This window comes from Podarcis erhardii, assembly GCF_964252035.2.
Source record: "Podarcis erhardii genome assembly, chromosome: 2".
Classification (NCBI taxonomy): Eukaryota; Metazoa; Chordata; class Lepidosauria; order Squamata; family Lacertidae; genus Podarcis; species Podarcis erhardii.
Genome location: NC_138498.1, coordinates 46,099,716 through 46,243,894, shown reverse-complemented (window position 1 = coordinate 46,243,894; position 144,179 = coordinate 46,099,716). Strand labels below are relative to the sequence as shown.

Below are 144,179 nucleotides of genomic sequence, written 5' to 3'. Positions count from 1 at the left end.
GGGGCCCTAGTTATGTACTTCTTTTGAGGGTTTCTTCACCGTGCAATTTGGATGTGAGGAAAAGGGGGAAAATATATTGGGGCATGGGCTAGGAAGGTTTTGGGGGATGGGAAGGTCTGGTAGAATGTGTTTTTCTCCAAGCCCTAGACTAGCTCAGAAAAACAAGAACACTGGACTTTTCTGATTTTATCAGGAACATATCTGTGCTGATCTGAACACAGCTGTGGAAAACTCACCCATCTCTCTGTCTGTCTGTCTGTGTCTCTCTCTCTTTGTGTGTGTGTGTGGTCTAACCAGTGCTTTTTTTCTTAAAAAATGTTTAGGGGTACTCTCATTTTGACTCAAGAATATCACCATTTTGTAGTTCAAATTGGGAAAAATAAATACAGTAAATGGACAAAAGTACAAAGATTCACAAAATGTTTAGGGGTATGTGTATCCCTGCATACCCCCAGAAAAAAGCACTGGGTCTAATCTTGGTATACAGCTTGTGGTTTGTGAGAACAGAACTTAATCACAGGCCTTGGCTCAGACAACATGCTAAGCCAAACCTTGGCTTAGGTCAACTGGGAAGAAGCAAAGTGGCTAGGAAATCCTTTCTGGCTGCTTGCACATTCTCAGAGTTTTATGAGCCAAGCCTGCATGTGGCTTCTAAAAGGCTTCAGCTCCAATACATTTTTCTTGTCCGCTTTTCCAAAACCGCATACTACATTCAAATATATTTAAGATAGCAACATCCATTTCACATGCTTTCATCTAGCTGCTAACATACCTGTAACTTCCCTACTTCAGTGCCTACTTGACAGCAGCTTTTATAGACAAAATCCAACACTAAATGTCAGTGAGCACACTGAAGATAACTGCTGGGAACAGTCTGGTAAAAGGCTATTGCCCTCCTTGTTTCTGAATCAATTGACCGTAGCAATTCAGCAGCAGTCAAGGACAGTTAGAGGTCACAATGACATAAGGCAGGCAGTTCTTCAATACTGCTAACAAAAGTTTAATTTTAACTTCTTTGAACTCTGATTGCAAAGGTGAAATTTTATTGGCATTTCACACTAAATAAAGAAGTATGACTAATCTCTCACCTACTTCCAGTGTGTCTTCCTTAATTTATACTTACTGAAACAGAAAACAGCCTTTTAAACTATAGAAAATTTGGTGACTAGAAGCATGAGGTCTGCATCATTGAAAATGGACCTACTTCTTCATCAAAAATAAATCCCATGCCTCTGCTGATGACCCAAATGTGCTCTACAAACAGGTCATTATCCTTACAAAAACAAGTTATGATTACCTTGTATTCTGAAAACATGCATTCTTTTTCCTGTCAAATAGAGGTCCTTTTTAGATCAATTTGCAGAATCATTTAGGTACTAGATATAAATCCATACCAATAAGTAATGTTAGCTAATGTAGTCAACAGTAGATTTCATTCCCCCTTCCCCACCCTTTGTTCCTTTAATGCATTATCACCATATTTTAAAGGAAATGTATAACAATTAAAATGTAATTATCCAATGAAAAGAACAGCATCAACAAATTACCTGAATAAACAAAGCTTGTATGTTCTGCTCAGAGTTGACTCATTGAAGAAGAGGAGGAGGAGGAGGAGTTTGGATTTGATATCCCGCTTTATCACTACCCGAAGGAGTCTCAAAGCAGCTAACATTCTCCTGTCCCTTCCTCCCCCACAACAAATACTCTGTGAGGTGAGTGAGGCTGAGAGACTTCAGAGAAGTGTGACTAGCCCAAGATCACCCAGCAGCTGCATGTGGAGGAGCGGAGACGCGAACCTGGTTCACCAGATTACAAGTCTACCGCTCCTAACGACTACACCACGCTGGCTCACTATTGAAGTGAATGGTACTAAATTAGTCGTGTCCATTCAATACGATAGGTTTCCTCTAACATTGGATACAACCAAAATGCTGGATATAGCCCCAAATCCCCAGAATGGCTACCATCTTGGCCATCATAGGTTAAAGAAAAATGTGAAAGAGGAGAGAAAAAGAAAAGGAAGAAAGAAAAGGAGGAGTGGGGAGTGGGAATATGTTGCATATGAGTGAAATAACATGGTTGCCAAACATATTTTCCCCCTGTATATCCCTTTCCATTATAGCATTTTTATATTAAAAAAGATGCAACTAGAACAGTTTAAAACTTGTAAAACATCACAATTTGTGTATAAGGATGACATAGAGAAATGTATCATCACATATTATCCTTGATAATGTTATAAAACACAACCCCCTTTCCCCTTTTCTCTCTCTTCTTTCCCATGCTCCTTTCCTCCTAATTACATTTCAGCTACATTCCTTCTAAACTTTCCATAACATTAGATTTATCATTTAAATAAAAACAGTAAAAAAAAATTGGCAAACAAATACCATCCAATGCATTTCTGTCTTCCAGTAATAAATGGCTGCCATCTTTACACAAAGTGCCACAGAGCATTAACTTTTGCGGAATGAATATCTGGCCAAGGCAGCAATATTGCTCTTCAACATTACCTTCCATAATTGGAAAGTTATTCCTTTATAGATGTTATGTTTTTAATTTTTCAATTCCCAACAATAAACATCTTGCACAGTACCCAATATTTGCTTAGTATCTGTGTATTTTTTTTAAAAAAATGCATCTATTTCTAAGTCTAGTACATGCTCATTCTGAGCCACTGTTTATAAAATGAGAGTCTGTGTTCCCCATTCTCTAAAATAGGGAATTTTTCAAAAAGAAACATTCCTCAAATCACCCTGATTCACCTCTTTATTTGACCTCCATGCAGAGCTAATCCACACCCCTATTAAATGTTTCTGCTGGTTCTGTATTATTATTTTCAGCACAGCTCTGAGTTCCATTTAATAATACAAATAGCATTATAAAAGTAAACTCCCCACCCCATGGACGATGGCATCAGCCCTTCATACATTAATTTGAAACTAATAAATGATATCCATCTGAGCCCATCCACTAGCAGAATGGACTTCCACTCACGCAATAGGACTTCTTCCTTACCTCGCCCTGTAGCCTCCTACTTGCCCACCAAATCTGTTTTGTTAAGGTTGGGGGACTCTATGAAAGAGATCTGAAGGGTGGGACAGTGGTCTGCCGATGGAGGAGAGGAAGTGGAACTTCACTTGCAAAACATTGGCTATCATCCACTGTGTCTACCTAGGTACTCAATGGTTGCTGATATCTATCACAAGGATATAAGTATAATTATCTAGAGCAATAACTTCTGGGAACTTGCAATCCTCTTCCAACAAGAGCTAATGAGGTTAGCATCAAGGACAGGTATATTTTGTCCCAAATATTCTAGCACCAAATTCACTGGCTGAAACTGGCTGTTAATGGTGAGGGTAGTTTCCTGAGGAAAGGTGCGGAAGGCTTTAGAGCTTCTCTTTCTTTCATATATTATTTGTTATGAGAGCACAGTTTTTGTCTCCCCCCCCCCCCCCCGAGAGTGAGGCAAAATACAGCTAAGCATATTTGGAGGATAAAAGAGGATGGGCAATTTTATGAGATAAAAGGAAGGCAGAGAGAGGAAGATAGTTAATAAGAGAGGGTGAAGGAGATAAAATACAGAAAGTCACCTTACAGATAAAAGATTTGAATATATTACTCTTCTTGCTCTGAATTCAGCCATGTTTACAAGAAAGGCCTCAATCCCCTGCTCCCTATATTATTCATCACAATTCTTGAATTATATTAGAGACTGTAGTTTTCTCATTACTATATTTTAGAGGTGTACTTATAGCATTAGACGGTGGTTGAACACATTAGATTGGAGTCTAATGAAATGAATGAACTCAAACAGGGCAAAGGATAGACCATAGATTTAGGAACTATAATGTGATATAGTAAGGAGTGGATCCATATCATAAGGATGGTGTGGTTTACATATGCCATGTTCACATCCCACCCCTCTTTGGTAGCATTAAGACTGGGCTAATCACATGTGGCAGAATGAGATGAGATGCAAGTGATAGAATTATGGGGTGCCAAATGTACTATACTGCTTTAGACTAAAGAAGTGTGGGGTGTCACATTTAGATGATCTTTGGCAATGACCAAATAACCCACCAGCTAGGTAGATTTTTACACAGGGATAATTCAAAATGGCATTCCTTCCACAAGAAGTGGTACAATGCCTTTTCTGTTCTCAGAATTCAGCAGCCTTATTCTGCAGACCAGGCCACCCTGAGATGACCTAGGAGGCACATGCTTTGTTGTTCTAATGATGAGCAAGAGCTGAATAACAATCTCTAAAAGTGATCTGGTAGCTTCATGGAAGGTTCTGGAGGGGTTGTTGTGGGAGTTAGTGGAACACTAGTTCTCAGTTGCTTGGCAAGAGGAACAGGAGTCGTGGAAGAGTGTCACATCTGAAGGAATGGACTTGTGAAGGAGGAATTCAACATTTTTCTGCCTCTGCTGTTGAGTGTCCAACCTTTCTCAATCAATGGATTTAATCTGCCTTGTGACTTTAAGTTGTCATTGGTAGGATACCTGTTGTTTTCTAATTATATTTTGAGAAAATCATTATTGATATTCCCAGAGCCTGTGAACTCTGCTCATAGTGCACCGTTATAACTCCTATTCGTGGGGAGCTAATCCTGTGAGGCTTGATTAACTCTCACATAGCTTTCCTCATGGAAAGTGTTTTTGCAGCATGCAAGGGCTTAGGTGTAGAAAGCAGATTCACAATATGATAAAGGAAGGGATTTAAAAAGAAGGGTCTCTGACTTCTTTGGTTTGCTTGGCTTGTACCACTCTCTTACCTAGCATAAATGGGGGAGGACCATAGGTCAATGGTAGAGCAGTTGCTTTGAATGCAGACTGCCCCAAGCTTAGTGCCTGGCATCTTCAGGGAGGTCTGGAAGACCTGTCTGAAATCCTGGAGATTCAGTGCCAGTCAGTGTAGACAATATTGAATTAGGTGGTCCAGTGATGGGACACAGTCTGAGGCAGCTTCCTATGTTCCCATGTACATGGATAGTAGTGGTAATAAAGCCAAACTATTTGTGTTGTTGTTACAGATAGGTAGCCGTGTTGGTCTGCCATAGTCAAAACAAAACAAATTCCTTCCAGTAGCACCTTAAAGACCAACTAAGTCAGTTCTTGGTATGAGCTTTCGTGTGCATGCACACTTCTTCAGATACACGGATATTCAGATATTTGTGTTGTTGTCTTTGATCTCTTTCTGAGCCTAGTCTTACAAATTGGGCCTGAGGGTATATTTGTTCTTTCAGCAGCTCTTGTGGAAACCATCATCAAAGTGGTTTTGTGTTTGAAGAACTTTGAAAAGCACTGTAGGGATCTTGGAATCTCTAGGGAAAGCAAAACAAAAGAAGTCAGTTAGTGTCAAGGAGCTGTTAGGTAAGCACAGGTCATCCACAGGGCAGGAAAGACCTTGAGGCAATTCGCTTTTATTCACAGAAAGTAACAACGCAGCAAGAGGTCCTCTAGGTTGTCCCATCTAGCTGGAGACATTGCAGAAGCTGACCACTGGCCCTGCCTTTTCCCTCTAGCCTCTCACTCCCTTCCAAGCCTATCTGGACCTGTCTGGCCCATTGCTCAGCAACGTGCAGGACTCACCTGAAGTGGGGTGTCGGGGAAGAGAAGAGCCAGCAGGACTGGGACTCTCCTGCTGCTGGGTAGAGGGGCCAACTCTGACTCCTCTCTGTCTTAGTCTGGGCTCACACTGAGACTCTAAGCCTCAAGGCCTGTCCTGGGTGGGTCTCCTTCTTCTGACCCCCCCCCCCCATTGATCACTCAAACCTCCTGCTTCTAGTACCTCCCAGCTCATCCTTTCCTCAGACTGCTGCCCAGTGCCACAGTGCCATCATCCAGGGTCTAAGTCTTCTTCTTCTGTGTCCTCCCTGGGGGACTCTTGGGCAGGTGGTGCCCACCACTCTTCCTCATCCAGCCAGTTCCTGACAGGTGGTGACTTGACTGCTTCCAAAAATAATCCTGCAGCTCTGACTCGTTGCAGCCATAGCATGTGTAAGTAGCAACCACAAGGAACAGCCTATTGATGTGTGGTCTGGTATGTGAACTAACCATGCAATCCCATGGGTCTACTTGGTTGTGACTTAGGTGCATTATGGTTGCGATGCAAAACCCAGACCAAATGGAATTGGGGTTTGATGGCAGACATATTGCCAAACTACCATAAACTGAACCTTTGATGCATCCTCCTTAACAATGATTATGCCAGCTTCCTCCCACTATTCCTCGATCTGTGCCATGAAATCAAAGCTAATAAATCCAGGGGTACTGTTTCACTAAATGCATTCATTCGGGGTGATTTCAGAATCTACACACCCAAAGCAAATCTGTTGAAACATCCCATATTCTAATCTGTTAAAATCTCAATTAATGGCACCATTGAGGCATGTCTCTGTTCCAGAAAGCAAGTGTATAAGCCCCCGCCCCCACCATGGTATCATACTCTGTGCCTCTGCGCAGCAGGGGTTGTTGTTGTTGTTGTTGTTGTTGTTGTTGTTGTTGTTGTTGTTGTTGTTGTTAACCTTATCAGCAAAGGAGCTCAATTGAAGCAGAATGTTTCATTTGGAAGAAAATAAATAAATAAACGTGCGCCTACCTTCTTTACAGTCTAAGCAACACCTCCGTTCAATTTTCAGACTCGTTTTCAAGGTGACTATTCCCTGTATCTTTCTTTCATAGGCTACTGCTCTTTTTTTGCGTCGATGCCAAATAATTTATTTTGTCTAGAAGACAACACTGGAATTTTAAAGCCGTAATGAGACTGCAGAGGTTTTTCTAATCGGACTCATTAACTACATTTCAAATTGAAAGGAAATTCTTTTGCTTTGGGGGAAGGTCACTTGTACATTTATTTCACACACACACACACACACACACACACACACACACACACCAGATCTCTTGTTATCCAGTGGAAAGTCTTGTGGTGAAATGCAACTACAATTTACAACTGGGCTATTTGCACTAGGACAGTTAAAGCAGTGTTAATGTTTCATTAACTAGCTCTTACATTCCAGACTGAGATGGGTTGTAATTTAGCTTAAGCAACATGGGAAGTAGAAATTGGTGCTCAGAGCACCATTTCCAAGGCATGAGTTTTCAGTCATTTCTTCCTTTCTTCCTTGGCTGAAATGCCGTGACTTTCTACAACAGGGGTGGAACTTTATCAAACACATTGTGTATCAGGGATAACTAACGTGGTGCCCTCTAAATGTCAGTGGGACTGCAGTTCCCTTTAGGCCCAGTCAGCATCGCCAGTGGTCAGGGATGGTGGCAGTTGTAGTTTGAAAACATCTGAAGGGCACTGTATTGGCTTCTGCTGCTCTACAGCTTGATTACACCATATTTTCCCACATAGGTTCCCTGCTAGACATTTTAGCAGAGCAGCTAAACATAAAATGGTGTACTTTCGGCTAGAAGTATGATGTATGGCACACATATTGGGCCAAACATACACAGAGTGAGAACCCAACAAGCAATGTCTCCTTGGAGCAGGAGAGTGAAAACTGTGTACACCTGTCTTTAAGTTGTCTGCCCATTCTATGGTTCATTGTTTCAAGGAACCTGCAACGAGCCTTCCAACCTGCAGAGCCACTGCTATCTTCACACTACAGCCTCCAAGTCACCAAGAGTCATCCCTTTACAGAGCTGGACTGGGGGGTTGGCAGGGACCAGCTGTTTTTTTGTTTGAATCTACAGTGGTACCTCAGGTCAAGTACTTAATTCGTTCTGGAGGTCTGTTCTTGACCTGAAACTGTTCTTAACCTGAAGCACCACTTTAGCTAATGGGGCCTCCTGATGCTGCCGCGCTGCCGGAGCACAATTTCTGTTCTCATCCTGAAGCAAAGTTCTTAACCTGAGGTAATATTTCTGGGTTAATGGAGTCTGTAACCTGAAGCATATGTAACCTGAAGCGTATGTAACCCGAGGTACCACTGCATAACTTTATTCAAACTATTGCCCCAGGTCTCAGAAAGCTCTGCCTGGGCCTGCCGCCTTGCTTCTTTCAAGATCTTGTGTTCTCCTCAAGTAAACCTTCTTGTTTCACTTCATTACTGATTTCTACTTTTTACATTTTATTTTTATAAGTAGAAAGAAAAGCAATGAGAACAAATGCAGCATTAAAAAGTCTCTCTCCCACACACAAAGAGGCACATGAATTCACATACCCTGTCAAAATGTAGAGTTGGAAACTGGGATTTGCTCTTACTGGGCCACTGCATCTGAGAGAGGAAAGTCATCATCTTACCCAGTTCATTGCTAGCCTTGTTTTCCCTGAAGGAGGCATTTATTGAGCTAATGCATGTTTCCAAACATGCCTTTCCTTGGTTGCTTTCTGTTGGGACTCTTCTCCCCTCCCCCCACTCACTTTTGCATCTTGGCCACCAGTCGAAGTTGCCAAAACAAAATGCATGAAGCTTTGTTTTCCCTTTTGCCTCAGTTAAAGGTGTAGCTGCTTCATAGAGACCTCAGTTATCCATTTTGGGTAAGACATTGCTTGTTCTTGGGCAGAGGGAAGAACCTCAGAAGCAAAGCTAGATACTGCTCGAGCCAATGAGGATTCCAGGTACTTTCTGTGAGAGTCTTTCCAGAAGTCAGCTCCACTTCACTGTGGGGAGGAGTTGCGGTGGACCACGTGGCCACCCACTCTCCCCCGGGGGGTGGGGGGCGAAGTCCCACATTGCCCGGGGGATCCCAGCCACGTCAGTGACCGGCCAGCCAATCCGCTGGCTGGTGGGGGCGTGGCCGGGACCATTTAAGCAGAGGCGCGAGCCAGAGGGCTTCCTCTTGGCTTGCTTCCTCAATCTCCCACCCTCCGTCCCTATTTTGCAGGTTTTCTTCATTGGTCTTGCTATGGACCGTGGTTGGTTACCGTTGAGGGGCCTGGTAGGAATTTTCCCACTTGGCAAAGTTAGCACAGGCCATTTGGTTTTTGCCTACCTCATAGCAATCATCACAACTTTGTTAGGTTGGCGGTTAGGCATTGTTTGACCTTATGAGGGGGAAGGGGAGGTGTAGCCATCACCTGCCCCTCCAAGTTTAAGGGTATTCTGTTAAAGGAATCTGGGGATGTGGATCTTGTCCGAAGCCTGGGGCGGGGCCAGGGCCATGACACAACCCCAAGGGGAACACCCGGGGGAGCTCGAGTTGGTCTGCATCAACGGGGCTCCCCCTTCCGATGGTTTCCCCTTATTGGACTCCCTGCCCAATGGGCAGGAGTCAGATATAGTTGGATCCATTCAATGCCTAAGCCAATACCGCTTACATTCTCTAATCAATAAAGGTGTGGCCAAAATTTGCCCAATAACATTAACCTAATATGTGTCCTTGTGTGTGTGTGTTATTCTTCAACGAGGGGGTGGTTTCAGGGTCTCGACACGCAACTAGTTTTTGCCAGGCTCTTCAAAGAGGCTACAAGGAAAGAATGAAGCAAAGGTGCACTGGACCTTCTCATTTCTTTCTTAGAGCTGAGCCAAATGCCAGCAGAAAGCCCATTGCATGATGGGGTGGGGTGGGGTGGGGTGGGGAGGGAGAGGTGCCTTTCACTTCCTGCAACCTATATTGCATAATTTGTGTAATGCTCATTACCATGAGTACCCTAGAAAACATTTCCCATTTGATGGGAACAGTAGGAAGCTGGCTGAAAGCTAGCAATTAATTAGTGAAACACCATATGCTAATAGACATACAGCAGATGTGCGTACATGGGAGACCTCAATATAAAATTCCGCAATTGCAATTCAGGCAAGCAGAGAAACAAATTGTTGTGTCCAGAGAGTCTTTAGAAGGGAACATGACTGCTTTTGCTCTCAGTTCTCAGGTGCGTTAAACCTTGGCACTACATGCCAAAGTCAAACTAGATACCATGATGGCAGATTGGCAGCTGAGGGTTATATATTTGTATATTATTACTTGCAGTTCATCCATTAATAAACTGCATTTGTTTATTTATCAGTTACACTCATATCCCACAACTCTTTCCTAAGAAGTAATGAAAAGGAAGACGTGAAACTGAAATGGGTCAAAGTACACCAAAGGAGAAGGCCTTTCTCCCCCTCCTTCTGAAGAGAAATAAGAGGGGAGAGCCCAGAGACTATAGGGTCAAGGCAACCCATGGAATGACTCCTCTGGTATGTCAAACTATGATGAACGCAAACTTACCACATTCACGCTTTCCAAAACAATATGGCAACCTTCAAAAATTGCACTACTTTTAATTTTGCAGTGTAGTTTTCCAGCCATGTGGTGTTTTTTCTTTTCATAGTGGGCCAAGGAGAAGCTTCCCCCCCCCTTTTTTTAACACAAGAGTTTCCTTACCAGGCTGTGGCCAATTGAGTTTCTCTCCTATTAGGTTCAGTGGATCTTAAACCATGGGAAGCTAACACTTTTGTGGACTACAACTTCCATCACCTCTGTCTGGGGAATATGGGCGGGGAGCTGGAGCCCACGACATTTGGAAAGCAGTATGCTCACTACCTATGCCTTGCACTGATAAGAAATGAAAACCTCTAATCACATTTGCATCTTTAAAGCTGTAAGTTAACCCAAGAGTTGTATATATTATAATTAGCTGCATGTACATAAGGGGAAAAAAAGTGGAAATGTTATGAAAATGTTCATAATTCTGGATTTGATAGTGTAGTTCTTCAAAATATAATCTGTCTGTCTGTCTCTATCTCTCTGTTAATCTATAGCACATTTTGCTACAGATTGTGCCATTGGAAATGGTATTATGCTGGAAATTGCTGGGCAACCCATGTGAATTTTGGTGAATTTCCTTAAAAATAGCTTAACAACTTTGGGCAAAAAAAGCTCAACCACTGGATTTTCACTTTTTGAAATATGGCAACCCTAATACATTGTGCTATGTGTTGATGACAAAATTTCCTTACCTGTGCTTTGTCAAGACATGAATTTCGTTCTTCATTTAACACATGAACATTGACTTTATAAGGTTATGGTGGGGAGTAGTGGATTTGGCACAGTAATGTAGGACTGAAAATATTTATTTCTAACATTAATGCCCCATCAGTAAAGTCAATAGTATCTTCTTGTAGCAGCTTGCAAATACAGTAGAATATAAAAAGCAAACATGCAACACAAAACAAATCAAGACAACAATAAGAAAACACTAAAAAATTCAAATACTAATAATAGCCTTTTCACCAAGCTGCCTATAAAAAGTACAAACAGAACTATTTATTAAAACTATGTTTGCTGTATACCTCCTTAATAAATTACCCACATAGATTTTTAATGCACAAATTGACTGAGCATAAACTTTTGCAATTTTAAAACTGTTTATAATATATAAAAAGAACCAGCCCTCCTGCTGGAGCAATCTGTCATAGAAAGGAATGAGAATGAACCTGTAACTGCTTGTGATATAAGATTTAGAGAAGTGCATAGTAAGTAGTGTAATACCAAGAACAAACCAGCAGAGGTCATCAAATCAGGAATAAATGAATGTAGGCAATGGGAGGAAAGAGAAAGTGGCAGACAGACAGACAGACAGACAGACCAACAGACAGACAGAGGGGGTTAGACAGGGAGACGGAGAATTAAAAAAAATTAGCTGGGCATTCAGAAAGATGTAACTGTGAAGTCAGAGTCAAGAGAGCACCAAAGCCAATCAACAATTTGCACGCAGCCAACTCAAGTCTAGCTAAATGGGACTGCAAGTCTCCGAGAGGTCAAAAATAAAAGGCAAACAATACAAAATTACATCAGCTGCAGTGGCCAAAATCATCCATTAATAAGATCTGATTAATTGATTTGCCAGATTGGAGAACAATTCTGCTAGAACCTCCTGAAAATCAAACAACCAGACAACATCAAAGCGAGTTTTACAAATAGAGTAATGATATGGGTCAACTAAGCCCTTTGTTTGCATTAAGGAAAAGAATTGCTTACGCATTCATTATTTAATTGAGCATCTACTGGAAACTGTTCAATTAACTCTGGCTTTTATCCTAAATGGAAACATTAATGAACAAGGGGGTTTGTTTTTGTTTTTGTCTGGTAGCCGATGAAGGTTGTTCTAGGAAGACCTGATCACCCACCATTAGGCAGAGGGAGGTAGCTGCCTCAGGCAGGACATGCTGTGAGGGCAGTGGCAGCTTCCAGTGACACACCCACTCCACGAAAAGTATTTTAATGTTAAGAGGGGGATTCACCTAATGAAGCCTTTCAGCGGAATCCCTGTGTCTCCCACTCTAAATGTTGTTCAAAGAAATTTAGCACTTTCTAAAACAGAAAGTTATCCAAGTGAGCAATTAGTACCGCTTTTACCTTACTGGAGCCCTAACATTTCCACTGGCATTCACAGTTCCCATCTGGGCCTTCAGCTGGGTCATAAGGTCGCCTTGTTTTCAGGGGGCATGCTTGCCATTTGCTTTAGTCTCTTTGGTGCGCCGAACAATACAATTGGAGAGGGCAATGTGAGTGGCACTCGGGTAGCTTACTGGTAGAAGCAGAGGAGCAAAGGGACCCATGTCCTCATACTGAAGAAACGAGCTAAGTGAAGTGAAAATGGTACCTTTAGTGGTCAGGAAGTTTGGTGTTTAACTAGTGAGGGTTTTGCCATTACTTTAGATTTGTGTTTTTTAAGTGTCCTGGCATTGCCTATTTTGAACTAAGATTCCACAGGCAGTACACTGAGCCTCCAAACCAGGAAGGGGCAGACAGGAGTGCCATGTTGGCCTTTTCCTCAGGCAACAAAATGTCTTGAGCTGGCCCAGTGCCAGGTTTATGTATAAGCTAAACAAGCTATGGGACGCGGGTGGTGTTGTGGGTTAAACCACAGAGCCTAGGACTTGCCGATCAGAAGGTCGGCGGTTCGAATCCACGCAACGGTGTGAGCTCCCGTTGCTAGGTCCCAGCTCCTGCCAACCTAGCAGTTTGAAAGCACGTCAAAGTTCAAGTAGATAAATAGGTACCGCTCCGGCGGGAAGGTAAACGGCGTTTCCGTGCGCTGCTCTGGTTTGCCAGAAGCGGCTTAGTCATGCTGGCCACATGAGCTGTACGCCGGCTCCCTCGGCCAATAAAGCGAGATGAGCGCCGCAACCCCAGAGTTGGTCACGACTGGACCTAATAGTCAGGGGTCCCTTTACCTTTTAAACAAGCTATAGCTTAGGGCCCCACTCTCTTGGCGCACCACCCCCCACTGAAGGGGGGAAAACTGGATGTACATTTCCAAAATGTAAGATAAAAAACAAATAAAATAAAACCTACATACAGCAACAGTGTTTGTGTAGGTTCCTATGATGTAAATAATGGGCCCCGTCTGCTATCCTGCTTCCTAAAATATCACTGGTTTGCTCATTTCTATATCTAGGGTGCCTACATTCTGCATGGACTGGTTGCATGGCAACATGTGCAAATGGCTTTAGATATCTGTTAGGTCCATATATTACCATATAGCATATATTCAACAAAAAAAAACAGTGACAATTTGTTGTTGACAAAGGACAGCTGGACATATAAAGGGCTCCATTACCATCAGTAGCTTAGGGCCTCATCAAACCTAAATCCGCCCCTGAGCTGGCCCTATAAACACCTCTTACTGCCACATGTATGACAAACAATAGTAGAATACAAAGCAGTTCCTTAGTCCTGAAAGGATGTGCACCAAAGAGGTCTGTTATTCAGTCATGCTTGGTGGGGCAGTGAAGGCAGGGTGTTTTGGGCTCCCGGCTGCCAAAGGGGTAAGCACTGCTGCTACTTACTGGGGGGAGGGGGCACGACACAGGGAGCTCCGTGCAAGCAGAGGTGGTGGCATCAGATCAGTGCTCCTGATGTTGTAATGGCGATGCACTGCTTTGTGCTCTCCCGTGCCACCAGCCAGGAAGTGGTGCTGCCTGTTCAGAAGCCAGGTGTACAACACCATCCCTCCTTTGCTGACCCCACAACCACCGCTGCTATTAATAAGCACCAAAGTGATCATGTTATATTGGAGCTATAGCCACAGCTATTGTTGTGAAACTATCATGAGGTGGCACCTTGTTCTCTGTCAGAGAAGGAGATCTAAAAGAGGCCTTTGATTTGTATATTGGAAGTGCAGCCATGTTAACAAGAACACAAGCTTAAGCTCTTTGTTTGGTGTTGCTCATAAAAGTTTTGACAGTGTTTTACATAAATGTTTTGTCCTACTTTGCCAGAAGGCTGATGACTGAATGAGGCACTTGCCAATTAGAGAGAACCACAAGGCAGGCAGATTTTCTTGTGAAGACTTGTGCTATTCCCTTTCATTAAGGGGGGGAGGACCCCCTGACAAGATATACAAGTGAAACCTTTTTTAAAAAATACCAACAGGCGGATGTGGGAGAAAGTGGTTTACTTATAAGGTTATATGTTTTCATACATGATACAAAGGCTTGATTTTACACATTATTATTTCCCTGAAGAAACAGCACTACTGTCGAACCTTGGCCCAGCACTTGGAGCCTAAAAACCAAACAAACATAATAATAGGAGAAGTCGGGATACTCCTTGTGGAAGAGATGTGGATTCTGCTTTTCTAAGGTCTAGGAAATACAGCCCCTCCTGTAAGGTCTGTAAAATTTAAAAGTGATTATATGTAGCTTGTCAAATCTGTTTGATGCTGCATCTCTTTTTCCTTCTATTAAAGGTTATGATATATTAATCTAATATATTAATAACCTTCTGTTAAAGGTTATTAATATATTAAAAACACCACCACCACCAACTTTGAGTTTGGCTGTGCTGGAGTAAGGATGGAACAAGGTGGTTGTTGTTGTTTTTTGACATTTCTCATTCCCCCCTTTAATCTTCTGTGTTTGCTCCCTGAAAAGCAGTTCCTGGGGATTGAGATGTCACAGAAAAACACACCCACATGTCCACAAATGGAAAAGCCATGGGGGGGGGCAGGACAAGGGTCCAAAATGCATCTAATCCTAAATATAACACATAACACAAGCTGACAGGGAGTTTAAAGATGGAAACATGGAAACTGTATCATGTCGGTGCAAATACTGGTTTATATGGTCCTCCTTAAGCCATAACCAGTCTGCTCCAGTCTTGATTGAATATGGTGGTTGTAGATGTACCCAGTGCTATTCTTCTAGAAAAAGAGGTGCCAGAACTCAGTTCTGGCTAAAAAAATGCCCTGGACTTACCTGTTTGCTTTTCAGGTTCCTTTTTTAATAGAGGGACCTCTTGCTCTGAAGTGGTGCTTAAATTTTGTTTACTTGTTCCCAACAGTGTATTTAACTTTGTGAGTATGCTGCTGGTTATGTTCTGCTTATTTAAATTGTGTTTTTAACTAATTATCAGAGATGCCTATAGGGCCAGTTTATCACCCCTTGTGGTTTTATAATTCCAAACAAATAAATAAGAAGGAGCCCTGCTGCTTCCCAGGCTGCACAGCACACATTTCAGTGGGTTGTCCCACAACAGATGCAGCACTGCTTCAGGCCCACGGCTAAGTGCACCAATAGCAAACTACTTGGTTAATAGCAAGAAGTGGGAAGGGTACTGCACCTCCTCCCTCTTCTTTCCCTTACTGTTTAATTTAATGCCAGCACTGGTCTCCAAACTAGTGCCAAACTGGTGTGCTGGTTTTGTGCCATTTTTTGTCACAAACCCCACTTAATCCAAAAGCATTTCTCTACCTTACTAACCCCAATGCTGAGCATTTATGGTCCAGAACTGGCACTGAAAACCTGCCACATTGTAGGTACATGTGCTCTTTAATATTACCCCTTCGCTCTTGATTGCTGTGAACTTTGTGATCAACCCACCTGAACTGTGAGCCTTTGTCTATTTGGCCATTCAATTCTCTTGACTGTTTCTTGTATATACAGTCATACCTCTGCTTACATATCCCTCTGGATACATAAACTTCAGGTTGTGAACATGGCAAACCCAGAAGTGTATACTTCTGGGTTTCGCCGCACGCACATGCACAGAAGTGTGCAATCGCGCTGCGTGTGTGTGCAGAAGGGCGCCTCCAGTTATGAAGTTTTCAGGATGCGTCCGGGTCTCCGGAATGGATTCCGTTCGTAACTGGATGTACCACTGTATTTTACATGAATATTGTTACCTCTCTGTAACTAAAATATTCTCTTACATATTTATGGAGATTTGAAGTTACAGATAGCTCTGTGCTACACCTAGCGTTTGGGGTTGGTGCAAGGCAATTGGAACACATCCACAGTTCCCAGGGAGCAGTGAATAATGTGCAGAGGTGTGAAACTCTGTGCTTGTGCCAACGTTACAAATCTGGGGAGAACTCTCAGAAAGGTGACACAAGTGCTTGTGTTTGTGTGAAAGCTTGCTGGGAAAGCTTTCCATCAAATCACTTCCAAACTGAGTCAAGAAGGGTTGGCTCATTACGAGTCTAGACAGGTGGCCTGACATCAAGATGTTATACCATGCTCTCTCTGCGTGACTTCATAGACAGCTCCCTCCTGTCTATTAACTGTTGACTGTAGGTTTCGACTCCCCCTGGTGGCAAGCATTCTCCATGATAGCATGATTATTTCTGCAACTTTCATTGCCAACTTGAATCCCTAGAAATATGGGCTAAAGGTTTGTTTGTTTTAAGGAACATTTGAATGGTTTTCACAATTTTAGATTTTAGATTTTAGATATAAAAAGGGGAAATTTGTTTTTCCTTCCTAAGTTGTGTTTCCTTTTTCCAAGTGGAACAGATTTGTTGGATACAGTTTGTTAGGCTAGGCTACTGTCATATTTGCTGGGCAGTGATGTAGCCAGTTAATAGGAAGAATCAGCTGTATTAGAGAGTGTAGTGAGGTAAATGAGGACCCAGGGAAAGTCATATTCCCCTTGGTGTGTGAAGCAGCCTTGATGCAGTCTATTTGTGCAGCTGGCAAAGGAGATGATTGGATGTAGACAAATATTATGTAGGCTGGGGGTAACATGGTTCAAGATGACAAGTGCAACAATGAACCTTTCCCTTGGTCCTTGGGTTGAAAAAATTATCCACCAACCCTGGCTTAAATGGAGCTTCCAGAGCAGCATGCCAGGGAATTCTAGTTGTCAGGGAACAGCAACAGAGCACGGGCTATTGCCTTTGAGCATGGCTTGGGGGCTTCCCAGAGGCATCTGGATGGCTACTGGATATCTTCGTGGAAGCTTGATGATGAAGCAGATGAAGCTTGCATTTATACTTCCGCTGACCCAAGTCACTGCAGGCCACAGAAGATGATACTCACATATCACATAGGGTTCTTATCAAACGATAGATTAATAAAACCTATTGGCTCCTGCTGCACTTTACTGTTTCCAGGTGGATCTGTGGTTGGCCTGACACAATGTGGGCCAGCCATAACTGTCATGCCAGATGTGTGCCTTCAGGCATTTTAAAGAGATGTCTAAAAATATCTAACATAAGCTGCACAGTGATTATACAGGTTCAGTGTCATCGTTTGTCCACCGGAATGAATATTAATAGCTAGATTCTTGTAACCTGGTTTCACGTAAGCATGGAAACAACTCACGGTGTCCCTGATATCTGCCAATTGAGCAGTACAGTGGTACCTCAGGTTAAGTACTTAATTCGTTCCGGAGGTCAGTTCTTAACCTGAAACTGTTCTTAACCTGAAGCACCACTTTAGCTAATGGGGCCTCCTGCTGCTGCTGCGCCGCTGCTGCACGATTTCTGTTCTCATCCTGAAGCAAAGTTCTTAACCCAAGGTAATATTTCTGGGTTAGCAGAGTATATAACCTGAAGCGTGTGTAACCTGAGGTACCACTGTAACTGTTGTTGGAGCATTGCTGCAAAACCATCAGATGCTTAACTTGGAAAAGTGCTAGGAACAGTTTGCAGCTTTAGGAAGGAGGGATTAATGAGTCCATTGACGTCCAGTCCATCCCAGTTCTGCATGGGGCCAGGGCTAAGTCAGTCTCGGCCCATTTCCATGCTAATTTTAAAGGAAAGGTAGTTAAAAATCAGCATGGAAATATGAAGGTTAAAAAAAAAAGGACTTGAGAGGTAGCCTGAGGGCAGCAGTGCCTCTTCTGTTTGCCTAAAGATACTTCATTTCGTTAAATTGGTAAAACTGGTAAAACAGCCACCAAGACCTGCATGGGGCTCCTTGAGTACTATGTAGCAGCCTCCCTCCACCCTCAGAGAAAGATAGACTTGTTGTTCTATGACTCTTGGGGGGAAATGGTATCCAGAAAACGTCACTGTCCTCATATAAAACCTGTGAATCAGGGACCATTTTTGTCATATGATTTATGTAAGTACATCAGCAATGAGCACCACCACAAATCACTACTGTACCAGGTATTTCCACTAGATGCAGAAGAATTAATTGAATGTGCCCACGCACTCATAAAGTTCAGGAATGAGTAAATTCAAGCTGCCCAGCATATGAACTTATTGAATCTCTATAGATAGATAGATAGATGATAGATAGATCACATACTGTTCATATAAAGAAAGCGTACAAGAGAAAGAAAATAGTGTTCCTTTATACAGGACAGCTTAACGGTGTATATTTACATGGAAAAGAAAAGAACAACATTCAGAAGCAGAACAACCATGAAGCAAAATGAGTCAGCGTTAGCTAAAGGGAGAAAGACGTAGCTCTGTTGATGAGGATAAAATTATTGATGACTCAGAAATGCCCGAGAAAAGTAAATTCTTGCTGAAAATGTTCTTTCAATAGGAAAAGGGGGCAATTAAAATAACAGTATTAATAAATAGGGGTTTGAATGCAGATCTAGATAAAGCTTAATATAATTTCATTTAGCTCAGAAGACTACAGTTTCAAAATGAATTAAAAGACTTCATTTAAAAATGAAGTCTAATAATAGCTCTAATAATTAGGCTGTGAAATTCTCACTGATCAAAAATGAATGCAGGGAGGGCAGCCTATTTATATACTGAACCTTTGCAAATAGTTTGAATGTTTATCTGTATTTAGTAAATGCAGTTTGAGCATCATTTGCATGAGCATGTTAGCTGGACTGCTTCCCCAATGTAAGCAATTGTATATATCAATAAATTATTTATTATTCTCAACACAAAGCATATTGGATTCCTACATTGCAGGCAGTTACTTCCAGTGGTTTAACTGAGATATTTGATTTAACAGTGGTTCTGTAATAATAAGGTTAATTCTTTTAACATTTATTTCCACTTTGAATATGATAGTTTGATGGCCATTGGTGTTATTCAAATGTATCACTGCCCCTTTAAGGAAGTGGGTGAAGGTTGACCCAGCTGATATAAATAGTGACCTAGGTTGAGTTTTTTCCCCTCCTCTGGTCAAGGAAGATGGAATTTTGGGCCTCTTGTGAGTACACTGCAGGTCAGTTGGAAACCAATAAGTGTAAGTAACTTTGTTTTGATATTTTAATGTCATATAGTATGTGATAAAGCTGGGATTATGTGTATTTTATAGGAAGTAATAGTAAGGCTAGTAAATGTTACAATTCAAGGTGGAATCTGTTCAGAATACCACCCCACTACACACATACCAAGGAATTAGAAGTTATCAGTTATCCTGGGAACTTGAGAAAATGCCCTTTGGAGAAACAGGTGTTTTACTGGTAATCTATAATATTTATTTATTTTTGTATGTGGGTGACATTTGAATATAATTTGGGTCTTCTATTTGTTGTGCAGACTGTATTTGTCTAGTGCACCAGATTTGAAAAAGCTTGTAGTCAGGAAGTCTTGGATATAAAATTTGCTCCACTTCTTGCCTCTGTTTGGATTTTGAATCTCAGGTTTTCAGGTTTAACGTTACCATCATGAGGGCTGGAAGCCTACTTTTGTGAGGGAGAAATACCTGTGATTTTTAATAAGAGAAAATAGGCTAGATCCAGAAATGCATTATATTTGGAAAAACTGCTATGCAAAAATGTGGTGTAATAGGAGACTGAGGAGTTCCTTGGTTAAAAAAGGCATTTCAAACTGATGTTAAAATGTGGAGAACTGGAAAAATGAGGAACTAAATTTGACATATTATTTGGTAGCTTAACAGGCACTGGATAAATCTGTTTTTGCTACATACCTAGTAGGCCAAAATACAAATATGGGTGACAGCATTTTATTTGCCTTGGTGGACCGCAAGTGAGGAATGTCTGGCTCTGGGAATGTGTGAAACTATAACGGATGAAAAATTAAAATGGAATAGTGTTGTGATAACGATAACACCGTTTGGAGACTACAGTTTTAAAAAAATCAGAATGCACTGACAGAATTAGCATTGCTCTACTTAGCACTGAGTAAATAATATATATGTTACAATAAGAATACTGACATGTGATGGCTGTTACCTATTCGTCCAGAATGTACTAGTCTCACTTTGTCAGGAAAAGATCCTGAATTTTGGCTTTATATTTTTGAAGTTTCATCTGTAAAGTAGCAAGAATTGATAACAGTGCTACATTTAATATTGTTCAATAAAGCACTGCAGTCGCTTTACAGAGACACTTAACGATAATCTCAGTATTGCACAGTGCACTGTAGGAAGAGTTTAAGGTACATTGTGGCGCTTTATCCTCCAAATGGTAGATTTCTGATGAAGGTCTGTCCTCATTAATCACTGAGGACTTCAAAGAGGCAATGACTACGCAGAAAAACTCTTCCAAATGAAACGGGTTAGATGGGGAGGAAAACTCAAATATGTTGACTGAGAAACTTTATCTACAAAGGAGTTTTCTAATGAATATTAAAATGGCCCTAACAGTCAGTGGAGTGACTTTTTACAATCTCCTGATGGAGTGAAACTGGGCGAGGGATCAACCAGGAATTGGAACTGCAAGCTAGCAGAGCTTTTTAGCAAAAACCAGTAGGTCAGATTTGATTAATCTGCACTGTCTACCTTCAGCTTCACAACATGCTGAACCTTTCTGCAACCTAATTCCACAAAACAGCACTGCCAACCCCCTCCCCTCTCCTGTCCCTGATCAGCTGCTGGGCTCAAAGCGATCTGGCAGCAATGTGTCTTCATGGTCATAGCTTCAACCATGCAGGGTACTGATGCACACTGTGCCAACGTATACCGCACCAGTGCAGAGGGACGGGGCTAAGCAATGGCTATTTAAGCTCACTCCACCTCCCAGGCTGAGCTCTTTAGCTCTTCTCAGTGCCTGCCCACTCTACCTTGCAAGCAGTGCAGGGTCATCTGACCACCTCTGGGAGCCAAGAATGACCTCCGCTCTAAAAGAATTAGCCCATTCTTTTTGGGTGGTTGGCTTCACACACACCCCCTTGGCCTCCTCTGCACTGTTTCACTCAGTGTTGATTTGACTATTTGGTATTGTTAATTTGGTTTCTAGTCTGTCGGATTGGCTTTGCTTCCCAGGTTAATTTGGCCATGCTTTAAAGTGACACCCGAGGCATACCTTTTGTGTTTGTGGGTCCTGTTGTCAGAGTAAGGCTCACCTTTGGGGCTGACTTGTGGCTCAGTTGTGGAACCCCAACATGGGGTGAGTCAGGAAGGTGGTGTGACTGACAGAAGAGTGTGGAGATTAAGCCATGCCCTTTTATGTGGCAAGGTGGGTCTCGTCCAATTTGTTAACAGGTTCCCACACAGTCACACTGCAGTTAATTTACATGAATTTAAATAAACATGGCCCTATGTGTTACCTAAACATCTGTGTCACACCTCTTTATTTCATGGCTGTGGTTACAAAAATTCTTTCTCTCCTCTGCAAAATAAAAGAGAAGCTACAGCTCTGAAAAATTGCTTCTGGATGTATGGCGATAGTCAAGAACTTTAAAAGGAAAAAAAGCCAGTGATTTTTGAATTGATATCTCTCCACAATTACTACTTCTCCTTCAAGTTGTTTTGTTCCACACAGTTGTACTTTCTATTGCCTCTGACAATAATTAATGCTTCTCAAATGGTGGCATTTATTAGCCCTATGTTATACCAAATCCATTCTCACTACCCAGGATTGGAGATGCCTGGCTGCCTGGCACTCTGACAAATATCAATGTTCATGGATGGTTAAATAGCCAATGAACTATTTGTACATTCCATGTGGAACATACTGTATTTGTGAGTGCTTATCTAAATAAATGTATTTGCCTTTCATGTAAAACAGATTGTAGGCTGGCACAGCAACAGGGAAAGAAGAGTCTGTAGCTGTTCTCTTTGTATCCAAATTCACAAAGTCCGAATTTCTTGTGCATCCCTAAATCAGATCTCTGGAAAGAAGCAACAGGGAAACAACTGCCTCCTCCCGCTTTGTGATAATATGTGGAAAGGGGTCAGCATTTAGCACCTCTAAGGTTGCAGGGGCACCAGCCATAGTTAAATCTGTGTTAGCACCACACTTGTCGATTCTTACTCCAGTACTGTTTTCCAAGTCAGTGCAGTGGCAGTTCGAAAGCATACCTGTGTGAGTAGATAAATAGGTTCTGCTGTGGTGGGAAGGTAAACAGCATTTCTGTGCGCTGTGACACTTGTCACGGTGTCCTGTTGCACCAGAAGTAGTTTAGTCATGCTGGCCACACGACTTGGAAAGCTGTCTGTGGACAAACGTCAGCTCCCTCAGCCTGAAGCGAGATGAGCGCTGCACCACATAGTTGCCTTTGACTCGACTTAACCATCCAGGGCTCCTTTACCTTTACCTAGTAGTTAATTACACCTGCTTGCCAACAAAGAAGGACTTCTTCCTTTCACTCTTCCCTCCTCACAGCTGCCTGTGCTGGCCTTTGGGGAAAGGCAAGCACGACATGCTTACACACTGTGGAAAGAGAAGGGTAGGATGCCAGGGTTGTCATCCAGGATAGGCAGCTCTGGGGATTAGCCTTGGTATTCTTCTCTCTTGTGCAATTTAACTGAAGCACAGAAGCGCCTCCCAGGAGAATGCAGGGAGTGATCACAGTGGTAACCTGTCTTAGCAGCTGGAAGCCGAAGATAGCCTGCTGCCTTCCACCAGCAAAGCTTGATTCCCTTTCAATACGCAGCGCTGGTCCCAGCCAGCAATACGTTATCTGAGCCAGCGATTTGCCTCTCTTTTCATCCTTGAATGTAGCATTCAAGAGGGAGGCCATTCTCCTGTTTTTGCTAAAAGATACCATTATGATTTTGCTACAAGGGCAGACAACTACAAGTGATCTGTCAGGGCACACGCTTCCCTCCACCTGTAGAGGAGGTTCACGCCTCTCATTCATAGCATCACTTTATATCATTTTCTTCATATGTGCACAGATGTCCATGCACACGTGGATCCATTGCATTTTGGGGTCTGGAGCTCAGAGTCACAGTGCACAAGTTGCACTCGTACCAAGGAGAATTAGGCAGCAAACCAAAGCTAAGAATAAAATGCTTTACAAAACCAGAAAATATTATCAGTGGACAAGTCGCTGTAAAAGCAAACTATTAACAATATAATCAGTATTTAAATTGGACCAGGAGCAATGAATTAACGTCAGGAGGCCATAGACAAACGAAGACGCTGATTCCAAATAGGTTTGAGAGGGGAGATAAAACACAAAGAGCTCTGGCAAGCAACGACATGCCTACCTTGCTTGAGAATTAGAGAGAAAGAGAAATGGAGTAGAAAACAGGGAAACAAGAGTGTGGGTATTATACTTTGAGGATCCATCTGATTTGGTTCAGACTGATTTGAAGTTTCTTTGATCCGATTCAGTTCAGGCCTTTGTCAAATTGCTTGCACAGCCCTAGTATATATCCATTAGGAATGAGCTGACACCCTGCTCCCAATTGGATTTGGGGGACGAATCTGACCCAGATCTGTGGCCCAAACTGTATGGAGGGACTTGCACAGTGTTTAATGAGGATTTTAAATCTTAGTTAAATATATGTTTGGAAAGGGAGAAAGGAGGAGATGTAGGCAGGTTGCCTGTGTCTTTTTCTCTCTCTTCCACTCCTTGCTAATGGACAGTCACCATCACCCCTGCTGCTTGACAGTTCTGGATAGTGCTGGGTGGACTTGATCCAACTCAGAGCTGCCTGAACTTGCTCCAGCCAAATCCTGGGTCAACTCAATGATGTTTGAGATTTGGCCTCAGCCTGCGATTGGCCTCAGTGCCCCATACCCTGAGATTCTGCAGTTCTGTTTCTCTTTGTATGCTACTTTATAGGGGGTTTGGCTCTGAAAACCAACTACTAAACAATTGGACAGGTATATTCCCAGCTCTCAGCTGAAGGGTCTGCAATGAAGGATTGTGAACTTGTTTTTAGCAGATTTGTGCTTGGTGCAGAGTTTGTAAGTGAATAAAGCTATTTCCCATTTATAGCATGCTCTCAGCGGTGGAAGAAAGCCCTGGTCTGCCTTGTGATGCTATCCAGAACCTGAGGTATGAGATCTGTTCTGGATGGGATTGTACAGTGATCAGCACAATAGCATCTGAACTGATTTGTAGCTAGGAGAGATTGCTGCCAAATAGTCACTGCTAGTTTTGCTGTGGGAAGTGTTTTGGCTTGTGTTTCACAGTAAATTGATCTCTACAGAACCATGAACTGCTGCAGCAGCAGTTTAAAATGCACCTGGGGATTATTTACTTGTGAACGCAGCCAAAAACTGGGGTGCTCCCTGCCTTAAATCTGGCATTAGTTGCCAGTGTCAACTCTTTTTCCTAACTGTTCCCCATGATTCTGGTATTATTGTGATAATTAAATAGAATATTTCTTATTTAAATGATTTATATACCACTTCACTGCAATAGTCTCTAAGCAGTTTATAAAGATACAGTTCAAAAAGTAAAAAACAAAACAAAAAAAACCCTATAAAATCAAACTTCAATTAAAATGCCAGCTGGAATTTTTTTTAAAAAGTCTATAGTAAGTGCTGGATCGGGTTGGAATGGGACTCCACAAAATTAGGTCCACCATACTAAATGCATGGCACCTGGTGGACATAAGTCATGGGAGACCACTAATAGCAACTCCCCTGAAGTCGCAGGGCAGGGCTTTAAAGGGCAGGGCTTTAAAGGATCACAGGAGCCAACTTCTAGGGGCTGAAGGGTCTTCATTCCCCAAATAAAATATTTGAGGGGGGCACCCCAGATAATGGGCATTGCTATTCAAATGGTGTGCATGAACTACGTAATGTGATTGATTATGCGGGAGGGACTTTTCTGTTCTCCCCCTCCAACAATTGTTCATGTTGGAACCTCTGCAAAGAATTTGGCAGTCCTTGAGGTACCCTTGATCCAAATTGTGAAGGGCATTGTAAAGTAATACAAGAACCTTGGATGTGGCCCAGTAGCATATGAGTAGCCTGTGCAGGTTTTTGAGCGCCAGCAGGTGATAGGCTGTCCCCACCAACCACCTAGCTACAGCATTTTGAACCACCTGGAGCCTCCAGACGAGGCCCAAGTGTAGCCCCACATGGAGCTCATTGCAATAACTTACTCTTGATGTTCCCAATGCATGGATCATTGTGGGAAACCATTTGTGTGTGTGTTAGGGGGGAGGAACTGATTAACCCATGGGTCATTAACCATGGGTGCATTTTTCAAGAGATAGCCACCCTCACCAACTGATGACCAAGGAGGCACTGAGTGGAGGGAGTCACAGGTGGGCCAGGGAAAGACCTCTGTGGTGCTGTGGCAATCGTAGGTGTCACATTGGGAAGCCCTGGGCCAACCCGTTCTCCTGCTCTGCTCCACACATTAGAGGCAAACACAGAACTTTGAACCCCGTGTTTGCTGATGAACATCAAATTCCTGCCTTATATATTAAGACACTCTTCCTAAGATTAGGGCAGCCACAGTACTATTATTTTTAAATATCCCCACTTATTGAATTATTTGCTAGTAGACAAATATACTGATGCTGCATTCCTTACCAGAGGGTAAGTCCTGCTGAACTTGGTAGACTGAATAAACATGCTTAGCCTTACGCCAGCTTCCTCCTCAGGCTGCAGGATCCAGTACTTGCGCCGCTGGCAGAAGCAGGCAACAGTTTGTGGAAGCTAATGTTGTTCTAAATTAATTTTTAATGTTTCTGAGATGCTGATGTAGAGACTGTTTATGTTTTTTATTGTGTATTTTTGTACAGTTTGACGGATAGGACTGAAGCTAGTTATGTTTTATGTATATATTTTTATCTACTATAATTTTGCATTGTTTAATTTTCTTTTTGACATTGGAGATGGATTTGTAATGGTGTATGGCTAAAGTCTATTATTAACTGTCCAAGGATTCAACAACTCTGGCAAAGTCGCGTTTGCAATAGTAGGAACAGATTATATGGCAGTATATATTAACATATAAATTAGTATATCTTCATAATTTACTGTATCATGGCTGCATTATATATGAAAGAACCCTCTTTCTGCCAAGTGAGGGTATGTGTTGCACAGGAATCGCCCACTCTGTACAACATTTGCAAAATGTTTTAACCTAAAATTTCCTGTTGGGTTGTGCACTGAGCTGCCTATGTACAAACAAAAGGAGGAAGCCAATTTTTTTGCCTTTTTTGCCCCCCTTCCACACACTGCTCACAATTATCCAGAGCAGATATTCATTTGGCACAGGTAGGAGGAATCAGGAAAAAAATGAGCACTTTTTTCAGTGAGGACATCCTGAGTAATGGGAACACTGGATCTAATCCAATAACATATGGAAAAGTGCCTGTTATAAGGACCACTGGAGTTTAAGACTGTCTCCTTTAATTGGGCTGGCAACTAATGTGAAGCCAGTGTGGTTTTCACAGCAATGGCAGAGTATGATTCAATCTCTGTGCCCCAAACAGGAAGTAGCAATCAGGAACCAGGCCCAGCTAAATTTCACAAGCCGTATTGAAAAGTATCAAAGACTGACCACATCAATCAATCCCATTGGTTTAGCTCAGTTGGAAGAGCTCAAGATTCTCAATCTCAGGGTTGTGGGTTTGAGCACATTGGGCAAAAGATTCCTGCAATGCAGGGAGTTGGACTAGATCTCAAGCAGCATAGTCAGATCAAGAAGCATGTCCAGATTGCACACCTAATCCAATAAATCACTTGTCCCAAAACAGTTGGATTCCCCACAAAACTCATTTCTGTCTTGTCTGGATTCAGCTTCAACCTAATGATTCTCATCTATTTTAAATGAAATAATTACCTTCCATTGGCTGGACATGAATGTATTAGAAGTGCATCCTTAGCTGTTACATTTATTGTACAGTGTGGAAGTTATGTTGTGTCAAAGAGGACTTAGTCGCTGCTGAAATGTTGCTGGTGGAAACTAGAGTCCAACAGCAACTTAGGCTGGTAAATGAACTGGGCATCCATTCGGTTAGCTCTTTGTAAGGTGAAGGTAACATGAGAACATAGGAAGCCATCTTATACAGTGGGGGTGTTCCAGGGACCAAATGTATCTCCTCAAGCTCCTCTCTCTCTCTCTGGTACTTGAGACTCTGTCTGGTTCACATCCCCTCTCCTGGTCACAGCTCTCTACCCAGACCACATGTCTCACTGACACCACTCCATGCCCTCAAAGGCTTATGTCTGGCTGGAACGTGTCTTTGAATTGTGATAATCTCTCTTGCTTGTTTGGAAGGCTGTAGGATAGGGAAATGTTTGTGCATGTAGAAACCTCTGGTTTTTGCATAGCTGGAGTGTAGTCTACTGTACAAACATAAAGGCCACATCCATTTCTCTGCCCACTTTCACTTCTGGTCCCACCCATCATTGGCGTATGACTCTTGGAAGATTTCCAGGTGTTTAATCCCTAGTCCAAAGTGTTAAGAATTGCTGCAAGCAGAATCCCTGATCCAGACCTTGCGCAGAGTAGATATGAATTTGCTCTCCATCATAAGAATGAGTTTCAAAGCTTTGCAGGAAACGGTTTTAAATTAGTTACAAATAAACTGCAAAAATACGAAGTTAACACATTGCTCTTAAACAAGAAAGCAATGCAGTCCTGTCTTATTTAAGTCCTTAAAATGGTTCAGTGTCTTTCCTCTCTCTGATCCCAGAGAGAGATCCTATGAAAGCATCTTGCTTGATACTCAACATGGAGCCTAGTCTCTCCTCCAGCGTGCTGGGAGTTCTTTCTGCCAACACTCTGAGCTAGGTCTGTTCCCTGCCTAATGCAAACTTCTCTCCCTTTGTAAATGCTACCCTTTACAAAGTTTTTTTTTCCAAACTTCAGTGTGTACAAACATTACATTTTATGCATATTAAACTTATATCTTTAACACAAGGCAGTAGGTTTGGGTTAGGAATCAAGTTATTCTCTCTGTCTGCCAGACAGAAGATGTAGTGGAATTTAGGGAACATAGCTTTTTGTTAACTCTAAATGAAGACATTAAATACAAGTGTGGGCCATACACTTTCTTTGGATTTCTGGATATAGGACAGAGGTGAAGCTAATGGCAACCAATGGATGCAATGTGAACCTTTGCTCCTTGGGGCGGGCGCGGGGGGCAGACAGAAGGAATGGGTAAAACAAAGAGACAAACATGCAAGTGTTGAGAATCCATAACTTTTTCATGTTTTCCTGTGGGTTGCTTTTTTCACATTTGTTTTCTACCAATTGTCAATTCTACAATTCTGTGACCACTGTAATGGTGGCAGTGATGCTGAAAAGATGAAGGAAGTAAATCTCCAGGTGTACTTATGGAGATCCAAGTTGAAGAAAGCTCTTAAGCTTGAACATGCAGAGACAGTTCCAGAGACTATTCAAAAGCCTGGAAACATTAAATCCACAACTCTTGCTGAGGTACAGAGTTGTTAACTGAATGAATCTGATTTTAATTCAATAGCAAACACTGCTTCATTTGCATAATCTAGTCACAGTAAGCATGAGAGAGGTATGGGATATGGTGCCAACAGGCCCTGACCTGGCAGGTGTGCTCACACACTGAATAAGTTTTCATTTTACAGCTTGCTGCTCAGTAAAAATAGATATTTCACAAACATTAATAAAGGGCTGAGATTGGTCAATGGCTCTTCATTTGTAATCCAATTTTGAGCTGTATAACGAGAAAGATAAAAAATGCTTTGTGATCCTGAAAAGAACCCAACCTGCACCTGAATGAAGGAACAAAACACTGCGGAATGCCTGAATGAGCATGAATAAATTACATTGAATGTAATGTCTCATATTGTTATGCACCTGGTTGAATAGGAATCAACACCCCCTCCAAAAAAACCTAAACTAAACTAAGTTGGTAGAAATTAGAAAAGGTTCTCTAAAATAAGGGTAGAACCATATGTCTGTAGCTTTTCTATGGTGCCTTTTGATGCCAGGATAGCAGAAGCTCAGTGTCAATGACAATTCATAAGCAGCTGTTCTGGAGTGGGCTGGTAATATACAATTGATAACCCTGGCCATCCACAGTACATCTGTATGGAAAACATATTACAGTGGTACCTCGGGTTAAGTACTTAATTAGTTCCGGAGGTCCGTTCTTAACCTGAAACTGTTCTTAACCTGAAGCACCACTTTAGCTAATGGGGCCTCCTGCTGCCTCCGCGCCGCCGGAGCACGATTTCTGTTCTCATCCTGAAGCAAAGTTCTTAATCCGAGGTACTATTTCTGGGTCTGTAACCTGCAGTGTATGTAACCTGAAGCGCATGTAACCCAAGGTACCACTGTATGGCCTTATTTCCCTGTGTGATAGAAGTATTTGAGGACCAATTAGACCCACAATCTCTACTGTTCACTTGAAACATTTTCATTTCATAGGGAGCAAGTTCTCAGGATGACTGTGAATACGCTACTGCCATCCTCATGGGTCATAGGTCTCCTTCAGAGGCTGGATAAAGGGGATCTGAAGAATCATAGAATCATAGAGTTGGAAGAGACCACAAGGGCCATCGAGTCCAACCCCCTGTCAAGCAGGAAACACCATCAGAGCACTCCTGACATATGGTTGTCAAGCCTCTGCTTAAAGACCTCCAAAGAAGGAGACTCCACCACACTCCTTGGCAGCAAATTCCACTGTTGAACAGCTCTTACTGTCAGGAAGTTCTTCCTAATGTTTAGGTGGAATCTTTTTTCCTGTAGTTTGGAACCATTGCTCCGTGTCCGCTTCTCTGGAGCAGCAGAAAACAACCTTTCTCCCTCCTCTATGTGACATCCTTTTATATATTTGAACATGGCTATCATATCACCCCTTAACCTCCTCTTCTCCAGGCTAAACATGCCCAGCTCCCTTAGCCGTTCCTCATAAGGCATCGTTTCCAGGCCCTTGACCATTTTGGTTGCCCTCCTCTGGACACGTTCCAGTTTGTCAGTGTCCTTCTTGAACTGTGGTGCCCAGAACTGGACACAGTACTCCAGGTGAGGTCTGACCAGAGCAGAATACAGTGGCACTATTACTTCCCTTGATCTAGATGCAATACTCCTATTGATGCAGCCCAGAATTGCATTGGCTTTTTTAGCTGCCGCGTCACACTGTTGGCTCATGTCAAGTTTGTGGTCAACCAAGACTCCTAGATCCTTTTCACATGTACTGCTCTCAAGCCAGGTGTCACCCATCTTGTATTTGTGCCTCTCATTTTTTTTTGCCCAAGTGCAATACTTTACATTTCTCCCTATTAAAATTCATCTTGTTTGTTTTGGCCCAGTTCTCTAATCTGTCAAGGTCATTTTGAAGTGTGATCCTGTCCTCTGGGGTGTTAGCCACCCCTCCCAGTTTGGTGTCATCTGCAAATTTGATCAGGATGCCCTTGAGTCCATCATCCAAGTCGTTGATAAAGATGTTGAATAAGACTGGGCCCAAGACAGAACCCTGTGGCACCCCACTTGTCACTCTTCTCCAGGATGAAGAGGAACCATTGATAAGCACCCTTTGGGTTCGGTCAGTCAGCCAGTTACAAATCCACTGAGTGGTAGCATAGTCAAGTCCGCATTTTACCAGCTTCTTTACAAGAATATCATGGGGCACCTTGTCAAATGCCTTGCTGAAATCAAGGTAGGCTACATCCACTGCGTTCCCTTCATCTACCAGGCTTGTAATTCTGTCAAAAAACGAGATCAGGTTAGTCTGACATGACTTATTTTTCAGAAATCCATGCTGACTATTGGTGATCACAGTATTCCTTTCTAGGTGCTCACAGACTGTTTGCTTAATGATCTGCTCCAGAATCTTCCCTGGTATTGATGTCAGAGTGACTGGGCAGTAATTTTCTTTCAGCTTTTCCATGTTGGTTAGGAGTAAGGGATGGTGGCGGCCAGCGCTGTGGATCATTAATTGGAGAATTTTTGTTCTAGAACATTCTATGGGCAGTTGCTGAAATCAAGGCCGTTTTGGCCACAGCCAGATGACCAAATGTGCAGTGGTGTATTGCATGCAAAAAGGTGCAGGGAACAAAAAGGGGTCATGTGCATCTTTTGAGTGCGGTTTCCTAACCTTAATGTGCATTTCCCAAACTAACAGAGCCTGGATACCTAGGATGTGTGAAGAGCAGCTATATGGGGAATGCCAGTAAGATTTCTTAAAAAGATCCTCAGTATATGTTCCCCAAAGGAACATGTGAAAGTCTTAATGATGTGCAGCCCTAGCTTGTTTCTAGTATTAGGAGAACTGGAGCGTCCCCCGCCTCCACCCCCCCAAACACCCAAAAGGCTTTTTCCACACAGCTACACACTGACAAGAGGATACACAGGCAAACTGAAACCCCAAGCGTGTATCTCTAGCTCCACACTTTCTGAAGGAATAAGTGACAAGCTGGCATCACCTGCCTGAATTTCTCCTTGCTCTCTGAATGGCAATAGTCAAGGAGTATTAATTTATATTTCATTTGACACATTCTGAGATTTAGCCTGGCAGACTGTCAGAATCTGCTGAGGGGGTACGAAGAGAAAATATGACAAATATTTGATGATGGGTTTGTTTGGTTTCGAGACGGTGTCACTTGAAGTTGCAGTCCATATGAGATTCTTCCAAGCCATTCTTCCCAAAAGCTTTGGTGAATGGCATCAAGAACATAGCATATAGAGTGAGGTGTGAAGTTGAATTGAAAGGTGAGAAGATTCATCCCTGACCAAGAAAAGCATTCTTTACAGACGTGAATTTAGATTACTGAACATGCTGTAGGAGAGCATGACACTGAATTTTTGTGAGAATCAGACTAGGTATGTCTGTACTCCGTAGGCTGGATTTAATTTTCAAAATAGGAGGTTCCAGAATGTGAGCTGACCAAAAAGGAAGCAGGAAGTGCAAGCCATTAATGTCAAATCCATGGGCTCAATGACATTCCAGCCATGGGGAAGGTCAAATCCCAAAGTGGGTGTGGGCAGACCCATACACAATCTTATATCTCAACCTCTATTTTCTTCAAACTCTGTTTTATCTGTTCTGACTGTGGGGGGGGGGGAGGCAAAAAGAGCTCAGTAGTCCCAGCAGAAGCACCCAGACTTAAGTCAATGCACAGCAGAAATGCAGAGCCTGCCTTACGGCTATTTAATTCTCAGACTTCAAAATGCAATTTCACCCTGAAACTTGCATGCATTTAATTGCAAAATGCATGAACTAGTTTTTGCAAGGAACGCAAGCCTGCCGGGACAATTACCTTTCTGCTTTTAGCTGATTGTCTTACACAGGAAGTAGATGCAATGGATGTTTAACAAGATCAAAGCCCCTTTTCTTTCCCACAGAATAGTTGGGAAAGAATCTGACCGGAAAACTGAGGTTTCACCACCTCAGAGTTAAACCAACTATTATCTAAGATACAAGACATACGGTATTTATTCCTCTCTCGCTCCAATGGCCTTTGGGGTGATATGAGTTGGGCAACATGCCTCGTTTTGCTATTTTGAATTGTGACCCAATTTTTGGTGCATGGTCGCCTACTATTTACCAGTGCTTTCTTTTTTCCTAGAAAAAATAGGTGATGGTACTCACCGAGAAGTTGTTACAGTGTGTGTCACATTTCCCCCCTCCCCCCAAAGGTGCTGGTACTGTGTACCCTTGGGTACCCCCTGAAAAAAGCACTACTATTTACAGACCTGTTTAATTGAATATTGCTATGGTAAGAGAGAGCTATGTTTTCTCACCTACTTCACCAGAAACTTCCTTTGTGGCTATGACTACAAAGTACAAATGGAAAGAGACAGAGGCATTTTTAAAAGGTAAAGGTAAAGGGACCCCTGACCATTAGGTCCAGTCATGACCGACTCTGGGGTTGCGATGCTCATCTCGCTTTACTGGCCGAGGGAGCCGGTGTACAGCTTCCGGGTCATGTGGCCAGCATGACTAAGCCACTTCTGGTGAACCAGAGCAGCCCACGGAAACGCGTTTACTTTCCTGCTGGAGTGGTACCTATTTATCTACTTGCACTTTGACGTGCTTTCGAACTGCTAGGTTGGCTGGAGCTGGGACAGAGCAACGGGAACTCACCCCGTTTTGGGGATTCGAACCGCCGACCTTCTGACTGGCAAGCCCTAGGCTCAGTGGTTTAGACCACAGCGCCACCCGCATCCCGAGGCATTTTTAGTGGAGCGCAACTGGTTCACCCACACTGGGCACCATGCCAAGAGGGTGCCAAAACAACAATGTAGAGCAGAAGGCGAAAGGTAGGGGAGTGTCAAATTTTGGCTGGCACAGGGTGCCACTGAAATTTGAGAGCACTAAGTCTGCTACTGGAAGAGGCAGAGGCAGCTGTGAGCTACACTGGTGGTGTTCCAAAGAACCTTGCTTAGGGTTAAGGAAACTAGAGGACAACAGGTTGTGTTTTTTTACTTGAGCAGCTCAGACTTTTCCATCACACTCCTTTGCAGGCTGTGTAACACTTGTCAATAACAAGTGACATCATAGCTACTGTTCCATTTTTTGCTGTTGAAGGGCCCTTCTACTCAGCAGATATACCTTGTGCTCGGTAAGCCAGGCTTGGCATGCATGGTTTAGCTGCAGTGACATAATATAAAGCAAGCATCCCCAAACTTGGCCCTCCAGATGTTTTGGGACTACAATTCTCATCATCCCTGACCACTGGTCCTGTTAGCTAGGGATGATGGGAGTTGTAGTCCCGAAACATGTGGAGGGTCGAGTTTGCCTATGCCTGATATAAAGGAATCTGGCATAGAGATGGAAAGGTGGCTGTCTCGTACCCATTGAAAAGGGGAGATTGCATTGCCATTTTCATACAATAACCATTGTACAAAACTGAACCTATTCCTTCCAGACTGCTTCCCCCTCCCCTCCCCACACACTTCATTTTGGTCTTAATAGGATCATCTTATTTTCTGAGGGTAGCAGAGTTCATTCATGGGCATCCGACAAGCTGCTTTAAATCATCCTGACACTATGAAAAAGGGCATTCTTTCAACTGAAGCCAGTCATTTGATTTATTAAGAATGTGAGGTATCTAGTGACTGTCCTTTCTCTCAGAAAGAATAGGTTCCACGTTGATATAGAAACAAAGGTCTGGTAGCAATAAAATAATGAGGCTATGTGGTAGATGCCATTACATTGAGCAAATGAATCCTCTGCTCAGCAGAGATAGATGACTAATGAGAACAAACATATTTGTGTGAAATATTTCTGGCGACTTTGCAATCTACAAGGACTGCATTTCACAACACAATTGGACATTAGCAGAGTCACAGAGTCTGCTTCAAATCGTGTATTAGATGAACCTTGGTGGCAACCTTAGGAGATGGGGAACTTCAGGCCCTGACCAGAGGCCAAATATGGTACTCCATGTCTCTCTATCTGGCCCTTGGAACTCTCCACAGATTGCTACATGCCCTCTGCCCAGGGGCACATCCCTCACTGGCCATGCTTTGCATACAGAGTGTTTTTGCCTGACTGGAATATGGCCTTGACATCTGATAATGCTTCTTGGTTGTGTGGATAGAGAAGAGGGTTGTGTGTCAAAACTAGCCTGCTGTACAAAGATGAAATATATGTTTAATGTTCTGCCTGCTTTTGCCTCTACCTCTGCCCCCCCCCACCCCCAAAATGGCATGTGGCATGTGGCCCTCAGAAAGTTGCTCATGTAGCCCTCAATCTGTAAAAGGTTGCTAGGTGGAGCTCTTCTCATCTTCCCAGCTTAAAAAACTTCCCAGTGGTCCCTCACTCTCCTTTTAACTTTTAGTATTGGTTCCCAGGGGCACAAGCCTGTACCAATGAGCCAGGTTGGATGCACCAGGACCATCATTACCCAACCCTTCTTCCTAGGCTCCATTTGTGCACCTAAAGCAGTGTCATGCCTCCTGAAACCGTCATGGCTTCCCCTAAAGAATTGTGGGAACTTTAGAGTGTTTAGGAGGCTGAGAGTTAAGAGACCCCTGCCCACACCACTGATCTACAGTTTCCAGAGTTCCCTCACAGAGGGAATGATTTTTAAAGCACTCTGGGAATTGTAGCTCTGAAGGGGAATAGGGACCTCCTAATGACTCTCAGCACCCTTGACAAACGACAGGCCCCAAGATTCTTTCATGGAAGCCATGTTGGAAATGCTCTGAAAGTATAGTTCAGATGGGGCTCTAGTATGCTCTGACACAGCTAGAATTTTCATCAAGGCCAGGCTTTCTTGGGCCTCACACTGAAATATTCAGCACTTGCAACTTGTGAGTCTACTCCTATTTAGCCTTGGTATGAAGCATGGACCATAAAGCTGGACCATAAAGAAGGCTGATTGCCAAAGAATTGATGCTTTTGAATTATGGTGTTGGAGGAGACTCTTGAGAGTCCCATGGACTGCAAGAAGATAAAACGTATCCATTCTTAAGGAAATCAGCCCTGAGTGCTCACTGGAAGGACAGATCGTGAAGCTGAGGCTCCAATACTTTGGCCCCCTGGAAAAGTCCCTGATGTTGGGAAAGATGGAGGGCACAAGGAGAAGGGGACGACAGAGGATGAGATGGTTGGATAGTGTTCTTGAAGCTACCAGCATGAGTTTGACCAAACTGCGGGTGGCAGTGGAAGACAGGAGTGCCTGGCGTGCTTTGGTCCATGGGGTCACGAAGAATCGGACACAACTAAACGACTAAATAACAACAACATGAAGCATGAGGAGGCTTCACTTGGAATTCAGTACTCATCTGTACAAAGGATAGGTCAGTTGGTAGAACTCAGTCGTGGGTTCGAGCCCCACATTGGGCAGAATCATTCCTACATTTCAGCGGGTTGGACTAGATGACCCTTGTGGTCCTTTCCAGCTCTGTGATTCTGTGGTTTCAGAGAGATTGCCTAAAGCTTGTGGTAACATGGTGTTTTTGGAGACTTCATTGGTTTCAAATGGACTGGAGCCATTCCACACCTTGCTGTCTGCTGTGGTCTTAAGGGTAGCATTATATAGTATCTCTAATTGAAGATGTTGCTGTTGCTGCTGCTGCTGCTGCTGCTGCTGCTTTTGTTGCTTTGTAGTGATAACTTTACTGATGTTTTCTGAGTGTTTCTTCAGCAGATGTATTAATAAAAAAACAAACTTTAAACCATAGTTAAGACTAATTCATTTAATTAGGGCATAAGAGCCAACTGAAAGGATTTGAAGACCCAGTCATGGAAGGAAATGAGCCTTGAGGACATTACATTTATTTTAAAAAAAATTAAGTCCCTGTCTATATTGCCATAATGCCTGTTCTTTATTCTCCATTAAAGAACACATCTTTGGGTCTGCACATTGAGCTGTTTTCATTAAGAAATCAAATTATGTCATTTCTGTCAAGAATGGAGATTGAACAAAAATGACTCAGCTTCAGCTTATTAAATTGTTGTAGAAGTTTGATCAAAATGTACAAAGCAACCCACAATGAAGGGTATCATATGGTGCGAGGGAGCAATGAATGCAATGTGAAATAAACAAACATGTCAAATAGACCCTGGTTATTCTGGAAAGTCAAGTAATGAATGGCACATTCCTGATGCATCAGTGGGCAACGTGGAACCTGTATTCTTTATTTTGAACTTGTGCTGGGTATTTGTTTATTTGTTTATTGCATTTATATCTTAGCTTTCCTCCAAGGAGCTCAAGGTGGTTCTCTTTCTGACCATTTTATCCTCACAAAACCCCTGTGAAGTAGGTTAGGCTGAGAGTGATTGGCTATCCCAAGGTCACTCAGTGAGTTGCATTGCTGAGCGGGGATTGGAACCCTGGTCTCCCAGGTCCTAGTCAAACACTCTAACTATTACACCACAAAGGTTCTATGCAGATGGTTCAAGAAAGGCTCTCAAGTGGCAGGACTGGAGACCCTTGACAGCTGTTGTGGACGGTATGGAACTAGTTTGGTTGTGCTATGTCTTGGCATAATTGCAAAGCTTTTCCCACGATAAATACTCTCAAAGCTCTTAATCAACTGATAAGTGTGGACACAAGTATGCATGCACACAAACATGTTTGTTTGTGTATTTGTGTGTACATGCACGCGCATGCGTGTGCACACACACACACACAGACCTGCAACAAACAACATTTTTATAGTGCATGTCCACTCCGTATGAATAATTCTTCTAGCTGGAAGCCTTGTTCAGGCCTTGTGTGGTGTGTGGTGTGTGTGTGTGTGTGTGTGTGTGTGTGTGTGTGTGTGTGAAAAAAAAGAAAGTGTGGGGAAGGCCACTTTCAGACCCTCCAAGTGTCCCTATTTTCCAGGGACATCCCTGATTTAGAGAAGCCATCCCGGTTTCTGATTTGATCCCGGAATGTCCTGCTTTTCCTTAGGATGTCCCTATTTTCATTGAAGAAAGGTAGGAGGGTAAGGAGTTATCTGACCCGCCCCCTCCCCAGCTGTCTGAAGGCAATCCTGTATAGGGAAATTTTTTAAATGTTTAATGTTTTATTATGTTTTTATATATGTTGGAAGCTGCCCAGAGTGCTGGGGCAACCCAATAAAATGTGTGGGCTATAAATAGTAAAACTATCATTATGAAATAGGAAGTCCCCATTTTCATTGGAGAAATGTTGGCGGGTATGCACTATTTTGTTCTTTCAACCCATGAGGCATTTCTCAATTGTGAGGTCTGGCTCTACCATTAGGCAGCGTGTCTCAGGTAGCTGACTTGTTGTATAATCTACCCAAGGTGTAAACTATTTCTTACCTCAACTGCCTTCAAGTTTTTTTAAATCCTAGAATTTCATGGCTTTTCATCAAGGTCTTTCTTATGAGGTTTTTTTTTTGTTATTAAAACAACCTAGCAATTCTTTTCCTTCTAATTTACAAATTTCTATATTTCTGCATTTGTGGGGAGATGCCTATTTTCTAAAGAGTAGATGGAAGAGGGGTGGAATAGAGACTGCTATCTTATTTTGGGATGGTTCAATTTCAATACTAAAATGGTAGGCAGCAGGCCCACCTACGTTTGCTATAAGAAGAAATGACCTGACATCTATACAGAAAAGAGGTGCCTTCTGTAACGTATTAAAAGAAGGGTTCTATAAGGAGCCTTCATAGTCTGCCTTGCAAATAAGGTTTAACTAAATAGAGCAAGCTAGTTGCTCCCTTCAGCAATCCACCCTCTATTTTTAGACTTTTCTCATCATCTTCTCCTAAATAAGAATGCTGCAGAGGACTGAAGAAACCTCACTGATGAGAATAACACTGGATTGTGTTGATATTTGTTCATGTCCTAGTCAATTTAGAAATACCAGTGTGTATGTGTGTGTGTATAAATGTACAACAGAGCATCCCAACATTCTTCACCTCTGTCTGTCACAAAATATTCCTTTCTCTTTATTTAACAAGACATTGCAACTGTAGAGGTCAGGTAGGCAGATAACCAAGAAAAAGAAATCAAAATAACCTGAAGGAAGAGGACAGGAGGGTGAAAACAGGGATTGCAGGAGAATTCACCTGAATTCACAATCTATTTCATTTGATGCCCTCCTTTATTTTCAACTTCATAATGGAGGGAAGTAAGTGTCTCCCAAGGATGATTTATTAATAAGTGATTTGGAGTCAGGGATGAGCACTAAGTTAGCCAACTTTGTGGAGGAACGCTATGTTTCTTGGGTAAAAACCCAAGTAGACCATAAAGAGGACCCCTCTCAACTAGCTGAATGAGAAACACAATAGCAAATGAGATTCAATCTATATCGTGCATTTTGTTTATATAGCACAGTTATTTATGGCATTCTTGTGTTAATGTTGCCTCATAACTCAAGCATAATTCAGCTGGCCATGAATTATGATTTATCATTATGAGCAGAATAGCTGCTATATACTAGCAGTATTGTCTCATAAACTAGTAAATAGCCCTATAAATGTTTATAGTACTTTTTTTATTTGACATAACTGAAAAATAGTAAGAATCTGAATGGGTTCTGCAAAGTGTTATGGAAGAACATATATTTTCTAAGCCATACAACTATAAGCTGCCATTCTATGTGAACAAGCTTGATAAATCATACATAATATTGCTATCGGAGTGGAGATAATACTGTAGTGGGGTTTCCTACAATCATTTATGCTAAGAGGTTTTTCAAGACCTCAAGCACCGCAGTGTTGCCAAATGACTTTGAACTGTCCTGCTCCATTGCCTTTTAGAGCACCTTGAACTTCAAGAATCAACTGGGGAAACTTTTTATGGCATGTTACATGTAGATGACAATCATTACCCACTAGTGTAGACTTTCCCAACCTGTGACCTCCAATCCCATCAGTTGCAGCCAGAATGGCCAACTATTAGAGTTTTCATTCAAAATGTATGGCTGGCACCAAGATGGTGAGGGTTGTGTTAATGTGTGTCAAAGAAGCTGTTGTCAAAGAAGCTGTTGCACATGAACAGCAATTTGTAAGAAGTTGGCAACTCTTAGTAAGAATCTAAAGCTTTTGTGTTCAGATGCAAATGCCTCTGAATCAAAGTATATACACATAAGAATGCAGCCTTATTAAACTGGAAATATTTTTAAAGTACTTGAGCTATTAATTTTTACCACCCTGCCAGTTGTTATTCTTGTTTTGCCCTTTTATAGAATTGCTCTTTTGATGTGTGGAGTTCATTCCTACTTGATGTAATTTTTAAAATAAAGGCATATAAAATAATAATAATAATAATAATAATAATAATAATAATAATAATAATAATAATAATTTATTTATACCCAGCCCATCTTTCTAGGTTTCCCCAGCCACTCTGGGTGGCTCCCAACAGAATTAAAAGCATAATAAAGCACCAAACATTAAAAACCTCCCTAAACAGGGCTGCCTTCAGATGTCTTCTAAAAGTCAGATAGTTGTTTATTTCCTTGACATCTGACGGGAGGGTGTGCCACAGGGCAGGTGCCACTACTGAGAAGGCCCTCTGCCTGTTTCCCTGCAACCTCACTTCTCACAAAGAGGGAACTGCCAGAAGGCACACGGCGCTGGATGTCAGTGTCCGGGCTGAATGATGGAGGTGGAGACACTCCTTCAGGTATACTGGGCCAAGGCCATTTAGGGCTTTAAAAGTCAGCACCAACACTTTGAATTGTGCTCGGAAACATACTGGGACCTAATGTAGGTCTTTCAGGATCAGTGTTATATGGTCTCAGTGGCCACTCCCCATTACCAGTCTAGCTGCCGCATTCTGGATTAGTTGCATTTTCTGGGTCACCTTCAAAGGTAGCCCCACGTAGAGCGCATTGCAGTAATCCAAGCAGGAGATAACTAGAGCATGTATCACTCTGAGGGCAGGTGGGGTCTCAGCCTGCATACCAGATGGAGCTGGTAAACAGCTACCCTGGACACAGATTTGACCTGCGCCTCCATGGACAGCTGTGAGTCCAAAATGACTCCCAGGCTGTGCACCTGGTCCTTCAGGGGCACAGTTGCCCCATTCAGGACCAGGGAGTATAAACTAGGGATGCGTGTTGGATTTGGATGCATCCTGAGGTAAAACAAGGTTCTTCAGAGGGAATTTGGACATGTCTGAGGCAAAGCATGATCTGTGTACCCATGACTTTTGAAGTGTTCTGCTGCTCCTTGGCAATCCAGACATTTCAAAAAATGCTGCAGTCAAGTGTCTATTAAAAGTAAGTAATGTCTCTAAGATCACTTTTATAAGGAATAATGCCAGGTGGGGATGCTAAAGAAGGCAGAGCGGGAGAGGGCAGGGGGAGGGCAGAGGAAGAGCTCCATTATAGCCTTATAGGGAATGGTTTCAACTGGAAAGCAAAGCCCTTTTAGTTCTTCCTCCCCAAATAATTTTAAAGCTGTCTAGCCCATCAGCTCTGGATTTTTTGCCTATAATTTGGCAGGTTTCTTACCCAGGGGCCCCCATCTAAAGTCTGCAGTCTTAAGGCCAATTGTCCACAAAACACTGCAGGAGATTAAGTGATTCATTTTCTTATCCATCTTAAAATTCTAATAGCTACTCTTGTGCGCAAAACTACAGCAGCTATCCTTCTGGAATTTGACATGATTCATGTCCTAAGAAGGACTGCAAATTTCATTCAGTCATGCCCCCAAATAAAATAAAGCCATGGACTTTTACTTTAAAATAACAAAGCCTACATTTTAAATGTCACCAGCAAAAAAATCCTGTAATTTGGCAGGCTTCATCAATGTATTTTGCCTATACATTTCGTTCACATCTGTCAAAAGGTGGGGGGAATTGTTGACCTTTTTTTTCCCAATAGTGAATGGAGGGATGAAATAGAGTAGGATGGTCTGAAGTTGAAATGGGCTGCACCACAGACTGAGACAGCCTTTTTCCAAAGCCCAAATCCTGATCCAAACTAAACCTTGTTTGTGTGCACCTCTAATACAAACTTGGTAAAAAAGTGGGGGAAAGTACCACTTTGCTGAGCAATGTATGATTGTGTGCCCATTAATAAGATTCATTTTATATCCTGAGGGTTTTGTCACAAATCCACATTTTAAGCAAACCCTCATTACCTTAGGCTGAGTGGAAGGCCAGTTTAGCAAAGGTTTTGTTACTTACGTTGCTTTCTATTACCTGTCAGATGACTGAACTTCTACCATTTAATGATATGCTAACAAACTAAAATCCCTAGAGAGTCTTGGAAGCACAGTCTGTTCTAATGAATGCCTACCAAAGAACCCCTACCGCCTCCTAAGAGACTTTGTGGTGTGAACAGCCTACTTAAATGAGAGAAGATGACAAAATGTTGTTGACAGTGGGTTTCCTACATTGGAAGACAAATATTACCTTAGAGGCCACTTCCAGCTCATGATTCTATTCCTATTTCAAGATGAGTTTACTGCATGCTGACCTGGGCATCATGTGTGCTTTATTAACGAAACAACAAATATTGTAGGAAGTTGTCTTCAACAGAGTCAGAACATGTCTCCATCTAGCTCTCTATTGTTACTGACACTGGTGCTCTGGGGTTTAGGATAGGGAGTCCCTCCCAGCCCCATAACAAGAAATAAGTTTAGGATTTTTGGCATATAAGCACGTGCTGTTCCTCTGTAGAAAGGAACACATTCTCACAAGACCAAGCTAGAGGGGCACATCTGAAGCCATGTTATGGCATTTGCAAACCTAGGAGGAAGAGCAGTTTTCACATCTATCTGTGCCAGACATTGTAGCATCTGAGCCTAGTATGGCTTTATAGCTGTACATGCTCCTCCAAAGGTATAGAGACCTGCAACTCTGAAAACCCACTTGTTCCTTTAAGTTTCTCCACAATATTTTCTTTCCCCCTCAGAACGGGAACAAGAAAAAGATTCTGAATTCTAGTCAGGGTAGTGATTTTCAAAAGAGCTGGTTTTGCTAGCAGACAATGGGCAGATATGAAAAAGGACAGATAAGGATATGGATAACAAGCTGAACAATGGGCTTCCCTGAGTGAGAGGGGAAAGGAAAAGAATGGGAAAATGGCACAATGAAAATTCCATTGTCATAGAAAAGGTTGTTCTAGTAACAAATTAGGCTACATGTGGTAGGTAGTTGAGCCTTAGGGCCAGTACATACTGTCAGATGCAACAGGAATTTCTGTTTTCATAATCCAGCCTCAACTAGGATAGATAGCTGAGAATATTTCTGTTTCATTTCAGTTTTACGTGTGTCTAATCATAAGTCTGTTCTGGCCCATTTTCTGCAGATTTTTGTTTTATTTTTTAAAATACACACACAAAGCAAATTCATTTAAATGATATGCATTTTTTTCGTTTAAAATGCACATTTTGTATATTTTTCTATCAATTCCCTCCTAAAACACAATTTTGTATGCATTCTGCACTCATTTTCCCTGTACAATATGCACACTTGCATTCACTTTTTAACCAAAACTGCACTGCAGTTTCAACAGTCCCATTGTTAACTGTGTTCTAATCCACACTTGGAAAATTAGTCTGGACCACTTTATAATGTGGACTAAATGAAATTCTCCTCCATCAAAGTGTAGGGTCATAGAATTCGAGAGTTGGAAGGGATCATGAGGGTCATCACTGTGCAATGCAGGAATCTTTTGCCCAATGTGGGTCTCAAACCCATGGCTTTGAGATTAAAAGTCCCTTGCTCTACCAACTGAGCTATGTATGACAATGAAAATCCAGAAGCCCCCATACAATCTAGCAACAAACATAGATGGATTGTCATGCTGCCCATTTGCCCTGTGCCACACATTTATTCAAACCTCTGCACGTAGCCTACATCTATATAGGTGGAACTCATATCAGCACTCTCTATGCAGTCTCTTGAAATAACGGAGGGTGGAGGGACTAGAACATGCATTTGTAGAAGTACCCTCTGTACAGAAGGTCAGATCAGTGTGCAAAGACCATACGCAAGGCCAGAAAGTCCATGTTCTCCTAGATAGTTCATCCTCCCTAGATTATTTTCTGCACAGAGTTAGAGAGCAGACTGTGTGCAACAGCAGGAACAAAAGAACAGCAGGAGCTCTGCAAAAGTGTGGGATCATAACCATACCTTGTACTTTGTCTACAGATTAAAATAACAAATAACCTACTTTCAGCCCAAGTGGAGCTGTACTAGAGGGAAGAAAGAAAATTGAATCTGGAGTGGTAGGGAGCATGCTTTGCATGTAGGAAGACCCATATTCAGTCATATTATGAAGGGCCAGTGGGTGTGCTGGGAAGTCTTAGAAACAGCTGCCTACAAGTTTTGATAGAATGAGCTATAGGAATAATTGATCTGACACATAATAGATCATACTTGTCAGCAGGAAAAGCACATTAAAGTTCCAGATTTGAGCACTGGGGTTTCTAAAAACAGGGGATGTCTCAGAGGAAAGACATCTGAAATCCAGGTGAACCACTGGAAAAGTGGAATATTTAATGTTGGGTGCCTCTACAGATTATGTTCAATTCTGCTGGGTGTCTTGAAGGAACTCAGTCTAGGTTCAGCCTTCTGTCCTATTAATAACATCCACTGAAATCTCCTCTGAGTGGCAGTTTCTGGTGGGCTAGGCACATTCAAAAGGCTCTGGAACTCAAGATGCCAAAAAAGTATCTGTCTCCAAACGCTGTGGACTCTGTTCTTCCATAATCCATGCTTTTGACTGTTCTACACGCACACATAACTTCTCTTTCACTCACTTGCCCTTCTTTGACCTTGCCTTGGATTTTCTGAAACTTGCAGCATTTTCTGATTATACAGCTACGTTTTCCAGATCTCCCTGATAGTTCTTAGTTCCTTGATGGTTCCCTGTTCCAAATTTTGCTGTTGTAGAGAACATGTAAGTGTTGCAACTTGTTGACATCACAGACATGGTAACACCTTGAGATGATCTTTCTCTCTTTCTAAATGTGAAGATTGTTGTTGTGTTACATTCCATTCAACAAATTGGTGTGAACCCATTTGTGGCTAATCATAGTTCTAACACACAGATTTTGTTAAATAAGAAAATGGTCGTGGCTGTTAAGTTAGTCTAAGTGTCTTGCAGATTTTAGAAATTCATTGGAAGGGGACTGGCTTTTTCCTTTCATATAATTGTATATGTAGGCTGCCATCAATATATTACATAAATGCAACAGGAGGGGACTCAATGGTGAATGTGTGTTGGCCAGCAATGTGATGTATCACAGTCAGATTCTTTCCAGGAGGGAGTTATCAAAGAAAGTACTGCACCATACTCATAAATGCACCTGGGTTATGTAGTTAAAGGGAAATGTTGTTAGGAAGGCAAGTGTTGCAGATTCCTTTTTAAATGGACTGAAGTGTGCTGGTATGGCTAGTTCCAAACATTTCCTTCCCTCCAATGGAGAAGCTGAACTGTCATGGTGGAAATTCACCTTTCCAAGTTTCCCATTGGTTTGCTGCCCATCAAACTTCTGATCTTCAGTGAGCTCTCCCTCTTGATATGCCTGCACCAATGTGAGTTGGCCATTAAACCTCTGTGCATTGCACAGAAGACTCTGAGGGAGCGTTCTCTGGTACCTTGAGGAAATAGCAAAATCTGTTGGGTTCTGGTGTTGCCTTTCACAAACTGAGAATACAGTCTAGGATATGACATTGCCATTTCCTGTGCACATTGCAGGGGAAGATTTGGTAATTTCCCTTAGGGAAGCTGTCCAGCATTAATGATCTTGTTAAGAATCACTGTTAGGTTTCCAAGAAGCACTGTTGCTTTGGGGAAAAAAGTCTGAAAATCATTCTTCTGAGGCAGGGAGAGCACAAGAGATTCAACGAAACATAGGAGAGAGAGGAATGACAATGCATTTGTATGCCATACATGATATTAGAGCACTAGCTAAGGTGTCCATTTATCTTTGGTGGCTATGAAACCATCAACCATATGTAAATAGTGGCATGTGATGGAGATAATGTAAAACCACATACTGAAGTCACTTCACACTCATTCCCTTTAGAACTTGGTTGGGTTCTTCCATATTTCCTTTACAGACACTACCTGTTATGACAAGTACTCTGTTTTCACTATGACCCTCCACTGGGCAATGGCGTTTGCAGGACATTTAGTCTCACAAACACTCCTGCACCTAAAGAGCTCTGCTGTGAATTAAATGGCAATTTGTGCATGCATAAGTTTTGGTATGCGCTGAACAAAAGTGGATATACATAACTTAATGGGGGAGTTGCCTAACTAAAAAAATATAGCTTTTTACAAGTACTTTGAATTCAGAAACACCATTGCTCTCTCTCTCTCACACACACTAAAACACTTTTAATGAAGGCAGGAACTAAAAACTACTGTGAGGTTGAGTGCAGCCATTTTATTGGGGAAAAAAACTATGGGTATGTGCATTTCTTTCTTTAAAACACATTAGACAAGGAGCAATTGATGATCAGGAGTTAGTTATAGCTTTCTATACATGTTTATTTCCAAAACTATACAGACATTGGAAAATTGTCCTTAGGTCTCTGTATTGGTTATTGTTAATTCTGCAGTGATAATATATATATATCATATATATATACATATACATATACATATATATGCAAATATATATATTTCCTCATTTCCAGTTGCAAACCTATTTGATATGAACTGGTGTTTTCAGTTTGTGACAATAAAAAAAAGTTGGTTATATTTACATGTGCTTAACGTTGCATAATTGACCATTGTACAGGTGTTTTAAAACCATTAGCTACTGCTAAATGAATTTCAAGATTGACCCAAGTGGGTTTGGTTGTTATTTGAATACACATGTGCTACACAGATACGGTTTATTAAAGACACCCTCTCTCTCACTCCCACCATCACCACTTTTGTGTTTTTGCTGTTCATTTACCTCTAAATCATGTTTCAGCTGTGGATATACTCTATATCATCATCAACCAACTGGGGTAGAGGAATACCACTGACCCCACACAAATGCATGTTGAACAGTGGGACTATTTACTGGCAAAAATGAAAATGTCCCAACATCTGCTTGGAAAACAAATGTTTGCTGCATTTGTGAAAAAGCAAATATAGCAAGAGCTATATTTGGCTCTGGTTTCTTCAGATGGATCATGCATCTCAGCAAAATATTCTAGGTGCAAATGATCGGCATTCAGAGTAGGGAATGATCAGTTGACTGCAAACAAATGCTTCAGAATACCGCAGCCAATCTTGTAGTACATAATTGTAGTTTCAGTTGCTATGGAGAAATGAGGAATAAAACAGCAGCAAACACCTGGAGCTAATCTATAGACTAAGGTATTATTTATATTGGTCTTACTGATGTGCTCTGTCTATGGATCATGTTCTGTTCAACGTCTTAAGGCTTGTCTAACTTCTTACAGAAAGTGCTGTCTGTTCAAATCTTCCATGCATGAGGGAGAAGGCCAGGAAAGAAAAGGATGATTTTAATCCATGTTTTTTTCTGCTATAACAGCAAAGCCAGGGATATGAAATAAAATACAATATTGTATATGGTATCTTCGCTCCATTTATTCCCCCCCCCCCCCAAAAAAAAATAATAATTCTCCATGCACTAGACCCAAGTACTACAAGGTAGTGAAATATTTACAACATTTGTACATGTGCTTTTAGGGAGGTCACCCAAAAGTTCTATTTTTATTTGGATGTAAAGAAAAGCTATTTTCCCCTAGACTAGTTACATCGATCTGAAGTGAGAGATGACTCTTCCAAAAGGAAAAGCCCACAGAGGACAAAGATATCACATATTTATAGTGAATGCTCACAAATTGAATGGTATTTTTACCTTTGAACTGCTGCCACTGCATAATGCCCAATATCTAATGATCTGTGGGTCCTCTCCCTACGGTGCCTCTCAGATTCATTGGTATCGTATGTAATACTTGTTTCTTTTTTTGCTTATCGAATTTCTTAAAACGTTGACTGATAGCATTCAAACTACAACAATTTCATGGTAGCCTTAGACAATACATATGATATGATATTTACTGGGCTATGGCACTAAAGAATTCAGACCACTTTAGAAGTTCAGAGTTCCATGATGTGCAATGGATTCCTAAGTGACGCAGGGCTGATCCACCTCCTGCACATGTCAGGGAATGCTCTGTGTGCATAAAGGAGCGTGCGTAGAGTATTCCCAGGCACTGAAGAGAATGGGATGCTTCTACTTGCAGGAAAGCCCACGAGTATGTTAAAAATTCCCCTCAAGTGCACTACAGCCATTGGAGCGGGGCGTCAGCTTGGATTTATACAGGTTACCCATCTCTCTAATAAATTCCAGGAGTAAGGCTCTTCTCACCCAATTTCTTTTCTACTTGTTTAAAGGTAAAGGTAGGACACCCAGTAGACCAGATTAAACAAACAGAATGCAGTTGGGAAAAATATACGGGCGTATGAGTCCATTTTGGCAATGCGGATGTGTATCCTTCCATGCCGCCAGGCTCCCGTTCGGCAATCCTCAAAGCAGCAGAAGAAACTTGCGCAGTCCTTGCCATCGAGACATTCATATCCATATTCTTCGTCCCGTTCTTGGAGGTGTGTGGCATTGTTCATTTGGATAGTAGCTGACCTGGGGCGGATATCGATTGTAGGTGCCTAGGACAAACGAGCAGCAAGAAAGGGCAGAGAGGAGAATGAGTGATTTGCTCGTTGCTACAATGTTCTGTTTCAACTAACATTTGATCCATCAAAATTGGTTGCTCTACATAATGTCAGAATGAGGGAGCCATGATGCTTAGATATGTTACAATGAGGAACCTTTAATCTGGAACTTTCTCAAAGCAACAATTCAACACTTAGTCTTTAAATTCCCATTTTACTTAACAGCATCGGTTTGGTAGGGTTTAATTCCAAATAGGAATGCAGAATAAAAAGTGCTGAGATTTGTTTAAGTGACTGCTTCATATAAGAAGGCAATCACAATTCTCCCTCCCCCACCCCATATCACTATTAAGTTGGGGGTGGGGGTGAGAGATAAGTTAAATGCAGAATTCTTGAAAAAGAATGCTTTATGTTCCTGCATGGCTAGGTAACTTAATTTGGTTAAGGGGAAGAGGATGCCACATAAGAATTATTTGAATATAGGTTAGGTGGGGCTCTATAATGATCTCTGCTATGAAGCACTCCTGACAAAATGCAGCTCTTGATTAACAATGGTCCATTGACTAAAAGCTTCATAATGTCAACACAGTATACAGCAGCTGTACATGTAGAATCACTTGAATCATGTTTTACTGACAATCTCTTTTGATCCTTTGGTGAACATACTGCACAAAAACCAGCAGCTGGCACACAAATGATCAAAAAGAGTGAATTGTTAAAATTAAGGCTGGAGTCAGAAAAATTGTTTGAAACAAAGTAAAATTATAATTTTAATAAAGCTCTGATTTTGGCTCCCATCTGCTTTTTTTTGGGGGGGGGGATCACCCAGAAGAACTAAGTATCTGCATTTCAGAATGAGGGATATTTGAAGTTGTTATACAGCTACCTGTATTTGCCATTTTGGATAGCAAATGATCTGAAGAGCTGGGGACAGCATCAAATGTAAGCAATTTATACCCTTTCAAAACTCTGAGAGTTTGTGTAAGAACAATATTGGCACCATTCCAATAGCATCTGATTGTTCGTTGCAGATCTTTGAGAGATTTGAAGCTTGCATATTTTTAAATGAGATCATTAAGAGTCAGAACTGAGTTCTAAAAGGGTTTTTGTGGATTCTTGGTGTAGCTGGTGGATTGGATCCCATGACTAACTAAAAAAGAGAGCAGCACAAATGCTTTGGTTTTACTACTAGGCTCTCTTCATGCATGCGATCCAAACATGTTAAAATCCATTGAACTTATCATAAGTTCAAAACAGTAGTGAATTAGTGTTTGGGCTGCTGAATCAACTTCATGTTAATATCTACATATTAGCCATTCTACTTCACTGCAAGGTTGTTTCAAGTAGAATGCATAAATATCTAACAAGCCTTTACTGAAGCTATAGTTGTTCAATTCAGCAGTCACATGCAGTGGATTTCTATACCAAAAATATTATACCTTGAATGAAAACATCCGAAGAAGCTTTGGTTTTGTAGACAGAAAAAGAAAGAATCAGAGGTTTTTAAATTAAAGAAAGGTAGAGAGGGGGGAAAGGAGACAAAAAGTAGCATAAATTAAAGTTAATTTTCTAAACTATAGCAAGTCAAAAGAAATAGAAATAGAAAAAGGATTTAAGATAGAATTTTCTATAAGAACTTTAAAAGCGATTAACATGTAAAGAAGGATCTGAGTTAACAAAACTTGGAAATCCAATTTAAAATAGATTGACAGTTCAGGGTTCTGTGGTTTGTTCTGAGTTATTTCCATGGATAGGCAAACATACTGTGAGTAAGACAGTCAAATACTACCATTTTCTTTTCTGCTCCTCTCACTAAGGGGAAAGACCCACTAGTCTTGAGTAGATAATGTTCTTCCTCAAGGTCTATAGGCATTAGTTTCTACCCTTTTACCGTCCTTGTTCACAATATGGTGAACAAGTATTGCAGATTGTAGAAGTATCTCTTGGTTCTTAGACTATTTGTTTAAGAGATTTATATATTGCCTTTTATCAATGATTTCAATGCAGATTACACAAATTAAGACAACAGCATTAAAAGGGAGGAGGGACAGCATTGTGCTAATAGAACACCCTATAAAATAAATAACTTATAATAGTAAGTGGTAGAAAAGAGAGAAGGGAGAAAATACAGGCAGTGAAAAGAAAAGAGATGGGAATAAAGTGGCAGGGGGAAGAGATACAAGAAGAAATCATTCATATTTTGAAATTCAGATTAGTAATGTTCATACTCTCGACCTTCCTTCTGTCCTTAATACAATGCTTCTAGGACTCAACAGGTTTATAGGATCAGCGAGGAGACTTCTATGGGTACAGGTAGATCATCTTGAGGTAACTTCCCTGCTGCCATCTTTCAATATTAGCAAGGAGTCCAAGGACACCCATAAAGGCAGTGGGTCACATTCCTCAGATGCCCCACGTTACAGGCCTGCCTTCTAACCTCCACCACCCATATATCTGTAGACACAATTCCAAAAGGCTACTCCTATCAGAAACTGTGGTGTGCCTTGGTGGGAACTGGAACAATACAAACACACATCTATAGTCTTGATTTGCCCTGTTATTTTCAATCAACCAGAACTGTTCTCTGTGCCTGGGCTACAAAGCAGTTTGACCACAGCCTCAGAGTTCACAAGCCATCACCAAATGAGCTAGTTGATGAAAATACATGCTCCAAAAGAGAGGGACCATAATTCCAGGCAGATTAATTTTAAATGTTACATGCAGCCCAATCCTGTGCTGGAATTCAATGCAGCTTGCTCCCACAAAGTGTACCTAGGATTTAGTTTGTTCCCGTGGTTACAGCAATTAAACACAATAGAAGATATGCATATGAACAGAAAATGGACCAAATAAAAGTGGTCAATTTTCCTGTCACTAACAGTTAAGTTTCCTTTAACTGTGAGATTTGATGTATAGCTATTTGTCAGATTTTGTCACTCAGTCTTGATACTCTTCTGGAATATGGTACTCTGGTACTCTGGTATTCTCGTACTCTTCTGGAATCTGGCTATCAAAGCCAACCCCGGTATAAAAAAGGATCATGTGAACCTGATCAGCCATTTCCTTTCTTTCCCTTCCCTGGTCATCAAGCAAACCTCCTATGGTTTCCACTTCTAATACAGCTACAGGACAACAAAATGCTCATTTCTGGGAAACATAATTAAAATGTGGGTTATCAGTTGGTGTAGTAATAAAAATACATACAGGGTTTTTCTTCTTTTTGTCTTTATCCTTGCTTGGCTTTCTGTTACTGACAAAATAGTGAAGAGTCCCATACTCCACCAGGGCAGAAAAAACAAAAATAAAGCAAACTGATACAAAAAGATCCATTGCTGTCACATAAGAGACCTTGGGGAGGGATTTGCGAGCGATCGTGCTGAGGGTGGTCATTGTCAGGACAGTTGTGATACCTAGGAAGGGAACAGAAAATACAGTACTACTTCAGGGTTCTCCCTTGCGTAGAGGAGCTGTGCGGTATATGCTGGCATGAGCAGAAGGCCCTTTCACACTGCTGCTGAATGCACAACACCACAATCCTCTCCCATATGCTTCAACACATGAGGCATTTCTTGTACCGCTTAATTCCACATTAACATTCAGCTCCCTCATTGTGAGTCCCTATGGAATGCTCCTGGTTTCTGTGGGATTAGAACAATCAGCTTGCCTCGATATGGTCAGAAATGTGCTTATATAAACCAATAAACTGTGAGGTTCCCCTGAGAAATGCAAGCAAAGGTCTCAGTGCTTCAGGATGAGGTGAGCAACGCATCATAATAATACCCTTGGGGGTATTATTATGCTGCCTCTCTCCTCGGGCATCTCCAAAGTGTTTACAGATATTGATTAACTGAGCTTACAAATAGGCCTCTTTCACTTAAGATCTATGTAGGACCACTGGTCCATGTAAACATCTCACTCGAGTGTGCTTCAAGGGATAAGGAGTGTCACAATATTGTAAATGGCAATGTTTATCACACTGGGCAGCATTTGCGCATAGCAGTGATTGAACTAAAAGTGCTGGATTTTCCATTTCAGTTGCACAGAAGGATGTAGTTACATCAGCTTCAACTGTTCTATTACTCCTGCTAAGTATCAAATGTTGGCTGTGTTTTCATGACACGGAGCTACTGTATCCATAGACAAAGCAGAGGGCCCAATTTCATGAACTGGAAAAACTAGGCCTAGAAACACTCTGGGATTCTCTAAAGGTCATTTTAATTCTACTGAAACACCATGGAAATAATTTTGTTCACTACAATAACATGAAATAAAGTAGGCATTCCAGTCACACAGTGGGATGCCCAGTTTATGTATGAATTGGCCCCAGATCCTGACAGTTTGGATCCATGTGCACAGGGAATGGTCATAATTCAGTATAGGAACACAAACAAACAGAAGAGAAGCCATGACCTACCCAAAGATGTTCTGGCTGGGACGGCATCCTTATTAATCCAGAAAGAGACCCAAGATAGCACTACAATGAGTGTGCAAGGGATGTAAGTCTGAATGGTGAAGTAGCCCATCCTTCTGCTTAGATCAAAGTAGACTGCCATGACCACATAATCTCCTGTAAAATATATGTTATGCAAGGTGATACGGCTTAAGGTGTAATAGTCATTCTTCAGTCATGATTTTTCTGTAATTTTCACTGGATGGTATTCAATTAAGTTTTATTCAGAGTAAACATATCAAAATTGATGAACCTAATTAATCATGTTCATTAAATCCAATGGTGTATAGCCTGGTTTAATGTCACCCATTGTGTTCAGTGAGGGTTATTCCCTATTAAATCTGCAAAGGTGTTCAACCTTAATCTGCCGTCTAAAGGTCAGTAAACAAGGCACTAGACTGTTCCTCTGCTCACCCCAGGAAAGGCCCTACTGTTGAACACCACAGAAAAAAATCACAACTCATGCTTTCTTCAAGGCAAAGAATTGAACAGGTGTCTCTTTAAAACTAAAGTTAGTGCTTTATTGACTGGAAGGAATGCAGTGAAACTTCTTTGAGGTTACTGTGCTGTGCTTGGTACAATACAACACAGCACAATAAAGTAACATGCTTGCCTCATGTCAGAACACACAGCAAATGTTAATTCATTAGAATTATTTTCATAATAAACTTCCCGGCTTTGAGCACTGACATTTGGCGTGCCTATTGTTTGACTATAGAAGCAACCCAGATAATTGCATACCACCATAAGCAATCATAGTCCAAATTTACTACAACAAAATATTTGCATTTAACTTTGTTCAGTGCATGTCACTGCTTGATTTTTGTTTACTTAAAAATGTGCTGCCGTTGCTTTCCACCACTGGGCTTTTTCCAAAGGACTCTGAGGATGTCTACTAAACTTATATTTAAGCCAACATTTAGAGGATTACACAGTTAATTCATGGATATATGAGTGAAAGGGAGAGAGACTGAGTAGGGGGTTGCCCAAAGGTTGATTGGGATCTACTAATAGCTCTCTGGGTGGTCTGAAGTAGATTGACGGGAATTTCTGACTCTAAGTGGATGAAATGTTTAAATGAAGAAAATGGAGATAGGTAGGGAATAGATCTAAAGAAAGGCACAAAGAAATGCAGGATGGGGAGAGTAACCAGGACTAAACAAAAATATGTGGGAGCCATGTAAACTCAAATTGTTTTTTGGTACTCAGAAAGTTCAGAACCCAGGGATTCATTCTAAGTCTGTGTATCTTTCTTCTCCCCCCTCCCCAACCTGGCTGCCATTGGTGGATCTTAAGGCTCTAGTAAAACATGAAGTAGATCCTACAAGCCTGAAATCTGCCAACCCCCAAGATAGAACATAGTGCAATACAGAGAATGTGAGTCACACTTAAGGTTAATTAAATTAACTCACATTAATTTTTCTTGTGGATTTCAATGGGACTTAGTTACCACTTTATATGTTGATATTGAGACCTATTTCAGAATGCTATCTCTAAATGTCTATCCTCAGCCCTTTGGCCACCTCATGTGCTATTAGTTCCAGGTTGTAACCCCTTCCAGTACTTGTGCTAAAGTGGCTCTATGGAGATATATATATATATGCATAATAAACGGCTCCCAAAGCTTCCCTCAGAAACACTGCACTCTGAAATTAACAACACAAGCTCCCATGGGAAATTGAGTTTTCCTGCTCCGTGAATTAGTCACACTGAGCCTTAGGCTTATATGCCCCCTTTCACTCTTCTCTTCTCTTGCATACCAGAGGTGATTGGAAGCTCTCCTTTTAACTTCCATCTTTTATATCAGAAGTAGCTGCTTGTGGACTCAATATGTCCCCAAGGTTTTTAATGCCCCCCCCAAGACCCCCCATAATTTGGCAGTGCTGGCATACGTCTTAACAAACTGCTGTGCCTTCTTCACTTCAGACTTCTTTGCTTTTTAGTGTTAAAGGTCCCTCCCCCAGACTGATTTTGTATGTGTGTGGGGATGTGTGTGTGCTTTCTTATACTCATATACATTACGGCACAGGTATATGACATCCGAAGATGTGTCATTAGCACATGCAGACTGTGTAAAAAATCTGGGATATTCTGCAGAACCCAAGATGGGAGAGTCACAGGACACTGTGGCCCCAGTGCCATTCATGGAGTGGCTATAGCTATGGTGTTATTGAACAAACTCAAGCGGACAACAATCTGGATTAAAAATGGCCACAACCTTATTGATTCCAATTGTAGGTGGAGTTTTGCTCAGGCATTGGGTGAATATCCATTCCAGCCTCCTGCCAGAGGGCTGAAGCTTTTAACAGTGTTGTGCCAAGGATTATGGGCTCCCCAAAATAGCAGTCTATGGACGTGGCCATCCTTAGGCTGCCACTGGAAGCTCTATGGCCCATCTACCCCACATTTGGCTTCTGGACAGGGATTTGCATCAAGACTCCTCTAATGGGGTACACTGAATACGCCACTGGATAAGGTCTGGGTGATGCACCACTTCACCCAAAAGGTTGATGACTAGGATTCCACCTAATGCCTTAACCACCAAAAGTTGTGACATTTTGCTTTGGAGAAGGCAAAACCTCCACATAGGCCAATCTCTCTGCAGGCAAATTCCTTCCTGGCTCCAGATATGGCAACCATTAGCAACCAGAGCAAGGTCAGATGGTACAAGGAGGCAAAAACATGGTTAAACAAGAAACCTAGGAAACAAATATGGTTAAGCTAGAAACCTGAGAAGCAAGTTATAGTGAATATACATGATAAAACAAATGACCTAGAATGTAACAAAAAGGGTAAAATTGCAGGAGCATGGGAGAGTTTGCTCTTCTGATGATTGTGCTGAAGGAGTCAGTGTCACTGGTGGACCAGAGCAGGAGAAACCAACTCACAAGGCTCTGCCCACTAGTGGGATGATCCTGACTGGCTCATTTAAGTACAGAATTTTGGCAGGCAGTCCTGCCCTGCAGTTCAGCCAGCTGAGGAAATTCCCAACGGCTGGTTGAGATTGTGTGTGACAGCTGCCAGGGACAGTGGCCAATCCACGAAGGGCTGCAACAGTCGGACCCCTGGGAGAAGGCGGAAGTGGCCATTCTCTCCCAGTGATTCCTTGAAGGGCCCTAAGAGAGAAACAGTCCCAGGAGCTCCTACCAGAAGCTCCCACTATCTAAAGGGGGCTTTATGGTGGAAGGCTGAGTGTAGTACAGATGTAGCCCTGAGAGGCTGCTGCACAGCAATGCCCATATATGTGCAACCCTGGAAGAAAAATACACATCAAAAATTTCTGGGCATCAAACCACCACCTCCACTGTTAAAAGAAAATAACCAATTAGAGTTAACCAATGAATTTTGCTTCTAATAGCAAGACTAGCATCTTAAATGTTAATTTAGCTAATGTGTACAAACATGAATAAAAATCTGGAATCAAGCTATTTAGATGGGCTCTGTTCAAAGGCAACAGGAGTTTGTGCAGCACAAACTGCTTTTCATGGGTTAGGAGTTTCCCTTGTTTGCTTCAGGAATAAATGGTGCCAGGACAACAGATGGATGGGGAAAGGAATGAAGAGAAATCTGTGATGCATGACCTAAATTGGTTCAAAGTTTCCCGTGTGGTTTATCAACTATTCCTTAAGGACTGATCAAATGTTTAACAGCTGGAGTAAACATGGGTCACTGTTTAGATGATAACTAGTAGACACAATGTTATTGGCACAGTTGACAATGGCCACATGGCATGTAGAAACCCAGATATACACCAGCTGTCCTAACAAACCATGCTCTTTACAGGGAGGAAAAGGGAATGATTTAGAGTGGACATTCTGCTTAAATTCAGGATTGGCTGAATTAAATGTGTTGTGGCAAAATATTCTTATTTAGGGGGGTGCGGGATTAGTATCCTTTCCTCTTTCATTACTGTATCTTGCAGTATCTGCTAAGAATTTGAGCAAGTCTACATTTCAAATGATGCATCTTCAGCATTTGAACCTGCTGTGGTGCTTTATATAAACACTCGATAATAGTAAGGCACCCAGCGCCTCTGAAATTGTACAACTGGCAAGTGATGGCACATCTTGTCAGCTGTATAAGTAAGAAATCTGCCCACAATTAGCACAGGCCCCATGTATAGCATCATGAATTAGCTCTATCTACTCTGTCCTTTCCAAACATTCATTTCCATGCCACAATTAGAGTTTCACTACATAATGAAGTCAAGCACAATTGCATCTTTAACAACGCTTGCTCCAGAGTTCATTTATGTCAGATTCTCTTTGGGATGAAGCTACCTGCTAGGAACCCAGAAATCCCAACTATATTTTATGACTAATTCTGTATGTGTATCGTGCTAGTGAATGAGTCAGAGATGATCAAACATGTTCAATTCATGAGTGGGAAGCACAGGTATGTCCCAATCATGGTTCATCCTATGGTCACAGAATCACAAATCAAATTGCTGTGGAATCCAATGGGGGCATTGCATTGCTTTGTACATAAGACTTGGTGGGCAGGGGTTATTCCAGAGAATCACTCTGATATGAAATGACATTTCATTTTTTTAAAATTAGTGTGACTTTTACTGCTTAAGTGCAATTAAGCATTTGGCATTTCACCATTGTTTGTAGCTCCATCCTATTGAAATTAAGGAGCAATGTATGTCTGTGCATTTTATTCCAAAAGTAAATGCTATCTGTTCTGACATTATGCTGGTACCATTCTTTAGCAAGTTATAACTCACCTCTAGTTACCCTTTAGACGTAAGCTGACAGCTAGAGACCTACAGTTAAAATGCAACTTTATATCTATTACCAAAGGGTACAATACAGTCAGCAGCTCTTTACATGCTCACAAGGTCTAGGACATCTCAGCATATCTTCTAAATCCACTTCAATGAGTGAATTAATGTTTTCTCTTTGCACATGATCCTTGGAAGGGAATATATGGAAGTGTACTGGGAGACTTGCTCACTTTAGCTTTCTATATAAGCCTATGTAAGACACCACTTGTGAATCTTTGGAATGTAAATGTGAACAGTAAACATACATACACACAATTCCCAAGAGTAGGTGTAGGGGTGTAAGGGTGTGTGGGTGTGGGTATGGTGCACGCACTCTTTAAATGTTTTTGTCATTTTAGTTCTGAAAGGCTTATAAAATGGCTGCTATGCAAAATACAGCTTTTATATTTTACCAAAACTTTTAGCATATAATGTAGTTAAGTGGGACATAATTAAAATAAGTAAGCCGTTGTCATTTAGAAAATTAGCACAGTGCCTATCTGGGGATTAGCAGAGACTTGTCAGGAAGATGTTTGGTATTTGGGATTAGCATCTATGTGAAGAAAAAGCACTGATGGAGTAGACTGAAGTACCTCAGGAGGTACCATTACACACCAAAGTGTAAATAATCTGCAAATGAAGATGCATCTGCTTTCTTTCCCTTTTATTTCCTCCTCAGGAAGCTACCACTGTGGAGGAGAGCAATATGTTTTTTCATTTGAGCTGTTCAGACTGGTTGAAAGATTGGGTTTCCAATTAACCTGCAGAGTTCACTATTATACCAATAATATTCAAGGAAATTGCTCTGCGGTTGTGAATAAATGAGATTTTAGAACAGAAGCATTTCCTCTGCATGCAACCTAGGATGCAAAAACGTCTTCCAAAACTGGAGCCAAAGTTCTGACAGTTCAAACTCTCAGTTCTTGTATCTTGTAAATGATCTGGAAAAGCATGTACTCCATCTCACTCCCACACCCTCCATATCCTCTCATGGGACTTTCACATCTGTGGTCCATTAGGATTAGTACCATGGGATGCATCTTGGAGAGAGGGATCCAAAATCAGATTCCACCTCTCCACCACTGTAGAAAATTTATGGCCCTTGTCCTACTGATGCTGGAGCATAAACATTGGTAAGGCTGAAAATGGATCATTCAGGCAAATGAACCTGAAAGATCCAATGCCTTAAAAACACACACACACACTGTGAAAACTACAAGAGCTGCTGTAGCTTATTCCCTTTGTGCCCAGTGGGAGGCAGATTTGTTGCTGCTTGAGGAAGGAAGGAAGAAGAAAGAAAGAAAGAAAGAAAGAAAGAAAGAAAGAAAGAAAGAAAGAAAGAAAGAAAGAAAGAAGCAGCAAAGGGGTAATGGGGGGGGGGGAGGAATATCCAGTGTGTTTTTGACCTCTCAGATCCTCCATCAGAGAATTTCAAATACAGAAGTTAAGTCTCTTGTACTCAGTGGAAGGAAAGAGGAAACAGTAGAATAAGAGGTTGAACATTCTGTATTGAAACTCCCTGATGGAAGACCTGAGAGGTCCCAAGTGCCTTGGATGTTAAGCTCTTACTCTGTCATGTTGCTCCTTGCTCCCACTCCTACCCCCATTGCCTGGGGTTTTCCCCTTTTTGTTACACTATTAAGAAAAGAGGAAAGGGTGGAGGAATGTAAGAGCTCCCCTCCACCTGCTGTTCCACCCTGGCAGCTCTGAATGAGGTGGAAGAACTGCCTTTGGTTTTTCAGCTCTCCTACAATCCTAAGAGTACAGGTCCATGCCTGCTTATCAGGGAGGCAGTGTAAGTTTGTCCCCATTTCTTTTTCTCTCTTCATGTCAATTTGCTAATTGTGGGATACACAGAGTACAGAAGACCTATTTGACCAAACACACTTTTGAACTCCCTGGCAAAGTGGAGTGTCAAATCAAATGTACTAAAGATATTTGATGAAGATTTTATTGGCAAGACTGGTGGGAGAAACCCATGAGCTCCAGCTTCTGCCCAACTCACAGCTTGTGGCAGCAAAGATCCCTAGAATTAATGTCACCACAGAGTGAGAAGAGCCATGTAAAAGGCCAATGGCACAGACACAAGTTACACAAGCAGGTTAATGCTTAGGATTCTACTTCGTCAACTCTCTTTCAAGTCTCTTTAGATTGCCAGAGGTAGGATAAAAGCCAGCTCAACACTCCTCTAAAAGCCTTCCATTCCCAGGGAGTTGGGAAAGGCAAGGCTCCTATGCATTTAATCTTTGATGCTTATATTTCCAGCTACTTTCAAAGTCAAGGGACAGTACTGCATAATAAAACTGGAACAAAACCCTTCTAGCTCAGGGCACTGATCCTCGGAGAGGCTACAGATGTTAACAGATTCATTCTGCCTGAACCCACACCAGGAGAAATACTTCTACAAGGAAGTGCCATTAGAAAGTACACTGCCATCAAGCTGGTAAGAAGGTCTCATAAGGAAAAAGCCAGAGGGATTCTGGGATACAGACAAGATGAAAAGCTGTTTTATTGCTCAAGTTCTTCCCCCTCCCAAACACACACACACACACACACACACACACACACACACACACAATTCCATGTTTTTTCAACTTCCATCCCTTAAATATTTCAGAGGACTGCATCACCATTTTTGCTGGAACATTTTGTTTTAAATTCCCCTTAGGAAAGTAATCTAAGCAAGTAAGCAACGAGAAAAACTTATCTCACTACAAGATTCTGGAGGGCAAAACAAAAGCAGTGCAGATCAAAAGCAGACTCTCTTGGAAGCTCAGTGTGATCAGTCAGGCTAATGGCAGATGTATTTCAGGGCAGTTCAGCTTCAAAAGAAGTGGAATTTCAGACCAACTATAGAGAGTTGGGGTGTTTGGGTGGGTGGAGGCTGGAAAGGAGGTGACTATGCACAATGTCCCTTCAAGGGAAAAGCACAAATGCAGCAAGATACAGCTTTGCTGAACTGGAGTAATTCCAGGCAAGCCATTTGCAGCCCCTTTAAGGTCTAGCAGATGCTTGCTGGTGTGCAGCTGGAGCAAAGCAGCTATAATTGGGTACCACAGCCTTACATTGCATGGTGCATGTCATACTAATAAAAGAAAATACACGAACTTTCGGAACCTAAACTAGACCCAATCTAACTGCAGAATGAAAGGCTATAAATGGAAAGCAGGCAAACCCAATGACTGTGCAAAAATAAGCCTCCCTATGGTCTCCCAGTCCCATTCTGGTGTTCAGGATACAGAGACATGTCTTGATTATTTTACTAATTATATACACAGATAGGTAGGGGAAGTACCCCATATACATGATAAAAATTATTGGAGAACATTTTCCCTCTTGCTTATTTCAGGTACAGTACGGCTAACATTTGGGCCACCAAATAAACTTGCATCTTGCCTCATGCACAAATAAGCAACTATCCTGTACTGCCTGATGTGGCTAAGCCCCTGGGCAGCAGTCCAAGCAAACAACAAGGGCCATCAGTGACTGTTTAGCAACTTAACAAGTCAGAGAATGAGAGCAGTCAGCGATAGATATTTCAGGACCCTGGACAGGTCTTAGAGAAATACAAGTGCTCTGCAACAAAAAGCTTAAAAAACGAACAAACATGTTTTGGAGACTTAATACATTTCTTTTTGCGACTTTAAAAAACCCATGAAGTATATCTTATCACATCTCTTTTGTAATCTGTAGACTTTATCTGTGCTCCTCCATTAAAGTCCAAGGCTCTTGGGGGAGAAAGGAGAGAGAAACATCTGAATTTGACTGCTCAGTTTTCACCATCCACCCCCTGAATATTTGCTTTAAAAGTTTTGCCCCATTCCCAGCCAAATCTTCACATTTGAAACACACATTTGCTTGAGTATTATGTTTCAGTAGACACATACAGATGTCTATTTTTTTGTATGAAATATGCATTTATGAAATAAAATGTTACAATAAAAAGGACTTATATGTGGTTAAGTAGCATTACAGCTGAGTGAAGGAGTAAGCAATACAATCCAGGAAACAAAGAGCAAAGTATCATCAGGGTCCTAAATTGTCCCACCCTGATGCCTAAGGCAGGATGACAAGTTTATACTAAACTGTGAAATCAAGCTTGGCTGCAAGTCTAACGCCACTTACATGGGAATTACTTTTGAGTAGGTATGGTTAGAATTGCAGCCATAGATGGCTTTGAGTTGGGCTGTTTTGCCGTTTAATTGCCACAATATAGAATCATAGAATCATAGAGTTGGAAGAGACCACAAGGGCCATCGAGTCCAACCCCCTGCCAAGCAGGAAACAATATTCTTTGTTGCTTTTACAGCAAAAGACTACCAAGGCTACCTGTCTGGAAAAGCATTAACTTTAATTATAAAAAACTTTGTTTGTTTAAAAATGAAAAACACAGAGAAGTCACCACAGCTGACTCCATTACTCTCCCACTTCCCACAGTTAAAACCATTACTCTCCCACCCCACAAAGTGCCCCTGAAAGTCCTATGAATTTCTTCCTCCTGCACCAGATTGTGTAGAAAGTGGATGCTAGTCAGCTAACTTTTATTCACAGTTGACCCATTGAAATGAATGAACCTTGACTAAGCTAGGTCCATTAATTTCAGTAGTTATACACCAGGTAAAACAAAGCTGACTATTGCCCACTGTCTTCTGATCATCACAGGAATGGGCTTGGGAGATTGGGAAGGTACTTTCTAACTATCCCTAGATAACGTAATTTGCTGTGCAAATAGCTGCAACAGAAACACAACTTTCAGGGCAGCTCCCTGGATTCTCTGCAGTAAGTAAGTAAGTAAGTAAGTAAAGCTGCATATTTCTCCTCTACAAACTGCCTGCATTGATTATGGGTTCCATTTGGGGTATGATGTACCAAACTGGATACTTAGCCTATATGTTCACTCTGTTTTAAAGCCGCATTCCCTAACCATCTCCATTCTCATAATAACTCTGCCAATAACCAGCCTAATAATAGTTTTCACATAATAGCTTACAAATATAGGGCACAGCCCATAGAGATTTTCTGGGATGCATCTGGTGAACTAGTTAGTTAATCTCACAGAGCTCTAATGAAGCTAGAAAACATCTTGCATTTTACAAAAGCGTAATCCCAGCTCATTCCAAAATACCATTTCAGACAGTAAATGATTACATATTGTCTGTACTCTCAGCTGCAAATCATAGTTAATGCTTACATTTTACATTATTTTGTTCATTTTGTCAAACTAGCAAATGGCCTTATGAATGCAGAGCACCATTTTTCATTCTCTATTACAGAAGATAGAGTTGCACAAAACAGCCAACTATTTTGCGGAATTCCAAATATCCAGAATATTCTGTTAACTAGAAGGTAATGGAACAACATTTTGACTTGAAGACGAGCTTTGAGGAGAAGACACCTGATTTAGAGTAGTTTAACAGGAGGGATGTCCTACCTAGAGATGAGCAGATTTTCCCAGTTCTATCCCTTTACTATGTGTGGTCTCTGCCATGTGCTCCACTGCTCTTGAATTCTTATTCCATTAAGATAATATATATAACTAATTTCAGAATGGAAGCATGAACAATTCATCTAAGTTATTTCAGGCATTTGCATTCCCCACTGTTACTAATATGCACGTAGACATTCATTTTTTAGAAAGCTACCCTGCAATGCTCATGTGGTCATACACACAACTATGAAGTTTGTGTTTTGTTTTAGGAATGCACACAAGTGCTCAAACAAAATCCATATTGACTCAACTATACATACAAACACATCAGGACTGGATTTGGCGTTGTTTTGTCAATGCAAACCTGCACATATATCTTAAAGACGTGTACTGGGGAAAATGATTGTTTTCCTTTTGTGATTTTGGCTTTAAAAATATTTTTTAAAAAATTTGTTCCTTTTGTAAAACTTTCACTTGTATTTAGCTAATTTGGAATTCATTTTTTGGACATCATTATTTTCAAGGGAACACACACACAGCATTTTTTTTTATTCATGGCATTTCAAAGCTGACTAGAACTACATTTGAAGGATTTAGATTACTTCAGGGCATCACACCTGCAATTTTTTAAAGAGAGATTAGATAAAGAGTCTCCATTTGAGATGCAATTTAAAATGGGGAGACTTCCAATAAGCTTTCTATTACATTCAATGGAGTCTAAACCAGATTAATGCTGCCTGTAACTTTGGAGTTCTGTGCTCAACTACCATGAAAATTGAACACATTATATTACTCCATAGGGGCATAACACTTGCCATGTTTCAAGAAGATCAGACAAGAGTCATCCATGTCAAAGACTAGGAAAAAATAACACCTTTAAAATTCTCCGAACTAGGATTCTGGGGTCCAAAGATCATTAATTAGTCTGCTTATAATCCTTTGAAATGTTCTTTGAACTTACAACGTGTGTAACTTTGGAGTTTTGCATTCAAATGCATGACAATTTTAGGGATTCTAGTACTTCCTTTGGGTATCTGACCTGCCATGTTTTGAAAAGACTGGAAATAGGGAACCAGTCTTAGGTCTCTTGTTAAATATAGTGCTTTTTTGCTTTTAAAAAGAAAACTCTTCTTCATTGTGTTCCTTTGCTCATAAGATTGGTACCCTATTTCCAAGAAAGTTGATATAGGGGCAAGGAACAGGGAGAAAGGTTCTGAGGTGGGGGATGTAGAAGAGCACTAATCAGATGATGGGGGACTTATCGGTATAAATGAGACAAATGCATTGTTGGTGCAAAGTGGAGGACAACTTCCCTGTCAGTTTTAGAGCTGACCAAATGTCTTCCCCATTCCCACGCGAACTTTGATGCAGTGTTTCAGCTTTCAAAAACTGCCAAGAAATACAGTGCAAATATTAAAACAAAAACAAAATAATTCAGAAAGAAATAATTTTATAATTTCAGTAATATTAATACTATGTTATCTGAATTAATAGAAATAGAAATTACTTTTAATTAATTTTATTTGTATTTTTTACGTCTGAATCAAATACAAACGAGGCTCTTTTATATCCTCTACCCGTAATAAGCAAATACAGCCCTGGTGTACACCAGTAAAACATTGCACAAAGAGAATATTGATGGAAATCATGTGTACAATCACATCAAGCCTTTTACATAGTTTATCAGTAGATATTTAATGTAGATGTGATAAAGACACAAATGAAAAGAAGAAACGGAATGCTTCAACCAAATGTGTAGAGGTACCAAGTTGCCCCCAAAACTGAGGGGGCCCAGGACATGTCACGTGTGTATGATGTCAAGCATGCAAGACATCATGTGATCTGGAGGAAGTTGAGCATTCTGGAGGAGCTGGCCACTGAAACTGTGACACGCATTGCATCATGGGTTTCCCCCACCTGTCTTGTCAATATCACCACTATCTTCATCATCATTGAGGGGGGCAGGCCCCTTCCAACAAATATTGAGGAGGCCAAAAATACCTGCTGTGAAGTAGCGTAGCAGTTCTATCCTCCATCCCATCCAACTAATTTCTCTAGACTAGACAGCATAAGACAGCTTTTATGCTCCCTTTGTGACACAAGCTGTAGTATTTCAGCTTAACTCGAACAGGTAAAATGTTATTAATATGTAAAACCCCTCAAGGACTTTATAACAATCCTATATAGCTGCCATTTGACTCTAACTGTGATGCTCTTTGCCTGGAATGATAAGAAAACACATTATCTAATGGTTCACATCTTATATAGCAGATTTAAAGATATCAAAATATGAAAAAGCCTTTTTACGATCACTTTAGGGAAAGTGCCATGTGCTGCAAATAATTCATTTAACCAAAGCAAGAAGAACCATCTCTTAAATGTAAATTGAGAATAGAGCACGCAAAAATCTTATTGCAGGGGGTGTCTACTGCATGGCATTCTTTTTTTTAAGTCTGGAAATTAAAATGTTCCAAAAGCAAAGCCAGCTGCTGTGCGGAATTTTGCAACACATCTCTCAAGGATGGAAGGTAACAGCATGAGCAGGGGCAGACCTAAAGGGAAAGCAAGCACCTGGGGATATAGTCTGTCTGCACACTACATACCTATTTGGGTTTCAATTAACCCTTCTGCAGCTCCCCCCCCCTTATGAAGCCCATTTAACATTCAGTAATTTATAGTCTAGGTCTTTCAATAGCCCTAGTTCACCTGACAACAGATTTTTCACAGCATTCTGTTTCATCCAGTCATATACGTGACCTGAACTAGTAATAATGATGATAATATTAATAGTGACAGCTCAACCTGCAACCTAGTTATGCCAGTGTAAAAGTACTGAAAACGTTTTGGTTCTAGTCCCTTAAATAAACTGAATCTCGGATAGCTCAGTTGGTAGAGCATAATCCTCTTAATCTCTGAGTTATGGGTTCATGTACTATGTTGGGCAAAAGATTACAATGGTACCTCGGGTTACATACACTTCAAGTTACATATGCATCAGGTTACAGACTCCACTGACCCAGAAATAGTACCTCGGGTTAAGAATTTTGCTTCAGGATGAGAACAGAAATCGTTCTCCGGCGGCACAACGGCAGCAGGAGGCCACATTAGCTAAAGTGGTGCTTCAGGTAAAGAACAGTTTCAGGTTAAGAACGGACCTCTGGAATGAATTAAGTACTTAACCCGAGGGACCACTGTACTGCATTGCAGGGTCTTGGACTAGATCACCCTTGCGCGCGTGCACACACACACACACACACACCATTGATTTAACTAGATTGTAGACTAGGTTGTTCATGTAACTGAGGATCCTATTCCTCTGCTTCCCATTCAGTCTTGTTCTCAATTAAAGCTCCTCATTACAGTTGATGGGCAGCAAGAAGGGCCTTGGCGTATTAGCTAAGTAGGTTACCAAAATGCTATGTAACAACATGAAGTTGAGAAGCCGGCAACTGCAGTTACATTGTGAAAGGATTTAATTGGGCAAGAACAGCCTTGGAGGCATCTGTGTTTATTATTGAGGACATATATATGCCAGAAGCCAATCTCTCTCTCTTTCTGTCCCCCCCCCCACCTTCATTCCAGCAGTATCTCTTCACCCTGAACTGCCTAGAAGTATTCCAGCTGATTTTCTGTTCCAAATCAAAATGTGACATTTTGGTTACGACCTGAGCCCTGTCCAGCTGTTCAAAGCATATTCAATTAATGCACACAGGAAAACCCAATTCTGCTCAGAAACTTTTAATGTCTGGACAGATTCCCTGTGTTCAGATGTACAAATGGTGGAGGGGGTGCTCCATCCAGGCTGTCAAGTAATGGGGTAGGGGCGCCCTGTGGCTTGCCCCCACCTCTCACATGAGTTGGTTACACACTGTGTTACCCAAAATAAGGAAAGATTTGAAAAGGAAGAAAAACAGAAGACTTATTTAGATGCTCTTTCTTGGGGCAATCAAAATCAAATGAGGGAGCTGGTAAGGCCTGTCCCATCTGCTGCGTAATCTTCAGTTTCCTTTTTTTAATCCCTCCATGAGTTCGAGTGAAGTCCTCTAAAATAGAGAATCTGCTCACTGAAGCTCTCTCTGCAATAGAGAACCCGCATGGTCAAAGTTTTAGATCATGTAGGGACTCTCCATAAATACACCCTTCAGTCCTACACTTCTGTGATTCTAGGTAAAGGTAAAGGGACCCCTGACCATTAGGTCCAGTCATGACCAACTCTGAGGTTGCGGCACTCACTCGCTTTATTGGCCGAGGGAGCCAGCGTACAGCTTCCAGGTCATGTAGCCAGCATGACTAGGCCGCTTCTGGCGAACCAGAGCAGCACACGGAAACTCCATTTACCTTCCCACCGGAGCGGTACCTATTTATCTACTTGCACTATGACATGCTTTTGAACTGCAACAGGAGAGTTGACATACCAAGGGCAGAAGAGCTTGCCAGCCCTACTCTCCCTCACATGATCAGCAGTGGGGAACCTCTGGTCCATTAAAATAAAGTATGCACGCTGGTCCTCCCCATTTGGCCTGTGGGGCCATTTTGGCCAAGCTGTGTCCACCTGCCCTATATGAGATCCAATGAGGGACAGGCCAAGACCTGTCTCAGCTGAAAGGAGGTTTGCAGGCACCATCAATCAGCTGATCAGTGGTGCCAGCAAAGCCCTGAGCATTGGGCTACATGAGACCAAATGGTCAGCTGATTGGTGGGTCTTGCAGAGGCTGTGCAATAGCACTTTTGAAGTCAAACCCTTACCTGGGAATAAGTCTCACTGATCTCCATCAGTGGATTGTAGCATTATTGTTGTAGATGTGCATGTTTTAACTTTCTAATCTTTTTAGGACAAATATTTTTTTATCAAAATTTGTTTTTATTACATCTATCTCCGGTTGCAGACTTTGGTAATGAAATTACAATGTATTTCTTTCCTGATATCACAACAGTTTAATGAAAATAGATCATTAGATTCAGTGATTTCAATAAAAACAGGAGTGTGGGCCGTGAGAAATGCAATTTGCACAACATGTAATTTGATAAATGTGTCACATAGTGTCATTAGTACTTACAGCAGTTGCTTGCTTTAGGGTAAGATATTCTTAATGCATACTCAGCTTGAAAATTTGCTTTAAAAATACAAATTAAAGGATAAAGCAGTCAATACAGAAATGCTTATTTTGTTATAGCTCAAATGTCTTCTTTTTGTTTGTGTGACACTAAATTATATTTTGACTCTTTAAATGTTTTTTGTAAATTTTCCCACTCCAGCCATGAAGTCCTTTTCTGTACTGCAGAAAAGTGCATTAACTAGGGAGAAACATTGGTGGTCTTCACTAACTGTATTTCATAAATATACTTGCACTGGAAAGAAAAGAAATGTTTACAAAATCTGACAGCTTCATCATCATGACTGTGTATCTGACTGTACTATATTCTCACTTGACCTTAGTAGAGCCCATGTTAAACTATGGCCACCAAAGCTTTCTGAGCAATTCCCCAAGTAGTAGAGATGGACAAATATGTCAATTTCAGCTTCTCATTCTCCCTGTCCTAAGTACAGTTGGCTATATTTCAGCATTCATTTTAAATAAAATTAATACATTTTAATACTTCCCTAAAAAATCCATCAGTATTTTAGTGAACCTTTCTCTCAATATGCACATATTTGCAGGCAATTTTGCATCATTGCATAATATAATGCAGCTTTGTATGTTATTTTTATTATTTATACATTTTCATGAACACTATGCCTAATACGTGCATTTTGTACAGTTTTTCGGTGGAAAACCGACAACACAAAATTAAGAGAAGTTGGATTTCAATTTGCATACATATTTTGCAAGAAGTTCAGTTGCCAAACCAAATTTCTCCCGTATCCCTACTGAGTGAACTTTACCACTGTCTGTACCAGCCTGCCAGGGAAATGGTACTATGTGAGGGTGTTTCAGCCTTAGGAGAAGCCCTCACTTCATTTGGAGGCAGGTATTAGGCATTATTACAATCTGGTAATTGAACTACTAATCTTGTAATTTAATTGTCAAGGTAGCTAGCATAAATATAGCTTGGCCATGGAGTCTTAGTACATAAATAATCCAGCTACAGGATACTTTATTTTCATGGATTTTGGAACTGTTATTATATACTAGAGATATTGGATCCCCTCTCCACCCCTACCCCACACTCTACTCAAGTTGCTGGTTGATTAGGAGGGGATTTATAGTTATGCAGAGGGAAGGAAGGAAGGAAGGAAGGAAGGAAGGAAGGAAGGAAGGAAGGAAGGAGTTACTGAGGAGTAATCCCCCCCCAAACACAGCAAGACCTGCTGTGCATTAGTTTGCACTTTCAATTTATCATTGTGATATATGTGAATAAGATATGTTTAACAGTGTTTGGATTTAAAATAGGGACTGTAGGAAGAGAACTTGCAATGGCAGGACTAATCCCTGACCTTGGTGTGTTCTGCAGAAGGTCAAAACAGATCAGAGTCCCTGATCATGTGAAAAGAAAAGAAGGCTGTGCACATTCAAGTTGTTAATGTGGAGACTTTCTTTGGACCTTCCACCAAGGACATGGAGGTCAGCAGGACGGGATGGGGATTTGTCACCACAAACATCTCCCTTCCACTCATTCACTGTACCCTGTTCATTCCCTGAAAGGAACTAAAAGAGAAATAAGAGCAAGAAGTGGAAGTGGAACCCATTCAGAATAGTTAGCTGAACAAAGGGGAGTTAATTCTTATTTTATGACTGGAAGCACAGCCCACTGATTTGCGGGTACCTGGTTTGATGGCTGTTCCACTTATAGCTACCTATATTACTTTCAATAATGCATTCCTTCATGCCTCACCTTCCTATATGACAAATGCAGATAATAATAGTTACCCAGACACGTTTCTGTCCCTGTGACATTAACTTCATTAAGAACATTTGTAGAGTCACCTTCTCTATTTTGTTAGCAAAATATAGAAAGATGTTGACTCATTTGGTAGAATACGTGCAGTGGACTGCAGTGGATAGGTAAAATTAACTGCTCCTCTAGATATAACTATTCCCATAATTCAAGGGAGATGGTTCTTCCGATTTATTTCTCTCATGATGGCTCACAGAGTAAGAATCACGTTAAACCAAATTCAAAATGCAAATTCACAAAAGCAATAGTATCAAACAATTCAGTCTGTTGCTATCGCTCAGTAGTATTAAAATGCAATATGTCATATTTCTTTGGATGTCATGATTCGGCACCCATCCTCCCCTCTGTTCTGAATGGAGGAGAGGTACAAGAGCTTATTTCTGTGAGTTGGCTTAGTGGTGGCTGACGTAGATCCTTTTTTCTTCTTTGGTGGGAGTGACTGATACAACGGGGCATGCCTGCACCAGTTTGTGGTCCTATCTCTCTTCTGTTCTTTCAATTGTGTCAGCCATTTTGCATTATGCCCATATAGCAACCATTTCATGAGAAAGACTTTCATTCCACTAATAAATGCTTTCTCTCCGTGGAAGAATACCTATTGGGTCCTACCCAGGATTTACTGGATTTTATTCCATTATTCCATTTCAATATTATGTGTGGAATTCAACAAAGTTTCACTCAGAGCAGATCCACTGAAATTAATGAACATGACTAAGTTAGGGTCATTCATTTCAAGGGTAAAACTTAGTTGACTAACACCCTGTATTTTGACTACATGGATACACATACTGGTATGTGATCAATTATCAGAATACTCCCTACAAAAGACCACAAGATGCAAAGAATCCACATACTCTCCAGGAAATAAATATATCATACTGATCATAATGTGACATTGGTGAACATTTTATTGCAAGAAATGAAAATGACCAAACTAAAGCAACATTTATGAGAGAAAGCTTCAAATGATGTTTTTTCTCCTGTCAAAGGTTTCTTGCTCTAATACATTAACCTTCTTACCACACTATATTTGCATGCAGCTTTAAATATGGGATTGAATGCCTGGACCCTCTAAGTATGTCAGGAGCATCCAAAATGAGGACATGGTCATGCTTTTTTCAGCATGCGCTATAAATATCTTTACAATTTCCTAGAGAAGTGACCCACAAACTCACGTGGCAATCCTCTGCATATTTAGTCAGAAGTTCAGTCTCATTATGTTCAGTGGAGTTTACCTCCACGTCAAGTATGCATAGGATTGCAGCCTTGTGTGTGTGTTTTTGGTTTTCTTTTAAACTGCAGCCTGTTTACCTTTTCAGCTATAATGCTCTCCCTGGTCAATGCAGTCATTTATCATTTCAGCTAACTGGAGGGAGGACGCAAAGTTGGGTCAAATAACCCATCATTGCAGACTCATTAACTACTGAAACAATCAGGTGAATCTCTAGTTGATTGTTGGGCTATACGAATTAGGAAAATAATGTGTACTATCACGCAAACATCTTGAGGATCTCAGCAGTAGGAGCTTGGCCACAAAATGGAAGCTAAATATACATTCAAAGGAGAACCATGTGCAGATTTGATACACTCTACATACATGAAAACAGAAGATGAGGCAGAATGAAAGCAATCATAGAACTGTAGAGTTGGAAGGGACCAGGAGGGTTATCTAGTCCAGCCCCCTGCAATGCAGGAATATTTTGCCCAATGTGGGGCTCAAACCCACAATCCTGCTGACCCTATGGCTCTTGCCACTTGAGGCAGTTGCCTCACCTGAGTTTGCTTTTTTCTCCCCTCCTCCCTCCAAAGACTTTTTCCTTTTATTTCAGGCATAGGCAAACTCTGCCCTCCAGATTTTTTGGGACTACAGCTCCCATCATCCATAGCTAACAGGACCAGTGGTCAGTGATGATGGGAGTTGTAGTTCCAAAACATCTGGAGGGCCGAGTTTGCCTATGCCTGCTTTATTTCATGTCTTCCCATTGTAAGCCTGAAGGCAATGTTATTGGCATTTGTGAGCCACTCAGGGAGCATTTTTTGGCAGGATAAAAATGTATATAATTAATGCCTTTCAAGCGTATAGCTATATTTCACACATACCAAATATTCTGATACAGTTCTCTGCTTAAAAACAACAACCAAACACATTCAAATACATTGAAAATGGATATTCAGTTTAAGCTATGGAATAAATATGGAAACAGGATTGGCTGGACTTATGGGTGAAAACATACAAATGCTATATGGACCAGAAACAGTCCAGTTTGTGAGGATCCCTAGGAAAATTGAATGTGGGATGAAATATCCCCCGTTAGCTATTTTATAAAAGTTGCAGTATTAGGGAGTGACACAGACCAGTTCAGTCCATAAAGCAATGCAGTCGGAGTGCTTGTATTTAAGTCAGTTCAGTGCTCATACGGCAGTCTGCAGAGCTACTCATTTCAGGGCACATTTGCAGCACCAAACCGAGCCAATTCTAGCCCCTCTGGCTCCTCAGATTTGTAAAGTGCCACCTGAAACAGTTCCAAGTTATGACAACAAAACACTTGTTCCCTCTATGTTCTCTTTGACCACAGAGAGTACTTGAGTTGCACAGAGAGCTAAGAAGTGACTACCCTTTGCACTTGGTGATATGCATTTCAAGTTTATATGCAGGGTCCTTTGAGCCTGCGCAAAGCTGAAGTCTCCATTTTCACACACACACACACAGAGAGAGAGAGAGAGAGAGAGAAAGAGAGAGAGAGGAAAGATGTGCACTCTGTACAGTTCTTCTGAGGCTTCAAGTACATCCCTAGCAGGCTAAATTCATCAGGACTAAATTGTCTCTGGAAAGCATGTTATATATATAAATATATATTCTAGGCTAAAGCGAGCTTTTACTGTGTACGAAGGCACAATTAATATTGATCAATTTATTTGTTTAAGTAATGGACAGGGACAGTGTGCATGAGTGCATTAATAGTAAATATGATCTTTCAATTAGATGGCACTGCTTAGACCACTACTGAGGGTTCTGAAATGAGATTAATGGTCCCTTAGGAGGATGGTGTTAGCTTAATGTGAATGGATTGTTTCCTTCAAGGAACACTCTCTTTTAATATTGCACAGAACTTCATAAAATTGATTCACTAAATATAACAGTAGAACTGAAGCTCATAGCACTGATTTTGTTCCTATCTGACTTAAAAACAAAAACAAAAAACTGTTAGCAAAGAGAGAGAAAGGAAGCCAATAACTACAAGAAATACAAATTGGGTTCCAGGTGGAATACAGCTCTTACTGATGTGAGATTTTCCATTAACCTTCCTGGAATGGAAGCAAAACCAAGAAGGCCTTTTCATGCACAGATGTATATTTGTCCACGTTAGAAACTAGGCTGGAAGCTTGAATTTGTTTCTTTTGTTGAGGAGTCACTGGCACCCTGATGCATTACTGGGTTAAGGGGCACTCTTGGAGTCATCACCTGGAGTCTGAGGCTTAGAGGTATTTGTGGATATCCGTAGAGCCTGGTGTCTGCACATTACTAAGGCTCACTTAGTATGGAGGGAGTAAATTATATTTAAATAAATATAAACTTTTTGCTCCAATATTGTGTGCTGACAATGCATATATATATTATAGATTCAGGTGGATAACCATGTTGATCATAGTCATAATCAATAACAAGAGGAAAGATGAAAAAATCTTTTAAAATAATTCCAGTGGCACCTTTAAGATCAACTAAATATAAGCTTTCAAGGTATGAGCTTTCATGTGTAATACACACTTCGTCAGATACTTTCCCCCCCATCTTTCATCTTGTTATTTATTAAGAGTATTATATTATGTGATGCTGGTGGCACTGTGGTCTAAACTGAGCCTCTTGGGCTTGCTGATCAGAAGGTCAGCAGTTTAAATCTGTGCCACAGGGTGAGCTCCCGTTGCTCTGTCCCAGTTTCTGCCAACCTAGCAGTTTGAAAGCCCACCAGAACAAGTAGATAAATAAATACCGCTGCAGCGGGAAGGTAAACGGCGTTTCAGTGCGCTCTGGTTTCTGTCATGGTGTTCCATTGCACCAGAAGCGGTTTAGTCATCCTGGCAACATGACCCTGAAAGCTATCTGTGGACAAACGCCAGCTCCCTCGGCCTGAAAGTGAGATGTGAGCTGCAACCCCACAGTCGCCTTTGACTGGACTTAACTATCCAGGCGTCTTTTACCTTTACCTTTTACCATTTTACAGGGATGTGGGGAACCACAAGAAGTGCCCAATCAGAGGATCTGAGGTAGTTCACAAGGGATCAAAAGGTCCTTAATGTGCTTTGAACTCAGGTTGTTTAGGGCTTTCTGAATTAGCAGAAGGACCTTGAAGCTAGACCAGTAGCAAACTGGTAGTGAGAGCAAAAAAATGGCTTTTTGCTGCATTGGCCCATTTCCCTAGTCATTGCCCTATCCCTACATGTGCTTCAGATAAAGACAGTAGAATTTAAAGGAAAGTTTTGTCAACAATGCCCTTTTTTATACAGTAAGACACTACAACATCAGAAGTGTGAATCCATTTCAAGACAATTAATCTACAAAATTCAAATCGAATTAATTATGCAATGTATTTATCTACACTAAGCTGCACTCAGGATCCAATCCGTCTGTGTGACCCACAATTGTGTGCTTCATCCCAAGCTCAGTAATGAGGTGACGCTCATTGCTCTGAGTCACTAATCTTTTGTCGTTATTACAGATCCTGTTACATGTGTGCTCTGAGGGTGACACAAACAGGCAAAAGGAAAGAGATTTAGCTCCCTGACATGCAGTCCGTCCAGCACAAAGAAGCAACCCCAATTTAGGACTAGATTGTTCCATTTACTGCTGACCCTGAGGCAAAGGCAAAATGAAACACTGCATCTCCAGAAGCCTATTAGAAAAGTTGTGATACTAAGTTACCAAAAATTATCTGTGAAACCTCTTTTATATTGCAGTTCTGATGACAGAGCAGGCACAGCCAAGAATTTACCTCACATTAATCCTGCTCATCCATCCTCCAGCTAGCTGTATTCAAGAGACTAGAAGAGTTACACAGGTTATATTTGGTTTGATTTTGGTGTTTTGCAGTGAGAATCTAAAGCTACAATTCCACACATGCTTACTTGGGGAGTAAGCCCCATAGAATTCACCAAGACTTGCTTCTGAGCAGACGTGCATAGGATTCTGCTGTAAGCAATTATATAGAGTTCTCTCTTGCCAGATGGTTTCCTTCCAAAATGAAGGTGGAATAATAAATGTTTAAATGTTCTCTAATATAAAACATTCTCCATTTATACAAAATTACAATGTCAAAGGGTCAGGGGGGCAATAGTTCCACCTAGCAAGTAGAAATGTTTGATCCCTATTTAATTAACATTTTGCTGCCCTTTCATGTCCCCTCACATCTGCTACCACGTTGGCCACCTTGCCTAATGGCAGGACTGGCCCTGCAGAGCTAAGGCAGATCCTTCCACCTAACATGCTATTTTTGTTGATTATATATATGGCAGCATCTAAGCCACAGAAGGGTAACCTTCCAGATGTTGTGGGACAACACCTCCCATCATCACTGACCACTGGCTTTCCTGGCCAGGGCTAATGGGCCTGGAGTCCAACATCTAGAGGGCCACCACTTTCCCATGCCTGCTTTCATGTTTTGATCCCACACTGGTAGTCTCAAATGTCACAGCTTGTCAACAGAAATATCCCATGAAACTGATAATTTCAGCTACACAGTAAGTATAGTATTGCCCTTTCCCCACTTCAGCGTCAAGTAGGAGCAAATGTTCAATTAAAGTAGAGCAGCTTCGCCTACCTGAAGTTGTCGGCACGACTTCAGTTGTATTTCTGAGCCCAATAAATGAAAACTGATACAGCCTCCAGGATCTAGTGTCTCCTACTTCTACTGAGCTGCGCTTCCACATGTAGATAATCTCTTCCTTTGGGTAGCCATCTTCAAAACAATGAAGATCATCATTCCATCACAATTTTCATTTACATGTTGCTTTCCTTCATGGTCACATGACCATAAATGGCACTTGCCACAAATGCATTCACATCATTTTCCCTCTCACTGCCACACACACACACACACACACACAACAAAGTGGTCATGATGCTTATATTTAGAAAGGGACCTTGCAGTTCCAAACAAATACAGAAAGGCATGCTTACATTATGTCTCTTTTTTGCTCCCCCAAATAATGAATTGTCACAATTATTTTGTTTCTATTTATGACAGCCTCTAAACTGCCATGAATAAATTCTGTAATGCTTCTCTGCACTTATAATGACTTAAATGTGATGGGTTGTATGTAGATCACTTAAAACGGTAAGGTCTTTAATGACGCCCCATTTCTCCACCTACCAGCATTAAATTCCCCACTGTTGTATCCAGTATATCCTGTACATAGGAAAACACATAGGTTGCTTTCAGGCAATCTGTTTCTTGAATATTCATCCTGATTTGTTTGTGGGGACGTTAAGACAACATTACATCAAGCAAATGTTATCCTACATGTTCTGGTGCATTTTGCCGTCTCTTTTCTTAACTCCTTGTGCAAGAGTTCCAAATCAATCTTAATTTTGCAACCTGATTAAGCCAACATGTGATTTAATCCCGCCTGAAAATAATGGTTGCCTGGAAGCTTATGTTTGTATTTTTGGGGGCGGGGGGGGGGGAACTAATGTGGTGTAGTGGATGTAATATTGACTTTTGGACCTTCTTGTGTTTAAGGAGCAGGCATGAAACACAGGACAACAGAAGTCTAGTCTGACCTGTATGTTAAAAATGCCCACGTAACATAAGGATTATTTACAATCACCCTCTCAAAATATGTAAGATGGCAACTCTGGGCTAGTTCATCAGCTACTGTAAATAGTTACAAGTGATCCATGTTAAGCATCTGTCCATAAATGTGTTGTCTCCAGCACCAACACACTTATCATGCAATTCTGTACACATTGATTCAGCAGCAAACGTATTGAGTTCCATGAGACTTCCTCCCAGGTAAATGTGTTTTAGACTGCAGCCTTCTTTGGACTAAGTACAGTAGATTTACTGATCAATGCATTTTTAAAAATTTAGATTCCTCTTTACTTTCCAAATGAAACAATTTTTTTAAAAAATATTATTTTTTAGATTACTACTTACAGCTTGAAAATGCCAGTGGACAAGAATGTTCATCCATTGGAAAGTTGTGCAGCTGTAATTGACACTCAGCATCTATCGTCAATCTAAGAAGAAGCATATATTAATATTAATCAACTGTTCATAGCTCTAGAAGTTCAAGGTCTGCAGCAGTGAACAGGTTGAGAGAAGACACAATCCACTCTTTCTTTTAATGTATTATTGATTAGGATGTAAAGTAAAATGCTTTCTTGTGTCACAGTGTTGCATGGCAAGGTCCTGAACCCTCCCCCATTGTAGAATAAAGACATTTGACACCAGAATTTAGGTTAATGGGCTGAAAAAGGCAACAACGTTATCGATTACAGAATGTGAGTGGTATTGGCTTAGGCAATGGAACCAATGACTATATCTGACTCCTGCCCCGCTGCCAGGAGTCTAGTAAGGGTTAACCACCGAAAGGGGGAGACCTATTGATGCACATCAACTAGGAATTTCCCCAGGGTCATCGATAGGGGTCGTGCTATGGCCCTGGCCCCTGTCTGGGCTTCAGACAGAGGACACACACCCCGGATTCCTTTAACAGAATACCCTTGAAATAGGAGGGGTAGGTGATGAACGCCCTGTGACGCAGAGCTACCTAAGCCCCGTGTGCACGGGTCAGGCTCATGACCTGCCCTCAACATTGACACCCTGTGAGTGGAATCGGCTTTAAGGATCGACAATAACTTTTCCTACCCATTTCTGAGGTCTTCCCAATGGAGGGAGGTTTCTAAAGCAGGCTGTGTTTTGAATGATCTTGCTCCCTTTCATAAAGCCTTCAAGAGTGGTCATACCAGCTAAACTGACTTGATTATCTCCTGGAGCCATCTTGGAAAATGTAGTTCTCAGAGCAGGCTTCAACAGAACTGTTAACTCTCTCAGTGGAAGCCATTATAGTTAAACTGGTCCAAAACTATTCTCATTTGGGGTGCAAGGCCCCAGTTCAAAACTGTGCTGTGCAGGGAGCTTTGTGCAGGCACTTCCACAGCCACTGCAAGCACATTCTGGGATTGAGAGATTATGGTCTCAATCCTAAACCCCAAACTGCACGTGTGGGGGGAAAGGGGCAGAGCTGTTCACTTGGTTCTTCCATGCTCTATAATAGAAGTTTAGCTGCTGTTGAAGCCCCCACCAACCCACAAATATACATTATACACACTGAAGGTACAGCCTGTTTGAGAACGACTTGTGATAACAGGTGCAAAATCCTTCAATGGGGCATTTCGGGGGCAGAGGTGTAGCATATCTGGGCAAGGATTTGCTGGATCCAAACCCAGCCCATTTACAGGCTGGTGGGTGTCTTAATTTGGGTCCCGCTCCTATGCTTAGACTGAAGAAGAAGAAGAGTTTGGATTTGATATCCCGCCTTTCACTCCCTTTAAGGAGTCTCAAAGCGGCTAACATTCTCCTTTCCCTTCCTCCCCCACAACAAACACTCTGTGAGGTGAGTGGGGCTGAGAGACTTCAGAGAAGTGTGACTAGCCCAAGGTCACCCAGCAGCTGCATGTGGAGGAACGGAGACGCGAACTCGGTTCACCAGATTACGAGACTACCACTCTTAACCACTACACCACACTAAGAGGTAGTGACTGGCCCAAGGTCATTCACTAACCTCTAACCAAGACACCACATGAGCTCTATGGGGCATTTAGCTTTATTATTGTTTCATCTTGTCTAAAATATTCAAGGCATCGTACTTCTTTTCATTAAGTAGAGATACCATTTTCACTCATATTGGAAACATGTAACAGGTATATTGGATGAAATTTAAAAAGCGGTAAGATTACCTCAGTGTATATAGTACTCTGCCATCATTCCAGATCCGGAGCATCCGATTGGGAGTTGTTATCCAATGAGCATCAGCCTTTTTTGAGTTTCGGAAGAATGTGTCAGGGATCCAGATCTTCCCCACCATGTTGCTGTTCAACCTCAGCACTTTAATGGTGCTGTTGAATCTTAGCCGTCTGTCATACCAGGTTTGAGCAAAAAAAATGTCTATTGTATATTCCTGCAATGTTGAAACACATCAAACAAAGTAAGTTTCCATGTCCATTCAGTCCTGCTTTTCAAAGCTTTCATGGCCAGTTCACAGAGAACACACACATCACATCAGTAGCCTGACCCACAATAGAACAGAGCTCCTGGTTTTAATATGATGTTTCTGCATCAGATGCTATTGCCCCATTGACACAATTCCAATATATGCCCACTCAGATGTAAAACCCACTGAGCTCATTACAGCTCCCAGGTAAGTGTTCATTAAAACTGCATTCCTAATGAACTGTTGCTTTAGCTATTTCCCCACCATTTCCCCAAATCTATGTTTTCATACAGTAAAACATAAATCTCAATTTTGGGTTGTTGTAAATGAAAACAATTTATTATTAATCAATTAAATTTGTACACCGTTCTTTATCCATAGATCTCAGAGTCGTTCACAGCATCAAATTACAGTATAAAAATTTAGGTTAGTTGCTGGTGTGGTGTTTCCATCATTCTTATTTGGCCCACTCAAACTTAAATAGAGAGAGATATTGTGTATACTATCTACTAAAAAGAATGTTACTGAAGGAAGATTTCAGTATGAAATGCAGAATTAAGAATTTAGTATGAACAGCTCTTACGTATTTATTTAGCAACCATAATTCTTTGGACACAAATATTCATGTTAGCTACAGAAATTAGTTGATCTTGGATGGAATTAAAGAACCACATCTCTACTAACAGCACAATCCTGAACAAGTTTACTCAGAACTAGTAAGGTCCCCTGACTCCGAAAGGGATTATTCCCATGTAAATGTGCATAGGATTGCAGCCTTATGGCAAACCTATGTGCAACCATTCAGAAGTCTGATTGAATCATGTGACCCAGTTTTAGATACATGTGTATAGTCTTCATCATCCAAGTATTGTGCCTTTGCTCTGTCTGATACATGGGGTAGAATACAGGGGTGTTGGTTGGTGTGTACAGCAATGTTTATTGGCATTCAGGAATAACATAATTTACAATACAAACATGGCAAAATGCAGGGCATTTTTAAAGCCGGAACTCATGTGAGTTCCAGCACCTCTCATGTGGGTGCCATTGCCATTATAAGAGAACAAGGGTGGCATTCATAGTGAGTTCCAACACCTCTTTTTCTAGAAAAATAACCCTGGTAAAATGTATTAATATATGCTACTTACCATATTGATGGCATTCACTGGGCCAATGCTATTGATATACATATCAGTATGAATTACCGTTGGCTGCACTGTAACAAAAACAGTAACAACTGCTAATATCACATGAGGTAAAACATCCAGAACATAAAGGAAAATCCTAGATACAAAATATAGTATTTAGAGAAAGAATCTGATTGTGTTCTAGAAAGAAAGAACATAAAAGGACTTGGGTATGTGAGATTTTCCATATCAATAAATGCAGGATGAATAAAATTGCATTCTTACTTGATGACCGTAGTGAAGAAGGGAGTGGATTTTGACCCCATTTATACTATTGTGTTATTAATGTGATTGTAATCAAATCAGTATTTTTGCAAGGGGTGGGGATAGTTATAACACTTATTTCCTTTTTTGATAGGAAACTGTATTGTATTTCTGAAGTCTCTTAATGATACATCACATCAGACATTTCACATTGTACAAATGAACACAAAATGACTAATTTAGCCAGAAGAGGGTTCTGCAGATACAGAAAAAGTCCAAGAAACAAAACAGCAGCAGCAGCAGCAACAGCTACAACATCATGAACCATCAACATCATGAAAAAGAAATCAACATCAACTATAACAATAATAATGCTTGGAGGATTGCAATGCATAAATCAAACCGTGATCAGCATAGCTGCTTTCGAATTATATTTTCTCTCCTCCTTATGAGCCATCATAATGCAGTCATAGATAAAAACCCCCATGGAAGAAGTACTCATTATCTTTCATTTTTATGCCTATCAATTTTGCTGCCTCAGCCCTTGTCCATCCTGGCCCAGCCCCACTCTGAGTTTCCCAGTTCCTCCAAATCTGAATATCATTGGATGGGTTGGTGGTTGCAACCCCAGGCCACTCATTGACCACTTTATGACTTCTTTTGATGCCTGTTATTTGGACTGGATTAAAATAGTACCTAGTTATCCGTTATCATGCTCTTGCTGGCATTTTCACTGATGATTTCTTTGGAACAACATGACTTGTTATGACTACACTAGCTCTCCAGGACTTGTATCTGACATGATTTATTAGTTTACTGACAATACCTGAAAGCTTGTCTACTAAAGTACAAATAATTTCATTAATGCACATTGATTAAGGATCAAAAAATTACCTTTGCCATATTCTCTTCTATCCATGCCACTATATATTACTGTAGCTTAATACCTTTGTGATCATGCTGTTAAATGACTTAAAATATTTACTGACCATGTTATTCTTTCACACACAACGACAGCATGACCCTATGCCTTGAACCACTTAATTAATCTTAATTGAAATTGTTCAATGAATGTTATATTAGAGTGGTGCAATACAAATTCTGAAACAGTCTTTGCCATTGACTTCAGGCACCACTTCGCTCATAGATTCCTGAACATTTCATCAAATTAATTTGAACAGCAATATGTTTATAATGAGATGCCATTACTATTCTTTAAATAACTATGAGCTTTGACGTGTGTGTCTGTGTGTGGGTGTGTGGGTGTGGGTGTGGGTGTAATACCAGTTAGAGGTCTAAACACTTGTTTCAGAAAGCTTTGGTTACAGATTCTTTAATGGAAACACTAATTGTCAGCAGCTAAGTATATTATATTTTCTTTATTGTCATTTCCACTTTGTTAAGTGATCACCATCACTTCCGCTTCCAACTCACTGCTATTAACAAATGAAGGAAAATACCCTCACCTCCTATATCTGGCCTTAGTTTGTTATCATATCCCTCCAGCAGGCCATTTAAAATAAGGGTAACATCACTTTCATGAACTTTGGGAGTCAAAACCCAGGTTTTGTTGGTTGTATAATCTTCATAATCATCATCACTCTTTTGGCTAGAACTGTTTGAAAAAGAAAGGGAAGAAAGCACTGGAGTCATATAACAGCTGAACACAGCAATTACATTCATAGACAGCTCCATTAGAAACCATCAAGACTAGATTTAGGCCCCTTTTAAATAATGACAGTTCTGCACAAAACACTGAAATGGCTTTACAGAAAGAAATGAAAGAGGGAACACCATTTCCAGACTGATGTTTACAGCTCAATTTACTGAGAATGCCAAGATAGCTGAGTAGACATTTTCTCTCTTCTAACTTAATGCATCTTTCAAAGGTATCCATTACTTCTATTGGTTCAGATTTAAAGAAAAAAAAGTTTTTAAAGGCAGTGTATCACCTAAACATTAGTGTGCATGAACAGAAAGATGTATGGCACAGTCTTAAAATTATCTTACTATAAGTTGTATTTACACCCAAATCATGTCAGCCTTAGCTTGTTGTACTATTCTACATTAAGCCTGCTGGGAAGTTCAGTATTAAGTATGATTATTTGCCCAAAGTGGAACAAAGGAAGCAGCCATACACCAAGTCAGACCATTGGTCCAGCTCAGGGGTCAGCAAACTTTTTCAGCAGGGGGCCGGTCCACTGTCCCTCAGACCTTGTGGGGGGGCGGACTATATTTTGGAAAAAAAATAATGAACGAATTCCTATGCCCCACAAATAACCCAGAGGTGCATTTTAAATAAAAGCACACATTCTACTCATGTAAAAACATCAAGCAGGTCCTACAAATAACCCAGAGATGCATTTTAAATAAAAGGACACATTCTACTTATGTAAAAACACGCTGACTGTCCGCGGGCCGGATTTAGAAGGTGATTGGACCAGATCTGGCCTCCAGGCCTTAGTATGCCTATCCATGGTCCAGCTATTCCTTGACTGGTAGCAGCTCTCTGGGGCTTGATCACGAGTCTTTTCCAGCCCTGCCTAGATATATTAGGGATTGAACCTGACACCTTTTAAGTGTAACATGTATGCTTCACCACTGAGCTATGGCCCTTCCCTAGCCTCCTTTACGATGCTCATTCATCTTCACAATGGCCAATAATATTAACATTTGACAGATGGAGAACCGAAAGAGATATGGTAATTTGCCTGTGAGTGGAAGACTAATTCCTCTACATTTCTTAATATATTATTTTACCAATGACTTCTCACTTTCTCTACTTGCAGTTAAGGTTACCACTTCCAAATCACAAAAACAGAGTGCAAAAAGAGGACACATTTGTGTGAAATATATGCAGATCCCCACTTGAAAATCAGAAGGCAAGTCACCAAATATGGGCTTTATCTGGAAGCAATTGGCCTGTAGTAATGCTATCTTAAAAAAAACCCAAACCCTAAATCATTACAAAATGTACATTTCTGGGTGGTGTGTGAAAAACTAAAAAGGATGTCCTTTTTCTTTTATTTTTCAGGATTCTGTATTGATGCAGCCAGAAGCATACAGAATGTAGGGCAAAGTGCTGCTATAAATCTGCTTTTGCTGGGGCAGCGGAAACAGCATTTGTACAGCCACCATTTAAGAAGCGCCATAGGCTTGGCAATGGGAAGCTCCATTAAGCTACGCCTGATTTGTGGTTGAAGCTCACTCTTCAGATAAAGTTATTATGATTTTTTATTTTATTTTTTAATGCATGGGTCTTCACTTATAGCCCTTTGGGTGTCGTATGAAGGTTTGCCTGTGATGATAGTGCTGGAAACCTGCTTCCCAGCCCTATAAAATTGGTATCTTCAGATGTTAGGCTGGCTACTAGATAGAGGAAGTCCTCTGTCTGAAGAAGTATACTGAACAGCTGCCCACTTGCCAAGCCTGGTTTGAATATAAAGAACTCTAAGGAGGAAGAGCACAGAGCAGAGGTCTTGAAACTGCCAATCAACAGTTAGTACATGCACAGAAGACTGCTCACCTGGACACAGTCTCCCCTACTATGGTGAAATGGATTTTATTTCTATTTACATTAAACAAGTTATGTCTACAACTGAATCTAGATACATATCCAAATTTTCTTCAAAACCGTCCCTCTTTGGGGATGGTGGATTTCCACTTTTTTGGTGATAGATAAGAGGGCCACCCTGCCAGAAGTGGGGCAAGGGATTAAAGCCAAATTCATAAGATAATTGAAGAGTGTAGAAGCTGCTTCCTTGGAGTTTGGCTCTATCTGTGCCATTCCAATAACGTCCATAAGCAGCAACTTACATAAATGACAAGACAAATCTGATCAGAACAAAGTGACCAGCAATGTATGAAGTTTCTGTTGACTTCCAGTATTCTCTCTTCCATATTTATTCGTGGGTGGAGTTGAAACCCAAATCAGTCTGGGTCAGCAAATGAATGGAAAAGAGGCAGAAATGCTGCTGGTCTCTTTCCCCATGTGTCATTTTCCAAAATCACCCTCTCCCTTGTTGCTTTTTCTCACATCATAGAATCATGGAAGGGAACCCAAGGGTTATCTTACTCCATCCCCTTCAATCTTTTGCCCAACATGGGGCTCAAACCTATGACCCTGAGATTAAGAGTCTTATGCTGTACTGACTGAGCTGTTGTATGAGTCATCATCACCTACTTATACCTCGGGTTACAGACGCTTCAGGTTACAGACTCTGCTAACCCAGAAATAGTACCTCAGGTTAAAAACTTTGCTTCAGGATGAGAACAGAAATGTGCGGCGGCGGCGGGAGGCGCCATTGGCTAAAGTGGTACCTCAGGTTAAGAACAGTTTCAGGTTAAGAACTGACCTCCAGAACGAATTAAGTTCTTAACCTGAGGTTACCACTGTATGCTGCTTTCTCCTCAGAAGCATGTGCCCAAAGTGGCTCACAAGGTATAAGAGGAACAAGAAGCATCACCATTCAAAACACATGAAAAACAATTATGGATAAACCATACAGTCAAAACAATCAATCTATGCAGCATTGTACACAAATACCAAATAAGCTAAGCTAATTTAACAGCTGAAATGAAACACTGTTGTATAAAACAATATTAATAAGCAAACATAACTAAAATAACTGAAACTAAGCTGAAGAAGTGGGGAAGTGGCAGAAAGATACGGTGACCCTGTATCTTTTCTCCCACAGGTGAAAATGCAGCTTGGGGATGAGGGTGATTTTGAGCTGGAATAAGTTATTAGAGAGGAACATTTTTAAGCAACATCTTCCCTTCTGCCCTTCTTCCATTTAGAAATAGGCTGTCCCAAACTGCTTTGTGGAAAGGGGAAAAAAACATGCAAGGAAAACATACTGAGACTCTAAATAGCATGTAGTTGATGCCTAAAGCAAGGCCACCATCAGTCATTTTCACGAGGAGTCCAAAGGAATCTCTGCGCAGAGAGATATAAAAAGAGGGGGATGTCCAATGATGTCACATTACTAGCACAGAAGCCATTCCAATAACAGAAGCCTTATGTTGAATCTTTCTTGTGCCCTGCTTAAATCTAGTGGGTCACTTGCACCAGTAGAATATAGTGCACAACAGCTAGTGCAACCATTACCATTATTTCTATACTGAGTGACAGTTATACTAGTACTTCAGTGTTCACTACCGCTTCAAAAACTGCAAATCAAATGCCACACTAATATTGTGTTGGATATTCCTCAGAGTGCCTCTGTACGACCCTCCATTCTGCACAGCAACAAATCCCAAGAATCTTGCACTAAAACTGTGTATCTTTAAAAATTGGTTAGCAAGCAACGTATGCTAAGCTCCGTCTTCAAGATATCCCTTGGTTGCCACTTTGTCATTAACTGCCATGTTTCCCCAGCACCATTGCTTATGTCCTTTGCAGCCAAAGCACAGCTTGTAATGAGCCCTCCTTGTTTTATTGAGTCTCAAAAATGAGGATTTTTAATTGCCATTGCGTTACACAGCATTCCTCTATGTACAGAAAAACAGGGCATGGACAATTAAACTGGTGATGTAAGCAGGTTTATGAAGCTGCCTGCAATTCTAACAAACTAATTGCATTTCAGGGAGACAAATCTCACACAGTCTCTAAAGCTCGAGCCCACATATCATTTGAACGTGGTTCGGCAGAATGCTATATTTGCGCTACAGAGAAAATGTACAGGAAATCACTTCAGTTTGTCAGCCTCCTTACATTTTCCCAGAAATTATTTATTAGCCTCCTTTCTGCAAGAACAGCCCAAGGCAATGTAGGGTCTCAAACCAAGGTTACCACAGAAATAAAACATTAATAGAAAGTATACACAGGTGTCTCCAACAATGTACACTAGTGCTTGTTCCCGTCAGCCCCTGGAGTGGATTTTTTTCCTATGCAATTTGCAATTGAATCTGGAAATAACACCCTGCTCTCATGCTTAGGAATTAAAAGCCCTATTCAGGTTTTATACCTGCACCACAAGAAGGAACCATGCATACCAGCCCTGTTCCCCACATTGCAATCCACATGGAGGGTGATGAGAATGGTAACAGGGGAGAGCATTAGTTTGTCCCTTTCACAGGCTTACTTAACACTGGATATGAATGCTTGAAGGGGGCCTATGTCTCAATATAATGCTGCCTTTGCTGGCTGTGGCTGGTGAGAGGTGTCATCCAAAACATCTGGAAGATACCAGGTTGGCAAGGGCCAAATGTGTAACTGGAAATGTGTAAACCTTGCTTGGAATGCTCTTCTGCTGTGGTCATGCTAGCTCTGTCAATTGTCCCTACAGCCTGTGTGTATACAAATGAACTGAATATTCCGGCTTGTATAACCAACAAGCACCAAAGGCAGGCATCCCCAAACTCAGCCCTCCAAGGTGTTTTGGGACTACAGCTCCCATCATCCCTAGCTAACAGGACCAGTGGTCAGAGATGATGGGAGTTGTAGACCCAAAACATCTGGAGGGCCAAGTTTGGGGATGCCTGACCAAAGGTATAGCACAGATGCTTCTCACATCCAAAGCAAGCATTGTAACAGCACTTTAACAAATGGTGAAAGTATTTAAAGAACCCATCTCCTAATGGGAGATTCCCTTCTGGTATTCTGGGAAGCCCAAATTCAAACATAAACTAAACCAGGTGGGGGTGACCTGGGAAGAGTGATTGAAGAAAGCAAGTTCACTGTCATCCATGTCTAGGGCAATAAATTACAGAAGGAAGAAGCTATGCATTCCTTTGGGTATGTCAACCCAAAAGCTAGCAATTATATTTTATAAACAGATGTGTAAATAAGAGATGAGCAATAGTCCAGTATTTAGAGAATGTATTATACTTCCATGTGCAAGTGCAGGGCATTATCTGGGCAAAAGTCTCATTTATGCCAATAAGAGTTATGTGACTACAGCCCACACATATCCTTAAGACTCTTTAAGCTCATATTATTAGTAACAGGCTGTTCTGCTTTCAGAATGTTTTTTCCAAGTTATGAAACAAATCTAACGAAACCCACAGTCAGAATTCTAGTTGGGCAGACTATGGATCTTATGAGAATGCCAGACAACCTCAGATAGACAATTGCCCACTGTTTCATTGATTACTATATCAGTTGGCCCATAGTCACATTTTTTCCTCCAGTTATACATGTTTAAACCCATTGATTTCAATGAGGGAAACTATGCATTGAACACTGGATGCATTAGTGAAGCCTAACATTCTTCTCTGCTTAGCAGCACAGAGATTTGTGTGCTGATCATCCTGTCCTCACTGGACCTGAAGGAAGGGAGACTTTTCTAACCTAAAGCCCTAGGCAATTCCTGCTTAGAATATTATCAGCACCAGTCATCCTCATCCTCATCCTCATCATCACCACATCATCATCAAAAGCAACAACATCACCAGTCCAAAAAGCACCTCCTTTACTAAAGCTTCATGCTTTAGCAAAAGCCTCAATGCAACAATGCCTAATCTTTTTTTAGAAGGAAGTTGGCATCCGTCTGTCTCGAGAGACAATGGAAGGCGTGTCTTTTTTAAGAAGGCATGCAGCGCCACATGAATGTTAACATATGGCTTATAGTAAATTGTATGTATCTGTTTAATTTAGAGCTGACACCATTAAAGTTGCAGCTACAACTTGTACTCTTTGCTTAAGAGAACAGAATGTGCATGGGTGGAGCCCTTCTCCTCCTCCACTTGCAAGGTTCAGCTGACACTAAAAAGGGAATGAATGGCACGTTAAGTGGCTTTGTGCCATCTGACTGAGAAATGTGCTTTACTAGGCAAGAGCTGACATGGGTGCTATTACATTACCATAACATAATACAGTGGTACCTCGGGTTACAAACACTTTGGGTTACAGACTCTGCTAACCCAGAAATAGTACCTCGGGTTAAGAACTTTACCTCAGGATGAGAACAGAAATCACGTGGCAGCGGTGCAGCAGCAGCAGGAGGCCTGATTAGCTAAAGTGGTACCTCAGGTTAAGAACAGTTTCAGGTTAAGAACGGACCTCCGGAACGAATTAAGTTCTTAACCCGAGGTACCACTGTACAGTAGTTGCTTGACTTTCAGCTAGAATTAGCAATGTATATAACTGACCAGGAAAAATGCCAATTAAGGTGGAATCATGGCTGGACATTTGGGAAGGATAAGTCAACATCCATTTTCTTTGCAGTGATGCAGACTTAGGTTCTCAGAAATGTTTGCAATGCTCTTTATCCTGACTGATAAAGAATTATATAAATAGTTTGTTAAATCTTGATGAAAGGTACAATTCTAAAGAAAAATAAAATGGAACCTGTTCACACATAAAGCTTACTGATCGGCTTGCTTTTATTTTGCTGGACTGCATCAAACAGAATTTCAATTTGTTTACTCAAGGCACAGCAAGAGACCTAATCCAATTTTTATTTGAACTTTTCCTCTAAAGGCCCCTATCAGCTACATGTTCCCTTCACCTCTACTGCCTCTGCATATTATTTCGCTACTGCCTGTGCAATTTTGTGTCTCCTCTTCTTTGCTATGCAGAGTTTGTGTACTCCCAGCCTCTTCTAGTTCTGATCCTGCATTAAATAAGAGTTTAGCTCCACAAATAGAGGAATTGTTACACAGTTTAATCGGATATTTTCTCCTCCTTTTTGTTTCTCTCAATATTTATTTAATTGAAACAAATAACAGTTCCATGCTTCGTTAGTTCTCAGAAAAAGGTTAGAAAAATATAGCCATCTAGTCCAATCCTTTCCAGTTCTAAATGCAGGACAGCCTCATATCTCATTAGATATGAAAGGTTGACAGAATTGTAAAATGCAGGATAAATATCAATTATTTGATATAAGCTACTGAAACATCCAGGGACGTGGGTGGTGCTGTGGTCTAAACCACGGCTTGCCGATCAGAAGGTGGCGGTTCGAATCCCCACGATGGGGTGAGCTCCCGTTGCTTGGTCCCTGCTCCTGCCAACCTAGCAGTTCAAAAGCACATCAAAGCACAAGTAGATAAATAGGTACCGCTCCAGTGGGAAGGTAAATGGCGTTTCTGTGTGCTGCTCTGGTTTCGCCAGAAGCAGCTTAGTCATGCTGGCTACATGACCCAGAAAAACTGTCTGCAAACAAACGTCAGCTCCCTCAGCCAGTAAAGCGAGATGAGCGCCGCAAGCCCAGAGTTGTTCACGACTGGACTTAACTGTCAGGGGTCCTTTACCTTTTTTTACTGAACCATCAACAATAGCCCTGGGAGACCAAGGCCACAATCCAACAAAGTAGTAGGTCTGGTTAATAAAACTCTTCTCTTTACTATGATTTTTTTATATTCCTCATTGGGAGGGAAACCCTTTTACAACCTTCAAAAATGTTGTTATGGGTAGTTTACCCCAAACTACATTCCAATGTTAGAAGATGGGCATTTTAAAAAAACTATTTTTTTGTTTATCTGGGTCAGATTGGGGGGGGCTTGGGGGGGACTCTAGTAACATGAGTGAGACAAAAAACAAACAAAACATTCTGGTGGTAAAACAAAATCTATAGATTTCTTGGGGTATTTTTTGTCCCAGTCCTTGGCACTGATTCTACAGCACTACATGCATCCCATCATGTTACCATGCAAACAGCCTATGTACAACAGTCAGTTGATTTTCTTGAGACATATTTAGAGTTTTTGTGTACAGAAATAAACCTGTAAATTGTAAGTAACTGAAACTTGGGGGCATTTTAACCATTTTGACGTGGCAATGCCCTAGAAGGACTATGTTACAGGTCTACCTCTATGTAAATTCTGCAGTGAAAAGTGTACTGGGGTTGTAATTCAAGTCCTGAAGGTTGGGGTTAGTATTCAGAACAGGAAACAGTGATCCTGAATCACACCCACCATCTGGCATGGGCAAGTTGGGAAAAACCATGGGCTGCTGATTCCTTTCCATCAGTAAATGAGGGCTCATGCAAGACGCCTTTGCAAACCTTCGCTCAAGGTCAAGAAAGGGCATGTGCTTTTTAGTTCTGCTGGTACCCAGGGAATTATCTGCTGAAGCTTGGCAGATGAAGTATCTTCTACCACAACACTTCCAGGGAAGGGAGCAAGAATGTCTCGGCATGTCCACAGCAGATCCTGCTTTGAGTGGTGTGACAAGACTGGCCCTACCATTATGCAGAGTGAGGAGCCCAGCTCAGGAAGCCACTTTAGGGTGTCACCAAGAGCAAAAAACTGTTAGATGTATCATTGTTATATTTTTACTCTCAGGGACAGGTGCTTGTGGGATTTTTCTGCCTCAGGTGCCAAAATAACTTGGCCAGCTTTAACTAAGAGTGGGGAGTACCATTTGTTGTTCCACTTTGGGCAGAAAAATAGAGGGGATGTGTCTGGTCCAAGGTCCAGTTTAAAGATATAGAACCATAAGAAAAGAAAGCATGAGGAGACTTGAAGTTGCCCAATAACAGTTTGCAGCACTTGGCCAACACAGGTCACCTGGTAACTATGGTGAGATGCATTTTTACTTAATTCTGCATCTATACATATAAATTAGGGACGCGGGTGGCACTGTGGGTTAAACCACTGAGCTTAGGGCTTGCCAATCAAAAGGTCGCGGTTTGAATCCCTGCAATGGGGTGAGCTCCTGTTGCTCGGTCCCTGCTCCTGCCAACCTAGCAGTTCGAAAGCACGTCAAGTGCAAGTAGATAAATAGGTACTGCTCCGGAGGTAAGGTAAACAGCGTTTCCGTGCTCTGCTCTTGTTTGCCAGAAGCAGCTTAGTCATGCTGGCCACATGACCCGGAAGCTGTACGCCGGCTCCCTTGGCCAATAAAGCGAGATGAGTGCCGCAACCCCAGAGTCGGCCACAAATGGACCTAATGGTCAGGGGTTCCTTTACCTTTACATATAAATTAGTCATTTATTTTTTGGTGCTGCACCTCTTTTCTGGTTATGTATAAGTAGCCAACCTACAGAAGAATGTATTGATGCCTCAAAGCACTGTATAAGCCACTAGTGAGGAAAAAGTAAGGAAAAAATGTATGCATTCTGAGAGGTAAGAGCAATTAATCTGTTGCTCTATTGATTGTTAGAGGACAACTACAAAAGCTATCAGAGCAAATTTGTACGCCATACTTAGTAGGGAGTAAGTATTACATACATACTGCAAGTACTAGACTGTGATTTATGTTTAGTACAATATGGTGGGGAAACATACACTCAGTTTACAAACTCCAATATAAGCTAGAGGCAGTTTCATTATGTAGCAAAATAAAATTGCAAGAAGATGCTTGAACCAACAGTGAAAACAACCACTGCCACACACCAGTTAATCTAGATATTGTATTTTTGCAACATACATTCATGCAAGAGAGATGCAATGGTAGCATACAATCTAAAATTCAGGCTATGAACATTGGATTTAAAAGAAAAAGCAGTGCAGAAATCTCCATCACATGCAGGATACTAAAAGGTGACCTTAGAGCCAGTCTAAGATAACAACAGCAACAACAACAAACTTTATTACGGTCGCAGGCCAGCATAAGATACAAACATGTGAATAAAAGAGGAGAAGGATAAAAGCAAATAGTTAAAAGTGGTTATAGCTCACATAAACTTAATGCAGATAGAGACAAAGGACAAGTGGTTAAAAGAGACTACAGTCATACCTTGGTTCTCAAATGCCTTGTGACTCGAATGTTTTGGCTCCTGAACGCCGCGAACCCAGAAGTAAGTGCTATGGTTTGTGAACTTTTTTTGGAAGCCAAACTTCTGATGTGGCTTCCGATTGAGTGAAGGAAGCTCCTGCAGCCAACCGGAAGCCACGCCTTGGTTTTCGAACGTTTTTGGAAATCAAACAGACTTCCAGAACAGATTCTGTTCAAGAACCAAGGTAAGACTGTATAAGAGAGGGAGGGTGAAACAGCACAGGTCTTGCATTATAGGCCTTCAGTTTAGGCCTGGTTTGTGACACAAACCATTCTTCTATGTGTAAGATCAAGTAGCTTGCATTTCTGTACTTCTTTTAGTGTGCTAAGTACCTTACAATCCTTATCTCATGTGACCTCATTGCTCCACCAGGCTCCTCCCTCAACTGGAATCTGTCAGCAAACATTCCATCAGCCTACTGAAGAGAACTGAATTCCAAGTCCTCTCCATCAAGTCCAGCAACTTTTGGCTGCTCCTCCCCTTGAATTGTTTCCATTCCAGCTGCTCATTACAAGCACACTTTAACAAAGAAACAGCGCTTGAGCTTTTGTTTTAACTCCTCCCTTCCAATTTCATTTCTCTTCATGCCATGTGTTTTAGCTCAGAAGCCTGAGGGCAGGACTTGTCTTATTCAAGGGCATAGCATGTGGGGGAACTGCCGGGGTGATGGCCCCAGGCACATTTTTCTGGGGGGCTCTGCTCACACCACCCTGCCAGACCTGTGAGGCTGGGATATGATCTGAAGGATTTGTTGGGCTGGAACTATTCCTAACATTGCAAAGGAGCTCAGGGCTGGCAGGACGACTTGAGAAGGATGCAACAGCCATGTGCCCTTCGATCCCAGCTGAGGAAAAAGGAAAAGGAAAATATGCCTTCAAAGAGGAAAGAGCAATCGTTAGGGGACAACTAGAGAAAGCATGACAAAATGTGTGAGGGGGGATGTGTGGCTCCTTAGGCCAGTGTTTCCCAACCTTGGGCCTCCAGCTGTTCTTGAACTACAATTCCCATCATCCCTGACCACTGGTCTTGCTAGCTAGGGATGATGGGAGTTGTAGGCCAAAAACATCTGGAGGCCCAAGGTTGGGAAACACTGCCTTAGGCTAGCCCAGCCAGTGCTGCAAGTTGAACCAGCAGCCTCAGCATCCATGCATTGGGAGATTTGGGGTGGGTCAGAAGAAGAGTTTGGATTTGATATCCCGCTTTATCCCTTAAGGAATCTCAAAGCGGCTCACAATCTCCTTTCCCTTCCTCCCCCACAACAGACACCCTGTGAAGTGGGTGGGGCTGAGAGACTTCAGAGAAGTGTGACTAGCCCAATGTCACCTAGCAGCTGCATGTGGAGGAGCAGGGACATGAACCCGGTTGACCAGATTACGAGTCTACCGCTCCTAACCACTACACCACACTGGCTCTCAGTGTGTACTGATGTAAGCATGTACAGTTCTTCCATGCTAAAGGGACAAATTAGAACATTCTATGAGGAGTCTTACACACGAATGCTGCTATGCACATAAAAGTCTTCTAGACACAAGGATAGTGAGGGCATGGCTGCCAAGCATTTGGCAGTGAGGGCAGGGTTAGCCCCAGGCATAGGCAGACCTGGCCCTCCAGATGTTTTGGGACTACAACTCCCATCATCTCTGACCAGTGGTCCTGTTAGCTAGGGATGATGGGAATTGTAGTCGCAAAACATCTGGAGGGCCAAGTTTGCCTATGCCTATGCACCCATGTAATCTTCACACACACACCACAGATACATATTCTTTTACAATGTGGATTAAGTCACCTGAACCCCCTTATTGCCACCAGGCAAAGCATATAATGACTTTCTGTTCAAGCAGCAGAAATGTGTTTCCTACTTTACATCTGAATTATGCACACTCCCATTTCAGGAGCTACTACTAATGCTCCCAGCTTTTGTCCACACTCCACTTCTGTATTAGAAAATGTGCGGAGGTTACTGCATGCAAAATTATTTAATGACTTCCAAGAAAAGAAATGGAGAATTGTGTTTATCGTATTTTCATTAACTGTGCAGCCACTCTAATGTCTTTTACATTTTGAAGTGGAAACTTGCTAAAAAGAGAGAAAAAACTCTTAATTCCAAATGTCTAAGAAAATGAATGAGTTTCAATAATATTAATATCAACCAAAAAGAAACCAATGACAAAAATAATAATCAATACTGGCCATGCATTCATGAGGATGATTTTTTTTAAAAGAGTTTTTATTACAGATTTTCTTTGGTTTGTCTCTTTTTTCAAGTCATAGAGTCTTTTCTACAGATCAGTTACATTAGATGTGAGACATTAATATTGTATACAGTATATGGTTGGGAAAGAAGAGAGGGGGGTCATAAAACTTGCATTCTTTTACTTAGCATATGTGGGGGGTTTTGGTGTCAGCATCACTTGAGTAGGTTCTCTTTTTATTCATTTATTATATGATTTATTATATGATTTTTAAATATTATATATATATATATAAATATATATATATATATATATATATATATATATATATATAAAATATCATTCTTCCTTTCTTTAAAAACAAACATTTGCTCCACCGAACAATTTCTTCTTTAAAACAGCAGTATTATGTTTTTGAATGCTATGAATTTTTTTGCAACATTTCTTATAATCTGCTTCCCAAGGGTAATCAGTCTGAATACACAGGATTCAATTCAGAGAAACCCTAAATGCCTTTGTTTCTCTCTACTTTTCCCAAAATCTCCTCATTGTGCATCTGGAGGATACTGTTGAAAGTTCCTTCGGGAAACTTGCTGATTGTTGGGAGAACAAGGTGCTTTTGAAAGGGGAGCACTTAGAAGCTTTGCTGTACATTTGAAGTATGTCTCCATCTGGATCGATACATCAGAGAAAGAAAAAACTTCATTTGAACCAAAATATGTTTACTTTATAGACCTAACTCTTCCCTTCTCCCTCTCAGGAATGGCTGGAAACCAAAGTTTTCCCCCAGATGAATGTGCATATGGTGTGGGCGAGTTGGTGCTGGTGGGGGGGTGTATGCGAGAGAACTATCTATAGCAAAGATGAAAGAAGGAATGAGTAAATATGATCAAACATTGTGATACTGTATGATGTTGAGGGCAAAGAGTGAAGACTAAATGCAGAAAGAAGGTGAAATATCAAAAGAATAAAGTGAAAATGGGGGGGAAGGGCTAGGAAAAGGGGAACAATAATAATGCGGTGTCCCCTGTTTTTTTACCAGGATCCTACAGGAAATTGCTATTTTCTGGAAGCAAGCAAATGCAAATTTTTATCATCCATGGTTTATTAGCATTTTCACAGTATTACAATAGACGAGTACAATCCCTTATTCCCCCTCCCTCCTTCCAACCTCATGCTCTCTCTCTCTCTCTAGCTACAGTATTGCCATCTCTGTTGTTCAGGTTTTTTTAGCATGCTACACATGTTCAGGTTTGCATGTCCAATAAGGTTGAGGATAAATGAGTGCCACTGTTCTGCACTAGTCTTAGATCAGGCATGGGCAAACCCAGCCCTCCAGATGTTTTGGGACTACAACTCCCATTATCCCTGACCACTGGCGCTGTTAGCTGTTAGCTAGGGATGCTGGGAGTTGTAGTCCCAAAACATCTGGAGTTTGCCTATGCCTGTCTTAGATTAACATCCATTAAGTTGGGGAAGTTTCCATTCCTGCATTGTGCCTCCCACTGCTTACAGTTGTGGGTACTACTTGGTGAAGGATTCCAAAAATGCCCTCCAAATCTTTTGGAAGATTGATTTTTCATGTACTTTGTAGAGTAGAATGTTATCATTGGCTGCTAGTTGCAAGAGGTCTTGTATCCAGTGTTCTGTACATGCCGTGGTTCAGGCTTTCCAGGGTTGAAGGATTATTCATTTTGCTGCTAGTGTGTTTAAGTGGAACCATACTTCCTGTCCTTTTGATAACCTCCACTTGGCATGCATGTAGCCAATTATTGTGTTGACCCATCCACCCATAGCTTAGGTACCAACTCCTGAAAAAAGACTGGTTGCTTCCACACCAGCAATTGAGCCTGCAATTGCCATCCATTCTTCACTCACTTTTTAGTTAGGAATCAGATGATGTCATTGTCAACTAGTTGCAGTTCAGTTTTTTCTGTTGCCCTGTGTTTCATAGCCCTGATTTTGGAAGGGTGTGTGAATGTTTAAAATGCACATGCAGTGGCACCCTGCCCAAAGAAAACTGGAAACATTGAATGGAGGCTTTTCAGGTCTACAATGCCTTTAAATCGAAGCTTCCTCCTTTGGAAGGAATATCTTCCTCTGCTCCTAACTGCTTCTTGTTCCGTGTAGGCCAGCATTACTGATTACGCGGGTGGCACTGTGGTCTAAACCACTGAGCCTCTTGGGTTTGCCGATCAGAAGGTTGGCAGTTCGAATCCCCTGATGGGGTGAACTCCTGTTGCTCTGTCCCAGCTTCTGCCAACCTAGTAGTTTGAAAGCACGCCAGTGCAGGTAGATAAACAGGTACCACTGTGGCAGAAAGGTGATGAGTGCCTTTGATGAGACTTAACCATCCAGGGATCCTTTACCTTTACCTTTTACTAAACAATTACTGATAATTAGGGGGCAATTAAGGAGCAAGTTCCTGTTCTTCATCAGGATGGGAGCTTTCAATTACAGGTACTGGTTTCCTTTCATTAATAGTGAATAGCTCTAAAATACTTTACTAGTTTAGCCTATTTCCTCTTCACTACAGCCTCCTTATCCTATATACTTTTGGTTGAGAATTCAAAAGTCTTTTGCAGGATAGATTGAATGAAAATTCTGTAGCAATAAAATATATATCAGTAGCATGAAGCTACAAATTTAGATATATAATAAAAATCTGATGTACTGATTGGCCATTAGGTTAAGACATTAAATTACCCTTGGGGTGTACTGTATTGTAAGTGTCAGAAATTCTTGTGTTAGAAGTTTTATTGATATGTATCCATAAATGGCAAGGCACAAGGTTGAAGGTGGTCAATATGCTTGATTGTTCTTGGAATGTAAATATCAGAATGTTCTAATATTTTCTATTGGCCTTCTGCAATCTAAGAATTACAAGTGAATTGCAAGCTGGCATGCACTATAACAAATACTCTTCATAGATAATTTCAGATATTCAGGTGTTTATTAATAAGGGATTAGGATTAATGATAATTAATGATAATGTTGGATATTTTTCATCTTGGGGGAAGGGACCTAGCAGCATCTTTCAAAGAGATGCTTCAAACATGCACAGTACAAGGGACTGCAAATGCCACTGAAGCTTTAAAGTTAGTCACTCCTCTCTCCAGCTGCCATTGTCCTCACCCTTGTCCAGTCTCTCTGCTCTCACTCTCTTGGTGCCATTGTCTCATCTGCCTCAACATCACAGTCGGCAAGAACCCTGCCCATGGTGACATCCATTTTGATGGTGTCACTGAGGAAATGCCCAGCTTTGCCAATGCAGCTAATGCTAAGGAAGGCTGTGGAGACAGTGGAATGTAATAGAAACATTTCAATGAATGATACATATATATCATGGCTATCTGAGTACTTTAAAAATGACAAGAGATGAAAGGAATGCAGGGGGTGTGGGAACAGACATATATTCTTTTGCCTGGGTATCTCTCCATTTTATTTTCAGACACTGTCAAACAAGACCATTCTGAACAAGGATGAATGTGTCATTCTCATTAATTCACCTACGAGACACTTTTATATTTAGCAAGACTTGTCAAGTTCACATTATGCTAAAAGACTGGGCAACTGGAACAGCAATTTAGTTGTTAATCCTCAATCTGCCAGAGAGTACAGACTTTTGCTTATATCTGAAGATATTCTGATGCAGCTTAGTAAAAGCCTCATATGACCAGAATACACTATTTATATTGTAAAAACTATGGCGTGCATACATGTGCCTATACACTACAAAAACAAAGTCTCATCTGCTGCCTGCTTCTTAAAATGCTCCCTGAAAATAGTAGCTGAAAATAGGCCCTGTTTCGTTCTCTTACACCCTCTTTCTCTCACTGAATTGTTTGGGAGGGAGGAGAGAACAAAAATAAGGAAGACCAAGATATACACAGCAGAGGCTTTGGTGCAGGCAAAAGGCCCCAGATTCAATCCCTACCATCTCTGGGTAGGGCTGGGAAAGTCTCCTGTCTGAAACCTTAGAGAGCCACTGCCAGTCAGTTTGCTATATCCAGTGTTGTGTGAGTGGCTTTCACACTGGGACAATGGGGCTTCCTTTCTTTTCTTCCCCCTATCCCCAAATCTGCTCTGTAGGACCCCCAACCCTCTGGAGCAGATTTTGAGGATGCCTGAGGGGGTATAATGGAGAGAAAGGGGAAGTTCCGCTGCAGGAGTAGAACAGCAGTGTTGCATACAACCCTCTCTCTCTCTCTCTGTGTGTAGATAGATAGATAGATAGATAGATAGATAGATAGATATAGATATATCTATATATAGATATATAGATATACCGTAGATATAGATATAGATATGGATGATTTAGATATAGATGATATAGATAGATATAGATATAGATATAGATATAGATATAGATATAGATATAGATATAGATATAGATATAGATATAGATATAGATATAGATATAGATATGAAGCACTGATATCCTACCCTACACAATGTCTATCCCAGAGCAGTTTTCAGTACTACTCAAACAGAACCAAGCAACCAAATATGTGCTAGCTCAATTAAAATTAATAGCACAATTTATCATCATCATCATCATCATCATCATCATCATCACCACTGAAAGCCCATCCATTGTTCTCCAAACACAATGAACAAAGAACAGGATGAGGAAGGAGTGGGGCAATAAGTAACAATAGATAAAATTAAATGCTGCCTTACACCTTACTAGTAAATGGCAGGTACATTGAAAGGAACGTAGAAAGCTGCCTTATACAAGCCAGACCATTGGTCCATCTGTTGGCAGGAGTATTTGCTATGCCTACCTGGAGATGCCAGAGAGAGAAAGTGAGACCTTCATTTAAAGCAGATGCTCTTCATGACTGTTTAATTATCTCAGTGAAAGTCCCCTCTCACTGAAACTGTGGCAACTGGGATGTCTTCCATGAGCTTGCCCCTGCCTGTTATCCATCACTGCTTTTTAATTTAGAACGGGCAGGAGGTGAGGTTGAGCAACCACACAGAGTAAGAATTTGGAAATATACATTTAAAAGTAGATATGGTTAGAAAGCATTATATTCTTGTGGCCAGGTGTACCTGTATATTTCTTCAAAACAATTAACACTGAATATAGATTCCAGGCATGTAGAAAATACTGAGCTAGCTGAGTCAATGGCCAATTCAGCTTAAGGCAGTTTTTGCTGTTACAGGAGTGTCTTCCCTACTGCAGGTGTGCACAGTCATTCTCACATCCATTAGGCACAGAATATAGGCCTGCACCAAGCTGTCTTCTTGCTTAAGAAACACACATCTTTACGTTAAAAGTCCTAAACTGCCTGAGACCTTGTTACTTTCTTCTGTATGTAACCTTCAGTGCACAGAGATCAGCCCGAGAGAACCTGAACCATAACTAACATTTGGCAGATGAATGTAAGAGGCAAGGCCTTTTCTATCCTGGCACTATACAATTCCCTCCATGGAGAAACCCACCTGACTCAACCATAGCTCACTTTTTTTGCATGCTGAAGAACTGGACCTTTTGGAGATGTTGGTTTGCTTTTGTGACTGCTGCTATAAAGAAAGACAATGTATCCTTAAAAAAGAACTTCTGTGCATAAATCCTTTCAATCTTCTCTTTAAAACACCCAGGCAGGAGTGAGATGGATTCAATGTTACCTGTGTTCCCATTCAGAAATAGACACAGGAAAAGGAAAATATCTAGAAATGGAGGGTGTCTTAGACCTACCCATAGATGTAGCATTTGTGTAAACCATAGTTCCTCCAATGAGCTTACATCTTATCATGTCGCCTCAGAAATAAATTCCATCCCAGCCAGCCCCATGGGCATAGCCAAGATTTATTTATTGGGGGGGGGGCAGGCTTTAATGCAAAAAGTGGTCATTAAAAAGGTAGAAAACAAATGAAAACAGGGCACTTTAATTCATCACCTCAGATAATCACATTCCAAAGAAACCCTTCAGAAATATTTCTTAACAATAGGATCATTTATGTGAACAATGGTAAGAAGTACAATTGGTATAATTTTCTCAAATCCTATTTGGTTCTTTATTAATATGACACATGAATCTGATCTTCAGTGAGCAGTTGCTAAATTTCAAACCCCAAATGCTTGAATGTCAGATTCCTCATAGCTCTGACAAGTTTAGTCAAGTGGTGAGGTGCTGTCAAGTGATGCTAACGCTTGAACTGGGAGGCTTTGTGGTGAGCCACCGAACTGGATGTTGAAACCTCTGCATTGACAGTTTAGCATTCCTGGGCTGAGACTGCCCACCCATATTGCCTCTTGGACGGGAACAAGTATAAGAGGACTTCCTTGCCTGAACAACAATGGTGTTTTGTTTTGTTTTCAAACTCTGGCACATCCCTGTATTCTTTGGTTGTCCTGGTCCTGACTTCTGGCTTCCTTCTCAATCCTGGCTCATTTGTCCTTCAGTTCCAACTACTGGCTTGTTCCATGGCTCCAGGTTCCCATTTTCTGGACACCCCAGGCTGCTTCCCATAGGCCAACCCTGACAGGTGCCAAAGTGAGACATAGTGTCATCTACACATAGCACATATGAAGAAGATTTTAAAGCCTATGCATACATATTATTTATGCAAGTACAACTTGCTCCAGTGATCTATTCATTTCTGTTTCTGGTTAAGATTGTGGTGTAACTGACCAACTATCATTTTCATGATATTGCTTCAATTCTGATTATATGAGACTATTTTAGTTATATGCAAATTGGTGTATGCTGTTATAATAATGGCTTGTATCAGAGCCAGACCCTTTCTTTAAATCTCACCACATTGACACTGAAGAATATCCCTCATGTTGCGTAGAGTTTAGTTCAACTTACAGAACTGCCACAGAAATTTAACCAATGTAAAAAAAGGCAGTTGTGCCGAGTATAGGATCACACTCTTACATTCTGTTCTACAACTTGTGCATTAGGAGCAAATTTTGGTTGCTATCCTCCACACATTTAGATCTGATTAATAGGTTGCCATTGTGGCATGCAAACCACTTGCAAGAAGATTGTACCCATGCTGCAGCATCACACACATACACATAAATCACATGGAACAGGTGAAAAGGGCAGGCTGGTGACTCTGGCATAGGAAGTAATCACATCATATGTCAGTCCCATGTGATTCTGGTATAATTCACACTCGTGTGGCATGAGTAAGACAAAGGACCCACAACTGTGGTTGCCAGATGGACAGCAGTGACTACAATCCCTTTTTGCCAACTATCTGCCCCTGTTAGCCCAGTGCAAACCTTCCTTACATCCTTTGTGCCTCTCAGAGAAATTGGGGGCGAGGAAAAGCACCAAGCATCATGATGGAAGCAACACAGTGACTCTCCCATCCTTTCTGGTACTAGTAGAGAACTCTGGGTTGAGAAGGGGCTCAACCTTCTTGCCACGATTTGGAGACACTTTGAAGCAAAGAAACAAATGCCCCTGTTTCCCAGTGCCTACAGCACACGGTGTGAAGTGAGACAATGACTCCTCTACACATGTGAGAGGGATCCGGAGGTGGCCATGGAGCAGGAGGACCATGGCTTCAGGGGAGGAACAGCCTTGCCAGTGTATGCCACCTTTAGCTTTGTCTAAACAGTTGGATGAATGCTCCTTCAGATGAGTGGCACAGCAGGTGAGTGGCTCGGCTTTCAAAAAGAAATTTAGAAATTAAACATTTAAAAGGTACTTGAAGCAGTACTGACATCAATGGAAGAGTCATGTCGCTTATAGTTACCAATGTCACATGCAGTTTTAGTGGTGCCCATGGCACTAATCCAGTCCATTACAATAGAGGTTTTCAACAAGGTGGGCAGAAATCAAATTTTCCTAGGCACAAAACATTACCATTTTGAGTTTAAGAGGAAAGCTTTGCAACTGAAACACTAACTTAAGGAAAGGCAATTATAACTCTACCTCAAAAATAACACACACACACACACACACACACACACACCATGCCTCCACAAAACTAAAAAAAAATTGCATTACTTTCACAAAAGATACATTGAACTTTTGAGTACTAAAGCTGCAATTCAAGTGGCGCTGGCTGGATATCTTTAGGATTTGGTGCAAGTTCCCTACACTAATGGATTGTAGCAATATGCCACCACCTGGGGATCTGACACCATAGCAAAGTCAAGGGTATTCTGCTGTAATGTTATGTTGAAGCATCCCCATCACTGGAGGGGCTGAAGATGGAGTGCACAGGGACATGTCGAGGGAGGAGCAGGCTTAGCTTGAATGCTAAAGGCCAGAATCTGTTTCCAGACCCTGTGCAAGTCTAAAATTATGTAGACAAAAGCACAGTATAATATGAATGAAAAAAACTTCCACTGAACTCAGTGGAGAGTCGAAACACATAGCCCCCAACACCAGTTCCCCACACCCTAATACCAACAGAGGCTATGATCCTTCCTGGCTAACTGCACTCAATCACAGCACCCCCACAGCAATATACAACCCCTGGTAGGGAGCCGATCACTCAGATGAGAGGGTGCATGACCTAAGCCTCATATTCTGCACACTTAAAGTACACAGGGGAAACTTTAAAGAGGATGGGCAGTTTGCATAAACATTCTGACCTCAAAACAAAGGTAGAAAGAGTGAATTACCAACACTACTTTTCTCATGGTCCCTATACTTCACAAGGTTTATTGGAAGACTCCTTCTGTCCTCTACACACAAACATCCAATAGAATCCTGAGTGCTATCCCTGGAATTGGGGATTGAGGACAAGGTAAACACAGACTGAATCCATGCTTTGAATTATGACTGTTGCAACTGTTTGCCATGACTTTCCCCATCACAACCACCAATTTAAAATAATAAAAATCTGTGTTGACTAACCATTGCTTCCTTCCTTAACAGTAGCTTCCTTCGTGGCAATAGCTTAAAGAGTTGCCAGGCTCCCAATCCATTTCTGGGTGCTGGTGTGTTGACCTCTAAAATTTGAAACTTGGATACCTGAAGTTATGCCTATTCTCATATCAACCTTCCAGTTTACTGAGCTAATCATCTGAGGGCCATTATGTAGGTGCCTTGACTGTGTGAGGTGGGGCAGATGGAGACTGGGGAGGAGAGGAGCCCTTCTCAAGTGCAGGGGACAACTCCCTCCCCTGAAAGGCTCGCCTGGCACATACATTCATGTATTTTAGATCTTTAACAATGAAAAGCAAATCTAGAATGGTAATATAACAAAACTACAGTTTTTTGCTGATTATGTTTGTGTTTTAACAACATTTTTTAAAAAATGTACCTAACACTGTGCAGACATGCTGTGAAGTTTCAAAGTGAAACTGCATATGGCTACCTCATTTGCCAAGTACAGTGTCAACAAGGTGATAGGACCAGGGAGAACAATTTTCATATACATTTGTGCTGTTTTGTTTTGCTAAAGCATATTTCAAAACACCATGGGGAAGGAATGCTAGCAACCCTTAAGATTTGTCTAGTTACATTTCCCCAATGAGCAAAATTGATGGTGGCTTCAGCGTAAGGCCTACAGTTCTCAGATATGGCGGATTTCAGATTTGTTTGGGTCAAAAACAGGGTTCCTTCCAGATGTGGTTCACCTCCCATGATCCCTGGCCAGCATGGGCAATGATAAGGTTGGCAGGAATTGTAGCTTACAAACATCTGGCCATTACACTGACTACCTCTGTGAGGAGGATAGATGGAATAAGTTTGAAATGTCTGCAGAAACAGCCATCACACCTTCATTTCATTAATATGTTTCAGTAACAGGCAAGATGGAACTCTTGAGCTCACCCCCCTGCGTTTTCAAACATAGAAAAGGGGAGAGAAAAAGAGAGGAAGGAGGGGGAAATAGCACTAGGCACCCTAAAGCAGGGTTAGGCAACCTAAGGCCCAGGGGCTGGATGCGGCCCAATCGCCTTCTCAATCCGGCCCGCAGACGGTCCGGGAATCAGAGTGTTTTTACATGAGTAGAATGTGTGCTTTTATTTAAAATGCATCTCTGGGTTATTTGTGGGGCATAGGAATTTGTTCATTTTTTACCCCAAAATATAGTCCGGCCCATCACATGGTCTGAGGGACGGTGGACCAACCCATGGATGAAAAGGTTGCTAACCCCTGCCCTAAAGGAAACAAACACAGGCATCCAAACCAAAAGCTAGACCACAGCAGGGGTGCCAACTTGAATAAAATATTGTGGGGGGGCCAGGTAAGCCCTGCCCCACATAACTGATCACATGATGCAGTGCACACACATCATTTGACTGGGAATACTCATCAAATGTGTGGGGACCTGGGCCCCTCTAATATTTTATTGTGGTGGGCAAAGCTTCCACGACTCCTAGGAGTTGGCTCCTATGGACCACAATGTTGATTTAAGGCCCTGGTACCTGAATATCCCTGCTTGGAATATAATACTTTAGGAAACCAAACACAAGATTATAAACACATCTTGTTTTTACAAAAACGTAAGTTCCCCTCCACCAAATCTGTCCCATTGTTGAATTTATTACTAATGTTCCCATTTCTATTTCAGATTTCCCCACCTTTTAAGAGGATGCAAATGAGCAAAGTAAAACACGACTTGTTAAGCATGTTATGTTTAAGACTAATAATATAGGCAAGACTGCACTCCCCACCTTCCCATATCTAGAAGTTGAAATGAAAAAAATTTTAGTACTGGAGCAGCACGTTGTGAGCTTGGCCATTTCTCCAAGAATCACGCTGGTTCACTTCTTCAATATGGCAGGTAAAGGGGAAGGGAAGCCAGCCAGAGAAGAACGTAAAGCATTGCCTCTGCTCTCCTATTGCCAAATATTATAACAAAGGGGAGGAGGTGCCTCTTTGCCTTCATGCACCCACGGAAATCGAGCTTGTGTCACTACCACGGAAAGCAGTCGGGGGCATGAATGGCTGAGCAGTTGGCAATGCTTTGCTACTTTGGGATGCAAACCTGCTATAAAACGCACGGTACACAAAATCTCAAAACGCCTCGTTCAGCAGCCCAGTACTTATGCACCACAGGAACCATCGTTTCCTATTCCATCCCCCACAGCATCCTTTCTCTACAACCTATTTTCTTACGTACCATGACGTTCAGTGCACAGAAAACACACATATGCATATGTAATCACACAGCTCGCATGTATAGTGCAGCTGACGGCGCCCCTGCGAAAGCGGTACACCCATTGCAACGTCAGTGTAAATATTTGCCGAAGAGAGCGATAAACTGTCATCGGGCGAGAGGGAGATGCGGGCTTCTGCATGCCATCACTCCCGGCTCCGGGGAACGGGGAGCCTTGCCAGGCAGGGACAGCATTTTTTGGCGAATGTGGGGGTCTGTGAGCCGCCCTTCGGCCCAGCAGGGGGATGGGGAAACACGCCAGCGCAGAGCACTACCCAGAATAATGCCAAAAACCCAAACCACCCAGCCCCGCCGCTATGGCTGCCCATTCGAGAAGCTGTCCGCGCTGTCCTCCCCATTAGGCTCTCCCGTGCCATTCCTTGCGTGGAAGCAGTCGATAAACTGCAGGGAGGGAGGGAGGGGGAACCTTCATGGGAATGACGCCTCTCTCCCCACCCCAGAACTCACCGACCCCCCCCCCCCGCGCCCGCATAAATCTACGCTGTGGGCCCTGGATTCCCAGCGCACAAAGCCGAAAAGAATATGTTCATCGTGATGGTTGGGAATAGATCTAGGAAGGGGGGGGGCAAGGGAAAACGCAGGGGTTCCTCTGCAGCCCTGTGCATTTATAATCGGCATCTTCTTCCCCCCTCCCCCTCCATCACCCCCACCCCCCACCCCAACAGCCTACCCCCAGCCCGCGGTAGCAAACAGAAAGCACAGCTTACCCCTGGATGAGCGAAAAGAGGAGCAGCGCCCGCACCATCATTTTGAGAGGAGACGCTGCATCCAGCACTGAAAGGCTGCCTTGGCTGGGCGGATTTCGAGGACTCATCCTCTCCCTCTTTCTCTCTCTCTCCCCTTCTCTCTCTCTCTCCCTCTCCCCCCCTCAACCCCACACACTTTCCCGCCCCCTTTTTCCTCTCGGTTGCCGACGGATCCGTCCCCTTCTTTATTTAGTGATCTGTAAGGGTGGGGGTGATGGCGAGGCCCCCCTCCCTCCTGTTACCAGGTCCCGCCAGTAGGATGATACATTGCGCTCGCTCGCTTGCTCTCGCTCTTTCCCAGCTGCTGAATTAATATTCGGTGATTTGCTATCGGGGGAGGGGGGGGAGAAAGATATAAAAATCAGATCCTCGCGAACCCCTTGACGGGTCCAAGCATCTGCTACGGCTAGCGCAACAGCAGCAGCTTCCAGATTTAGAGAATTGGGAGAAAGGGGTCGAGGTGAGGGGGGGGAGGAGGGAGGCGAGGATCACACGTACACACACTACTGGAACAGGCAAAGGGGGAGGAAGGAGAAGAAGAATCCCACACAATCCATCACAGAGAGGGGGCTGGGGAGGTGCGCGCAGGGGGAGGGCAGAGGAAGGATTGCGCGCAATGGGAGGGGGCGCGAGAGCGCAAGAAAAGCTTCTGCCTCGATGCAGATTAAGTCGGAGGTCAAAGTGGAAACGACGCATACGGGGCTGGTGCGGATACTGCTGCTGCCTCCGCCGCTGCTGCAGCGGAGATCAACACATGCGTGGTGCCAAGCGAGCTTTCTTTCTTTCTCCTCCTAAACCCCTTTGGTTGCACGTGCGCGAGGCTGCATCTGGGAGCCGCGAGAGAGTTCCAACCGCGATTCCCAAAGCGAGCACCTTTACCCGCTTCTGCTGACCGCCTTCGGCTGGAAGAGGAGAGAGGGCCGATTTGCCAAGCAAAGACACGCACAGCATGCTACTAAGCATTCTATTGCAAGAAGGAAGGATGGATGGTGCTGATGGTGGCGGTTGCTAAGCAACCCGGGCACTTGGGGAGAGGAGGGAAGCATTGGGAAGGGGATCAGGCTATAAGGGGTGGGGTGGGGGTTTCCGGTGCAGTGCCGAGCCAGCGAGAAACGGTTGACCCAGGGATCTCATCTTCCCCATCCTTCTAATCGTCAGCATCTTAAAAATCACTCGAACGACGTGTTCTGAAATAATGACACGGAACAGGAGCGTTGCGAAGTTGAGGGAACAGGGTCACCTGCCCCAGGTACCACAAAGACAGGACTCCGGGGGAAAAAGAAGAAGAAGAAGAAGAAGAAGAAGAAGAAGAAGAAGAAGAAGAAGAAGAAGAAGAGGAGGAGGAGGAGGAGGAGGAGGAGGAGGAGGAGGAGGAGGAGGAGAATTGTGATCTAGTCACATGGTTTTAGACAGGGTCAAACTATGGGATGTTTTCTTTGAAGTTTAGATGAAAAGGGAAGGTGGGAAGATGGGAGCCTGATGCCAACTGTTGATAGGCTTGGTAAGAGCAGCTGGCCAAGTAGGGTGGAATTTGTTGGTGCTTGCAGCCTGACACAGTGAAGCACATTCAGATATTGGATGCTGGTGGTGGTCCAGAAGAAAATAAGAGACTGGATGCTGGCCAGCCACTCCTGACTGGGCAGGAAGGTGTTGTTGTTGTTCTACAGCTTCAGCGCTAACTCCTCCTTGTAAAACAGGAAGAATATAAAGAACTTGGAATGATAATAGTAATATGCTTAAGTGCTGATTAGCTCTAGAAAGCCTCACCTCAAAAAGGCTATGGAAGAGTTGGGCAAGGTTAAGAAAAATGCAACCCAAATGATCCAGGGAATGGAGGAAAGGTGGCAGCATTTGCAACTTTTTAGTTAAGATAAAAGGTGAGTAAGGGGTGACATGGTAGAAATTTATAAAATTGTGCAAGGCATGAAGAAAGTGGATGAGAAAAGCTTTCCTCTCTTTCCTCCTCCCAGCACTAGAACATGTGTGTGAATGTGTGTGAATGTTCAGGACAGATAAGAGAAAGCACATTAAGAGGGTATAGTTGAACTATGGAACTCCCACAGAAGGCAGTGATAGCCGCCAACTTTGAAAGAGGATGAGACAAATTCATGGAGAATAAGCCTATCAATGGCTACTCTCCATGAGGACTATGCTTTCCTCCATGGCTGGAGGCAGTAAGCTTTTGAATACCGGTTCTGGAAATTGCAGGAGGAGAAACATTTCCCACAACCATCTGGCTGGCCACTGTGAGAACAGGATGTTGCACTAGATGGGCCATCAGCCTGACCCAGTAGTTTCTTCTTACATCTGTATGTTCCCAAAGCTGCAAATTTACCTTCATGCAGCAAGGAAGAATTTTCCAGGGTACCTCTGCAATGACTGCTAGTAGTTACCAAACCAGTAGCATGCTAGGTGTTCTGTAGAGCACACAAGTGATATTCTTCACTCCTAAGTAGTATTACATATACTCCAGCTTAAACATTACCCCAATGTTATATTCTGTAGATGGGAACTAAGGATTAAATCCTTTGACTCACAAACAAACAAAACAGGAAGAAGGAAAACAAAATGAGAAGATGGTGCTAGAAAAAGGAATAGCGAAGCAAAGATGGCCAGTCAGTGGTATACAAGTGGAAATGATTCAAGTATATGCCAGAAAATTTAGGTTTACACATTTAGAACCCTAGTGCAACAAATTCAGTTTTAAAGAGCAAAAGCCTTCTTGCAATTAAGAAAGTAATGGGGAAATTGCCGTGAAAAGTGTGGGGTGACTGAATAAATAATGGAATAAATAATCAGAATATATGCTTAGGAAAAAGGTCATCTGAAAGAGATCATTGGGAACAGCCTTTGTCAACTCTCTGGGGAGCAACAGGGTCCAGCCGCCCTGGAAAACCAACCTGCTCAACAACTTGCCTGAAGGTGAACCAAAAGGATTTCACTTTGCACTGCTCACAAGGGGAATCAGCAAGCTCAGGTGGCAATTAAAAAAAGAGTCCTTTCGCCAATCCATTTGACTTCAGAGTGGGGAAAGGAGAGGTCCCAGAGGATGTATATTAGAGCTTTTAGTGCTACTGAGACATTGTTTTTCCTCAATTATCTGGAAGTAGAATTAAAACAGTGGCCCCTGATCACTCTTAATGTAATGCTATATTAACTAGCAATGCCCTTCCCCATGGCCAAGATCTTCCTACAATGTCTACTACCAAGTAAGTTTCATTTAGCAAAGGTTCTTCCAAAGGCTAATTGAAATTTTCCAGTTTGCAAGTTTAGCCAGTTTTATTGCTTCCCCAGTCAAAGAGGCTGGGAGATTAGTACCAAATTGCACTATTTCACTATAATAGAAGGGAAAGGGGGGTGGGAATAATAGACAGCAACAAGTAATTTAATACCACCCCATGAGGCCCCAAACCTGACTAAATCAGGAACCGTTTAGGAGCAGTTCAGCACTGATTTCCTACCTGTGCAGACCAGGAAAGCAATGAATGAATCGATTTATTTCAGAAACTGTCCAGAGTGAGAAAAGCAATGAAATGGACTGAACCTGCAAAGAAGAACTAGCTTCTCTTAAAAGCCTTAATAGCGTGTTACCAGTTAACAGTAGACGGACATTTGCTACAAAGCAGGATAGGGGTCCTAGCAAAACACAGAAAACAGAAAACACTGGCATCAAGCAGTTTGACATGACAATGGTCACTTCCAGATTTCAGCTATTTTGCGTAGATATCTCCCCCATTCAGGTACATGTTTGCTTATATCCCTGATGCAATAAAGTGCACCTCCATAACCTCCTCTCCCCCTGCAAAGAAAGTGGATAGATTGCAATAAATAGCAGCAGCAGCACTACAACACTCTTGCACAAAAATACACTTTCTAAAAACTCAGCTTTCTGTAGCATGAGAAATTATGGAGAAGTGCACCAGAAAGTGTGGGGTGACAGACCCTTGATAGAAATAACATGCAATCTCTATGCAAATTTTGCACAAACAAGTGAAGGCAAATATTCCAGAAGTAGGCATCTGCAAATAGACATTGTGTGGATTTTCAGTGAAATGTAAGTGAACAAGGGTTGGCAGTTCCAGAGAAAAAGGCAAGCGAGGAAACAACCTAGACTGGCAAGCAAGGAAACTACTAAGGAAGATTGCTCTGGACTGCAAGCTATTTCCTTCTCAGACTACCCCCTTTTTCCATAAGAGGCCATGAACTGCCTTCGTAATGAAGGAAGGCAACAGATCTTTCTTTTATTACTCTCTTTTATTACTTAGTGGTCCTCAGCAACTATCCTATGTGTAGCACATCAATGGTTAGAGCATCTGCTTTGCATGCAAAAAGTTCCAGATCCTGTCCCTGGCATCTTCAGGTAGGACTGGGAATGTACTTTGTCTGAAACCCTGGAGAGCCAATGTCAACAAGTGAGGACAGTACTGAGCTAGATAGACCAATGAACTAACTCCGTATGAGTCAGCTTCCTGTGTTCTTATATTCTTGCCAGTTCCTCAAGGTCCAAAACTTCACCCTCTGGATACAGGCAGCATTAGGGGGCAAGATTTTCATGGATGCCTTCATAACATACCATCCAGCTAGCAAAGCATCATGAAAAGTAATGACAGTGCAGGTGTCCATAGGTGGAAGTGCAATTACTGAACAAGCAAATAGAAATCTAGATTTTTCACCCTTTTCCAGAGCAAGTGCTACCTATTCTTAGTCCACATCCAAACCCATTCCGCCCTCTTGCTCTTACAATCACTGGGACTGAAGCAAATGCTTGACTCACAGGGGCTATTAGCTCCACCCAAGGCATGATGGAGAACAACAACAAGCGGGAAAAGATAGACATAATATTGTACAAGGACAGGAAGAAACAACACGGACAGAATTATTGCCACACACAGGAAGAACAAGGCTATAGCTTGAATGCTTCACCTGTAGATTTATAAATCATTTAATGTGTCGATACGAATGGAAGCCGTAAATATTGCAGTTGTTGTTTAAGGGATTGTTATTTTGACTGGAGTGTAATTGAAATTAATAAGATTTTGAAACGCAGAAATAAAGTAAATCATCAAACTATAAATTCTAGCATGCGGGGGGCCACATAAATGATATAATTTGGCATCTAAATGATTGGTATTAGTAATTGTAATTTGCCATTGTTACAATGAGGCTATTCTTGGATTATTGTAATTAAAAACTAATAAAAATTATTATTGACAGACAGGGGTTGCGTTTTGCCACTGAAATGCCTTTTGGGATTTGTTGTTCCCCTCTGTATTCTACTGGCTGTAGTCATCGTATGCCCCAGCGACTAAACCAAATAAGCATTTAGGTTGGTAGGTCTCCCTGCCCCAGTGTTTCACACACACTGTAGCCTCATTGTCACTTCCCAACTCCAGATAATCCCAGGTACTCCTCCCCCCCCCCCCCGCTTAAAAAAACCAAAAACAGTACAGTGGTACCTCAGGTTACAAACACTTTGGGTTACAGACTCCACTAACCTGGAAGTAGTACCTCGGGTTAAGAACTTTACCTCAGGATGAGAACAGAAATCGCTCAGCAGTTGTGTTACGGCAGTGGGAGGCCCCATTAGCTAAAGTGGTACCTCAGGTTAAGAACGGACCTCCGGAATGAATTAAGTTCATAACCAGAGGTACCACAGTATATCAATGTGTCCCAGCAACCAAACACATTGTCCTGAGGAATATGCAGTCTCTGTTTTAAAACTCTCTACAATCAAGTAATCAAAACTCCTTGAACAGTCTTCTTTGCTTCATTGTTTCCTTGAAGAAAATGTTTAAATGCTTTTAAAAACCATGCAGTTAGGATATTCTTTGAACTACCTAACAAGGATTTCTCACTGCATTTAATTTTTAAAAAATAACCTAAAGAATTAAATCCACATAGATTTGTAGTTATGTTGAATGTTCCTATTATCTGAGGCATTATATTTTTTAAAAAAATGAAGAGAAGCAAATGTATAGTTCTCAAAGGCTAGCTATGATCAAGAGACTCTTTTTTCCATCTCTTTATGGGAGATGATTCTATATCTGACCTTTGTTAAGTAGTTCCTGGATTATACTGTATCTGTTAGCACTACAACATCTGGACACCCCAGTGATGGTGCCATGTGGTGGTGGATTAATTCTTCTTCAGAGTGGAAAGCTGCAGTTTCTTCCTATGGCTACATATTTAGTTCCACAGGACCTGAATGGCATAATATACTGCAAACTGAGGATGTGGTCCTGTTGAAATTCCACAACAGTGGATGCTAATATTTGTGATCTGATTAGTAATTTAGTAAACAATGATTAATATGTTTGTCTAATGCTGACCTTTAGAAAAGTTTGCAAAAAAAAAGTCTATCCTTTGCAGAATGAAATGGGCTTATACCTGTATTTGACTTTTTAAAATCTAGCAATTTTTATGTCCAGACATTAATGAAGTATTGCTTATCCTGTCTGCTTGTATTTTTGTAGTGCAGATTATTGGCTCTTTAAAGGACTGCTGTAGTCTCTGCAGCTGTCTTTGCTTTTTCACCCCCTTTCTTTTCCTAGATGCTTAATCTTGCAGTGGACAGCTATCATTTCAAGCTCTCGTGCTGTTCACAGGCCAGCAATCTGCTCCCTGAGCCTCCTCATACACTGATGTTGTGCAGCAGAAATGGCATCCTTTAATTTTCTGCTTTCAGACTCCAGGTACATTTGCAGTTTTGAATCTATACTTTCCCAGTGATTTAGCTAGCTCCGAGGACCAGTTCATGCAATCATTTATGGTCATAAAAGTCATCACAAAGTTGCGTGGTAAAGGGGCCTTATTTTTTATGCCTGAGTATTTTTTATTTTATTTTTTTAAAAAACACACTGAGTAGTTGGAGGTTAGAGGTAGCTCTGCTCAAGCAATCTGAACCATTTTAGCAGATTAGTCTGTCCCAATCGTAAAGTGGTTTTGCAATGATCTGGACGGAAGATCCTGTACATTATGACTATAATGTCTATTTGCGAGCAACCTCCAGAGCAATTTGAAGCGATGCTCTTTGGAATCTACTCAATTATTAATAGAAAAGTGAAACATCTCCATGTGGGACCTGTCAAAGTTTTGAGCTAACATTTAAATAAAAGGTTCTGGTGGGAACTCTCAAAGCCATTTTGTCCTGATTGGATTGATCTCTCCAAGCCTTCCTTCCCAGACACAATGGTGCCTTTTGAAGCAAGGTATTTATGAGGGGACACACTAAATGGAGGTGGCATAAGCCCCAGCTCAATACATTTTGCTGCCCAAGGTTCAACAAGATGGTCTCCACTCTCATAGGTAGAAGCTGACTGGCCTGGCAGCAGCTGAATATTATTTCAATAGCAACAACAGCCCAGTGTTCTTCACTGTACCCGAGAACAGGAGGCTAGCTTAGAGATTACTGTGCAATCTGTGGGGCATGTACAACTCTCCTCTCCAGCACTTCACCATCACTCCCCACACCCTCCCTAATGGTTGTGGGTGGAAGAGTACTCACTTGCAACCAGGAGTACCAACTTAAATAAAATGGGGGGGGGGGGACAGGTAAGCACCACCCTGCATAATTGATCACAAGACATCATGCACACACACCATTTGAATGGCAATGCCCATCAACTTTTTTGGGGGGGGGCTGGCCCCCTCAAATATTTTATTGAGGCTGAAGGGACCTCAGCCCCTAGGAGCTGGCTCCTATGCTTGCAACACAGGCCAACAGATTGCTTGACAGGGGGTTTTTTTAGACAGGAGGTATGATAATCCAGTGAAGGAATGAAAGCAAGGGTGGGAGGGAGACTCCCCCTTAAAATAATAATGCCCACTAATTCCACAGATTAATGTGCTTCGCCTAATTTAGAAATGTAAGGAGAGCCTGGTGGGTCAGGCTGATGGCCTGAGTAAATCTGAGAATGGTACATACCAGATTTGATGTGGATGAGATTGGTTGCCAGCTGGGTACTTGTAACATGGGATAGTACCTTCAGCTGCATGGTGAATTCAACTACACAGACACAAGGTATTTATTCCAGTGACCTGATAAACCTGGGACTTGGGTCCACCCCTTTGCCAGTGACAGCCACCCAACAATAAGGTAGTGGTGAAGCTTGAATGCACCACAACATAGGATACCATACCATATCTCTAGTGCCTAAACAATGTTTCTGTTAAGGCCGTTTGTTGCTGAAATTTCCTGGCATTTTGGAGCGTGACTGAACATGGAAAGTCCTTAGCGCAACATGCTACACTAAAAGGTCTTTTCATTCATTAAATACTGTATCACTATATAACAGTTCCAGAACCTAAAATACTCTGATGCTTCAAGCAATTCATAGTGGACATAACATGCAAAACAAAGCATATTGCAGCTTATTGTTTAAGACATCAGAAGGCAGCCCTGTATTAGGAGGTTTTTAATGTTTGATGTTTTTATTATATTTTAGATATGCTGTAAGCTGCCCAGAGTCGCTGGGGTGGGCAAACCCAGCCTGATGTGTGGGGTATAAAAAATAAAATTATTGTTAGAATTAATATTATTTAAAATGTATGCAATAACTAGGACTTTTGAAACTACATTTGGCATTTATTTATTTACTACCCCTCCTTTCTGCCCCCCCAATCCACATGTTAGAAACAAACATAAACAATATAACTCACACCAAAATAGTGACCATGAGTTGCTTTTTTTTGTTTAAAAAAGCTTTGATTTATGCAAATTAAAAACAACAACAACAGTAAGGCAAGTGCATGAAGCTGGGTCAATTAAAATAAAACAGATAAAAGCATGAAAATCAAATGAAAAGCTTGGCAAACATTTAAATAGTTTTACCATTCTTCTACTTATCCCACAACAATCTGCATTCCACTTAAATGCCCATGTAATGCCAGGACAGGATAGGAGGAAGCCAATTTAATAAGAGAACCAGCAAATAAACTTTATTCACTAGAACTTCTGAAACCACAGGAAAAATCCATCCTAGGGAAACTCTGCCCCCACAACCTACCTCTTAGTCACCCCTCTGGCAAACCTGTCCCCACAAGACACTTTGCTTGCTGAACCATGTGCCCAACCAAGAAAACATCCCAGCTTTTCTCTTCTGCTCTTCAACCTCGCTCTGCATGCCTACTATCTTCACGCCCATATCCATGCATCCTCCCCTCCCCCTTTTTTAGAATCCACTCCCCCCTTGCACACAGACCACTCCCTTGGTAACTCCCTGCATCGTCCTCCTCCATCACATTGCAACTACTAAGCACCCTTCTACCTTCTGCCCAATTATGGAGCCACCTTCCCCCTGTGTCGTAGTCTCCTGGCTGAGCAGCAACATGCAGAGCTCAGTGGAGTGGGAGACCAACCAACCAGAAGGGTCTCTGTGGTGCAAACAGCAATCCATGTGGTCAGACAGTCCAGGGGTCAGGGAATCTGATGGTCAGGATGAGCAGGAGGCAGCAAGGCAGGGCCAGGAATGGCAAGCATTGTTTCCAGAATCTGACTGCTGCTGGAAGCTCTGCTTAAGAAAGCTGAAGCCCGCTGGTTCTCGTCAGTGCCTTTTCCTCTGTGTCCTTGAAGCCACTCCCCCTTCTCACCGCTGTTCAGCAGGTGAAGCTGAGTCCTGGCCCATGACACTCTCTATCTTGCAGCCCCACGTGTAACCCCGTTTTAATCTTTATCCCTATTCCTGTGCCTCTTACTCCTTCATTTTTTGTATATATATAAAAAACCAAACAAACAAAAAACCCTTTGCACCCCACTTTCATCCTTACTCACTTTTTCTCCTGCATTTCACTAACCTTGTTGTTATAAGAATTTAAGGTCTCAAATATATAAATGAAATGTTCATAAATTTACAAGGCAAACACATACATAAGTATGTAAACCATGTGTCTGCAATAGTACAGGAGAACAATCCTGAAACCATTTTGACCCTCCCAAATTGACTTCAAATGTTTCTCTGCAAGGAGAAAGAAAATGGGAAAGCCTCTCCATTGTCTTTTGCTTATCTGTCTTTAGGGCATCTTTGTGTATGAATAGGGTGAGCCTGTGACCTAGATTCAGGAATTAAAGTATTTACCACCACAAAAGAATGGCCCGGCTGCCCAAGTAAGCAATCACTGTCCATTGTCAGGTATCCTGGCGGACAGGATTTCTGCTGCAGACCGCCTCCTTCTGTGATGTATGTATGATGTTTTTGGGGGTGGTCTTGGACTACAGGGTGGGCAATTTCAAAAGTCTATACTGTATAAGGGCTTGCGGACCATTGTTCTGGGTTCCCCTCCTCCCTCCTGCATGTGAGGAGTGAGGACCCTGTTGCAACAGTTTAATAAAGATCAGGCTTACTAGCTACTTTGCTTCTAAAGATATTCTCTGGCTGGCCTCGGTTATTTTCTCCTACCAAAGGGAACCCACTAGAGGACTCTATATGGGCTCTTGGATACCCCATAAGGGAAAAGGAGCAGATTTTGTTTACATCATTGTTGAAACTTTTTAAAAATAAAAAACACCCCTTCAGTGTTTCTCCCTTCCCAGTCTTATTCAGACCCCTTCCACCATCACTCTTTCTCTCTCAGTTTGCCTCCCTTCTTCCTTCTATGCCACACCTACTGCTGTTGTGCAGCTTACCTTCTCTTTTGCTTGCCTATGTCACCCTGGTGCTTTAAATATATGGTGAGGATGTGATCCAGAGTTTCAAAGGAGATACATTCCTGGTCCTATCTAGGAGCTGAAATTCAGACCTTCTGCATGCAAAGCATATACTGGAGCTACGGCCCTTCATGTCTTCCTTAATCCTACTTCAAGGCATTATAGCCTTGGCTTCCAGGTCTGGCCCTTACTAATTCCTTTTCTCTATGCATTTACATTTGTGATATTAAATTCCAGTGTCGTCCATTGTTAGTACTTAGGAAAACACTTTCCGTATATAAATAAGAATAACAGAAGATCATCTGTATGTGTGTGTGTGTGTGTGTGTGTGTGTGTGTGTGTGTATTTCAGTGGGTTGGGTCAAAAGGTGGTTTTTCCAGCTTCCTTTAACAGAAGGAGCTTTCTTGGAGAAACACTCCTCCTGCCGCACTGAAGGGTATCCTTGGCTCCAACTCTTTATTTTTGTTAATTTTCTCCAAATACATTTCTATTGGTTGCTCTTTTTGAGTTTAGAAATGTCTTTACCCCACTTTTCTTCTCTCTACCTCCCTTTTCCAAATGCTGCCAAATGCCTGCTAACAGTTTTTAAAAGCTGAAGTGGTTTCTGAAAGATTTGTTGTTGTCGCTGCTGCAAATATTATCCCTAATTTTAGTACTGTTATCATTGTCGAATTAAAATTAGAGAACATGCCTCATTATCCGTAAATAAAGACAGCATGATCTGTGGAGGGCACTTCCTCCCCCAGCCTTTCTAATTCAAACCTTGGGTGCACAAAGGAAGGACACAGAAGTTATTCTAAAGGTCCTCCTCACCTACAGCATGTGTCAGAGTAAATTGTTGGAAAGTACTTTAAGAAAAAAAAATCCAATCTAAGCAAGGTGAGAGGAGACAGAAATCGTTATTCTAGTTGTTGAAGTGAAATCTGTGAGCTATTCAGGCTTGATGAGTCAATTGGGAGGGGAGGGGGAAGCACTGCCAATTTCCAATCCACTTTCTTCTATCTTTTCAAAGTGTTTGCGTGAACAAGTTATTGCATTGCCAAAATGCCAGATATTCAGAGATGCTTCCAGAGTCTTAAGACCACTTACTGCAAAATAACCATATTTTCAGACGAGTTCTACATGTGTCTACTGAGAAGCAAGCCCCATCGTGTTCAGTGGGACTTACTCCCAGGTAAATTTATATAGGATTGCAACCATTATCCTCCTTCTCCTCTGAAATCTTATAGGACAATTTCTCACAATGATTGCGCCCTACTCCCCAGCAAAAAAATGGATAGCATTGAGTTGCTAGGGACCTCAAAGGTGATTTAGTCCAACCCCTGCTACTGCAGCATCCCATCTGGCCTCTGCTTAAAAGGTAAAGGACAAAGGGACCCCTGACCATTAGGTCCAGTCGTGACCAACTCTGGGGTTGCGGCGCTCATCTCGCTTTATTGGCTGAGGGAGCCGGCGTACAGCTTCCGGGTCATGTGGCCAGCATGACTAAACCGCTTCTGGCGAACCAGAACTCTCCTTAGGAACTAATAATAATAATAATAATAATAATCTTTATTGTCAACTTCTAAATGAAGGAGTCTAAAGGCAGTCTTTCCCACTTCGAAGAAGACACATAGTCAGGAAGTTCTTTGCAACATTTAGTCCAAGTCCCTTTTGTTGTGATTTGAACTCCTTGGCTTGGGTGCTACTCTCTTCCAGAGCAACAGAAAACAAAATCCACCCATTATTTCTATGTCAGTCCTTCAAATATTTGAAGATGGGTATCAGTCTCTACATTGTTCTTGTCTAGCACTCCATCGCCATAGAACTGATGTGCATGTTATAGCTGACACATGACTCCTCCCACACACTTTTAAAACACACTCTGATTTTTTAAAATCAGAGCATGCTATTTTAAGGCCCTTTTAAATTGTTGTATCTTGCAACACTCACCATGTGGTAAACCACTTAGAGTGATCATAAAAATAAAATCATGTTTAGACACCTCCATGCTGTTTTTTTTTGGGGGGGGCACATGTTTAGACACCTCCAGCTGCAATGGCATGGGGAAATTCCTCTGATCCTAATAATATTAGCTGCCATATGATTCAAAATGGATCAATATGATGCCCTAGTTTACACGTGTCCCAAGTAGATACCACCAAGCATCCCAATCGTATTTTATTCTCTTAAATTGATTCTTAAAATCAGGTTAAACAGATTTAAGAAAAAACACATGGCTCCCTTCTATTTGTTAAGCAATTGTCTAATGCAATGAAATAGAATGATCTGTGAAACCTGTTCCATTAAAGGTTCCATATCATCTAATGAAGTGATCAGCTGTGGGGGGGGGGTGCATGCGTGTAATCATTCATCTAGAATATTTGATTTTGTCAGAGGCAAGCTATCATTCTGGTTAATGCATGAGCAAGATACATCTTTGCATAATGACCGTGTTTCAGATGTGGTCTGCTTAGTTTCCAAGGCTGGATACTTAAATCCTAATTTTCAGTGGTTACAGATTAATATCAAGACTTATTAAGAATTGGGGAAATAGGCAGCAAGCATATGGCCTGCTTGAGGTTTTTTAAAATTCTTTTCACTATATGTATCACCACAGACTCCCAAGAAAACATGCTAGTCATGAGATGATTGATGGATGGTATTGTTATGAGGGGTCTTTTTCGGGGGGGGGGTGACTGAATGCCTTGGGCCCCTTCTAATTATTGGAATACCAAGCTAGCTTCTTGATGAGGTGATGGGCCATTAAGGGGAACAAAGGAAGTGGATCTGTGTGGGATGGCACTTCTGACTTAAGGTCAGTATTGTGTCCCTAGTTGACCTAATGATAGCACTAGCCTGAACCTACCATTAAAACAGATTGTGCTTGTGTGCGCATTTAGAAGGAGAAAACTAAAAAATATTTGTGATGTTTCTGAGAACAGACTTCTTCTGTACAGTATTCCTTTGATAATACAGTGGTATCTTGGTACTCAGACAACTTGGAACCCAAACACTGCAAACCTGGAAGTAAGTGTTCCTGTTTGTGAACTTTTTTCGGAAGCTGAACATGCTCCGTTTTGAGTGCCACACTTCTGTTTTGAGTGTTACACTGAGGTCTGTCTGTTTTTGCTATTTATTTTGTGTTTGTGGCTCTTTTTTGTGACTGTGTGGAACCCAGTTCAGCTACTGAATGATTGATTGATTGAGTGCGTGACTGCTGTACATTGTATATTGCTTTCATTTTAGGGATCAGTGGTCTCTTTAGATAGTAAAATTCATGTTAAATTGCTGTTTTAGGGGTTGTTTTTAAAAGTCTGGAATGGATTAATACATTCTGCATTACTTTTTATGGGAAAGCGCGCCTTGGTTTTGGAACCCTTTGGTTTTGGAATGGAATTCTGGAACGGATTAAGTTTGAGAACCAAGGTACCACTGTACAAGTATTTATGACTTAGTGGTACAATTCCCATGATGCTGTTTGAATAAAAGACTGACATGCCGAAGACGAACCTATTCCTTCATTAAAACAACAATAAAAAAGAAGAAACATGCAGAAAGTTCCGCAGCTATTGCATTTGCCTTTTTGCTTTTCTAAGCCCTTCATCTCAAAAGAAAAGAAAGAATTTGCACAGCGCTGAAATCCTGACACAAAGAACAGTCTTGATAAAAATCCAATTAAACACCTACATTTTAAAGTCAATGATTACTGTGTATTAAAATACCAATCAAGCCCACATGTTTGCTGAATGTCATCCCCTTTAGCGAGGCGTTTGATCAAGACTCCCTGCTCCACTCAAATGTTATTCCACCAGTTGGAAGGACTGTGGTCCAATTCTGATGTTAACTGACACCGCAATACCTTACATGAAAGAGTTAAGAGATGCATTGCTTGTTGTGGGGTGCATATTCATGGCATGACACTTTTGTTTTTAAAAACTTCAAAAATCTGTTTGACCAGTGGAGGCACTGGTACAAATGAAATATATGTGTGTATGTACCATAGGACACAGGTGGCGCTGCGATCTAAACCACAGAGCCTAGGACTTTCTGATCGGAAGTTTGGTGGTTCGAATCCCAGCGATGGGGTGAGCTCCCATTGCTGGGTCCCTCCTCCTGCCAACCTAGCAGTTCAAAAGCACGTCAAAGTGCAAGTAGATAAATAGGTACCACTCGGGCGGGAAGGTAAACGGTGTTTCCGTACGCTGATCTGGTTCGCCAGAAGCAGCTTAGTCATGCTGGCCGGCTCCCTTGGCCTATAGAGCAAGATGAGCGCTGCAACCCCAGAGTCGTCTGCGACTGGACCTAACGGTCAGGGGTCCCTTTACCATAGGAAGAGGTGACTCAAAGCACTTTCAGTTAGGGCAAAGGTGAAAGGACCTCACCCCCCCCCCCCATATTCAACAGTCCACCATTCCAGGAAGTGAAAATGGGACTCATTTTAGTGATTTTGGAGGCTGGGGTGAATTACATCACCCAAAGCCTCCCACAGGTGATGGCAGCTATCTTTCCCCACCCCACCCCCCACAAAGCCTCCTCTGCATGACACTGTGTCATGTATGTCAGATCAGGCATGAAGGGCTTTCTTGGGGGGAAATGGTGGACCATCAAAAGTAGCAGTGCTTCAACTCCTACTGCTGTGAAACAAAGGAGGGCAAAAGGATGTAAATAGTTTAAGCCTCCATTCCCCTTAAAAATGCCCCCAGATCAGGATTACAATCTTTCCCCTCAGAAAGAACTTTTGACCCATGTTTACTTGTTAGCTTTCCAAGCTATTTTCTGTCTCCAGCATTAATTACTTATCACTCAGGGTGTAAAACCAGAGAGTTTGCCAGACTTACAGTTGTTCCCGAGGAATAATTTATATGGTCTGACTCACAATGGAGGGGAAGTAATCTGCCCAAAATGGTGGCCTGGTAACCAAATATTTGTAGAGAAATACTCCGGAGTAATAATTGTGAAAGAGAGTCTGCAGAGTCTTGGAGGAGGTCAAATGCCTTGCCAGTTTTTTTGCCAATAAAAAACAAACACTTTTGCTATTAAGTGATCTAGTGAGCTGAAAAATGGGAGGAAAGGGGGTGGGAGGGAAATAAGAAATCCAGCTAAACCCACAATCTGTGGGCTCCTTAAATCACTATAAAGGGAAGCAATGTATGTGGATGGAAATTACTTTTCTTTTCCCCCTTCCTTTTTTTTAGTTTGTCCAAGTTAAAAGTATAATGACATTAAGCAGGTATATTATGAATTGGTTCTGTCCTGCAGAACATGTTAAAGAAATAAATGGGATGGAAATTGAAATTAACTGAACCCATTTAAGGGCCTCTTCTAACAAGAACATGTCATAGATATAGATAGATAGATGATAGACAGATTAGATAGATAGATAGATAGATAGATGATAGATAGATAGATAGATGATAGATAGATAGATAGATAGATAGATAGATAGATAGATAGATAGATATAGATAGATAGATGATTGATAGATAGATGATAGATAGATGATAGATAGATGATAGATGATAGATAGATAGATAGATAGATAGATAGATAGATAGATAGATGATAGATAGTAGATAGATGATAGATAGATAGATAGATAGATAGATAGATGATAGATAGATAGATAGATAGATAGATAGATAGATAGATAGATAGATAGATGATTGATAGATAGATGATAGATAGATGATAGATAGATGATAGATAGATGATAGATGATAGATGATAGATAGATAGATAGATGATAGATAGATAGATAGATAGATAGATAGATAGATAGATGATAGATTAGATAGATAGATAGATAGATAGATAGATGATAGATAGATGATATATAGATATAGATAGATGATAGATAGATAGATATGAAGTTGCCTTGTACTGAGTCAGATTATTAGCCCTGTGCTTGTCCACTTAGGTATCTCTCAGGGAGAGGTCATTCCTAGCTCAGCTACTTGAGATTCCTTAGCTCAGGAACAGGGAAGCTGTGGCCCTTCAGATGCTGTTGGACTAAAAGTGCTTGTAGCATCTGGTTATCCACTAGTGAGAGCAGGATGCTGGATTAGATGCACCAGTGGGCTGATCCAACAGGGCTCCTCATCCGTCCCTATCCTCTCTGAGTACTGCCCATGCTGGCTGGGGCTGAGGGAGTTTTTCAAGTCCAACAATATCAGGAGGGGGCAGAGATTCCCCCTTTGATCTTAACTGGAAATGCCAAGGACCAAATCGGGAGGGGGGGGGTTGCAAGCAAAGCATGGGCTCTGTCTCTGACCGTTTCCTGTGTTAGGAATGTGAAAGAGTAACTCCCTCCCCGCCTCACACACACACTTTTTTTTTTTATAGTTCTGTTGCATTTTTACAGTTTGGTCAACATAAACTGATGAAATCCATTTGTGAGACTAAAATATCCCATACTTGAACAGCCTATTTGTTTGTATGTGTGTTTAATTTACTTTGTTGATGAGTCCTATAGCAGAAGTCTCAAATCCCTGCTTCCTCCTTCCTTCATTCTGGGAGTTCAGTGCAGCTAACTCGTTTTGGAATGCCCTGTAAATGCTTCAGAAGGATGTCCCCATTTCTGTTGGACAACCCTGTGTGTGTGAAGTGTCCCTATGTCTTCTGCCAGTCTAAATTAAACGCTCAACCCTTCAGAGTGCTAGACTCCTTTTGCTCTTCTTATACATGAGGAGCAGAGACTTTATCATCTTGTCTGCTTCTCTGAGTGGATGTTACAAGCTAACCTTTATAGTTATGTCAGCTATGGATTGGTTTAATTCCAGAAGGGATTTGGCTATCTATGTGCCCCAAGGTTGTCCCAAGACTCTTTGCAGTCTGATGTCAAGAGGCAGATTCAGGGCAGAGCGACTGGTTCCCTTGCACAGGGCGCAGGGGCCAAGAGCCTCACTCTCCCTGGACTCACAAACTGCAGTTTCCTTTAAAATAAATTCAGGTTTAATTTGTTATTAGAAGTCTGTTCCCCAACCCCAATGCCACAGCTACTCAAAGCACCACTATGGTCTACATTAAGCAGACCTGATCTCCAGGTTTATTTTATAAGAAGGTTTATGTGCAAACAAGTTGTTAAGTTGGGGGGGAACATATCAGATGACACAGCGATTCTCCAAACAGCTCTTGTTTATTCACAGGTCAGAATAGAACTGAACTGAAGGGTTCAGTCAGCCTGCTTATATAGAGCTCCAGTACAATGTAACTGTAACAACTTTCTGTAACTATCCAATCACTGAACATCACTTTCAATCCCTTATTTCCATATGTGGACCTGAACTATCTACAGTATCCCCCTGCAGGCCCAGGGTGAGAACTTCAGTACATAACACAAGTGGAACAGCTAGCTAGGGATGGCATATTTAGGTTTTTATATGTTTGGGGTCCTCTGGCTTATGGAAGGGGTACAAGGCACAAGGTTAAAGGGAGCACTCTGTGTGCCTCCCCATGCCATGCCAATTGCTGGCAGCCCTTGATGAAGACCCCAGTGGGCGATGAAAGCAACATCACTGGGTTTACCACACCCGCAGCCCAATTGCAATTGCCAGGTAATGTCAGACATATAGTGAATGAGACACATCTGCATGGTGGCATTGTCTACAATGTGGGGGGGTGGGGGGGCCTTACACGTGTTATTATGAGCAAACAAACACACCTGCCACTGTTTGCAAAGCAAATAAGATTCTAAATTCTCCTGCCAGGTTTTGTTTTGACTTTGCTGTAGTACAGTGCATGAATTGCTGGATGTTCGGCAGAGATTTAATTTTAAAATGTGATTGACTTTGGGAGACGCAACGGGGATTTAGCATCCTTTATTACTTTTTCCAAAGATATTTCTTGACTTCAGGTTTAATTTGGGTCCTCCTCCAAGAAAGATAAGCAACACTTTTGTGACCTTGATGCAGCAGCATATGATTTAACACTATTAAAAAAGAAGAGATATTCAGAAGATTATTTTGATGTCTGTCCATTTGTAAATTTCTTCTGCAAATCTGCTCTGACTGGATTAGTGTCATAATACATGGTCATACAATTTCTTTGAATTGTAATCTGCACGTGTGTGTGTATGTGTGCACATGCACACACTCAGACGCACACCGACAGATAGACAGATAGATTTGTTTCTCTTTGGATATTGCAAAAGAAATTTGTTTTGGAATTCAAAATTAATCTCTCATGAATTTTGGCTACACCTCCTGCCACTTGATGATTTTCAGGAATAAGAACCACAAGGTTCTCTTCAAACAAGCTGTGGCAGTGAAGCACCCTTTCTCCGGCTTGGCTGCTGACAGGGTGAAGGACATTTGACCAGAGACCACATAGTATATTAGACAAGTAAGGTGTGGTGTAGGCCTGCAAGGAATCCTGTCTGATCTGGATAAAGGTGTCACTGAAGTCAGCACTCAGAAAAGCTCCCAGGCCTGCTCTGAAAATGCTTCTCTCTCAACTGGAAGCCTTGATTCTTTGTGGGAAACAGCTGCACCCATCCCTAACAAAAAAAAGTAGGCCCATTTAGAAGCTACTGAAACTTTAATTGAAGTGATAATGCACATCAATGGTTATATTATGAATTTTCCAGCAACACTGATTTCAGTGGGAGGGGAAAGTGCATGGTTAGTTATTTCCCACTGAAATCAAGGGGATTTAGAAATGTTTTACTTTGGCTGCATTGTGTAAATGTGCTGTATCTAACACGGCAGATAAGATAATGTTACCTGGCCCACATGATTGATTTGGATGTAGGGATGGACAGCTCTATTTCTGATTCCATTTTTCAATACACATTTCAGAATGGTTTTAAAGTGAATATCTCTTTTGCAAGAACTGCCAGTTCCAAAGGAAAACAATGTTCTGATTACTGTATTAGTCAGGAAGGTATGAATTACGGTAGTTAAGTTTTCTTTAAAATTACTCCCCATTCCTAGTGAGATAACTAGTCTGGACAGCTGATACAGAATTTAACATTTTATGAATTTCAGCTGTGATTTTCTAAAAACCAATGAACTGACCCAGATGTGGATAGCTGTAACAGCAAAATTATGCCTATTAAGAAAAACCTGCAAGCAACTGCTTTTTAGGGTATAATTTATTCTATTTCTTCTTGCCATGGGTAGGCACAGAGGAGAAACTTGATCACTTGGCATTTTAACGCACATCTACCTAATGTTCACTTTCTGAACCGATATGTGAACCAAAACATACCTATCCCCTTGGAATGGCCATTTGTCCAGATATTGTTATGTAGTTCTCCATCAGCTGACCCATGAAGCTTCAGCCACACTGCCCTCTTTAAACAGCAGTAATCCAGGCTGCTTTCTTCCCCCATCAAAGAGCTGACAGGCTTCACTCCTGCTGAGAAGAACTAAATACACAGAATGCATTTGCACATACAAACTTCCTCATGTAGGGGAAAACACAGGCACACATTTGTTCCTTTGCTGGATCAGGGCAGAGTTTTCTAGGTCTTATGGTTATGAAGATATAAGCTGAAAATTGCATGGCACAAGACCCCTGAAATTTCAGAAGGAAAAGCAATACTCATACAGAAATGCCTGTGGTCCACAGGTGAGGCTTTTCTGTTCTCTGCATCTGTTCCTACCCATCTCCTCATGGCTTCCAAATCCTGGCTTCTTTGCAAGCAATTAACTTTTTGGTCTGTCTGCATAATTCCTAGAAGATATGGCTTCCTGGCCCCCACTCACATGGAGTGAATAAAAACAAAGGGGTTATATGTGTGGATGCATAAACTCATGCATATCTTGGCTTATTAAGTCTGGATTTGATTGAATATTCACTGTCACAGCATGCCAATTTCAAAGCGTCTCAAAATGAATCTACTTGTGGGATCTTTTGAAAATACAGTTTTTAGAATGACTTTTTATTTTATCTTTGTTAGCTTAGTTCACTATAGTTTACTAAATGAACTGGATCATAATCTTCAAAACTGATGTGTGTGTGTATCCTTGAGGATATTTGAAATTTATGGCTATATAATATTAAGCCACATACCAGTTTCTTATGCAAAATGTGAGACACCTGACCACCTTTCCAGGATTTTTTTTATAGCTAGAGTATTAACAAACAGTTGGTGTTCTGAAGACGTGTGTGTGTGTGTGTGTGTGTGTCAGAGAAAGAGAGAGAGAGAGAGAGAGAGAGAGAGAGGGAAGGAAGGAAGGAAGGAAGGAAGGAAGGAAGGAAGGAAGGAAGGAAGGAAGGAAGCATTTTTGATAGGAAATAGAGTGAGGGGTGGTCAATCTAACTGTTGCTAGAAAAAGACTAAACCAGTCAATTGCCTTAAAAATGCAACCCTTGCTGGGCTGCAGCTATGTCTGAGGAACAGGCTCTGATTTAAAACCTAGACTTCCTTATCTGGGTGACTTCTGCCACCTTACTCCTCTTTCCATATTTGTAAATAAACATACATGGCACATCTGCACTATTCTCTCCTCAGAAGAAAACTGAATACCGTATTTTTCGCTCTATAAGACGCACCAGACCACAAGACGCACCTAGTTTTTGGAGGAGAAAAACAAGAAAAAAAAATATTCTGAATCTCAGAAGTCAGAACAGCAAGAGGGATCGCTGTGCAGTGAAAGCAGCAATCCCTCTTGCTGTTCTGGCTTCTGGGATAGCTGCACAGCCTGCATTCGCTCCGTAAGACGCACACACATTTCCCCTTACTTTTTAGGAGGGGAAAAGTGAGTCTTATAGAGCAAAAAATAGGGTACATAATGACTGCTGCTGGAACTTTCTGTGAGCGTGAAACAGTAGTGCTGTGCTCAGTGCTATATTTCCTAGAAAAAGAGATGCCGGAACTCACCATGAACATCTCTACTGTTCTCTTAGAATGGCAATGGCACCCACCTGAGAGGTGCTGGAACTGAGTTCCAGCAATTTCTGGCTGAAAAAGCCCTGGCTATGCTAAATGTCCATGCATTTCAAATTTCAGGTTAAAAGTAGTGCTTTTGGAGAGGCAGAACTATTTCTTGAAGCATCCTTTAAATGTGTGGTGCATATTTGTTTTTCGAAGCAGTTGCCACCACTCTTTTTCCTATCTGCTGTTGCTTGGTTGCCATTTTTTCCTCAGTCCAGGCTTCTTTTGAGAGTAATTGAAGGTTTTCAGGGGTCGTGTAGTGGATGTGATGTTGTTCCATAATGCTTCATAGACAGTACTGTCAAGGACATGGTGATGTCACCACACATTTAAAGGATGAAACCAGTTTAAAGTGGGTCATGCTTTCTAGATGGGTCACATGGGTGATCCTGGACAATCAGAGATCACATGCTGTCTATGATGGGAAGTGGAACCTGTTCAAAGGAAGGTGATGCTTCCTCAATGGGTAAACACTTTCATCCCCATTCTTAGTGGTTCCTGAACAAGAAGGCATGCCTTTCAATGCTGAGCAAGCATTCTTGAAAATTCCTTCCTCCTTCGGTTCTAGTCCTAGAAACAACACATTGGAATTTCTCACCATTATCACAGGATAACTGGCAAAACCCCAAGGGTTAAACCATTACACATTGGTTTTCTAAAGTAGGTTAAGGACTGAAGCCATTAGTGATAACTTCATCAGATGGGATCGATAGAAAGGGTAATACCTTGCTCAAATGATTTCTAAGTGCTCTTTGCAGTGCACACTTGAAGGAACAGACTCTGCTAATTTTATTACTGTAGCTACTGGAATAGTATTAAAGAAGGATTGGAATGATGGTATTCCAATTATAAACAGCTTTAGGAAGATTTGATTAACTACATTTTAGGCCTTTATGTATTCACATAATTAGAATGGCCTATTTAATAATAACTTTTCAGAATCAACCCCCTGCCAAAAATTGTACTTAGCTAAATCTTGGGAAAAAGAATCCCTAATATCCTTTGTCTCATAATTTTAATAAGCTTTTAAAGAACAAAAAAATAGCTCGAGGGGTAGTAGTGCAATCAGTATTTTGCCCGAAAGAATCTGCATCTCATTCATAATGTCACTGTAATAAAGACAGTACTTGCATTTGTCGATGAGTCTTACAGCTCTTCTCTTTATGTCTTGAGGGCTATAATACTGTTCCTTATTTTACTACTTACATTTGTGAGTAACAAATTATGTCCAAAATATCCTGGCTGGAGAAGGTTAGGATTTGACCTACCATAAGTCCCCTGTGAAGATGTATCTTCAAGATATGGCAATGCCAATTCCTGACACCAGCATAGGATCTAGTGTGACATTATGCCAGCATATTGCCACAACTTATAGAAAACACAAGTGGAAGGGCAAAAAATAAAATAAAAATGGACAGCCCTTGGGGCAGGGAGAAATAGTTTAGTGTGAATCCTAAAGTCCTTTGCCTTCTAAGCCTGTAAAATTATGCCATCAAAACAGTGAAGAACCATTTACTCAGATGCTTGGACATATGACATGTAGTTATATATATGGAGAAAGGTCATGAGCAGCCTGGCCTCAGAACAAATCTAGAAAGGGCAGGCTGCTAATACACACATGAATCACCCGGCAGAATCCTGAGCTTCATTCCTCAAATTGGGGGTGCAAGCACAAATTGTCCCACATAAGCAAGCACAAGGAGGGAAAATCCATGCTCAGGTATGACGGCTGAAAATATATATTGCTCATTGTCTTCAAATATATGAAAACTATGTGTTGGCCAAAGAAGCTATATTGCCTAGCTAGTCCTTCCTCCATCAACATTGATACCAATGTCTCACTCACAAAAGAAATAAAGATCAGCATGCTATGTGACAGAGAGGGGAGCAGCAATCTTTACATAATGCCCTGTGGCACTGGGGTGATCTTCTTTCTCCTTCCCCAGCCCTTGTTCCTCAAGCTCTTCCTCCATGGCATCCATTCTTACGCAACCAGCATTCTTGCAGTTGCTACATTTTTCTTTGCGCTCCCATTCCCAGCAGATTGGCCATCAACGGAGTGGCTTGGGTAAACTGAAGCTGCCAAGATGTTGCTTGACACCTCAGTATGGGTCTGCAACAGCAGTCCCTTCTCATGGCGAACTACCGAACAAACCCATTCACACGAATCTCCAAAGCAGCTGTGTAGCAGTCGTGTGTGAATTGGCTCTTAAATTCCACTCCAGGCAGAAGATGGCCTGTGCCACATGTGCTCAGTAGCCACAACCAACTAACACTGGTAACATATGGTGACTTTTCTACAAGGACCAAGCTACAGCTAAGGCAGAGCTGCTATAGAAAATATCATGGGAAATATCTAACAGCAGGAAACTCTTAAGCTGCCTTATACCAAGGAAGACCATTGGTCCATCTAGCTCAGTGTTTTCTACATTGACTGTAGCAGCTCTCCAAGTTTTGGACAGGGGACATTCCCTTCCTTATCTGGAGATGCTGGGAACTAAACCTGGGACCTCCAGCATGCAAAGGAGATGCTTTGTCACCAAGCTATCACTCTGTTCTCCCTTCAGGGCTAATGTTTCTGAGGTGACTACGTTGACAAAACCACTCATAATTTCATTTATGGAGCAGTTCATTAAGAGACTGGCTCAAATGACCCAGCCATTTATTCATTACAACTAATGCCATTATAGCCAAATGCCCATCAACACTGCTTTTGTCATTTATAAAGCTATTTATTATACATGACAGTGTAAAAATGTGGAGCTCAGAAAAGCTGCAGGTTAAACCTTTCAATTTGATGTCAGTAGAAATGAGGGCATTGATTTTTTAATGGATGCCAGATTCTATTGTGAATTTTGATTTTGTTGAGAAAGTGCTTTTAGTCTTCATCTACATAAGGTTAGTCTGTGTTGATATAAGCCTGTTAAAGAGAGCTAATTTTGCCAGCAGTATCTGAAGACATTGGATGAGCTAGAAAATACAAGGGTAGGAACTATGTTATATTCATAAACACACACACACACACACACACACAAACAGACAAACAAAAATCTCCACTGGGGTTGTTGCATATCAAATCCCACTGGATATCACTGTCAGCACATAAGAGCAGCCTTGAGGCTCAGACCATTTAGTCTGCGAGTGTGCAGCCTGCAGGCAGTTGTTAACCACTAGCTCAGTTCAGCTAGAACTCTGTACATGCCCCAGAAATGGGTGTGTGATTTGGCTTTACTCTATGCCAGAGGTTAGGTTCAGTGCTGGTATTAGGAAACAATAGGCTAAGTGAAGAGAGCTGGAAGGAATAGGGGTCAAGCTCATTGCTTCCTTCAATAATATTAAAAGTCTGTTAAACAAGCATTCAGACATTCAGAATGTGACTTAAGTAAACACATGTGAAGGAGACTGTCTGCCCAAGTGCACTAGCTCTGCCCTGTTCCTGTCACCCTCCACATGTTCAAATGTGATGATCTGCAGCCTCTTGATCGAGCCTCTTGATTTTCTGGGGTTCCAAAATGTGGGAAAGCTTTCATGGGTACAAGAGGCTCGTAAGCCACATTCTGAATGCCAGAATTGCCGTGGTGTACAGTTGCTCTCTGCTGGGCCAAATAACAAGGCACGTCAAGGAGATTTAGGATGATTTTTACTCGTCCCTGAGTCAAACCACAATGCCAACAAAGCACTCAAATCAGATCAGGAAATCTACAAAGCCTTGTACTGTTTGTGTGTCATCATTCTGTAGTCTCCACTTTTCTGCGCGTTATATCACTGTTTTTCTAGATTATTCTACTTCAGCTCCATGGGCTTTGCAAGAAGTGAGGCTGTCTAACTGCTGCCTGCAGAACACTTGCAGAATGCGGAATGGGTTTTCGTTTGCTTGCTTGTTTCATTAAAGCAGAGAAATAAAATACTTTTCTCTTTTATTGTCCACTGCTCTGCCAGGGAGGCAAGAATCCTCAGGAGTGCTTCAGCACTCTGCAGGCAGTATTCAAGACAGGTTCACCTAGTAATATTTACTGGGAGGACATCCCCGTCCAACAAACACTGAAAAGCTAAGTTGGCCAGTGTAAAGCTGCTATGTTTTTCTTTTTTTAAAAAGTCCAAACAATAATAAACACTGTTTGGCCACCTCTTAATTACAGCAATGTAATAAAGAAGAAGAAGTGACCCCCCCCCACCGCCTCCCTTGAAAATGTGAAAATGAAAATGGGTTTTGGAGTTTTGGTTGGGATGAGACCAAATTCTCACCAGCCACCACTTTGATTCAATCGTTTGTATGATTATTTTAATAAAGATGACCATTTTAAAAAAGGAGGCAAGAGGGCTATCGGTGGCTATTAGACGTGATGGTTCTGCTCTGCTTCCACAGAGGTAGCAATGCTTCTAATACTAGTTGCTGGAAAACATTGGACCCAACTCCTAGAGATGTAGGTCCCTTCAACCTCCAAGTAAAATATTTGAGAAGGCAGGGGCCCCCAAAACTGATGGGCACTGTCATTCAAATGGTGTGTGCGTGCTGTGTCTTGTGATTGATTATGTGGGATGGGGCTTATCTGCCAATATTTTATTTATCGTATTTTTCGCTCCAAAAGATGCACTTTTTTCTTCCTAAAAAGTAAGAGGAAATGTCTGTGTGTCTTATGGAGCAAATGTGTGGTCCCTGGAGCCGAATTGCCCAGGGTGAAAAGCAGACCATGCCTTTTTTTTTTTTTTTGAAAGAGGGAAGTGGGTGTTGAAACAAAGTCGCTGATCGGCAAGTGATTGGGAGGGAGATAAGGGACACTAGCAATAAAGAAAGCTTGCCTGGGAGGGGGGAGGTAAAGACAGTGAATTTGCAAGGAGAGGAGACAGGAAGACTAAAGCAATGAGGAGAGAAATTAGAAGAAAAGGAGGGGCAAAAAACTGCTCCAGCTCAGGAAAAGACACTAAGGCAAACAAGTAAGCTGGCAATCCTGCTGGAAGCCACAGTAGGGGAGAGCGCTCATGTGTTCTGGTTCTGCTTGCAGATTTCCCACAGACACCTGGCAGGCCATTGACCTGATAAGAAGACCGTCCTGGATCAGGTCAGGACCCCCTGACCTGATCCAGGAGGCTCTTCTTATGTTCTGAACACTTTGCCTCATGAGTCTTCATTGTGGCTGTGATTTCAGTATCGGTTCCTCTCCTATTTCCCAGACTCATGTATGTCCCCACCCCAGTACCACTTCCCAGGCTCCACAGTACCACACATTTCAATGCCAATGTCTATAAACAATATTGCAATTCTAATAAGAGACAAAATGAGCTTTGCATTAACATGAAAACTGGCGGAGCTGCTTACGAGATCCAGCCTCCTGTTGGAAGAACGTTTCTGAAACACCAAGCTAATGAACGAGCATTATATCCACCTCCCCGTGAATGTTTAAACATAAAATTACAGTACATTTTCAAGAGGAATATTCCAAAAAGAAAAGAAAATGCCACCCAAATGATGCATATTTATCATAACTTGTCGTACCAGAGTGATGATGCCATTAGCGTGGATTACATGAATAATTTATGAAGTCTCACCAGTGTTATCTGGAGTTGCTAAAACCAGTGGGATATCAGTATGTAATTAACCAAGTCATTATTTATAGGTATTGAACCCCAAATAGTGGCATTAAACTACATTAATGGAGTGCTCTAAAGGAACAAATGGAAATTGAAAAACATCCAATTATTTAAAATATGAAATTTAACCCATTCATACCTCTTTGAGAAAACCTTGTTTAAGCCATCTGGGGTTTCACTTGAATACATCAATGTTTAAATAACTGTTATTCAATTAAACGAATCTACAGTCAACCCCTGTGAATTTTGTTGTGTGGTTTGGGGGCCAGAAATGGGGAAACTGCACATAGAATTACCCAACCACTGCAGGAACTGATACATGAATGACTTTTTTATAAACCCATTTGTTGGACTTTAGTTATGAATTCCTACCAAGTGCTCTGGTTCTGATGTCATGCTAACCCATAACTTAGCATGAGAGCAAATCAGAGCAAGCCTTGGGCTTGGCTGCTCTCCCCCACCCCTCTGGTGTAGCTGCAAAGAGGTGTTCAGAAGCTTGTGCTTTCCTTTTTCCTCAACCGCAGCTTGTCATCCAAACCCCCAAATTAAGACCCAGCTTTCTAGACATTTAATAATAATAATAATAAATTTATTTGAGACCAGTGCTACTAGACACACACACCCCGGACGTCCCTTCTCATACAATTTAGTGGCCTTAATTTCATAGGCTAAGTAACCATCAAGGACTATATTGTCAGTTGCCCAGGTTTCCTGAAACATTATCACACTGGCCATGGCAATGTTTCTTTCAGAAGTTAAAAGAAAGAAAGATCACCACGCTTGAGACATAACAAAATGACCACCTCTGTTTCTCTCACTTTTGTGGTTGGCTGTCTTAACTGTATTTTGTTCTGAAATTGTTCTATGGGTCTTTGGACCACAATAAAGATATTATTATTATTATTATTATTATTATTATTATTATTATTATTATTTCCACCCCGCCCATCTGGCTGGGTTTCCCCAGCCACTCTGGGCGGCTTCCAACAATAGATTAAAAATCCATTAAAACATTAGTCATTAAAAACTTCCCTAAACAGGACTGCCTTCAGATGTCTTCTAAATGTCAGGTAGTTATTTAACAGAGTACTAAATCTCTTGAACGTGTGTATTTGGGGACCATCTTGACTCCGGCACATATCAAAATAGGTGCATGTGCATGGACACAAAATGCCTTTCGCTTCCAGTTCCTCTCCACAGGACTGCATACTCAGCTACATGAAAGGTTACTGAATGTGCTAGATGCGTCATAGGTAAAGGTAAAGGTACCCCTGACCATTAGGTCCAGTCGTGGCTGACTCTGGGGTTGCGGCGCTCATCTCGCTTTATTGGCCGAGGGAGCTGGCGTACAGCTTCCGGGTCATGTGGCTAGCATGACTAAGCTGCTTCTGGCAAACCAGAGCAGCGCACGGAAACGCCGTTTACCTTCCCACTGGAGCGGTACCTATTTATCTACTTGCACTTTGACGTGCTTTCGAACTGCTAGGTTGGCAGTACTAATCCACTGTGACATGAAACATTCTTAAACTGTTGGATATATCTATATCTGTGCTGATCCCGAGGGTTAACCATGCGGCAAGGTCCGAGTCCAGTCCGAGGTCGAGGGTGCGGTATGGAGGCTGTCTGTCATAGCTGTAGCGGGGTCCAAGGCGGGGAGTCGGGTGGGGTCAAGAACTCTGGCAGAAGAGCAGGACAGGGTGCAGGCAGGAACAGGCTAGCAACAATGTTGCTTCTGCAACCTGGGACTGGGGCTGGCTGGCTTTTATCTGCCCCAAGGCATAGGGCGGCCTCGGTCCACAGGTGACTCGCCTCTCATGGCCTGGAGGTGAGCACTCCTCCTGCAGGAACTTAGTTCCCACCGCCTCTCTGCCCTGAGCCTCTGCAGCTCAGGAGAGGCTGGAGGGTTACCGGACCCAGAGGCAACCTCAGCTTCCCCTAACGGGGCTGAGAGTGGAGCACCTGCAGGCAATGGGTCCTCCATCACCTCAGGAACCAGAGCAGACTCAGCTGGTGCCTGCACCTGAGGATCCAGCACAGGTGAGGACCCTTCAGGCTCAAGCCCCAGCCCCGGCTCAGCTGGTTCTGGAGGTGGGGACTCCTGTGCAGGCTGGGATTCCTCAGGTTCAGCCTCTGAGTCCGAATCCCAGGCCATCACAATATCTATATGAGAGAATGACACTGCTTCAGTCCACAGTAGGTGAAAGAGAGTTGCCCCCCCCCCCTTTGGAGCATTAGCTGGGTGGAGTAGCTTCATATATGGCAAGAGGCTGTGAGGCCCTGCCCCTGTTAATGTTATGCATCTTCCCAAGTCCACACACTGAACATGGAACACTGCATAGGTGAAGCCTAAATGCACAGACTTCTGTGCACCTAGTTTTCTATGCTTAATATTTGGAGATGGGGGTGCCATTAATGCATGAAGGGAGCTATTGGGTAAGTAAGGGGAATTAAGAGAATTATTTTTGCTGGAAGAAGAGCATGTTATACCAGAGCACCACTGTTTCCATCTGTGAAATGCTGGATGGCGAGGACAGCATTTGTTGGGCATCTGAGAGCTGCTGCTAATATATAGAATTTGTACTAATGTGTTTCCCGTGGTCCTGTGTGGCGCCATCTAACAGCTCAGTACCTCTAGTCTTCCCACGCCCCTCCAAATCTGCATTATAGAGTGGTGGGAAAGCGGTGATTTATGCCATTATAGGGCTGGACATGATCAAATCCAACACTCTTTCCAAAGACAAGATCATTCATCCGCCCATCAAGAGAGAAAATCCAGCTCCAACTGCACAACAAACAGATCGGGAACAGACAAAGTGCATTGCACCAAATGGTATTTACAGGAGGGATCTCCAAACAATTTAGACAAGGCCCTTATTATGGTTCAGGAGAGCTGTGGAAATCTATCAAAAGCAACAGAGACTACCTATGGAAAACCTGTCATTATGAAATTCTTCTAAGCTTTGTGTTAAGGCCACATTCAAGTCAGCTATTCAGTGCCCAGTGAATAGCTTTCTCTTTGGAGGTCTTTAAGCAGAGGCTTGACAACCATATGTCAGGAGTGCTCTGATGGTGTTTCCTGCTTGGCAGGGGGTTGGACTCGATGGCCCTTGTGGTCTCTTCCAACTCTATGATTCTATGATTCTATGATTCTATTCTATGAATCAGTTATGAGTGTGTCTGCCAAACCAAAGAGCTGAATATTAGCCAGACACAGCAACAGCTCCTCCCAAAGGAAACCAGTTGATTGTTTATTTTAAGATACAACAAAATATATTATTTTAACAATAACGTGGGCATCAGCATGAGCTTCCTTAATCTTAAAGGTTCTGCAACCATATGTGTTGGCAGTTTCTATATAGTCTTACTGATTTAAATAAAATAAAATAGCCACCTTCTTTAGAGAACCAGTGTGGTGTAATGGTTAGAGTGTTGGAGTGGGACTCGGGAGACCAGTGTTTGCATCCCCACTTAGCCATGAAACTCACTGGGTTACCTTGGGCCAGTCACCATCTCCCAACCTAACCTATATCACAGGGTTGTTGTGAGGATAAAATGGGGAGAACCATGTACACCACATGGAACTCTTTGAAGAAAGGGGTGGTATATAAATGTAATAAAGATTTTTTATAAGCATTTGCTTAGTCCTCGTCAGTTTTTTCTTGGGGATCTATGGTGCCACAAGACTTTTTGTTATTTTAACTGCACAGCTACCCCTCAGAGGAGGATATATAGAGTTGCCTGTACTACTTCAGATGACGTGTGGTTCAAAGGCATTTCTTATTCTTTCACCATCATCTACAGTTACAGCTACAATGGGCTGACGTGCAGAAACGGTTCTTTCTACCTTCCCTACCTGCACCTTGCAAGGATGGCACTATTGTCTTTGTGAAGTCCACTAGAAGGACATGCCAGGGACTGCCCAAGCCATATTAGCTGCTGCATTAGGTCTGGTTTGGGAACTGGCCCTGGTATGAAGAGATATCCTGTTCCTTTGTTTCAGTGATAGGCCCATTATGCTGGAAATAGTACACCTGCCAAACACATATAGCAGATGTATAGGAATAAAAACGTAAGAAGTCTGCTTGATCAGACCCAAAACCCACCTAGTCAAGCATCATGTTTTCACAGTGCCCAGCCAGATGCCCATGGGTAGCTCACAGCAGAACCTCAAAGCAAGAGCACTGTCCCCAATTATAACTCCCAGCTGGTAGACAGACTGTGAAGGTGGAACACAATCATGATAAATGAGCAATTATAACAATATTTGTTATTATCCCAACCATTATCAGTTTGTTCTCCTTCTGCCATGTGTTCTTCAGTCATGTTTGATTTTGAACACATTTTGAATGTATCCCTTCCTAACACCTTAGGCAGCCACTATATTTTTTCTTCTTCAGAAAAGTGGAAAATCTGTATGCAGCCAACATTCAAATTCTATTTATACAATGAAAGGTTGGCTGGTCTGAATTCGATCTTTAGCTCCTAACAAAGTTTTATAGATTCCAGTTCTATTTCACCTCTTCGGCTGCACACACTTGCTTCTACCCACTGGCTGTAGTAAGGATGACAAAATGGAATCTTAATCCAAGTTGACAAAATGTTCTTTACAAAGAGATGAAGATGTTTTTAATTCACGCCGTCACCAAATCAAAGAAAGAATAGAATAGAATAGACTTTATTTGCATAGCCGACAGGCCGTAGCATCAAAGAACAAACACCAACAAAAATACATTACGAATATAGTTACCATAAAATCTTATGACCAATTAAAATCCTAGGTAGAAGCTGGATTATCGTTCATCCATGACCCTCTGTCCCATGGGCGGTGGCCTTTTCTGTGGTAGATTGTTCCAGGTCGGTTAAGTGAATAGACCAGCCAAATTGAAAGATTATAAATATAAATATAACCTCAGAGGGATGGTCAGGACAAGGAGGAAGATAATAATAGCCAGATGCGAGTAAATTAATAATCTCAATACTTAAAACTTGGCAGAGGTAATAAAATAATAATAAAAAGTAATTATAATAATAATAAGATCCTAGACGAGAAATCCGGGTGACAACACTGATGTCATTCAGATAGCAGCTCTCAGTCTCATTGCTCTCTCGATAAATTTGGCAACTTTCTCTGTTGTCGAGCTGTTCTGGTCAGCTAGGAGTGAGAACAATTTGGCTTCACAAGAGCGGCCCGGAATGGCAGATAGGAGCGGCGTGATGGTCTCGTCCCTGAGATCTTTATATAGGGAGCAAGACAAGAGAACGTGTGACACAGTCTCTACGTAGCCAGCTCCACAGGGGCAGAGCCGGTTCTCGAATGAAATTTTCTGATATCTACCTTCAAGAACAGCTGAGGGTAACATATTTAGTCTGGCCAGTGTAAAGGCCCGTCTGAGTTTTGGAATGGTTAAGGTAGACAAATAGGGTGCCCAAAAATCAAAGTGGGAGGGGGGCAGATAAGCGTACCAAGCACTAAATTTCTTAATATAGGCCAGATTATTCTGCTGCTCAATATCCTTCATGCACTTGTCAATAATGATTTTTGCCTTGGGGAGACCCATTTTCAGGAGATGCTGTGCTTGGAGGCCACATGTAAGTAGTTTTTGATGCACTACTTTGGACCACCGACTTCTATGAGCATCTCGTGCTACTAGAGGTAGTAGTCCGGATGGGTTTAAATTTAAACGAAGCCAATAGTTGAATGTTCTTAACCAGGTCCGGGTTTCGACGGAGAGGAGGCCAGTCTCCAGCCGTAGGGCCGCATTTGGTGCGCATGGTGGAACGGCTAGAATCTGTCTTAAAAATTTAGACTGGACCGTTTCAAGTGTGCGGCAATGATTTCCCGTCCAGATTTGGGCCCCGTAGAGTAATTGCGCCAAGGGTTTTGCTTGAAAGACCTCCAGAGCTGCTGGGATATGTCTGCCCCCCTTCGTAAAGTAAAAGCGAGACAGTATTTTGGCGCTTTGAGATGCTTTTTCCCTAGCATATTTATGATGGGCCTCCCAGGCCCCTGTTGACTGGAAAACTACTCCGAGGTATTTGAAAATTTTGACCTGTTCTATTGGCTGATTGTCCATCTCCCATCTGTGATGTCTGTGTCTCCTAGCAAAGACCATGACTTTGGTTTTTTGGTGATTAACCACCAGTTGATCTCTCCTGCAGTAGGCTGAGAATTCTCTTAGTAGCCTTTTGAGGCCTACTTTGGTTCATGATAAGAGAACTGCGTCGTCCGCATAGAGGAGCGCTGAAATTGATTTTTCAGCCAGTTTGGGGGCATGAAACTCCTGGGATGTTAGGTATTTGACCATGTCATTTATATATAAGTTAAATAAGGCCGGGGCTAAAATACAGCCCTGCTTGACTCCTTTGGTGGCTGGTACAGGGCCAATTAGTTGCCCATTTACTGAAGTTCTTACATATAACTTGGAGTCTTTATATAGGTTTTTTATCAAGAATAGTAATCTTTTGTCAATGTTGGCATTGAGTTTAGCCCAAAGTTTGACTCGTGAGATCGAGTCAAAGGCCGCCTTCAGGTCAATAAATGCTGCGTATAGAGTCCCACGTGTTTTATTGACGTATTTGTCAATGAGGTGTGTTAATACGAAGCAATGGTCTATTGTTGTTCTGTCCTGTCTGAAGCCTGCTTGCTCCTCTGCCAAGACTGCCTCAGTTTCCATCCAGTCAATTAGTTTGATGTGGAGGTGTTTGGCATACAATTTGCTGGGGATAGTAAGGAGGCTAATGGGTCTATAGCTCGCTGGATCTGCCATAGGACCCTTTTTATAGATTGGAATAATTACTGCCTCTGTCCAGCAACCAGGTATTATGCCTGTTGAATCGATGTATGTAAATATTGACGCCATTATAGGGGCCCACCAACTGATATTGTTCTTCATGAGCTCTGCTGGAATGTGGTCTATGCCCGGGGCTTTGTTGTTTTTCAGTTGGGCAATTAGTTTCCCCACCTCCTCTATGGAAACAGGAGACCAATATGGTAAATTCTCGGAGTAGACAATTGGATCATTGTGCTGAGCTTTGTCATCATAGAAGAGGGTTTGAAAATATTTCATCCACTCCTGGGGTTCTACAGTACATGTGGGACCAATCTGCTCCTGGCCCAGGAGGCCCATAATGGTACGCCAGAAGGAAGTTGAGTCTTTCTCATTCGAGGCCTTCACTAAATTACACCAGGCCAATCTCTCAGCTTTTTGTTTTTTTACCTTTAATAGCTGTTTGTAGTTTCGTCTTAAATAGATGTAAGTCATAAATAGCGAGGGTGCTCCGGTGTTTCTGTAATTCCAATAGGTTGATCTCAAACGTTTCCTTGCTTGTCTATACTCCAAATCAAACCATCTCTCTTGATCCTTTGCCCGCTTTGTAACAGAATTAAGTATCTCAGTTGTTAGGAAGGTCTTTAGTCTTGCTAATAACTCGTTGAATGAATCCATGGCCTTTTCCCCGGTATTAGCTGATACAATGGCTGAGTAGATGGTCTTCACGTCTTCCGAATGGAGGAGATAAGTTAGCTCTGTATTGAGCATGGGGGTCCATTTAATTCTTCTGGGGGCCAGTGATCCCAGATTAACAATGGGGGTGTAGTAAATGTTAGCCGTGGGTTTGTTAAACGATGGGCCATTGAGCGCTAAAATTAGTGGGAGGTGGTCGCTTTCGGTGTTATGTCCCACTTGAAACTTCGACACAGAGTTATAGGCGAATCTTGATATCAGAATATAGTCTATCACACTTCCTCCCATCTTTGAAAAATGGGTATACTCCCCTGGGCGATCCTCTTCCTTACTACCGTTTAATATCATCAGCTCCCTTCTTTTTGCAACCTGGGCTAGACATAGTCCCGAGAAGTTGCATTTATTATCTTTAGAAAGTCGTGAAACTTGCTTCTACCCACTGGCTGTAGTAAGGATGACAAAATGGAATCTTAATCCAAGTTGACAAAATGTTCTTTACAAAGAGATGAAGATGTTTTTAATTCACGCCGTCACCAAATCAAAGAAAGGGCTGCTTGCATGAAGCAGCCTGTGGAAGGTTGATAGGGAAAGACTTTCATGCTTTTGTTCCAGCTCTTTGTTTTCCCCATTTTCAATAATAAGGAAGTCACCTTGAAAAAGTTACGAATAATGCATGACTATAAAAACAAAGGACTGTTGCCATCTAATGGAATATCATTAAGTGAATGTTCACCTGCATGCCTAGAGATAGGAGAAGATTGTTTATAAAAGCACAGCATGTGCATTTTCTGCATAAAATGTGCACCTAATAAAGTTTACTGCACTCATTTGTTACTCAGGGCAGTCCACTGACCTGCATGATACCAGGTCAGTAATGGTTAAGATCTCTACAAGCCAGGATTTGAAGCTGGGTGAACATCCTAATTTTAATTATGTAACAGAAACCTGGTTGGGAATATGGAAGTTTAATCTGAGACAGTTATGCCCACCAGAATTCAAAGCACAGCGTCAGACAAGATCCAGTTGGTGAGTAGCAGATTCATGGTTCCATCTCCCATTGAGGTCCCCTGTCTAGCAGTCTCCTAATACTGAGAATGTTTACCTAGTGGTGGGTGATCAAGACCAAACTGGCCTCAGTGACAACCATAGCTCTGTCTCAAAGAAAATTTCTTATTGGAGTGCTTTCTGGGCACAAAGAAAGTGATCTGAGGTTTTTAGATTTGTTGGGGTGCCTAGCCTCTGCACTTGGAGGTTTATGGATCCAGATAGATGCCTGAAAGCTTTGACAGATGATTTTTTTTCATACTCGGGGTTGGCAGTTTATGCTGAAGTTTTGATGATTGACACCTGGAATATTGGAAATGGACCAAGGAGTTCCAAGCATCCTCTTTCAGTGTGTAGACCCTGTACCATAGAGCACTTTTCTTTGTTTACTGAGGAGGGTGGGGAAATCAGATAATTGGGCAGAGGCTATAATGATGGTAGGGAAAGATATGAGACAAGTCTGACCAAAATGGGGTCAGTGCTCATTTTAAGGCCTACTCCGTGGAGGAGATTGGGCAAAGAAATTAGACCTTCTCCACCATTGTGCCAGCCAGTTCAGCTGTTTCAAGTGGAGAGGAGATTGTTACCCATTAACCCCCCAAGTAGCAAGCAGGAATCTTTGGCAGCCAACTGTGACTAGTTTGCAAAACATTAGTTACAACTTGCAGTTAGTCTAGAAAAAGGTAGCTGTGAACATGGCTTCAGAGGACACCACAGAAGTAAACCTTGGCTTAGCTCAGCACAGCACAGCTGCAAAAAGGAAAGGAAAGAATAAAACAGCCATGAGCTGCTCTCTGGAAGCCCACACGCTATGGCTGAAACCCTGAATATACCTCCAAATACCAGCTGCTACATATATAAAAAAGTGGACTTCATTTTCATTCTATGCTTGAGAGCTTCCAGCGGCATCTGGCGGGCTCTGGTCTCCCCAATTCCAGTTTCCATTCCAAACCTTCAACCAAAGGAAGCTACATTATACTGACACAGACTGGATTGGTTGGCCCAGTGTATTGTCTACACTGATTGGCAGTAGCTATCCATGGTTTTAGACAGGGGTGTTACCTTTCCAGTTGGAGATACTGAGGATCAAATATGGCCCCTTAACATACAAAGCATGTGCTCTAACTCCCACCACCACCACCACCTGCAAACAAAGGAAAATCTCATTTTTTCTCGCACCATGAACTTTCTCTCCAGTCTTTCTAACTCCCCTCCTGTTTTCATTTTAGCATCAGATGCTAGTAGGAGTTTCCACTTTCATTCTTCCCCCATGCAGCCAGCATGGTTCTGTTCTGTTCTGATGGCCCCACCTCCAGGCAGAAGAAAAGGGTGCAAAATCCAAAATGGGTGGCAGAAAAGGAAGAAAAAAGATCATTTTTTAAAAGTTTGTGCTCATGCATATTGATCTTAAATCATATATATATATATATATATATATATATATTCCTTTTTCCCAAATGGCGAGTGTGGCACACACTGAACAGGAAGATGTATCTGAGTATTTTTCTCCTTAGTCTGCTGATTTAAACTGAAGGCTGTCACTTGAAGTTCACTGACAACACTTATATGCGTAAGCAGTCATTTTGTAGCAAGCATAATGTGCAAAGACCGAGTTCATGCAGCAGCTCCTATACACATGCTAGAGCATCAGCCACTTGGGTAACAGGAATACTGCCAGGCAAAGATGCATATGGGTGGCACACAGTGCCTACATGAGCAACAGGTTTTTGGCATCCTTCACACACTGGCTGTCACACTTAAATTGTACATTGAAAGGCATACTGTACAGCAGCTGTAGTACAGCCCACTAAGCAACACGTCTGAAACACCAGTAACAGATGTCTGTCATTACTATAGACTCCCTGACTAAAAATGGCTTACGCCTTCTATTTTTAAATGAATCAGGAGGCAATTATCATAAATGAAAACAGCATATGGTACTAGCAACAAAGTTTTAAGACATCTGGTGGTTATAGCTAAAGACACATTGGGCTAAATTTGATTTTAAATTATTATTCTTTTAAAAATGGATGTCCTCACCCCACAGCTACAGAGACATGGCTAAGAAGAGGAGCTGGCTTTTCAGCACTGTAATATTGTGGCATCTTTCAAGGACAAGCTCATATCTGCTACTTCTAGATTGTAGATCAGGGGTGGAGAGCCTTTTGCTCTACAGACATTGATGGACTCTCATCAACACTGTCCATTGGCCATGCTGGCTGGAGTTGGTGAGACCTGGAGTCCAACAACATTTAGTGGACCACACGTCCCCTATCCCTTGGTTAGAAGTTGGGGACCTGCACACTGCAAAACAAGTTACAGTATGCAGCAGATCTCACACATTATATCAACTACTAGTAGCCTTGTACTTGGTATGGCTCAGGAATTCCAAGAAACCAAATGATCAGTGCAGTGCTGAAATGAGTGCTTAAAACCAGTACTGTTCTGAAAGGTTCAATCCACTATCTGATTCAAAATGGCATCCAGTTCTAAAATGTAGATGAAAACCTGCTCCTTGACCTCAGAAA

The 144,179-nt window shown here is 41.8% G+C and overlaps 1 protein-coding gene across 2 annotated transcripts; it reads right to left on the bottom strand.

The window, feature by feature from the left end:
* Nucleotides 1–46,361: 46,361 nt before the first annotated feature.
* Nucleotides 46,362–106,377, bottom strand: GABRG2 (gamma-aminobutyric acid type A receptor subunit gamma2). Of its 2 annotated transcripts, XM_081846491.1 has the most exons (10): nt 106,014–106,377; nt 81,809–81,957; nt 80,100–80,167; nt 78,701–78,921; nt 76,896–76,978; nt 75,558–75,695; nt 52,616–52,768; nt 51,406–51,611; nt 49,641–49,664; nt 46,362–48,195 (listed from the first exon to the last, which is right to left on the bottom strand). In XM_081846491.1, the coding sequence occupies exons 1-10, from the start codon at nt 106,118–106,120 to the stop codon at nt 47,920–47,922; spliced, it is 1,425 nt and encodes a 474-aa protein (XP_081702617.1). In that variant the 5' UTR covers nt 106,121–106,377; the 3' UTR covers nt 46,362–47,919. The 2 variants fall into 2 exon arrangements, with proteins under 2 accessions (XP_081702617.1, XP_081702618.1); XM_081846492.1 differs by lacking the exon at nt 49,641–49,664.
* Between the last annotated feature and the right edge of the window lie 37,802 nt (nt 106,378–144,179).

Coding starts and splice junctions, on each gene's coding strand:
- GABRG2 (XM_081846491.1), bottom strand. CDS start 106,120: ATGAGTCCTCGAAATCCGCCCAGCCAAGGCAGCCTTTCAGTGCTGGAT. Junction 80,168..81,808: donor ACTAAGGCCAGATATAGGAG/GTGAGGGTATTT, acceptor TTTTTGTTACAG/TGCAGCCAACGGTAATTCAT. Junction 78,922..80,099: donor CAGTGAATGCCATCAATATG/GTAAGTAGCATA, acceptor TCAACATTGCAG/GAATATACAATAGACATTTT.